This window comes from Choloepus didactylus, chromosome 19 (assembly GCF_015220235.1).
Source record: "Choloepus didactylus isolate mChoDid1 chromosome 19, mChoDid1.pri, whole genome shotgun sequence".
Taxonomy (NCBI): Eukaryota; Metazoa; Chordata; class Mammalia; order Pilosa; family Megalonychidae; genus Choloepus; species Choloepus didactylus.
This window is the reverse complement of record NC_051325.1, coordinates 4586833-4731011: the sequence shown is the minus strand read 5'-3', so window position 1 is coordinate 4731011 and position 144179 is coordinate 4586833. Positions and strand designations below refer to the sequence as shown.

General features: G+C 38.0%; 2 pseudogenes and 1 gene segment (V, D, J or C); 2 read left to right on the top strand and 1 right to left on the bottom strand.

Moving 5' to 3' along the window:
* The first annotated feature begins 6641 nt into the window (after positions 1 to 6641).
* Positions 6642 to 8587, top strand: LOC119515823. The segment is given in 2 exon segments: positions 6642 to 7089; positions 7750 to 8587. Coding segments are annotated over 2 exon segments (303 nt in total).
* Positions 8588 to 24479: 15892 nt separating this feature from the next.
* Positions 24480 to 24953, top strand: LOC119516023 (annotated as a pseudogene).
* A 1909-nt stretch (positions 24954 to 26862) lies between these two features.
* Positions 26863 to 139931, bottom strand: LOC119516022 (annotated as a pseudogene).
* Between the last annotated feature and the right edge of the window lie 4248 nt (positions 139932 to 144179).

Here is a 144179-nt window from a genome sequence, read left to right as displayed (position 1 = left end):
CTCCATACAATTCCCCACCCATGTCTCTGGGAAGGTTTCCCTGACTCCCAAGCCTGGGCCATATGCCCATCTGAGAGATCTGGTATACCTGTCCTTTATCTCAATGGAGCACTATCCATTATGAACCATCATCATGTTTATCTGTCTGAATAACTTCTGGTCTGTGAGCCCTGTAAGGCAGAGTTTCACTTACCACTATATTCCAAGCATTTAGAACAGGACATCTCAAAGTGTCTGTGATAAAGGACCAGTTTTTTTCTCTCTCTTTCTCTCTCTCTGTGTGTGTGTGTGTGTGTGTGTGTGTGTGTGTGTGTGTGTGTGTGTGTGTTTTGCTTTTAATTTCCAACTCAACATGAACTAGTGCTTTTGTAAAAATGCAATAAAATGATTACTGGAAAGATTAAATGAGCACATTCAAAGATATAACAAATTTTATTATTGGATCTAACAAACTGCTCTTGAAATTTATAATGCTCATACATGACTTCTGTTCTAACTTCCATGTGCCTTCATTCATGGACCAGCTCCATTCATCCACAGATCCCACTTCACTCTGTGGAGCTCTGGTCAAGCACACAGTAGATCCTCAATAAACTGCATGAATGCCTACAGAGCCCCATAAGGGGAAATGCTGTGACTTGTGATTGTTCATATCAATGATACTTCCTACTTACCCACTGGCTTTCCCACCATGGATTGAATCTGTTTTCCCATAAGTGGGTTTAACTGGACCTGGACAAAAATTCCCTCCCATCGTCCTTCCCTCTACTTCAACATCAAATCTGCAGTCATAATGACTTCTTGTGATATGTTTATATTTTATTACTGCAATCAATTTTCCTGAGAAAATCATTTTTTTTTCTTTCTTTATTAGAGAAGTTGTGGATTTACAGAATAAATTTGCAAAAAACACAGGATTCCCATATACCACCCCACCAACAGCTTGCATTGGTTTGGAACATTGTTACAAGTAATGACAGCACATTTTTATAATTATGCTATAAATAAAGTGCATGGTTGAACTTAGGATTCACTATGTGTGTAGTGTAGGTCCATGGAGTTTTTTTTAAATTTTTTATTCCATTACTATATCAACAATCTGACATTTCCCCTTTTAATCACCTTCAGATACATATTCCAGTGCTGTCGATTGTGTTCACAATGTTGTTCTTCCATCACCACCATCCATAACCAAAACCTTTCCATCCTTCCAAATAGGAAAATTGTACATTTTAAGTCTCAACTTCCCATTCCCTATACCCACCTGTTCCAGTTTGCTAAAGCTGCCAAAAAATGCAAAATAGCAGAAGTGGATTGGCTTTTATAAAGGGGATTTATTAGGTTACAATGTTACAGTTCTAAGGCCATAGAGGTGTCCAAACTAAGGCATCAACAAGAGGATACCTTCCCTGAAGAAAGGCCCATGGCTTCTGGGTTTCCTCTGTCACGTGGGAAGGCACATGGCCGGAGTCTGCTGGGCCTCTCCCCGGGTTAGCCTCTGGTTTCCATTGCTTTCTCCACAATATGTCTGGGCTTCTGTCTTAGCTGCCTCTCCAACACTTACTACTTTCCATTTTTATTAATAGCAGCCATTCTAATGAATGGGAAATGCTATCCATTGTGGTTTTGATTTGCATTTCTCTGATGGCTAATGATGTTGAACTTCTTTTCATGTGCTTTCTGGCCATTTGTGTATATTCTGTGCAGAGATGTCTATTCAAGTCTTTTGCCCATTTTTAATTAGATTGTGTGTCTTTTAATTGTTGAATTCTAGGATTTCTTTATGTATTATGGATATTAAACCCTTATCAGACATGTGGTTTCCAAGTATTTTCACCCATTAAGTAGGTTGTCTTTTCACTTTTGTGTTGAAATCTTTGGGTGCACAAAAGTTTTTAATTTTGATGAGGTCCCACTTATCTATCTTTTCTTTCATTGCTTGTTGCTTTGGGTGTAAAGTCTGAGAAATCATTACCTAACACAAGGTCCTGAGGATACTTCCTTACATTTTCTTCTATGATTTTGGTAGTTCTAGTTCTTAAATTAATGTCTTTCATCCATTTTCAGTTGATTTTTTGTATATGGTGTGAGGTAGGGTCTTTTTTTTTTTCAAATGGAAATCCAGATTTCCTGTCATCATTTCTTGAAGGGACTATTCTTTCCCAGTGAGTGGTCCTTGCCACCTTGTCAAAAATCAGTTGGCCATAAATTAGAGTGTTGATTTATGAGATCTCAATTCTATTCCATTGGTCTATATGTCTGTCCTGTGACAGTGCCATACTGTTTTGATTACTGTCACTATGTAATAAGTTTTAAGATTGGGAACTGTGAGTCTTCCAACTCCATTTTTCTTTTTCAAGATGGCTTAGCTATTTGGGGCCCCTTACCCCTCCATGTAAAATTGATGATTGGATTTTCCACTTCTGAAAAGAAAGTTATTGGAATTTTAATTGGGATTGTATTAAATTTATAAATTGCTTTGGGTGGTATTGGCATCTTAATGATATTTAGTCTTCCAATCCATGAACATGAAATGTCCTTCCACTTATTTAGGTATTCTTTAATTACCTTTAACTATGTTTTATAGTTTTCTGTATACAAGTCCTTTAAATACATGATGAGATTTTTTCCTCGATATCTGATTCTTTCAGTTGCCATTGTGAATGGAGTTTTTTTCTTGAGTTTATTTTCTGACTGTTCATTGCTTGTGTGCAGAAACACTACTGATTTTTGGTGTTTATCTTGTACTGCACCACTTTTCTGAATTCATTTATTAGCTCTAGAAGCTTTGTTGTGGATTTCTCAGGGTTTTTTTGTCTATAGGATCATAACTTCTGCAATTAGGGGAGGTTTGATTTCTTCCTTTCCAATTTGGATGCCTTTTAATTCTTTTTCTTGCCTAATTGCTCTGGAAAGAACATTCAGTGCAGTAGTGAATAACAGTATTGACAGTGGGCATACTTGCCTTGTCCCTGATCTTAAAAGGAAATGTCTCATCCTAAGTAGGGTGTTGTCAGCTGTGGGTTTTTCATATATGCCCTTTACCATGTTGAGGAAGTTTCCTTCTATTCCTAGCGTTTCAAAGTGATTTTATCAAGAAAAGATGCTGTATTTTGTCCAATGCCTTTCTGCATTGATTAAGATGGTCATGTGTTTTTCTTTCATTATGCTAATGCAGTATATTACATTAATTGATTTTCTTATATTCAACCAACCCTGCATACCACAGATAAATCCCACTTGATTATGGTGTGTTAATTATTTTAATATGTGGATGGATGCAGTTTGCTAGTATTTTGTTGAGTATTTTTGCATCTATATTCATAAGATATATTGGTCTGCAGTTTTCTTTTCTTGTGGCATCTTTATCAGACATTGGTATGATCTTCTGACTAGATGTTCTATCAAATATTGAGAGTAGTGTATTAAAGTCTCCTACTATTAATGTGGAACTGTCAATTTCTCCTTTCAACTTTATCAGAATTTGCTTCATATATTTTGGGGCTCTGCTGTTAAGTGCATATATATAATTATAAATGTTACATCTTCTTGTTGAATTGCCCACTTTATCAGTATATAATGACCATCTTTGTCCCTCATAACTGCTTTTTACTTAAAGTCTATTTTATCCTGTATTAATATAGCCACCTCAGCTCTTTTTTCATCACTACTCGAATCATATGTATTTTTTTCCATATTTTCACCCTCAACCTGCTAGAATCTTTGAATTTAAAGTAAGTCTCTTGCAGAGAGCACATAGTTGGGTCATGGTTTTTTCCCATTCTTCCAATCTCTGCCTATTGACTACAGAGTTTAATCCATTACATTTAAAGTCACTACTGATAACAGAAGTTTCTTCTGCCATTTTGCCATTTAGCCTTTGTAAGTCTCATGCTTTTTTATATTTTTTTTGGTCCCTCACTTCCATTAAAGCTACATTTATATTTATTTCATTTTTGTGCCATACCATATTAAGTGCCTTCTCATTTCTATCTTTATTTATTTTTTCATCTATTCTCCTTGTGGTTACCATGACCTTAAAATTTAACATACTAAATACATAGCAATCATATTTGGTTTACTACCAACTTAACTTCGATAGCATGCACATACACTTTTCCTATACCTTTCAGTCCCCCCACCAATTTTTGTGCTTCTTACCATGTATACCTTTGTGTATTGTATCTCCAAAAACATAGATTTATCTTCGCATTTTAGCTCCTATAGGAAGTAATAAATGGAGTTACATAGCAGATAGTACAATACAATAATACTGGCATTTATAATTGCCCAAATGTGTACTTTTGCTGCATGTCTTTATTTTTTTATGCTGCTCTGAAACATTATCTGTTGTCCTTTCTGTTCATTCTGAAGAACTGCCTTTATCATTGCTTTTAGGTCAGGTCTAGTGGTGATGAACTCCTTCAGCTTTTGTTTATCTGAGAATGTCTTAATCTCTCCCTCATTTTTGAAAGAAAGTCTTGCTGGATATTTAATTCTTCACTGACAGTGGTTTTCTTTCACCAAGTTAAGTATTTCAACCTTCCGCCTTCTTGCCTCCATGGTTTCTGATGATAAATCAGAACTCAATCTAATTGGGACTCTCTTGTACATAACATGTTGCTTTTCTCTTTCAGCTTTCAGAACTTCCCCTTGCCCTTTGCATTCATTAGTGTAATCAATATATGATGGGGTGTATTTTTCTTCATGTTTATCCTGTTTGGTATTCTCTGAGCTTCTTGGATGTGCAAGGAAGTTCTATGTCATTATTTCTTTGACTATTCCTTCTGCCCCTTTCTCTCTTTCTTCTCCATCTGGAACTCCCATAATGTGTATATTGGTGTGCTTGATGGTATCCCATAGCTATCTTAGGCTATTTCACTTTTAATATTTCTTTTCAGTTTCTGCTCTTGAGCCTGACTCATTTCAAGTGTCTTGTCCTCAAGTTCACTGATTCTTTCTTCTGCCAGCTCCAATCTGCTCTTAAAACCCTCCTGGATATTTTTCATTTCAGTTATTCGGTCTTCAACTCTATAGTTCTGTTTGTTTTGTTTTAAAATTTCTATGTCTCTACTTAAACTCTCATATTGCTCATACAGTATTTTCCTGATACCTTTAGTTTTTATCCATGCTTTCCTTCATCTCCTTGAGCATACTGATGATCATTTTTTTAAAGTCTTTTTTGGTCTCCGCCTCTGCCTCTACTCCTATTGTGGAAGGTTTGCAACAAAGGCTGCCACTGCCTTTGTCCAGGGCAGGGTTAAAATAACTGCCACCACTGACTTTGTCTGGGGTAGGTTAAAACAGTAATTACCCTCAGAACAAAATCCCCAGTGTGCCAGTTTGAGTGTATTGTGTCCCCCAAATGCCATTACCTTTGTGGTCTTGTGTGGGGCAGACGTTTTGGTGATGGTTGGATTTGCTTGGAGTGTGCCCCACCCAGCTGTGGGAGATAATTTTGATGAGATGTTCCCATGGAGGTGTGGCCCTACCCATTCGGGGTGGGCCTTGATCGGTGGAGCTATATAAATGAGCTGACTCAAAGAGGAAAGAGAGTGCAGCTGGGAGTGATGTTCTGAAGAGGAGCAAGCTTGCTAGAGAGGAGCGTCCTGGGAGAAAGCTGTTTTGAGGCCGGAGCTATGGAGCAGACACCGGCTGCCTTCCCAGCTAGCAGAGGTTTTCCGGACGCCATTGGCCATCCTCAGGTGAAGGTGCCCGGTTGCTGATGTGTTACCTTGGATGCTTTGTGGCCTTAAGACTGTAACTGTGTAGTGAAATAAACCCCCATTTTATAAAAGCCTATCCATCTCTGGTGTTTTGCATTCTGCAGCATTAGCAAACTAAGACACCCAGCAATCCAAATTCACTTATCAAAAGAATTGATTGGCTGTGCTCTTGAGGAAGAGGATGTTTTATGTCCTTTACTGTCACCAGCAAACTAGCCAGGGACTGGACCTCAAGGTGGTCTACCTTGAGAGTAGGGGTTGGGCACTGATAGCTTCTTTGCAGAAAGAAAGCAATTTATAATCCTTTACAGTGGTTTATCAGCCTTTCTCCCCTGCTCTTCCCTTGCTGCTGTATAGTATTCTTCTGGTCTCCAGAGTTTCAAAATATTTTTTTTCAGACAGTTCTTGCCTGCTTAGTTGTTTGCTTGCTTGTTTAAACAGGAAGGACTATGCCCTGGATGTCCCTACTTTGCCATCTTCCCATGAAGTCTTCCCATAATGACTTCTTTGTTATATGAATTTGTTCATGAGTTTCCCTTGCTTCCAGCCATCAGCAATTCCCTATTGCTCTTAGGATAAACTCACCAGCATGTTCATTACCTTTCCTGAACCTGCTCCTCTCCCACCACACACCCGGGGATCTTTGCTAAAGCTGCACTGGATTCCTTTCAGCCTTTCCTGTTGTCATGTGCTCTTTCATATTGGGCATTTGTACATGTTGTTCCTCCTTCTTACAATGCTGTTCCCTCCTGTCTTTGCCTGGTTAACACCTCCTCCTCTTACACATCATGGGAGTTGCTTCCTATGGGAGGCTCTTGCTGGGCAACCTGCCTGGGACAGGTGACTTGTGTGCCTTGTTAATCTCAACCCAAACTCGCTTATAGCCCTTATCATAGGAGCCATATTGATTATTTGTGAGGATATTTTGTTAAGGTCTCTCTGTCCCACTTAATGCTGCATCACATGCTTGGCTCTGTTGAATGCCTAGTGCCTAATACAGTTCTGTCAGGGGAAGGTACTTAATATATGTCTGTTGAGTGAACAGTTGGATGAATGAGAAGATGGACGCTTTGTGGGGAGATAGTCACTTTCTGGACAGAGTTGGCCTTGCGCTCAGCTGTGTTGCATGTGTGGGGCCAGGCAGAGAAATGGCCCTGAACTGCAGGTCTGGGATCCTTTTCATCCAGCATCATTTCTTCCCACAGGCCAGGCCACAATCCCCTTGGTCCCTCAGACTGAGGAGGAGAACAGTGACAAGTATGCAGATCCTGATGACTTGGGCAGCCTGTGGACCACACTGTCCACATTTGTGGCCCTCTTCTTGCTCACCCTGCTCTACAGTGGCTTTGTCACCTTCATCAAGGTATGTGGGAGGGGAGACCCTGGCCAGGTTGGGTTTTGCCACTACCTCACTGGGCAAACAGGCCTCCTTCCAGGCTCAGGCTCCACTCCCTGCAAAGGTGGTGGTAAGTTGAATTTCAGCTGGAGGCCTTTCCTGTGGATCTGCTGAAGTTGGTCCCAGGATTCTGGTGCGGGCAGTGCAGAGCTGTAGGTTCCAGAGGCTCTGTGGGGCCTCCACTGGCACAGGATACTGGTCTGGTCCCAAGGGGGCTGTCAGGGCCTCTCAGTCTGTGGCAATGGGATGGCAGCCCACTCCTTATCTCCAGGCTTCCTGCCCTGCCTGACCCTTCTAACCATGGCCTTCCTGTAGGAGGATGGGATGAGCAGGTGAAGGTTCTGAGATGCACATTGCTCCTGTTCAGCTTCCTAGGGGGGTCAACTCCCTCCATAGGGGTTGGGATGGGATGCATGGTCCCATTCCTGCACTTGACCCTACTGGGGCAGAAGGGGAAAACTTACACATGTGTCCTGAGCCACATCCCCCTCCACATATCCCTCTTAGATGAATGAAATTAAGCCTGCAGAGCCCATCAGATAGGGCTCCCACCTTCCCCATTCATGGGTCCACATCTGCACCCTTTTGCTGCCAGCACCTTCTCTGACCCTGAGGCTCTTGTTGTAGGTGAAGCAGCCTTTCCACAGAGAGATGGTCAAGATTGGGAGATACCCTGAAGCTGCAAAGAAGTGAAGCTCAGCCTCCATGCACCAAACCTTGATGCCAGAAATCAGAGAGGACTCAGCCTGGACTCTGTGCAGGGAGATGCTCCAGCCCCATCTCTCAGTGCCCATTCCACCCCTGTCCACCATGGAGCCCAGCATCCCCAAACACTTCTCAGGCTCCAGGGAGAAAGGCAGAGAGGACAGTGCTTACTTGGCAGGTCAAGCAGGTAGCCCTTCCTGCCCTGGCCCTCACCCTGTACCTTTCTGTGCATCCCTCAAGCCAGGCACCTGCCTGTCCCAGAGCCATCCAGGTCCTGACTGCAGCCTTCCCCTCTCCACTGACCTTCTATGAACATGCTTTGATTCGTTTCATCTGTCTTCTGTGTTACTGGGCTTGCCACAGGTCAGAGAACATGAGGGAAAACTGAAGGATTTAAGTTCCTGTCAAGGGGATATAATCTCAAGGAAAATCTAACTTTCTGCATTGAAATCTAAGGCATGCTTCTCCCCACATTAAGCACATCCATGCACACTTGCACATACACACAAACATGTGCATACATAGTCCCATACACATGCACATGCAATGCACATTCATATACCTGTGAAACCCACATACATGTGAACATTTGCACACACAGACATGAACATGCATGTACACACACCAAGAAAAGGTGGCAGTAAATGGTGGGAAGGGGGAACTATACACACAGAGCACCTTCTGTATATGTTTCTACCTCTTACTTGCTGCATGCCTGGGGGCAATGCACTTAACTTTCCTGAGTTTCTGTTTCCTCCATCTCTTTAGATGATGAATGCATCTCTTTCATAGAGTGGGTGAGACTTAGTGACTTAGAAGCCTAATGAATTAGTCCATGAAAGAGGCTCCAAGAAGACCCTGTCATCAGTCAGAACTTCATAATTACCGGCCTCATGGTTACCATCCAGAGTTCAAGACAGCAGATGACAGCCTGGATTTGAATTCTGGCCACTTGGATACAGTCTCCTTTCCCTCCACCAGGCAAGAAAACAATTGTGGGGGTTAGAGGTAGGGAGACACCTATAATGATGTCCATGGCAGGCAGGTTTTCCCTGCTATCACCCCCCAAACCCAGGTCAGAGGCAAGACAGGTGGAGGGGGGCAGTCATCTAGTCAAGGATCTACCTCCCTTTTACTACCCCACAGTGTTTGGCTCCAGCACTGTGTTACCTTTCCTCCTATGGTAGCTTCTTTCTTCTCACTGGTTGTCCCTCTCATGCTCTTCTCTGACCAGACTTACTCCCTTGGTCAGCTCACCCAACCTCACAGCTTTCAGTAGGTTCTGCTCATACTTTTGTTCCTCTCTGTCCCTAAATGTGGATTTTCATTCAATGTGGTGGCATTGGAGGTGAACTAGACATCCCATACTCAATGCATGCAAAACTAAATGCCTGAATAATGGTCTCCTAAAGAAGTCCACATCCTAATCCCCATAACCTGGGAACACATGACCTTCAATGGCAAAAGGAACTTTGCAGATGTGTTGAAGTGAAAGATCTTGTGATTGGCAATGATGCTGGATTATCCACATGGACCCTAAATGCCATCACACATGTCCTCATAAGAGAGAGACAGAGGGAGATTTGACACAGAAGGGAAGAGGTCCATGTGATGTTGGAAGCAGAGTCAGAGACAGAAGATGCTATGCCTCTGGTTTTGAAGATGAAGGAAGATGCCAGGAGTTGAAGAATGTAAGGACTGTAACTCTAAAACCTGCAAAAGGCAAGGAAAACACATTTTCTTCTAAAGCCTTCATAGGGAGCACAGCCCTGCTGACACCTTGACCTTGGCCCACTGAAACTGTTTAAACTTCTAGCCTGCAGAGCTGTAAGAGAATAAATGTGTGTTATTTTAATCTGAAAGGTTTGTGGTGATTTGTTACAGCAACCAAAGAAAATGCATACACTGGTTGTCTTTCCATAACCGGCTTCTGCCCAGCTTCCCATCTCAACTGATGGTGCCCTCATCCTTCCAATGGTTCAGTTCAAAAATATGAGTTGTCCTGGAGATCTAAAATGGAGGCATAGAGAGGAGTGGAACCTAGTTAGTCCCCATGGAACAAATAACAAACAACCAGGAACAACTAGTAAATAATCCAGCATAACTGTGGGGGACAAATGTGAAAATCCACTCATCATACACCAACCTGAATTGGGAGGAATGCCTGACATAGCAGCATAAAAGCTGTAAGTAAAAACTGAAAATCCAAACTGGGAGCCCCCTCCCCCCACAGCCTGAGCTGAAAAGCCTCCTGGTGTTAGAGAGCAGCTCTCTCTGAGCAAGTGAATACAGATCAGCTGAGCTCCAGCTGAGGTTTTAATTAACAAGTGTGGACTGCTTTATACAAGCTACAAATCCCCAACAAGCAGACAGAGGCTTTTGATGATGACTGACCTTGGAGAGCCAGAGGGTGGCCACAGACTGGCTCTGAAGGGGGCTTTCTGTCCCTATTTTAGCTCAGTGGAGAAAGTCTCAGCCATTTTCAGTTCCCAGTGCTCTGACCCAGACAAGGGTGGATATAGCATGGGCAGAGAGAGAGAGTATTCAAATGCTAATGATATCTCCCTGGGGGGGTCTATCTTCCCTAAGAGGAAAGAAGTGAGGCCCAGCTCTACTATCTACCTTGCATTCAGAAACAGACCCCAGAGCCTGGGGGAAAACAGCCATGGTTCACACCTCCTTACACTAGTCTGGAGTTACAGGCGGACAAGTACCACCTGCTGTGCAGAAAAGCACAGTGACTTGAGGCCTCACAGGGTGTACCAATTTTCTAAGACATTCCCTCAGGGAAACCAGATACAGAATAGTTCTTCCTTCTGGGACCAGAGCCCATTTGGGTATGGGAAAGTCTGATTGGGGTAACCAATGAAACCATGCCTAGACAACAGAAAACTACAATCTACACTAAGAAAAATGAAGTTATGGCCTAGGCAAAGGAACAAATTTACACTTCAACTAAGTTACAGGAATTGAAACTACTAACACTAAATTAATTCAAAAAGTTTAGGGAAGACATAGCAAAAGAGATTAACCATAGAATGAAAACACTATGCATACATAAGGTAGAAATTGAAAGTTCAAAAAACCAACTGGCAGAATCTATGGAAATGAAAGACACAATATAAGAGATGAAAGACAAAATGGAAGCACACAACAGCAGATTTTAAGAGGCAGAAGAAAACACTCAAGAACTGGAGAACAAAGCATCTGAAAGCCTACACATGAAAGAATAGATAAAGAAAAGAATTGAAAAAATATGAGAAACATCTCTGGGAACTTAAGGACAAAATGAAATGCAGCAATGTACATGACATTGGTGTCCCAGAAGGAGAAGAGAAGGGGAAAGGGGCAGAAGCAATAATAAATGAAATAATCAATGGAAATTTCTCATCTCTTATGAAAGACACAAAATTACAGATACAAGAAGCACAGCATACCCCAAACAGAATAAATCCAAATAGGCCTACACCAAGACACTTAATAATCAGATTATCAAACATCAGAGATAAAAAGAGAATCCTGAAAACAGCAAGAGAAAAGTGATGCATCACATACAAACGAAGTTTGATAAGACTATATGGAGATTTCTCAAAAGAAACCATGGTGGCAAGAAGGAAATGGAGTGATATATTTAAGATACTGAAAGAGAAAAACTGCAAACCAAAAATCCTATATCTGGCAAAACTGTCTGTCCTAGTTTGCTAATGCTGCAGAATGCAAAACACCAAAGATGGATAAGCTTTTATAAAACGGGGGTTTATTTCACTACACAATTACAGTCTTAAGGCCACAAAGTGTCCAAGGTAACACATAAAGCAGCTGGCATCTGCTCCAAAGCTCCGGCCTCAAAACGGCTTTCTCCCAGGATGTTCCTTTCTAGCAAGCTTGCTTCTCTTCAAAATATCACTCCCAGCTGCACTCCCTTCCTCCCCCCGAGTCAGCTCATTTATGTAGCTGCACCGATCAAGTCCCACCCCGAATGGATGGGGCCACACCTCCATGAGAACATCTCATCAGAATCATTGCCCACAGCTGGGTGGGGCACATTCCAAGCAAATCCAACCATCACCAAAACGCCTGCCCCACACAAGACCACAAAGATAATGGCATTTGGGGGACACAATACACTCAAACCGGCACACTGTCCTTCAAATATGAGGGACAGTTTAAAATATTCTCAGACAGACAATGACCAAGTTTGTTAACAAGATACCTGCTCTACAGGAAACACTAAAGGGAACACTACAGACAGAAAGGAGAAGACAGGAATGAGAGGTTTGGAAAACAATTTTGGCAAATAGTAGCACAGCAATGTAAGTACACTGAACAAAGATGACTGTGAGTATGGTTGAAAGAGGAAGGTTGGGATCATGTGGGACACCAGAACAAAAGGCAAAGGATAAAGACTGGGACTGTGTAACTCAGGGAAATCTGGAGTGCTCAATGATTGTAATAAAAGGTGCAAATATGTTTTTACATGAGGTAGAACAAATGAATGTCAACATAGCAAGGTGATAAAAATAGGGTGGGATTGGGGGGGAATACAATCAATGCAAACTAGAGACTATAATTAATAGAAACAATATACTATACTTCCTTTAATATAGCAAAGGCAATATACCAAAGCTAAATGTATATGGGAGGAAGGGAAAGTTATGGGACTCCTGGCATTGGTGACATTGTCTGACTCTTTATTCTACTTTAGGTTAATGTTATCTTTCCTTCTGTTGCTTTATAGCTGTCATGTTTTTTCTCTCTTTCTCTTTTCTTTTTCTTTTGTCTCTCTGCCTTCTTTGACTCTTCCTCTTTCTTTGTGGAAGAAGTGGAGATGTCCTTATATAGATAGTGGAGTGGCAATGCTGCTGAATACATTAATACATGACTATACAGGGAACCGATGATTGTTTACTTAGGACAGAATATATGGTGGGTGAACAAAACCTTCTTAGAAATGGGTTGATGAAGCAATTTTGAGGGCACTATACTGAGTGAAATAAGACAGACACATAAAGGCAAATATTGATATGAACTAATTTTAATATGTAAAGTCATGGACATGAAATATAAGTTACCAGGATATTAATTGAGGCTAAAGAATGGGGAGGGATTGCTTATTATGAGCAGAATGTTCAACTAGGGTGAACTTAAACATTTGGAAATGGACAGAGGTGATGGTAGCATGTTGAGAGAATAACTAACAGTGCTGAAAGGTGTGTGAATGTGGTGGAAATGGTAAGCTCATAGTGACGTACGTCACCAGAAGGAGAAAGTTGGAGGTTAAAAAATGGGAATATATAGAAGAGTGAATACTGTGGTGGACAATGTCTGTGATTGACTATACAAATATCAGAAATCTCTCACAAACTAGAACAATTGTATGACACTATAACTAGAAGTTAATAACAGAGAGGTGTATAGGAAAAAATATATACCTATTGCAAACTATATACTACAGGTAGTAGTAATTTAACATTCTTTCATCAACAGTAACAAATGTACTATACCAAACCTAAGAATGAATAATGGAAGGGGGGAGTTTTTAGGGGTACGGGAAGATTTGAGATTCTTTTTTTTTGCCTTTATTTCTTTTCTGGAATAATGAAAATGTTCTAAAAATTGAAAAAAAATTAATTTTGATGATGGATGCACAGCAGTATGGTGGTATCATGGGCAATTGGTTGTACACGTTGGATCTTTGGATAGTTGTATGGTATGTGAAATATCTCAATAAAAAGTATATGTACAAAAAATCAACTCTTCAGGGACTTGGGGAAGTCAATTCTTAGACTTGTTTAGCAGCTATGTACTTTTGGCCTTTGTCTTTTTCATGTGCCACTATTCATTTTTGCCTTTGCTTTTTCATGTGCCACTATTCACATGGCACATAACACAGTGCCTGGCACATAGGAAGTTTCAACAAATGTTCATTGAGTGGAAAAAATACATATAAATTGTCCTTGATTCCATATCAGTCTACCAGAAAATTCTGTCAGTTTTGCTTTCAAAATATATCCAGAGAATCTCCATTTCTTCACACTTATGGCTTTACCACCTCAGTCTGAGCTGTCATTGTGCCTGGATGTTCCACAATCTCATCCTAACCAGCCTCCATGATCCTTCTTTGTCCTTGAAGCCTATTTTCAGCACATCAGTAAGGGTGGCTCTGTACAGCACAAGGGTTTCATAATTCATTAGAAACCGGATCTCTGCCACCTCCATGATCCAGCCCCCAGCCGCTCTGAACCACTGTCCTTCCACGTGCCCCCACACCCACTCTGCAGCAGCTTCTTGCCCTCCTCAAGCACACAGGTACGCTCTGGGCAGAGGGACTCATTGCAGGTGGCCTCTCTGCCAGATACTCATGTGGCTCACTGCCTCACCTCCTGTATGTCGCTTCTTGACACCCATCTTAACACCTCATGTACAACTATTGTCCCACTCCTGACACCTCTGCCTGGAATTTCTTCCTTACCACCTTCTATTATGTTACAGAATTCACTTCCCCATTGTATTTGTTGATTAATGTCTGTCTTCCCAATTAGAATATAATGTCCAACAATACAGGATTTTTTTTTTTGTTCCTGATGAACTCCAGCACCTAAAGGAGACTTCAGCATACAGTCAGTGCTCAGCACACATTTGTCAAATGAATGAATGACAGTGATAGGTAAAGCACAGACCTCCCTAGGTTAAAAGATCATATGTTCAATTTGACTTCCAGACACATTCACCTCAACATGTCACAAATTTATCAAATTTAATATTCTCAAATGAATGACCCTTCTGAAATCTACCTCACCCCTGGGCTCTGCCATCTCAAACATGGACCACTATCTGCTGAGTTACTCAACCAAGAAACCTGAGTCATGCTTGAGCCTACATTCTTTGCTACTGCCTCCTTGACCCCGTTCATCCTCTGACCCATGCCACTCCATCACAACTCTCAACAGTACAGTCTGAGCCACTGTCTCCACCTGGAGCTTCTTTCTGACCCACCAGCCTCCATTTCTGCCCACCTCCAAACCACAGCTGATGTAATTCTCTAAAATATACATCTATCAGGCACCTCTGGCTGAGACCTTTCTGTGATGTTATCCATCCACTTGGTGAGGTTATGGTGACCAGTTGTTTTGTAAAACACTAGCCTAGATGTTGCTATGCAGGTATTTCATAGATGTGATTAACTACAGTCAGGTGACTTTAAGTAACGGAGATTACCTTTGATAATGTGGGGGAGCCTCATTCAGTAATTTGAAGGCCTTAAGAGCAAATAACTGAGGTCTCCAGAGAGAAAAGAAACTCTGCCTCAAGACTAACCCATTTACTCTTCTCTTAGTTTCCAGCCTGCTGACCTCCTTGTGATGGACTCAGGATGGCAGCACCAACTCTACCTGGAATTTACAACCTGCTGGCTTGCCCTACAGGATTCAAATTTGTCAACCACTACAACTGTGTGAGCCAATCCCTTAAAATACAGCTCTTTATATATGGATATAGATAGATGATATAGATGTAGATGTAGATATAGATGTAGGCATAGATATAGATATATAGATATAGATAGATATAGGTGATATAGATTTAGATATAGATGATATATATATAGATACATATATATGAGTATGGATATAGACAGATGTAGATATGGGTATAGACACATACAGACACATATCCTGTTGGTTCTGTTCTCTGGAGAACCCTGCCTGATATTGTTCCCATTATAGCTGGAATGAAATCAAAGCTCATTTATACATCAGAGGTACATCCTAGAGCTGAACCTCTCCACACCACCATGCCCCAGGCCCTTGCTCGTTGCTTCCCAGTCACATGCCTCAAAGGCACCAAAAACACTAATGCCCTCCACTGCTCTGGGGACCACATCTCTCCAGGATCCAGTTCCTTCCTCTCCTCTGGTCTCACCCATCCCCTCTGCCATAGCTCCACTCTCATGTAACACCATTTGTAATTATTTATCAGTTCTCCTCTGGCTTCTTGCTTCCTATTCTTGACTCTACACCCCATGAGAGCAGACAGTGTACACTCAGTCTCAAGAATAGTTGAAGTAATCCTCAAATGAATTAATGAATGGATGAATGTTCATGCAGGTTAGGTGAGTGGTCTCAGGGATGGCTGGTCAAAGGAAAGTGCTTACTCAGGCCTTCTGACCCAAGCAATTTTTCCCCTGGGGATGGTGAATGCCTGATTTGATATAAATGGCCTAGCATATGTGCTTTTTCTTTGTCCAAGAGACATATTTACAAAATGCCAGAACACACACAACATTATATACATCATCAACAAATGTTTTACACTATATGCCTTTTGAATTATCCTAACCCCCCATGAAGTACAGCTGACTGTTTGATTAAAACATCTACAAACCCAGCACCTCTTAGACTTTTGGTGTTATTTCACACATTTCCACACATTTTTCAACAGGAAAACTCAGTGAGCTGCCTTTTAGCCTTACTTCCCTTTTTTTAATCTTAAATGCCAGTCAATTCCTACCTAAGTACATAAATGCATTGCCTGGAAGCATGTGACAGGCCAGATGGGGACACTTCCTTTCCTGTGACCCCATGTTTACTGCCTTTCTGGGCACTGGAACCACAGGCCCTAATTTAGCCCCTGTGACATGTGGGGTAAAGGGCCATTTTGCTGCACACATTGTAGCCTGACTGTGTCACTGCAGCATCCCCTGCCAGGATATGAGTGTTTCAGGCAGTACCTCGGCAGAAACATCTGTTTCCAGCTGTGCTGACAAACAGGACACAACCCTCCCACTCCTAAATCAAGGTTCTGATAATGATTTCTGGCCTGTTGGAATTCACCACCCCACCACATGCACAGGCTCAATGATTCCTTGCTCTCTGGGTCTTTTGGAGCAAGGGTCTTGGCATGTCCTGCAGGCCTCCCAGGTCTGTGAAGACACCAGGTTATGCTCTCCCCACTGTGGAAGTCTCTGCAGATTCCATGCCAAATCCTCTTCCAAGGATTGGGCTGGGCATTTGCTAAATTTGTTCCAGAAGGCATAGCTTTTGAGACAAGATCTCAAATGAGAATTGGTAAAAATTAAAGAAAAAAGAGACAGGATACTTGCTCTCCTGTAAGGACATTATGCAAATTATAGAGCTGTACTGCTATAAATAAGAAATGAAACTAGAATAAATCATAGGAAAATATATTTAGTTTCTAGACTCTTTGAGGGTGAATATGTGCTTTTCAGAAGTACATCAAAGCTAGGATATTTAAAACATAAAATGGTCAGCTTTACCTACAAAAATATTAAATATCTTTAAGGATAAGGATATCATAAACAAAGTAAAACACTATAGGAAAGAGAGCAGTCAAAGTATCTGAAATCAAAAAGAGCCCAAGTCAGACAACATTGGAAAAACACATGACAAACTCAACCTTCAAGTAAAAGGTTTCAGTGGAAAGTTGGGATGGGGGAGATAATTTACAGTAAGTTGAAAACACATATAGTCAATAAAAATACATGAAAATCATTAAAAATCACACATAATCAAAGAAAGTTTGCTTCAAACACTTGGCCATTCATGAGGCAAATATTTATGGTGTTCAGGTAGAGACACTCACACATGTGCTCATTTCTGACAGGGACAAATGATAAAATTAAAGACAAATTAATGCTCCATAAAGGTCAACCAAGCCAGATAAGGGCATCAGTTTCCAGGTGCTATTTTAGAGGGTGTTCAAGGTAATTACCTTGAGGAGATGACATTTGACTTGCAGGCTCTAGATGGAGTATGGGGAGGCTACCCCAGGGTCAGGGCAGTCACATCCAGGCATAAGGCAGAAAATGAGTAGGTTCAGCATCAGAAATGTGCTTTGCATTTTCAAGAAGGAATGAGTTGAATTGCATCCCCCCAAAAAGATATGTTGAATTCTATTCCCCAGTACAACAGTCACACTGTGACCTTATTTAGAAATAGAGTTATTGCACATGGAATTAATTAAGTTAAATGATTCCACACTGGATGTGACTACTAAGATAGACTGTCTTCTTAACCCAATATGATTCATATCCTTTCAAGAAAGGGAGAATTGGACACAGTGGGACTGACAAAGGGGAGAAGGCCATGTGCTGGTTGAGGCAGAGATTGAAGCCCAAGGATTGCTGGGAGGCCACCAGGAGCTGGAAGAGGCAGGAAAGAATTCTCTGCTACAGGTTTCAGTCTTCTGGTCTCCAGAACTACCTGTTTGTTTAAGCCACCCAGTTTGTGGTACTTTGTTAGGACAGCACCAGGAAACTGAGAAAAGTGGCAAGAAAACTGGAGCTGGGCCATGTGAGTGGTTGATAGTGTGGGGTGCAGAGTTAGAAGGAGAGTCCAGGAGCCAGACAGTGCCAGGATTTACTAACCCTGATTCCAGTTTTGGGTGTTACTCAGAAGTGATGGGAAGTCTCTGGATGGGGGATCTCTGGGTTCTATTGGAATGTGAACTGTCCTGGAGCACAGGTCCATGGTGGAAGTCCAAATGAGAGAAGAGGTTTATACTCAGGGGTGGGAAAATGAAGAGAAGTGTTCACATCACAGGTGTCCATTGAAGATAGAACTGATGGGTGTGCTTATGAGTGTGTACCTGGAATTACAAAATTGCACCGTTGATAACCTTTGGATGACCAGCCTAAGTAAGAGCACAAATAAAGTCTTGATTTACTGAGATGGAAATGGAGCAAATGGGGGAATTGAGAACTCTACAGTCGGCATGGCATGTTTGAAATGCCCATGAGATATCAAGAAGTGATACTTGGTACACAGTCAGATGTATCATCATGGTGTTCAAGATAAAGTCAGAAATGGAGTCAAATCTGGGAACCATCAACATATAGAAAATGTTTATAGCTATGGGTCTGGCCAAGATTGCCAAGAAGAGGCTGTGTAAAGAACAAGGAAGTCCTAGGTGCAAGGCAGGTGATTTCAACTATTAGAGGTGGGGCAGAGTCAAGAAAAGAAAGTGTCTCAACTGAACCAATATTTCTGACATGTCTTGTCATATGAGGCTGAAGATTGACAACTGGACCTGGCAAGATGGAGGCCATTGTATCCTTGAGAAAGTATCAATGGAAATGTGGTGCCAAGAGCAGATTAGAGTGGGCTCAAGAAGGAAAAAGGAAGGCCAAGCAGAAAAATATGAATAAAGGCATAGGAGGCTTGAAAGTAGAATTAACAAGCATGGTCTATCAGACTGTTATAGGATTCTGTATCCCAAAATCAAGGAACATATTCTCAAAAACATACCGTGTGTTTGTAAAAGTCAGCCATTTACTGGAGCACAGTAAGACTCAACACATTTCAAAATGTTTAAATAATACTTATCAAATTCTCAGACAGCATTGGAAATAAGGAAAGTCTACAATAGAAGATGAATGAAACTCCTATAGACTTCTCATGTATCAAGTGAGAAGAGAAATACATGGTCTCAAATGTTTGAAAAGGAGAGAACACTGAAAATTAATGACAATACCAAATTAAAAAGTTAGATAGAGAAGAAAATACACACAAAGAAAGAAGGAAGGAAATAATAATCATATAACTTAAAAAAATCAAATATATGAAAATAAGACATAGGTTAAGCAAAGCCAAAGCTGTTTCTTTTAGAGGACAAATCTCTTGAGGATTCTGATCAAGAAAAAAGATAGAAAGAAACCCCACCCCAACCCACACACATAAATATATATATGTGTATGTATATATATATATATATGTATGTATGTGTGTGTGTGTGTGTGTGTGTCTGTGTCTGTGTGTGTGTGTTTGTGTATATATACACACACACACCTAATTTTACTGTGTTTTACTTTCTTGTGCTTTGCAGGTATTAAGTTTTTTACAAATTGAAGGTTTGTGGCAACACTACATTGAGAAAATCTATTAGTGCCTCTTTTCCAACACCTTGTGCTCACTTTATGTCTCTGTGTCACACTTTTTATACTTCTCACAATACTGCAAATTTTTCATTAATATTATGCCTGTTATAGTGATCTACAATCAGTTATCTTTGATTTTACTATTGTAATTGTTTTGGGACACCATGAACCACACCCATGTAAGACGGCAAACTTCATAAATAAATGTGTGTGTTCTGACTGCTTCGCTGATAGACCATTCCCCTGTCTCTGTCTCCCTCCTCTGGCCTCCCTATTCCTTGACACAAAACAATATTTAAATTAGCACATTTAATAACCCTACAATGGCCTCCAAATGTTTAAGTGAATGTAAAAGTCTCCCCAAAGCTATAGCTGCCATAGATAGTGATTCCTCTGATGGATCTGGTTATGGCCATTGAAAACTTTCTGGCAAGGACTTAGCATTCAAGAGGTTAAGAAATTCATGATTCATGGGAGGATGTCAAAATATCATCATTAACAGGAGTTTGGAATAAGTTGTTTCCAAATTTCATGAGTAACTTTGAGGGGTTCAAGACTCAGTGAAGGAAATAACTACAGATGCAGTAGAAGTAGCAAAAGAAGTAGAATTCAAAGTGGAACCTGAAGATGTGACTGATTTGCTGCAATATCCTGATTAAACTTTAATGGATGAGGAGTTGTTTCATATGGATGAGCAAAGAAAGTGTTTTCTTGAGATGGAATCCACTCCTGGGGAAGATGCTATTGAACATTGTTGAAATGACAAAAAAGGATTTCCAATATTACCTCAAATTATTGATAAAACAGTGTCAACATTTGTGAGGATTGACTACCGTTTAGAAGGAAGTTATATTGTGGTAAAATGCTATCAAACAGTGTTGCATGCTACAGAGAAATCCTTCATGAAAGGAAGAGTCAATTTATGTGGCAAACTACATTGTTGCTTTATATTAAGAAATTGCCACAGCCATCCCAATCTTCAGCAATCACCACCCTGGTCAGTCAGCAGCCATTAACATTTAGGCAAGACCCTCCACCAGAAAAAAGAAGACAACTCACTGAAAACTCAGGTGACTATTAGCATTTTAGCAAAAAAAAAAAAAAAAAAAACTTTAATTTAGCAATTAAAATAAAAATTAAATTTTAATTAAGGTATGTACATTGTTTTTTAGACATAACACTGTTTCACACCTGAGACTACAGTATAGTGTAAACATTACTTTTATATGCACTAGGAAACCAAAAGTCCATATGACTTGCTTTATTGTGATGCTCACTTTGTTACGATGGTCTGGAACTGAACATGTAATATCTCTGAAGTATGCCTGTACACACACACATACACACAAAAAATTACTTATTGATGTAGAGGTAATAATAGAATTTAATAAATGAATTTATGCCACTGAATTTTACATAAAATGAAGAGTCCCAGGAAAGTATCTTATCAGACATGACTCAAGAAGACCACAAATGGGAGGACTCAGGCAAGATGGCGGCATAGAGATGAGTGGAAGCTAAGTAGTCCCCCTGGAACAACTACAAAAAACCAGAAACAACTAGTAAATAACCCAGAATAACTGAGGGGGGACAAACGAGACCATCCATTCATCATACACCAACCTGAATTGGGAGGAATGCCCGAGAACAGCATAAAATCTGTAAGTAAAACCTACGGAACCAGGTCGGGAGACCCCCTCCCCCATAGCCCAAGCTGCAAAGCCTCGTGGTGCCACAGAGAAGCTCTCTCCCAGCAAGCGAATATAGCTCAGCTGAGCTCCAACTGGGGTTTTAAGTAGCGAGTGTGAACTGCTCACTACAGGTACGCAGCCCCAAAAAACAGACAGAGTCTTTGGGTGATGACTGATCTGGGAGAGCCGGAGGGTCGCCTTGGACTCAGCCTGAAGGGGACTATCTGTTTCTTTTTTGGCTCAGTGGAGAAAGCCCCAGTCATTTTCAGTTTCCAGGGCTGTGACTCTGGGAAGGGTGGAGACACCACAAGCAGAGAGTGAGACCATTGAAATGCTAATGACTTCCACCTGAGGGGTCTGTCTTCTCTAGGAGGAAAGGGGTGGGGCCCTTTTCCATTCAGAACCAGACCCCAGGGCCTGGGGGAACATGGCCACACCTCCTCACACCAGTCAAGAATTATAGGCTAAACAGGCGTCACCTGCTGGGCAGAAAAGCTCAGTGACCCGAGGCATCAAAGGGTGGAGCAATTTTCTAAGACACACCCACAGGGAAACCAGATACTGAATATTTCTTGCCTCTGGGACCTGAGCCTGTTCTGGTCTGGGAAAACCTGATTTGGATAACCAAGGAAACCATGCCTAGATAACAGAAAATTACAACCTACATTAAGAAAAACAAAGTTATGGCCCAGTCAAAGGAACAAACGTACACTTCAACTGAGATACAGGAATTTAAACAACTAATGCTAAATCAATTCAAAAAGTTTAGAGAAGATATTGCAAAAGAGATAGAGGCTGTAAAGGAAGCACTGGACATGTATACGGCAGAAATCAAAAGTTCAAAAAACCTACCAGTAGAATCTGTGGAAATGACAGGCACAACACAAGAAATGAAAGACACAATGGAAACATACAACAGCAGATCTCAAGAGGCAGAAGAAAACACTCAGTAACTGGAGAACAAAACACCTGAAAGCCTACACGCAAAGGAGCAGATGGAGAAAAGAATGAAAAAATATGAGCAACGTCTCCGGGAACTCAAGGATGAAACAAAGTACAATAATGTACGTATCATTGGTGTCCCAGAAGGAGAAGAGAAGGGAAAGGGGGCAGAAGCAATAATAGAGGAAATAATTAATGAAAATTTCCTATCTCTTATGAAAGACATAAAATTACACATCCAAGAAGTGCAACGTACTCCAAACAGAAGATATATGAATAGGCCTACGCCAAGATACTTAATAATCAGATTATCAAATGTCAAAGACAAAGAGAGAATCCTGAAAGCAGCAAGAGAAAAGCGATCCATTATATACAAAGGAAGCTTAATAAGACTATGTGTGGATCTCTCAGCAGAAACCATGGAGGCAAGAAGGAAGTGGTGTGATATATTTAAGATACTGAAAGAGAAAAACCACCAGCCAAGAATCCTGTATCCAGCAAAGCTGTCCTTCAAATATGAGGGAGGGCTCAAAATATTTTCTGACAAACAGACAATGAGGGACTATGTGAACAAGACACCTGCCCTACAGGAAATACTAAAGGGAGCACTACAGGGTGATAGAAGACAGGAGTGTGTGGTTTGGGAACACAATTTTGGGAGATGGTAGCACAACAATGTAAGTACACTGAACAAAGGTAACTATGAATATGTTGAGAGAGGAAGATGGGGAGCATGTGAGACACCACAAGAAAGGAGGAATGATAAAGACTGGGACTGTGTAACTTGGTGAAATCTAGAGTATTCAACAATTGTGATAAAATGTACAAATATGTTCTTTTACGAGGGAGAACAAGCAAATGTCAACCTTGCAAGGTGTTAAAAATGGGGAGGGATTGGGGGAGGGATGCAATCAGCATAAACTAGAGACTGTAACTAATAGAATCATTGTATTATGCTTCCTTTAATGCCACAAATGTGATATACCAAGTTAAATGCAGATAAGAAGGGGGGATAGGGGAGGCATGTTAGACACTTCACATTGGTGGTATTGTCTGATTCTTTATTCTACTTTGATTTAAGGTTATTTTTCCTTTTGCTGCTTCCTAGCTGTCATTTTTTTGTTTCCTCTTTCTTTTGCCTCTCTACCTTCTTTGACTCTCCCTCCTGCCTTGTGGAAGAAATGTAGATGCTCTTGCTTAATATGAGCAGAATGTTCAATTAGGATGAACTTAAATGTTTGGAAATGAACAGGGGTGTTGGTAGCAAGATGTGAGAATAAAAGCACCGAATGGTGTGTGAATGAGGTGGAAAGGGGAAGCTCAGAGTCATATATGTCACCAGAAGGAAAGCTGGAGGTCAAAAGATGGAAATGTATAAAACTGAATCCTATGGTGGGCAATGTCCATGATCAACTGTACAAATACTAGAAATCACTTCATGAACCAGAACAAATGTATGACAATACAATTAGAAGTTTATAATAGAGGGGCATATAGGGAAGAACTATATATACCTATTACAAACTATATACTACAGTTAGTAGTATTTCAACATTTTTTCATAAACAGTAACAAGCATACTATATCAATACTAGGAGTCAACAATTGAGGGGGGTTGGTTAGGGATAGGGGAGGTTTAGAGTTTCCATTTCTTTTTTTCTTTTTTCATCTTTCACTTTATTTCTTGTCTGGAGTAATGAAAAGTTTCTAAAAATTGAACAAAAATTAAGTGTGATGGATGCACAGCTGTATGAGGGTACCCAGGGGCAAGTGATTGTACACTTTGGATCTTTGGATAATTGTATGGTATATGAACAATCTCAATAAAAATGAAAAAAAAAATAACATCTTCAAAAAAAAATACAGTACTGAGAAGTGTTTTTGGATTGACCTAAAAAAAAAAAAAGAAGACCACAAATGTTCAGAGAGGCAGAATGAGTTACTTCTTCATTGTCATGTGACAGTTTCTGGATTGAATGGCAGGGAGAATGTGGAAAAGGCCATGGATCTAAACTGGCAAATGTTCTGATCTTTGTGTCCCTCTCTGCTCAACAGCAACAGAATTGCCAGGATATATTTCTGTTTTCTGGAGTCTGCAACAGACTCTTTAAACTGTTTAAATCAGAATGTCCTTTGCCCAGAGAGTACTAATCACCTGGCTTTTCACATTACTCTTCTTGATCATGTTGGTGTTGAAACTGGATGAGAAGGCACCTTGAACCTGCTTTCTCATATTTATTCCAGTCTGGATATTTGATAGAATCCTTCTTGTCATGCTGATTTTGATAACCATTGTATGGCGTAAGTCTAGATTTGGGCCTCAACATGTATCACACAATATTAAAAAATAAGCCTGATACTTCATTGCAATATTACTTAAATTAGCCTTCTGCCTAACACTCGGTGATAAAATGGAATGGTTTGCTATGATGAACCTGTACTATGTCTTCATTCCCTAATGAACTTTGCTAGCCGGGGCCCTGACAGAATTTGGATGTAACACCTTCTTTTGTGAGAAACTGACACCTAATTCACCATTTCATTTTTATCACTGTTTAACAAGCTATTATTATAGTACTCGGAATCTTAGCAGGCTTTAAGGATATCAGAGAACTGGGAAAAACACTAAATGTAATTTTATACTACTTCCATAAAGTTGGCTTATTAAAGGTTAATTTTTCAATGTCTGCATTATTGGTGTCCTTATCCCTACATAAAATGTATTTTGACCTAAAAAAATCACTTAAGAGAAAAGCCACAAGAGTCCTATAGCTATTAAATAAATTAAAGGAGCAGCTTCATATCTAATTTAATGAAAATACCAGCAAAATGTTCTGCCAAAATTTCAAGGCATATAACATTTCAATTTTGTGCAAACACTTTCAAGCAGTGAAAAAGAAGGAATTACCCCTAAGTCATTCTATAAAGTCAGTATAATCTTAACAGACAAGTCAGACAAGGATAGGATAGGAAAGGAAAATTACAGGACAGTGTCAACCATTAAATACTAAACTTCTAAAGAAAATATTAGCAAACTTAAATCAGCTTATTTTTTCCTCCATCAAAGAATACTTCTTTATTTAGCTTAGGAACTGTGATGGTTAGGTTTATGTGTCAACTTGGCCAGGTGATGGTGTTCAGGTGTCTGGTCAAGCAAGCACTGGCCTAACCATTACTGCAAGGACATTTGTGGCTGGTTAGTAAACCAGAAGGCTGGTTTATTAAATCATCATTCAGTTAACTGCATCTATTACTGATTATATCGATGAAGGGAATGTCTTCCATAATGAGATAATTCAATCAGCTTGGTTTAATCCAATCAGTTGAAGACTTTTAAGGAAGTAGGAGACAGGACCTTCACATCTTCTGCTAGCCAGCAAAGCATTTCCTGAGGAGATCATCAAACACCTTCATTGCAGTTGCCAGTCTTCTACCTGCCCTATGGAATTTGGACTTGTGTATCCCCACAGTTGCATGAGACACTTTTATGAAATCATATTTACAGATATCTCTTGTTGGTTCTGTTTACCATGTCTTCTCCATGAACATGTTTACAAACTCCAGCTTTAGCTTGAACAGAAGGCTAGTTATTGATTACATTCCATTAACTTAAATCCTATAACCCTGAAAACCAAAAACAAAGATTAAAAAATTGGGAAGAGAATACTATGTATTGTTACCTTTAAACTAAAAGACTCAGTCAAGAGATTCTGGACTCATACTTGTAATTGTCCATTCCCAAGCAAGTCAAAGAATGAGGACATGCACTATAAAACTTATACCATACAACCCTGCAGGATACTCTAAACAATAAAAACAATAGATACTATGAAGAATCAGAGGATGAATTGAAAGAGCCATGTGCAGCTCTAAAACTATGGACTAGATCATAAAGAAATAAGAAATTTACCTCAGGACACAGAAACTTTTGGGAGTTTTTTCTTTCTTCCAAAATTCTTTATTAAGGAAAACTACTATTTCTTCCCTCAGTCCAATTTTTACTAAATAAGAATTTTGCTGCTTCTAATAATATATTTGCTTGAAGAAAATAATTTTAAAACTTTGAGCTTTTAATGTCATTGTATACTACACAACTTTATTTACAAAGTTCTTCAGAAAATATTTTTGTTGTCCACTCACTATTCCAAGGGTGAAATAACATCAAACAGATTAGATTTACAGGAAAGCATAAAATGGAGAAAAACAATTCTACAGTTTAATATATACAGTACAGTTAGTGGTTGTTATTTTACAGTTTTCTTTTGGTGATAATCTGAGCTTTCTTGTTGATAACATTTTTGACTGAAGTGGTCTTCAAGAGCATATGTCCAAAGAGAATCAAGAGTACAACAGTCCAATATATTTTACAGGTGTTATTATATAGTCTATGAGTGGCTGCAAATCATTTATCCCCCTTTTTTTCAAAAGGCTTGGATGATGAGGAGGAGTCATGTTTTCCACCACTACTAAACTGCTTAAATAAAGTCTGAAATTAAAAACATATATACTCTAGCAGCTTTCAAAATGGAGTAAGGAGAATTCAGACAAACAAGGTGGCCCAGAACATATTTCATTTCTTGAGTAGTTCCCTTCACCCATCTGGCTACCTGGATGAGTTTGAATTTGAACATATGGATGTGCCCCTAGCTCAGGAATGGATGTCCTCTGTTTAGGGTCCCTTATTAAACAACACTTCAGCACATTTTGAAGATCTTTCTCTGGAATATCAGGAAATTCAATTTAATGACTAAGGTCAATTATAGCATTCAATTTAGAAATCTGATTAATTATATGTTAAAATAGTGTTTTCCCATAAGTCATATAGTACAGAATGCATCCTCAGGAACAAACTTCACTGATCTTTGATTTTTATTTCCCATTCTCTCTGAGAAAGACATGTCTTTGATTGCTTCTGGCAGCATATAATTCACTGTGCCTACCTGAGAATCTTTAACAATACTTGTATCTGGTTGCATATGGTTTGCAACCCCAAAATCAGTTAGGTTTAGCATTCCATCAGTTTATTAGAAAGTTAGCAGGGTTCTGATCACCATGAACAATGCAATGTTGATGAATTGTGTGATCTGCTGCCAACATATTTCCCAGTAACCCTTGTGTTCCCAAGGATTGACTGATTTTTTTTCTTTCTAAGCCAACTATGAAGACCAATATTTCCACACTCCATTACCATGTAAATACACAGGTCTGTAATTTCATAATCATGAAATCAGATGATCTAATCACTGTGCTGTTGCAGTTTATTCAGATAAGATCCTTCATTATGGTAACTATCAATAGTTTGATTATCTGCTTCTAAGTTCACATATTTTATAGCATATATCTGTTTCTTTTCATTCAACACCTGAAACCTCCACATCCCATCTGCTCCAATATGGAATAAATTCTTCCTTTAACTGAAATACTTCCTTTTACTGAAATGCATTCATTTGTGGATGCTGAAGGCTGTGAATTGTGAAGTGGAGAAGTTGGTATTTGCTGCTGCTGCTGAAAATAAGTTGGCTATGGTGTAGATAATTGACAAGCAGGTGGAAAGTCATTTTTTACAACTGGAGCTCTAATCATCTAAGATATTGACTGTAATCATCCAAGGTATTGCTGCTTGGTGTCTTACAAATAGACTTTTGATCAATTCAGTTAAGTGCTAATATTGGTGATGACTGTTTTGAAACTGGAAAGGCAGTTGCTCAAAAGTGGTATGTTTCTGCTCTGTGTCAACCTTTTGAGTTACCTCTGAAATCTGCCAATGATTTGAAGATACAACAGGACTTTGGTGTACACATTCAGGCTTTCTCTTAGATTGTCATTGTTTCTCATCACTTTCTGGGAACATTGGTTCTTGATGTTCTTTAGTTTCTTCTAATTTAGTTAGAAGACTTGATTTAGTTTTATTCTCTGGGGTTACTGAATCAGTAGAAAGCTCATAACTTTTGTCATCTGACAGAAGAGTTTCCTTAGAATGGATATTTTGAGTGGCCTTTAGATTTCTCAATTCACAGGAATCATTTCCACTTGATTTAGATCCAGGAACACTCAAATCTCAGCATTCTGATCCAGAGGTCTGTCTTTTTGTAACACAGGGTACACCAGAACCATCAGTCTTCATATGGTAGTCTGGGCTATTCAGAAGATTAACAAACTCTTCCAAATTGGCATGACAGTTTAGATTTCTTTGCTTATTTTAAAGGATTCAGAAGACCAATTTCTGCATCTTGAGGGGAGATGTTCTCTCCATACAAAAGCCTGGCCTTAGTAGACAGTCCTATGGAATCACAACTGATGTTCCTATTCTGTAAATGTCCATGTGAACTGGAGAATGGTTCTTGGACAGGAAATATTGTAGACAGTGATAAACTCTTCTTTTCCTGCTCTGAAAGCAGCTGCTTTTTCTGGAGGTTTAAATTCTGTATGACAGTTTTCAACATTCTAGTAGTACTGCTCCACTACAGCTTTATGAAGTTGCTGCATACTTTTTCTTGCAATTACCTTGTGATACTTTAAATTGTGCAAAAGTTATACGCAAAAAATCAAATTTATTGCAGTTTGCTCTAGCCATTTGAAAGTAGTCATGTGCATCATCTGGCTCTTTAATAGCTTTTAATTAAGGAAATTTCACTTGAATTCAAGCACAACTTTATTTTGGCCATATTTATCTGGAGGAAGTGCTTCAATCACTTTAATGTAATGAACAATAGAAGCTGCTCAGCTACTTATTAAAAATTAGATAATTTTTCATGCCCAAGTTAGGCTTATTCCCAAAATACAAGGACAGTTAACATTCAGAAATATGTAAATGTTATTCAAAGAATCAACAGATTAAAGGAGAAAAAATCATATGATCTTAAAGTACAAAAAATATTGAAAGAATTCTGGACTCATTTATGATATAAAACATTTTTCAAGCTAAGAATAGAATTGAATTTTTTTTGACCTAATAAACTGTCTCTACCAAAACCCTTTTTACAAGTATTCTTAATGGGAAGTTGTTGAAAGCAACATTTCACTTAGTGTGTGCAGGAAGACAAAAATTAAATAAAGAAAGAAAATTATCTAAGAAAAATTCAGATGTGCAAAAATTACCATTAAAAATAATAGGCTACAAGTTCAATATGCAAAAATCAATTGCATTGCTATATAAACCAGGAACAAACAAAATATAAAAATTTTAAAAGAAACAGATGTCTGCTTCTTGTAATGGCTTCAGGTGAATTGAACCAAACATACTACTGAGGAACACTAGAGTATCTGGATGAAATATTTTACAAATCTGCTTGAATACAATGGAGAAGTTACAAATTGGAAGTCCAAGAGCCAAAATGAGATAGAAATTCAGAGATTTAAACCTGGCTTTTGCTGCCACTTTTCCACTGAAGGAATTTGCTGATTCTAGAATAGGCAATTGAGGGGCTGAACAGCAATTTTCATAATCTTATGGTACCTGGAGAAAAGACTTGGAGTCTGTGACACACCATGAGAAAGAGTCTGGTAATGTCTCTGTACTTTAAACTGGAAACCTGCAGAACTTCACCCTAGCAGCAAAGAAGACAAAGAAGGAAGCCATCCCTCACCAGGATTACAGCCCATATTCATGTCATCATCTCCCTATAAAAGCTCAATCTCTGCCATTATGCTAAGTGGATCCCCACAGTGTGACTGCCACCAGGAACCTGCCAGAAGCATAAGGAAATCATTTCTGGAAAATTATAACAACACTTTAGTCTCAAATTCTCACCTCAATACTTCTGAATGCAGTTGCTAGCATATAATCACAAAGAACCCAACCTATAAAGAGACAAAACAGCATGGGGAATAACTAACAGAAGACCCACAAAGGCTTCAACTCCAACTTTTGGAATTATCAGATACAAACTTTAAAATAACTATGATAATATAACACAGAATTTAAAAAATAATCTGAAAATTTTCAGCAGAAATTGAAAACTAAAAAATGTAACATAGACCATAGTAGAATATTTTTAAAAACCAAAATCCTAGAGCTGAAATTTGCACAAATTAAGAACACAAAAGACAGGTTTAGGAGCAGAGTAAACAGCTGAAGAAAGAATTAGTGAGCCAGAAGCTTGGTCAAAAGAGCATATCTAGAATGAAGAATATAAAAATAAAAGCATAGAACATACAAAACAGTGGAAAAGGAAAATGAAATATAGTGATAAATTCTAATATATATGTGCTCAGAGTCCCACAAGAAGTGAGAGCAAAAGGGAAACATTTTTAAAGAGGTCAGAAATATTTTGAAAAGAAATATTTTGAAAACTAACAAAAAATGCCAAGCCCAAGTTTCAAATATAGTAAAACATAAAATAACTTCTAGCCATATATATATAAACATAGTAAAATGTATATAAAAATCACTTCTAACGAAAATGTTATAAAGCTGCTAAATAACAAAGGAAGAGACTATCATAAAAGCAGTTGGGGAGGACAAATTAAATTAATTTTAGGGAGGGATGGGGTTTATGTGATGTTTGGGATGTTCTTTTTTACTTTAATTTTAATTTTTATTCTTTTTTGTGCTAAGGAAAATGTTCAAAAATTGATTGTGGCGATGAATGCAGAACTATATAATGGTACTGTGAACAATTGATTGGTCACCATGGATGATTGCATGGTTTGTGACTATATCTCAATAAAATTGAATTTAATAAAAGTAGTTGGGGTTAACAGAGGCAGGAAGGAGGGATCTCACATTACCTTGAAAGGAGTAATATTAAGACCAGATGTTGACATTACAACAGAAACAATGGAGCAAGAAGAAAATGCAGCACTATCCTCAAAGTGCTGAGAATAACTATCTTTCAAAAGTAAATATGACCCTTCTTTTCCTCTTCACTTTGTTTCCTATCTGAAGCTGTTAGGTAGGCAGAGCAAAGTAGATATCTGCATGGGAGTGCAGGAGGAAAAGAGGCCCAGAATAGGATGCAAGATGGACTCAGAGCCCAGGGCATGCACATGGTGGAGGCAGGAAGGGCAACCTGGCAAGGGAAGTCAGGCACCAAGAAGGATGAACAGGGATTTCTTCGGAGGGAGGTGCAGCCCAAAATGGGGGACCAGAGCTTGAGAGAGGAGAGAAGGACATCCAAGTTGGGTAAGAGATGGTGGCAGAGAAGAGAGATTGATTAGATAGAGGATTGATGAAATAAATAAATAAATAAATAAATTGAGAAGAATGGCTGGGTAGAAGGGAGTTATAAATACCAAAAGGGAAAATAACTAGAATGAACTCCATGGAATTTGGTTGGAACTGGATTCATCAGGTTGAACTTGTGGATTTCAAAATATGTAGATAGATGAATAACAGATTAAATCAGTATTTCTATATGTGTATATATGTGTGTGTATATATATATACATATATATATACACACACACACACACACACACACACACACACACATATATATGTGTGTTTATATACATACACACAAATATTCCCCAATTCTGCCCACTGTAAGTTGTTGAGAATAGTGACATCCCAGTAGCCAGAGGTATACCCAACACCAGATCTTGGTTTCTCTATACTATTCTTTACTAAAAGTTGATTGAAGAAATGGCTTAACTAGGGCTGGGCTATAATACACCAAGATGAGCTTAGAACTTCTTACACCACAAAGTAAGGCAGTGCTCAAGGGATGAAGTGAACATGTCAAAAGTACACAAAAGCCTTCTGGAAGGGGCTCTAACTTGCCATACTGGAGTCCATTTGAGAATCAAATAATGATAGTAACAAATTATAATATCTTGAATAAAATAGGAAACCATGAATCCAAACTGATATGTTAAATTAATATACTGGAAGTGTGATGAGGAATGAGGAATATCTATATAGTTTCAAGGTGCTCCCCACAAAATGCAAATAAATTGCAAAGGGAAGAAATGTATCTTCACCGTGGATCAGCCTGGATGACACCATCTTAATCAAGTGTTTAGAGTGAATGTCATCAGTGATGGGGCAAATAAAAATCATATAACCCCCAATAATAGAGAGTGAAGAGTGTTATTTCTTGCCAAAACTGCATAACTTGAATCATGAAAAATCATCTGACAAACCCAAACTGAGTCCCATTTTACAAAATAACTGTCCTGGTATCTTAAAAATGTCAGTCATGAAATCCAAGGAAAGACTGAGGAAAGTTTTTCAGATTGGAGCAGACTACAGGAACATGACTTAATGCAATGTGTGATCCTGGATGGATAGTTACACTGTAAAAAGTGATAGAGGGACATGGACAAAAAATGAATGGGTCATGAGAGTTAAATAGCTGTGATATATCAATGTTAGTTTCTGATTTTGATGACTGATGGTTGTGTTCTGGTTTACAGGAAACACACTATAATGTTTGGGGGTGAGGGGACATCAGGTCAATAACTTACTTTTGAACAATTCAAGAAAAAATATTTTTCTAATGTTCTTGCAAATTTTCTGTAGGTTTGTGATTGTGTCCAATATTTTAAATTAAAAAAAACAATATTTTAGAAAAGAAAAATAGAATATTTTTTGTCAGCAAATGTACACTAAAGGAACTACTAAAGTTTATGGCTCAGGCAGAAGAAAATGATCCCAGATGAAAACTCAAATATGATGGGAGGATTAAAAACAATGGTAGTATACATAGGTAAGTAAAGTTAAATGAATATTGACTGTGTATAATAATAATTTTCTTTATTATTATTATGCCAAATGAAGATTGAAAATTAAAACATAAATGAAATAAACAACATATAAATAGGGTAGAGGTGAAATTTCTAATGACATTGGGTTGTCTGGGAAGAATATAAAAAGATTAATGACTACTGTTTATGATAAATCAAACTAACAGAGAAAAATTAAACTGTAAAAAGATTCCCATCCAAAAAAAAGGAAAGAAAAAGGAAACAGAACAAGTAGGACAAATGGAAATCATATTGATATATAGGAGACTTAGACCCAGATATATCAGTATGCACATTAAATTTAAAGGCCACAGAAAGGCTGAAAGCACAAGGATGATAAAAGATATCCCATGCAAATATTAGCCAAAGGAAAATGGATCACTAACGTTAATAGTGAGTGGTGCCACTTCTATTACCAATTATTGATTCTTGGACCTATGAATCCTGGCTAAGGGAGAAACAGTGTCATATACTGGATGCTGATTTAAAGCATATACAGTAAAATTGGGGAGGACTGTGAGAAGATGGTGAAGTAGGAAGCTCCAACAATCAGTACCTCTACTGAAACAACTATTGAATTGGCAGGAAAAACCTGAATCAACCACTTTGAAATTACAGTACCTGTTGAACACTGTAACATCCAGGGAGGAGTAGAAGGAAGGGACTGTTAAATTGCGATAAAGACTGGTGAGTTTCGCCCTCCCTGTGGTATATGCCATTCCCCTTCCCTAAGTCCCACAGCAGACAACAGCAAGGCCTGGAGAACCCATCTTCTGTCTCAGCTGGCTGGTGCCATGGTGGGATGTAAAGAACTAGTCCTGCAAACTCCAGGCATGTGTTGTCTGATCCCAGACCTCTACATTTGATCAGCTGCTTCAGATGACTGGAGACCTCTATGAGGGCAGCCATTGTTGCAATCCCCCAGGGGCAAAGGTGGAAGAGGAATCTGAAAGAGAGGAAACTTCCTCAGAAATATAGAAAACAGTTAAAAAGCTGCATTAACTGGGCAAGTACTGAATTTAGAAAGCACAGTTTCAAAAGGTCCTGGAACTCTTGCTGGCCCCTCTTGCCACACTCTCCACAGCCAGCTTAAACTACCATTGTAGATCTCTGGCCCTGTTTGTTCCAGAGGGAGAAAAGTAGTCCTTGGATGCATACTGGGGTAAATGTATGTCAGTGCTGATCTCTTAGAATTCTGAGAGACTGAGCCAGGAAACTTGTCTCAGGTTCCCCCTCCCAGAGTTTGTCCTAAGGACGGAGAAGCTGCTTGCTGACAGCTCAGACACCATGAGAAACAATTACATTTAAATGGCCTGGTACAATTACTACTTGCCTTAAGTCACACAAAAGAGCACCCAGGAGTGGAGGGGGAGAAGATGGCAGGAAGGGAGGTGTGGAATTTAGTTAATCCTCTAGAGCAACTAGTAAATAGCCAAGAACAACTAGTAAATAGTCTGGAACAACTGTTTGGGGGACATCTGTGACCAGATACCCTCATATACAGGTTTGGAATGGGTGGAAGGGCTGAAAACAGGCATAAAACTGTAAGTGAAGCCGCCTGAATGGCTGAGGCTGGTTACTCTACACCACTGGCATGGCAGGCTAAGATGGAACACTTCCCTGTGGGAAAATGAAGCAGTCTCTTCTAGAAGCAAGGGAATTTAGTTCAACCAAGCTCCAAGTGCAGTTTTAATTTAAAAATTTGGACTACTGAATACAAGTTACTAGCATGGATAAAGCTGGAGCAAGCAGGGAAGGAACTTGGGTGCCTCTCCTGGCAGAGAAGAGGTGGGGCTGATGGATAAATAAATAAAAAGGTAAATAGATAAATAAATAAATAAATGAATAAATAAATAAATAATACACAGAAGCTTTTGGAGTTGGCAGAGCTCAGAATATGGGAAATGGTCTATGTCCAAAGAAAAGTAGCACATAGAATTGAGTACCAACTCTGGCTCTTGACAGGTGAAATTGAGGGGCTGGGACTGGCTCTGAAAAGGTGATATATTGCTTCTTTCTTTTTTCTCTCATTCTAAGTTGCTCGTTAGAGAAAGCCTTGGGCATTTTCAGTTGTCAGTGCTGACACAGGCAAGGTGCAGTTAAGATGAGAGACAAAGGAAGAACACAACTGAAGTAAATAATTCTCTAATGGGGCTATCTTTCCTAAGAAAGGGGGCCAGCACCCAGCTCAAGTTGCAGCCCTCCCTTAGAAAATTCAAACCACAGGGCCTGAGGAAATAAAAGAAAAAAGAGATTAAGCTTGGCTTCTGGCTGATACAGGGTTTGCTGAGAATTAAAGGCACTGCACCTCTTCAGGCATGTGGGGAGCTGTGGGATGACTGGCACAACATTCTGGACAGGATAGGAAAGCATAGGGTCTAGAGGCCTCACAGGAAAGTCTGACAACCTGCTGGGTCTCATCCTCAGGGAAAATTGATAGTGAGTACATCCTCCTCCTGAGACCTGGGCCCATCAGGTCTGGGAAAATCTTATTGGGGTAATCAAAGAAGCCAGATGCCTAGGCAACAAAAAGAAATATGAGTCACACTAGGAGAAACAAAGATATGGCTAAGTCAAAGGAAAAAACACACTTCAAGTGAGATACTGGAGATGAAACAACTAATTAAAGATGTTAAAACAAACATGCCAAATTAATTAAAATACCAAATTAATGAGGTGAAGGAATATGTCACAAATTAGATGAAAGATATCAAGAAGACATTGAGTGAACACAAGGAAGAACATGAAAGTCTGATAAAACAATTGGAAGAACTTATGGGAATGAAAGACACAATAGAAGAGATAAAAAGCACAATGGAGACATAAAACAGCAGATTTGAAGAGGCAGAAGAAAGCATTCAAGAACAAGAAATCTGAAATCCTACACACAAAAGAACAGGGGAAATAATGAAAAACCATGAAGAGTCTCAGGGAATAGAATGACAACATGAAGGACACAAATATGCATGTCATGGGTGTCCCAGGAGAAGAGAAGGGAAAAGGAGCAGAAAGAATAATGGAGGCAATAATCCCTGAAAATTTACCATCACTTAAGAAGACACAAAACTACAGATGCAAGAAGTGCAGCATATCCCAAACAGAATAGATCTGAATAGACCTACTCCAAGACACTTAATAATCAGAGGCTCAAATCTCAAAGACAAAGAATTCTGAAAGCAGCAAAACAAAAGCAATCCATCACATGGAAGGGAAGCTTGATAAGACTATGTGTGGATTTCTCAGTAGAAATCATGGAGGCCAGAAGGCAGTGGTATTTAAGATACTGAAAGAGAAAAACTGCAAACCAAGAATTTTATATCCAGCAAAACTGTCCTTCAAAAATGAGAGAGAGTTTTAAATATTTTCAGACATACAAACACTGAGAGTTTGTGAACAGGATACCTGCTCCACAAGAAATACTAAATGCAGCACTATGGGCAGACAGGAAAATGGGAGACAGAAGTTTGGAGATAAGTGTAGAAATGAAGACTAACAGTAAGGGTATAAAGAGAGAGTGAAAAAATTAAAATAAAGTAAGATATGTCATATAAAATCCAAAAGACAATGTGGAAGACAGCAGACATTACATTGAGTGAAATTAGCCAGAAACAAAAGGACAGTGTATGGTACTACTAATATGAACTAACATTAATGAGTGAACTTTGAGAGTTAACATCGAGAACACAGGTTATCAGGAAATAGAAAGAAGATAGATATTGGGCATATGATGCCAAAGGAGTACAGAATGTTCAACAGGATTTATTGTGTAGATCTAGAAATGGATGGGACAATACTTTGTGGTCTTAGCACAACATTGTAAATACTTTGATCAGAGGTGATTATGAGTACAGTCAAAAGAGGAAGGCTAGGGCATGTATTACACCAGAAGGAAAGACAGAAGATAAAAATGGATTGTATAACTTTGAGAAACCTAGAGTGGTCAATGATGGTAATTAAATGCACAAATATAAGAATGCTTTTACATGAGGGAGAATAAATGAATGTTAACATCGCAAGGTGTAGAAAATCGGATGGTTTAGGGGAAAATGCAACTAATGCAAACTGAAGTCTATAGTTAACAGCAGCATTGTAATATGCTTCAATTAATTGTAACAATGGCAATATACCAAAGCTAAATATCAATAAGAGGGGATATAAGGAAGTTGTAAGGGATCCTTGATGTTGTTTTGTCTAACCTTTTCATTGTACTTTATTTTTTATTTTTATTTTTTCTTCTATATTTTATTTTTATTCTTTATTCTCTTCTTTTGTGTGGAAGAAATGGAAATATCCTCATATGGATTGTTGTGATGAAAGCATAACTATGTGATTATACTGGGAATCATTGGTTGTTTACTTAGGATGGATTGTATGGTGTGTGAATTAAAATGTGTTTAAAATATAAAGAGAGGCATGGCATGTAAGTGATGGGGAAAATGTGGAGAGAGGGATGTACCTAGTCACTGCTGGTGGGGAAGAAGAATGGTGCAGCCCCTCTGGAGGGCAGTGTGGTGGATCCAGAGGAGGCTAGGTATGGGGTTGTCATATGATCCTGTAACCCCATTATTGGGTATAAACTTGGAACTACTGAAAGCAGAAACAGGAATGGACATTTGCACACTGGTATTTATAGCAACAGAATTCATGATCTTTCAATGGATGGAGGTGGTCTAAGGGTACATTGACCTAATAAATGAACTGGTGAACTATGATGTATACATACAGTGGAATATTGAATGGTGGCAAGAAGGAGTGAAGTGGTGAGGTGTGAAACTAGGTGAATGGACCTTGATGACAGTATGTTGAGTGAAATAAGCCAGAAATGAAAAGACAAGCATTATAATGCCTCAGTAATATGGACTAACTAAAATATGAAAACTCTGAGAATTGAATCTGGGAGCATAGATTATCAGGGGAAGACTTATTGTAAAAGTTCATAGATTATAAGCTCTTACAGCAGTCACATCTATTCATGAGTTTTAATGGTCATTTCTAAAATCTGAGATGCTGAGCTGTTTGTGTATAACCAGTTCCAGTCCCTAGAACTTTGGATATCTGTATGACACCTGAGCCTCAGAACCAGAGTTCAACAGCTATGAATGTCAGCATTACCCCATACAGCAAATAGCAAAGAAGGTAAAAAAGAGATCAGACTTCAATTAGAGATATGAATGAAATGGACTTGGTTAGGACTAAGGCAAATCAGACTAAAGGGCAAAGGATGATATTGACTGTGCTATAAAACTCCAACTTCTGTGTGAGACCAAAGAAAGAGATGTTATTTCATGCACCAAAATATCTTCTATAGTGCAATATATAATTTATCCTATATGGTCAGATTATTCAAACACCATAATTACATGGAACCTTGACTAGGGAGTGACATCTGATTTGTTTGTACAGGTTACCATGAAGTCCTGATACATTCTAGAGTAATTTGGGCAGAAAATAAGAGTATTTGCAAAGCCCCCTAGAGGGACTGGGAGAAAACGTGGAAATTTTATACTTCCTCACCTAGGGAATTCCTGGTATTCTTGTAAGCTTTGGGGCTACTAATTTAGTAGGTCAAGCCCTTGATCTTGAGGCTTGCCCTTATAAAGCTTGTTACTGAAAAATAGAGGCTACACCTACTTAAATTTGTGCCTATATGTCACTCTCAGATAATATATTTTATTGCCCTGATGTGGCATCTCTCTCTAAGCCAACCTGGCAGGTGGACTTGCTATCTTCCCCCCTATCTGGGACATGACTCCCAGGGGTGTCAATCTCCCTGGCAATGTGGGACATTACTCCTTGGGATGAGCCTGTACCTGGCATCATGACATTGAGAAAGTCTTCTGTACCAAAATGGGAAGAGAAAGGAAACAAAGTAAGTTTCAGTGACTGGGATATTTCAAGTGGAGTCAAGAGGTCATCTGGAGGTTATTCTTATGCATTATATTGATATCCTTTCTTTAGTTTTTAGCATATTAGAATAGCTAGAAGGAAATACCTGAAAGTGTTGAACTGCAATCCTGTATCCTTGATTCTTGAAAATGGTCATGGAACTCTATAGCTTGTATGGTGTGACCATGCGATTGTGAAAACCCTGTGGTGCACACTCCCTTTATCAAGTATATGGACAAATGAGTAGAAAAATGGGGACAAAAGGTAAATGAATAATAGTGGGTAAGAAGAGGCATGGGATGTTTGGGGTGTTCTTTTTTCATTTTATTTTGCTTTTGTTTTTATTTTTATTTTTTGGAGTAATGAAAATGTTCAAAAATTGTGGTGATGAATGTACAACTACATGATGATAATGTGAACAATTAACTGTGTGCTTTGATTGTATGAGATGTGAATAAATTTCAATAGAATTACATAAAAAGAAAAACTGATACAGAAAAATAGTTATGAATACTGAGTCTCTATATAATTTTCCTTTTTTCAGTTCCTAGGGAATTAAAATATATAGAAGGAAAGAAATGAAATGGTGGAACTGTAACCAATAGCACCCTTTGAAATTTGTTCTACAGCCACTTATTAAATTGTAATTTGAAAGCTATCATCTTTTTGTATATCTATTATATTTCACAATAAGGAAATAAATGAAACTGTGGTACTGTAATTCTTAAGAACTTTGGAAATTTCCTATATAACTATGTGATACATCATACTTTGAAAGATATTAGATTTTTGTGTGTATGTTATATTTCACAATGAGGAAACAACTGAAACTTTGGAACTGTAACCCATAATATTCCTTGAAATGTTCTCTCTAACTACTTGTTAAATTGCACATGGAAAATTATTATCTCTATGTACATATGCTATATTCTACAATAAAAAGGATGATCAAAATAAATAAATAAATAAATATTAAAATAGAGCACTCAGGATGGGGAGGAGATCTGCTCCAAGGGTGTAGAGGGAACATTAACACAAACTCTTGTGGAGTGTAAATGGAGAATTATTGGGGTATCTAATGAACACAGGCCCAGGAAAAGAAGCATTCTCCCCAATTCTGGCTCCATGCAGTCTCAGGTAAGAGAGAGAAGACCCCATAGTTCCCATTTACCTCAGGCTGATCTGCTTGATAGAAATGTTATGCTCTGAGGGACACCACCAGCCAAAGCAGAGGCAAAAGAGTTTTTTGACTTGGTTGGTTTGCTTTGATTAGCAACTGCCATGAACTAGCTGGACATGAACTTAAGGGAAATCACAGGTTCTAAGTCCTAGAGATAACACTTTAAAAGATTAAAATGTGCAATGTGCAACAAAAGATTATAAGAAAAACAAAGGGACAGGAAATGATGGTCCATCAAAACAAACAAGATAAAATTTCCAAAACCATCAATGAAGATGAGAAGACTTTAGACTTACCAGAAACTTTAAAATAGTGATCCCCAATATGCTCAAGGAGTTAAATTGAAACATGGAGAAAGAACTAAAGAAATGAGAAAACCGTGAATGAACAATATGGGAATCTCTTCTGGGAAATTCTGGAGTAGAAGAGCATGATAACTGAAATGAAAAATTCCCCAGGCAGTTACAAAAGCAGATTTCAAGTGGCAGAAGAAAGAATCAGTGAACTTGAGGACAAGGTAACTGAAATTATTCAGGCTGAGGATCAGAAAGATAAGAATAAAACAGAATGATTAGAGTGTAAGAGACCTGCAGACCACACAAACCAATGTATACAATATAGGAGTCCCAGAAGGAGAAGAAATAAAGTCCCAGAAGGAACAGTCAAAGAATTAATGGCAGAAAACTTTCCAAATTCAAAGAAAGACATGGATATGCACATTTGAGAAGTGAAACAAATAGCAAATTGCATAAATTCCAAGAGAACCATATCAAGACACCAAGAATCAAATTGCCCAGTGCCAAAGACAAGGGCAGAGTTCTGAAAGCTGTGAGAGAAAAGCAACGGGTTAGGTATAAGGGAATCCCAGTAAGATTAAGTGCCAATTTCTCATCAGAAACCATGGAGCCAAGAAGGCAGTGGCATGAGATATTTAAATGCTGAAAGAAAATAATTGTCCACCAAGAATTTTATATGTAACAAGACTTTCTTTCAAAAAATGAGGAAAACACTTGGATTGTTGCTGATATTCTTACAAACATTGTGGACAGATGACTTGATGTGCTGAGCCCTCTGTCTTGGGGCTGGCCCCTATGAAGCTGGATGCTGCAAGGAAAGGCCAAACCTGCTTATAATCATGCCTAAAGATCTCCCCCTGGGTGCCTCTTTGTTGCTCAAATGCAACCCTATCTGTGTAACTAAGCCATCTTGGTGAGCGATTTCACTGCTCTCCCTCCTATGTGGGACTTTACTCCCAGGAGTGTAAATCTCCCTGGCAAGGCAGGATATGACTCCTGGGGATGAATCTGTATCTGGCATCATGGGACTGAGAACATCTTCTTGAGTAAAAGGGGGATGTGAAATGAAATGAAATAAAGCTTCAGTGGCTGAGAGATTTCAAATGTAGTTGAGAGATCACTCTTGTGGACATTCTTATGCACTATATAGATAACACTAATTATGTTTTAATGTTTTGGAATAGCTAGAAGTAAATACCTGAATCTACCAAACTCCAACCCAGTAGACTCTTGAAGATGATTGTATAACAATGTAGCTTACAAGGGGTGACATTGTGATTGTGAAAACCCTGTGGACCACACTTACTTTATCCAGTGTATGGATGCATGAGTGGAAAAATGGGGAAAAAATCCAAATGAAAAACAGGGTGGGATGGGGGGGTGATTTGGGTATTCTTTTTTTATTTTTATTGTTTTATTCTGGTTCTGATTCTTTCTGTTGTATGGCAAATGTTCAAAAATAGATTGGGGTTATGAATGCACAACTATAAGATGGTTCTGTGAACAGTTGATTGTACATCATAAATGATTGTATGGTATGTCAATATATCTCAATAAAACTGATTTTTAAAAATGAAGAAGAGATGAAGGCATTCCCAGATTAAAAAAAAAAGCTGGGGCAATTTTTTGTCACTGGGACTTCCCTATAAGCAATACTAAAGGAAATTATTCAGTTTGTAAGGAAAGGACACTAGGCAGTGGAACAAAGCAACATAGAGGAATAGAGACCCCCAGTAAAGGCAACCATATGAGTAATTGTAAATGCTAGCACTATTCTGCTGTATATTTTATGTAACTCCATGTATTGCTTCACAGAGATGTAAAAATGCAAATGCATAAAACCATAATAAAATGATTGTTTAGAGCATACAATTTAGAAAGATATAATTTGTAACAAATACAAAGAAATGGTGGAGGTCTGAGTGGCTTAGGAACAGTGCATGCATATGTTATTGAAAATAATTTGCATGATGTCAATCATAATTAACAATTCTAAAAATTTATGCCTCTAGCAGAAGAGCCCCAAAATATATGAAGCAAATGTTAACAGATATAGATGGTTCTATATTAATAGGAGGAGACTTTAATATACCATTTTCAACAATGGATAGAACTTATAGACAGATGCTCAAGAAGGAAAAAGAAGACTTGAAAGATACTCTAAATTAGGCCTAACAGACATATATACAACACTTCACCCCATAGCAGCACATCTCTAACACTTATGGATCATTCTTCAAGACAGGCCACAAAAGTCTTCATAAATTCAAAAATACTGAAATCTTACAATGTATCTGACTATACTGAATGAAGCCAAATATCAATAACAGAGGGAGAAATGGAACATTCTCAAATATGAGGAAATTGAACTCTATACTCTTAAAAAACCTATGGCCCAAAGTAGAAATCACAAAGGAAACTAGAAATATCTGAAGGCAAATGAAAATGAAAACACAATGTACAAAAACTTATGCAATAAAGCAAAAACAGTTATAAGAGGGAAATTTATAGCTCTAACTGCTTACATTAAAAAAGAAGAAAGATCTCAAATGAGAGACCTTACCAAAAATCTACAGGACCTCAAAAAAGAAGGGAAAACTGATTCCAAAGTGAGCAGAAGGAAAGAAATAAGGTTAAAGATAAAAGAGAGAATTTTTAAAAATTAGAGAGAATCAAGAAAACTGAAAGTTGGTTCTTTGAAAAAGATCAATGAAATAGATAAACCTAAACAGACAAAGAAAAAAGAGAGAAGACACAAATAACTAAGGTGAGGAATGAAAGGGAGAGATTACTACTGATCCCATAGAATTAAAAAAAGTATAAGAGAATAATATGAACAACTGTTCACCAACAAATTGGATAACCTAGATGAAATGGGCAAATTCCTAGAAACATACAAACTACCTACACTGAAATCAACCCTACTTTTATGGCCAACTGATTTTTTTTGCAAGGTTGTCACGTACACTCAATAGGGGAAAGAATGCACTCTTCAACAAATGGAGCTGAGAAAACTGGATGTCCATGTGTAAATAAAAGAAATATGTCATATATCACACAGAACCATAATGAGACCCAGTTTTCTCTTACTCAGTGAACTGTTTGTTGGTAACTCCTTAAGAGGCCACTAGTGTGATCTAGGAAAGGGAAGTAATGAATCAGAAGTGGGATTCATTGGCATTAGGCTAATTCCTCATGTAACTTATTTGTGCCTCAAGGACTGTTCAAATCTAATCTTGTATGTTCTACTTACATTTGATGATGGGGCACTGCTGTGCTTACCCATTTTATGACTTTGTGAGTCAGACAGCACCGAATTCATTATGGACAGCTCAGATAGTAGGATAACCTTGTGATCCATGGTTGTGTTCAGTCTCTACTAAGGCTCAATAGCAAGCCAAACACTATTTTTCAAAAGAGTAGTAGTTATCTGCAGAGGATTTTATCACTTTGCTTCAAAATTGTAAGAGTATTACCTCTAATTTACCTATACTGCACATATAATAGATTGAATTATGTATCCCAGAATAAAGCATTATTAATTTAATTCTACACATGTGGATGCAAACCTATTTTAAGTAGGACTTTAGAATATGTTATTTTTAGTTAAGCTGTAGCCAACTGAATCAGGATGGTTCTTGATCTTATTACTGGATGGCTTATAAGGAAAGAAAGACACATGGAGGAGACAGAAGCCCTAAATCTTCAGGAAACCCAGAAGAGAAATAACAGGACATTGCTGTGCAGGAAAAGACCTAAGCATTGCCAATCCTTTAGAATGCTACTGACCAAAGTAGGAAGGAATTCTTTTAACCTCTGTAACCTTGATACAATAATTTCCCATTGTTTAAGTCAACCAATTGTGTGATATTTGTTATAGCAACTGGGAAACTAAGAAGGAAGTTATGGAAGCTTTCTAGTTATTTATGGACCATTTGAGCTGAATATTTGAAACCCTAAGCTCATTTCTTCCTTCTCCTACTTTCTCCAATGCAGTTAGTGGCAACTAGCCAATCCCATATACTCAGTTTGACAAAAATTTTCTAAGGTAGCAAATGCACAGTCACCCAGAACCTTCCCTCTAAAGGTATTTGATTAGGAATATCCAAAGATAATATTTTACATATCTCTACTATCACATCATGTCAAGGAGTATCAGTTCCCACTTTAATACTGGATATAGTCATTAATGCATTTAAATTTAAACCTATTAGAGAATCAGTTATTGAAATCTCATGAGTAAAATTTTATTCCTCTAGAGCCACTTTTGTTATCAAATATATACCAGTCAAGATTCAACCAGAGAAACAGAACCAATAGGAGATACATAATAAGAATCTTACTGAGAGGAATAGGTTTACATGATGAGGGCACTGAATAGGCAAATCTGAAATTTGTATGTCAGGCTATCAGAAAAGACAGGCTGGAATTTGGGGGCATAAGCTAAAGCTGCAGTCCACAGGTGGAATTTCTTCTTCTTCAGGGTAGCCTCAGCTCTGCTTTTAAGTCTTTTCAAATTATTGAATCAGACACACCCAGATTATCTATAATGTCCCATATTTAAAGTCAACTGTTTACATACTTTCACATCTACAAAACAGACCTTCACATCAAAACATAGATTAATATTTGATTGAATAACTGAGAACTTGACCTAGCCAAGTTGACACACAAAACTGACCAGCCCAAGAACCAATGTACAATCAGAGAAAAATAACTGATGAATGACCATGAAGGGGAGCTTGTGATAAGGTTTATAGAAGGCTCCGAATCCGCATCTGGTGGAGGAATTCAAGTTGCTCTAGGTGAACAGAGCAGGCAGTCAGAAAAAATAGCTGGATTAAAAGCAGGGAAAATCAAGTGCAAATTGGACCCATAAGGAATATTGAAAACTGTATTGGTTAGTGTTCTCTAGGGAAACAGAATCAATGAAAGATATCTATCAATATAAGATTTATAAAAGTGTCTCATGCAACTGTGAGTATGAATGAGTCCATAAAAATTCCATAAGGCAGGTAGCAAACTGGCAAGTCCAATGAAGATGTTCACTGAACCCCTCAGGAAACAAACTGGCAACATCAATGAACTCCTCAGGAAGCACTTCCCTGGTCATCTGAAGAAGAAGTGAAGTTAATCTCTCTGTCTCACTTAAAAGTCTTCAACTGATTGGATTAAATCCAGTTGACTGCATTCTCTCATTTTGGAAGACATGCCCTTCATTGGTGTCATCAGTCACAGATGCAGCCAATTGACTGGTGATATAATAAACCAGCCTGTTGGTTTATTAATCAGCCACAAACATCCTTGAAGCAACAGTTAGGTCAGTGCTTGCTTGACCAGACAGCTGGGTACCATCACCTGGCCAAGTTGACACATGAACCTAACCATCACAAAACCCATGAAGAAAACTGGGAATCTGCATATCTCTCTCAGATAGAAGTTGATGAACTTCATGATGGAGTTGCACACCTTCCTGGCCTAGAATTCAGAAGACCTGAAGGAAATCTGGCAGGACATGAAAGATCAGCTACTCCATGTCAATGATGTGAGTCCCCAGATCAATGATAACAGGCAAGAGCTTTAACAGCAACTGGGGCTTTTTCTAGCCTCCCAAATTTAAGAACTGCTGTTCAACTTTTGCCTTCCAAACTTCATGCAAATTTCTTTGTCACCACCCCTAATCTGTATCCATGCAGGGAAGGGAATTCTGAGAAATGCAGGTTGGGCTTGGCTAAGTTGACATAGTCCAAAACTACCATGTTCCACCCCTTCTCACACAAATGTGCCTGGCTGAACGGTTTTTATTTTCCAAATAAAAAACCAAAGCAAAATTATCTTCCATCTACTGTACTTATAATATCCACATAAAATCTGAAACATGCCAACTCTTCCCAAAATTGGAGATCAAGTCTGATGCTTCACTTTAACTATCTTTGGTTGATGTTCATCTTTTTCTTGATGAGTAACATTCAACCACTGATATACTAAAACTTTAATGCTATAATATAAGGTAAAGCACTGCCAATGCATTTTATGTTAGATGGTAGGAGAATAGAAAAGTGGAAAAAAAGAATTTGTTAATATAAATACAAACTTTCTTTCAAAATAAGGAGGAACCAGAACAATGACAATCCTTTCTGTGACTGGTCACATGACCATAACTGATATTTATAACCATGTTTTTCCAATACCTATTCCATATACCCTACCCACAGCAAGTACCTCTGCTGGATTCGGTTCTTTGCCTAAGAAATGACTCAGACTTTTATTCCTGAAGAATCTGATATATTAGGAATTCTGCCAGTTTGAGATTGCTGATATTTTCCATTAACTTTTACCACAGGAAATGGGAATATTATGAGCTACCTCAGAAGCTCTCTTGCATTCAATACATACTTATTTTTAGTCCCATTTGTAGTAGAAACCCAATTACCCTCTGATAGTTTGGATTAATTGGCCCAGCTAGTTAAGTAACCCCCCCTTTTCCTTGTTGGCTTATTGATATAAGGAGACTGAAGTGTCCAGGAAACAGATTCTATTTCTAGTTTGAATGAAACCATTGCCAGGGTAGAAAGACTCCTCCCTTGAGAACTAAACATCTAGATCAGAACATGTTGGGTATTGAATCATGTCCCCCACAAAAGACAAAATCAAATCTCAATCTGCATTCCAGGGGGTGTGAATCCATTTGTATGTAGGATCTTTGAAGATGTTATTATTAATAAAAGTGTGGACTCATTTGCAAATAAGATCTTCAGAGATCATATCTAGATGAGGTCAAATTGAGTCAGGGTGGGTTATAATCCATATGGTTTTCTTAGTTTCCTGAGCTGCTATCACAAATGCCACAAATCAGTTTTTGGATTAAACAATGGGAATTTATTGGCTTATGGTTTGGGGGCTACAAGTCCAAAGCCAAGATATCAGCATGGCTTGCCTTCTCCCAAAAGAGTATAGTTATGGTGCTGATTTCCAGTAATCCTTGGGATTCCTTGATGTATTTTAATGCCACCTGTCAAATGTTGCTGTCATCTCCTTTCTCACTTCTGTGCCTTCTGGTTCCTCATTATAAGTCCTCCACTATTTCAAATTAAGCCCAACCCTCATTCAGTTGTGTCACTCCCTAACTAAAAGAGCATGTTCAAGATGTTATATTTATAAATGGGTTTATACTTCCAGGAATGTGGATTAATATTAAGAACATTTTTTCTGGGATACATAACTCAGTCTGTCAATGGCTGAAGTCTTTAAAAAGGAAGAAAATCTAGACAGAAATGCAGAAGACTAAGCAGAATAAGGAAAAGCCATGCAACAGGGCAGAGATACAAGCCAATGAACCCCAAGAATTGTGGCAAACCAGCACCAAAATGCTACAGATTCTGGGAGAAAGCATGGTGTGTTCAGCATGGAAATTGGACCTCTAGCTGCCAAAATTGTGAGGCAATAAATTCCCATTGTTTAAGCCCACAGTGAACCAGTGTGTGGTATTTGTCATAGAAGCCATGGAAAAATAGACATAAACCCAAGCAGTAGGAAAAACAGTTAAGATTCATGTGTGTTCAAAAATCACTTCTGGAACAAATTTGTATTTTGATTATAAACTTAGGGGTTTAAAACAACAATATATTACTATACCTCATCATTTTATAGCTTGACTTGACTTAACCTTGGGTTCTCACTTCATACAGTAGTAGTCAGCATTGGCTGGGGCTGCAGTTATCTAAAAGCTTGAAAGACCTGGAATACCCATCATGGCTCAATCAATGGGCTGGCAGTTGTTGTTAGTTGGCAGCTGGGATCTCAGCTAAAGTCATTGACCAGAGCTTCTACACAGGGTCTCTCCATGTGACTGGGTTTTCCCACAGCATGGTGGATTGGTTTCAAGCAGGAATAGCCCGAGTTAGCATTCCATGAGGCAGGAATCAGAAATATCCAGGTTTGTGAAGTGCTATATCCAGAAAATGAACAGGATCATTTCTATCATATTCTGTTGATAAGAGCAGCCTCAAGTCCCACCCATACTAAAGGATGCCAAAAAGTGACACAGTTACAATGCCTAAGAGCTTATGGGGATAGGAGTGACTATTGCAGCCAGTTTTGGAAAATGCAATTAACCACATGCAAGAATGTTTGGAGTAGCTCTATTAATAATAACAAGCAATAATATTGGAAAGGGTATGACAAGTTTTAATTTTTAAATTATTGCTGATGTATAGAAATATACATATATCCATTTATAATGAAAATTAAGAAAGAAACTGATATATTTATTTAAATAATGGAATATTATACAGGGGCCAAAATAAATGAACTTCTGCCACATTCAACAGGATAGTGAATAGTTGCAATATATTGTTGAATGAGAAAATTCCAAATAATATAGTTAACAGGATATTACACTTTTTACAAAATTTAAACCAGCTCAATTAAACAATTCCCTCTGTAGGAACACATTGATAAGAACACTGTATTTTTGAAAAAACTATAAACACAAGTTTCAGAATAGTGATTACCTGGGTGTCAGAAGGCTAGAGGAAAGGATGAAAGGAAGTTCACAGGTAGATGTATATTTCTATTAATTCTTATATTCAAACTGAGTGTGACTTCACAGGTGCTTATTATTCATATACATTTTTATTTAATGACTCTTTATAAGAGAAAAGCATGCCTGTACCAATGACAAGAATGTGACATGAACTGGGGAATGGAGGTGGAAGAAGAATATATATGTTTCCAGAAATAGGAAAATAATAAGGAATTTCCAAGCCAAAATATAAGTCAAGGCAGGAACCTAGAAGAGTAAGCCGAGCAGTGAGAGAACTTTTACCAAGGGCATATAGGCCACACCTGGCAAACTTGATTGGGTTTTGAAGGATTCATGTTGTATTGAGAGATATAAGTTTAAAGATGAAGGAGAAATATGTCCCCATCAGGGATTTTCAAGGAAAGTTGAACACATGGACTTGAGCAAAGCAGGAGAAAGTGGAACCTCAAGTCATCCCTCTAATGCATTCAACCAAATTCACAAGCCTTTGTGGTCCATAAACACTGCAAAATAACCACAAATTATCAATTTAAAGTGATCCCAGGTGATGGTGACTGGATGAGTCAGGTGTAAATTCTCTTTGAAGAACTCATCATAATCCCAGGCCTCAAAAGAAAATCCCACAAGCAATTTTCCAAGGAAAATGAGAAATTCCTAGTAGAAAAAATCCTAAACACAAACACACTAGAAAATAATGTACCCATAGTGAGAACCAAGAATAGAAATATATATGAGGTGGACCTTCAAAAGGGCAGATAATAGATTTATCACACAAGGATTTTATTACAACTATTCTTAATATGTTTTAAAGAAATAAATGGCATGCTTAAAAATATGTATAAGGAATAAGAAGTGGTAAAACAAAATAGACTTAGAAAAAAAAAGAGCTTCCAGAATTGAAAAACTTAATTATGGAAAATAAAAACAAATGTATTGATTTGAGAGCAAATCAGACATGGAAGAAGTGGTAATTAGGGAAATGGAATAAATGTCAGAAGAAATTATCCAGGTGTAGCATAGAGAGAAAGGAGTGAAAAACATTACAAAAAGAGATTAAGGGGCAAGAAGAAGAGAGTGAGGAACTCTATTATGCATCTCCCTGCAGTACCAGAAGGAAAGAAAAACGAATGAAGCAGTGACAAGATTTAATCAAATGATGGCTGAGAACTCCCAATAACTGATAAAAGACATTGTTTCACAAATTCAAGAAGCCTAGCAGATGCCACGCAGGATAAATAAATAGATATCCACCATCAAATTAATCATAGTGGAAATGAAGAAAATAAACAAAGTATTGAACAGGGATATGTTTTTAAATATCTTCTAGCAAAACACATACTTAATAGTGAATTGATGAAAGATTTCCTTTAGGGATGGGAACAAGACAGTGAAATCCACCATCAGCAACCGCTATTCAACAGTGTCCTGGGGACCTAACCAGCACTTTCAGGCAAGAGAAATGAAAGAAATGTAAAAGCTGCAAAGATTGTAAAGGAAGAAACAAAGCAGACCCTATTCACAGATGATATGACCACATGTAAAGGGAAAAAATCCAAAATTACCAGAGGTAAATTGTTAGAATTTATGAAGTTTTCCCAAGAGAAACAGAAAATCAAGATTAAAAGTCAATTTTATTTGTATATATCAGCAATAATTTAAAAATTAAAACTTGTCATACCCTTTGCAATATTATTAAATATTATGAAGTACTTTGTAATAAATCTAGTAAAAGTATGCTAGATCTTTGTAGATCACACTACTAAATTTTATTAAAAGACATAAAAAAGACCTAAGTAATCTGACAGATAATTTTGTCATTTTGAAGACCCAATATTATAAACATGTGGATCCCAAATTCAAAAAAAGATTTTTCCATTGGAATTTAACAAAGCTAATTCAAAATATCACTGAAAGTGAAAATGGACAAAACTACTCAACCTTCTCATGAAAGAAGAGCAATATAGGCAGGATTCTCTCTCCAAATATAAATATTTATAACAGAAATAATAATGATAATGGTAATATGGTATTTGCTTCAGGACAGACAATTGGACAAGAAAAAATATCCAACCTAGAAAGACATTTGATTTATTAAAAGATGAAAATGTAACCCAAAGGGGTAAAGAATGGAATTTTCAATAAAATGTGCTATGATAAATATGAAATTGGACTCCTATTTCACACCTTCACCAAGATAAATTTTGGTGAATGAAGCATTAGATGTCAGAGACAAAGACATGAGCTTTTAGAAGATCACATAAGAAAATAATTTTATGACTTACATAAAATCCAAAAATGCTAACCACAAAGGAAAAGATAAATGTGTCTATATTAATATTAAAAACTTGCTTACATCAAAATGCACTGTGAAAGAATAAAAAGGCACTTTTTCATTGCATGTTGTTTGGAAGAAGCCATTGTGTGTACAGCCACCTCTCTCTGGACTTGCCTAATCAGAAACCTAGGCCTGGAACATTTCCTTATTTAGAAGCTGGGTATTAAGCTCATGCTCAGCGCAGATCCTTCTTCCTTATAGGGTAATCTTCCCTGCTTTAATATACCATGAGCTTCATTGTGCTGCTTAACCCTGTGTATCATGTGGCACTTGGCCAATCCCACTGCATGTCTCTTTCTAGCAGGGTTAGAACGGGGTTTCCCAAGGCTGTGTCATGAGAGGCATGTGCTCAGGCCCTGCACTGGCTGTCTGGAGGAACCCACTGGCCATGGGGGACCAACTCCCACTACTGAAGCTGATCTTGCTCTGTCTCTTCTCATTGAGAGTCAGTGCAAAGGTTAATTTTGTGTGTCAACTTGGCTAGATTATGTTCATTCATTTAGTTGAGGAAGCACTGACCTGATTGTTAGTGTGAGGATATTTAGTAGATGGACTTAAATCATTAGTTGTTTACATCAATGGCTGATTACATCTACAATTGACAAAGATTGCCTTCTGCAATGAGGGAGTCTCATCCTCTAAACATTTGGAGGCCTTAACATGAGAACAGAGGAATTCAGTGGTCAGAAGGAAGAATTTATGACTCTACTTCCCCAGCCAGCTTCTCCTGGGGAATATGTCAATTCATTGGCATTTCCAACTTGCAGTTTTCCCTACAAAATTTGGACTTGCCAGTCCCCATGGTAACATGAACCAATTCCTGTAATGAAGCTCTTAATATTTGCACAACACTCAAGGTGTGTTCCATAGTGACAGTGGTACCGTGGTGCCATGGGACAGGCAGAAGTGACTGGACTCCCGCCCTTGGTGACCTGTATATCTGTGCTCTTATCCATGTCATGATGGGCCTTCTCCATGGTGGGTAGCCCAGAACCTTGGCTTGACACTCATAACTAAAAGGGAAAAGAATATGGACAATTTTTATAAAAACCCTTAAAAGATAACACAATGGGAAATTGGAAACAATATTTGAGCAGGCACTTCAAAAAAACTAAAGGGAGAAAAAGATGAAAAGATGATTGACCTCACTGATAATTAGAGAAGTGCAAATTAACACCTACTCAGGCCATTATGGACACAACATATTGGAAAAAAATTTTAATGCCAAGTGTTAGCAAAAATGTGCACCACCAAAAAGAGCTAACACAAGACCAAATTTGTGCTATCATTTTGGCTGTTTGAAACTACCTAGCATAGTAGAACAAGTGAAAATCATAAGGGATACATGCCTAGGTATACACTCTGTAAGAATTTTTTGCACAAATGTACCATAAGTCACACATAAAAACTTTCACACAGGAGGAACTAAGATGGCAGTATAGAGAGGAGTGGAAGACTGTTAGTCCCCCCTGGAACAATTCATAAATGACCAAAAATCTAGTAGATAACCTGGAATAACTGTGGGGAGATAAATGTGACTGCCCACTCATATCCACAAACCTGAATTGAGAAGAATGCCCAAGATCACAGCATAAAATCTGTAAGCAAAACTGCAGACCCATTCTGAGAGCCTAGAGCCAAAAGCCCCTCCCTCAGTGAAGCCTCACGGTGCTAGAGAGCAGCACTCTCTCAGCCCAGCTCCAACTGGGGATTTAATGTTAACTGCTCAATACAGACAGAGAATCCTCAACAAGCAGCCAGAGGTCTTTGGTGACAAATGACCTTGGGAGAGTCTGGGTACATATCTGCCTCAGGATGGGAAGCCCAAAGGATTGGGTGCTGTCTCTGACTGACAGGTGAACCTGGGAGTTTTTCTGTCCCTTTCCTTTTCTGTGGAGAAAACCTCAGCCATATTCAGCCTGAAGCACTTTACAGTAAAGACAGCCTCAGCCATTTTAATATCAAAGCACTTTGATCAGCATAGTCAGAGAAACAAAGAACTTATTGACACACACATGACCTCTCTGGAGGGGGCATAGCTTCCCAAGAGGAAAGGGAGGGGCCCAGCTCTACTGCCCACCTTTCTGGAACCAGACCCCAAAGCCTGGGGGAGGAGAACCACAGGCCACAACCTCTCACAAGGCAGTGACAGGCTGACTGGTGCACCTGCAAGGCAGAAAAGCGCAGGTGTATCAATCCTCTAAGAAAAACCATTAAGAAAACCAGATACTGAATATTTCCTCCTTCTGTGACCTGAGCCTGTTCTCATCTGGGAAAACCTGATTGGGGTGGACTAGGAGGTCAGATGCCTAGACAACAGAAAACTATAACCTACACTTAGGAAAATGAAGCTATGGCCCAGTCAAAGGAGCAAATATACACTTCAACTGAGATACAGGAATTTAAACAACTAATGCTAAATCAACCTAAAAGTTCAGAGAATATTTTGCAAAAGAGATAGAGGCTGTTAAAAAAACACTGGGCATACATGAGGCAGAAATCAAAAGTTCAAAAAAACAACTAGTAGACTCTAAGGAAATGAAAGACACAACACAAGAGATGAAAGACACAATGGAAACATACAACAGCAGATCTCAAGAGGCAGAAGAAAACACTCAAGAACTGGAGAACAAAACTCCTGAAAGCCTACATGCAAAGAAGCAGATGCAGAAAAGAATGAAAAAAATATGAGCAACGTCTCCAGGAACTTAAAGATGAAACAAAGTACAGGAATGTATCATTGGTGTCCCGGAAGGAGAAGAGAAGGGAAAAGGGGCAGAGGCAACAATAGACAAAATAATCAATGAAAATTTCCATCTCTTATGAAAGACATAAAATTACAGATCCAAGAAGCACAGCAGACTCCAAACAGAACAGATCTGAATAGGCCTGTGCCAAGACACTTAAAAATCAGATTATCAAATGTCAAGGACAAAGAGGGAATCCTGAAAGCAGCAAGAGAAAAGCAATCCATCACATACAAAGGAAGCTTAATAAGACTACATGCAGATCTCTCAGCATAAACCATGGAGGCAAGAAGGAAGTGGTGTGATATAGTTAAGATACTGAGAGAGAAAAACCACCAACTAAGAATCCCATATCCAGCAAAGCTGTCCTTCAAACATGAGGGAGATTTCAAAATATTTTCCAACAAACAGACAATGAGAGACTTTGTGAACAAATCACCTGCCCTACAGGAAATACTAAAGGGAGAACTACAGAGTGATAGGAGAATACAGGAGTGCATGTTTTGGAACACAATTTTGGGAGATGGTAGCACAGCAATATAAGTACACTGAAAAAAGATAACTATGAATATGGTTGGGAGAGGAAGGTTGGGAGCATGTGAGACACCAGAAGAAAAGAGGAAAGATAAAGACTGGGAATGTGTAACTTGGTGAAATCTAGAGTGCTCAACAATTGTGACAAAATGTACAAAATATGTTCTTTTACAAGGGAGAACAAGCAAATGTTAACCTTGCAAGGTGTTAAAAATTGGGAGGCATTGGGGAGGGATGCAATCAACATAAACTGGAGACTGTAACTAACAGAATCATTGTATTATGATTCCTTTAATGTAGCAGAGGAGATATACCAAGGTTAATGCAGATAAGAGGGGTTGATGGAGGGCATGTTAGACACTTGACATTGGTGATGTTGTCTGCCTCTTTACTCTACTTTGATTTAAGCTTATTTTTCCTTTTGCTGCTTCCTAGCTGTCATTTTTTTCCTCTTTTTTTTGCCTATCTGCCTTCTTTGACTCTCCCTCCTGCCTTGTGGAAGAAATGCAGATGTCCTTATATAGACAGTGGTGAAGTTAGTGAACACATAAATATGTGACCATACAGAGAACCATCAATTGTTTATTTAGGATAGAATGCATGGTGTGTGAAAAAAAAACATCTTAAAAAAATGGGTTGATGACAAAACCTTGAGGGCAATATACTGAGTGAAAGAAGCCAGACATGTAAGGACAAATATTGTAGGGTCTCACTGACAAGAACTAATTATAATATGTAAACTCATAGACATGAAATATATGGTACCAAGATATACGATGAGGCTTAAGAATGGGGAGTGGTTGCTTAGTATGAGCAGAATGTTCAACTAGGATGAATTTAAATGTTTGGAAATGAACAAAGGTCTTGGTAGCAAGATGTGAGAATAACAAACAGTGCTGAATGGTGTGTGAATGAGGTGGAAAGGGGAAGCTCAGAGTCATATACGTCACCCAAAAGAAAGTTGGAGGTCAAAAGATGGGAATGTATAAAACTGAATCCTATGGTGGGCAATGTCCATGATTAACTGTACAAATATAAGAAAACTCTTCCATGAACCAGAACATATGTATGACAATACAACTGGAAGTCCATAATAGAAGGACATATAGGGAAGAATTATATACCTACTGCAAACTGTATACTACAGTTAGTAATATTTCAACATTCTTTCAAAAACAGTAACAAATGTACTATACCAATACTCTGAGTCAACAATTGAGGGGGGTTGGTTAAGGATATAGGAGGATTCAAGTTTCCTTTTCTTTTTTTTTTTCTTTTTACATGTTTCAATTTATTTGTTGTCTGGAGTAATGGAAATGTTCTAAAAATTGAACAAAAATTAAGTACAGTGATGATGCACAGCTGTATGAGGGTACCAGGGGCAATTGATTGTACACTTTGGATCTTTTGATAATTGTATGGTGTCTGAACAATCCCCATAAAAATTAAAAAAAGCTTTCACTCAATAATGATCATAATAGAAAAGAACTGGAGGAATAAACCAATGTCAGTAAACAGTGTAATAGATAAATATAAAGTGGCATATACATCCACTTAATTGAATACTATCCAAAAGTGAAAAATAACAAAACATATGCTTTACAATAGATGAATCTTATAAACATAACATTAAAAGAAACAAGTCACAAAAGAATATTTACAGTAAAAATTCCACTGACAAAGTTAAAAGCAGGCAAAATTAAAATATATTTGTTTATGTATAGAAAACATAAAATATAAAGAAAAATAGACTCCCACATTGGATCATGTTGGAGTGAAGGGCACTGGTCTTGACCTTCTATGGTAAGCCAAAGGAGAATACTGTGGTACCAATGAATTGAGAAGAGATAGTGGTTTGGAAAAGCTAAGATGGTCGGAATTTGTGACAGAGTGTACTGGAGAAGAGGGAACTACACAATGGAAAAGCTTAATAAATCTACACACGGATATGCTTGAGAGTGTTGTTGAAAACTAAACTGCCCTTGAATAGATAGTAAGTCCACAAAGTTAGGAAAAATACTCATAGGAAGTTGCCAGTTAAAAAATTCCCAGAACTTGCATGATAATTTGATCCAGCTAAAGTGGAGATATAACTGTGAATACCCAGGGCATTTGTTAATACACACCATAGTAGTATGGCTTAACTATCTTCAGAGTAAAGGCTATTCTATAATCTTCCTAAGCATTTTTAAAGTCTTCAAAAGTCAAAGTTTATCTACAACTTTCTTGATTGTCTGTTGAAATAATGTTCAATACTCATTAAAGAAGTTAAAGTCTGGATACTGGAACATTTACAATATCCAAAATCCAACAAAAATTGTTAGAATTGGAGAGGTGCAGAGATGGCTCCAGGGGATATTCTAGGGTTCCATTCTCCCACAGAATCTTTGAAGAATAACATAAACTAGCAGAGCCATTGTCTTAGTTGCCAGCTGCATCAAAAATACCATGAAATTGGTTGGCTTAAACAACAGAAATTTATTGACTTTGCCATCAAAATGCAATACACTTGGTGCAACTTCTCCTTTCTCTTCCAGTTTCCATTGACTTCTAGCTTCTTCTCCTCCATGACTTCATAAAGCTTCCAAGAGCAGGATTAAGGCACAATCTCATTCAGTTGGGCCACACCTTAACTAAAAATAACACCTTAAAAATTTCCTATTTACAATGGATTCACACTGATAGGGATTGGTTAATATTTAAAACATTTATTTTAATTTTTCCTGGAGTTCATAATTCAACATACTACAACAGTCCTTCTCAAAGATACAGAAAACAGTTAAAGTGTTACAGTAACTGGGTGATTGCTAAATCAAGAAAACACAACAAAATCTTTTTGTAAGTGTGGAACTGTAACCTATAACATTCTTCAAAATTTGTTCTATAATTACTTGCTAAATCATACTTTGAAAGTTATCACTTTTCTATATATATGTTACATTTCACAATAAAAATTTTTGTAAAAACAGATTTGAAAGCAGTAATGTCCTCAATATGGTAATATAAGACAACTACTGAAAATCCCTCCCAGAGATTCAGTTTTTTTTAAAAAAAGACAATTCTCACTTGTTTAGAAGTCTGGAGGAAGATATAGAATGGAGAAGGAGTCCACAAAGACTGAATCAAAGAAAGAAAAAATATCAAGTAGAAAACTTCCATCCCACAATGGCCAGTCCTGTCCCCTCCTTGTCATTCAGTCCCACACAGCTTGAGAAGTGCCAACAGGCAGAAGCTGGGATTCCTCCCACCTCCAACCAGGGGCACAGATAATGAAATCTCTCACAGCAGTGAGACAGTACCCCAAATCTATCCAGACATAGAGACCCAACCCCACATGGACCTACAGGAAGAGATAAGCTGCTGGGGATGGTGGAATATAAAAGGGGAACAAGGAGCAGTTTCCAAAGTGGAAGGTTAAGGAGATAATGGCATAATTCCCTCCTTAATCTTAACAGCAGGTAGCCATGCAGAAACTATTAGAATGTGCTGGTTGGACACCCAGGGGACAGTGGAGGACAGCTCAAGATCCATGTCAGTATGGGATGAAGAGTCTGAGAAAACATGGACAGAGACTGTAATTCCAGTCATGGGTCTTGGTACCGATCCCCCACCCTTGAGGGAAAGAGCAGTGGGTGGCCAAATCCTTACCTGGGGACAGCTGCAGAACTGGGACAGCTGGGGGCACCCTCTGCCACAAGTACAGAAGGGGATACAGACCTGGCCTGAGCCAGATATGGGCTGGCAAAGTGAGGGCACAGGAACCCTGTCTTGTCAGACACTGTGGGTTACAGGGGTTAAACAGCTTCTGAGGATGATTAAGTCACCAAAGAACACCATCTGTTGGGCAGGCTGGAAAATGCAGGAGGAAACTTCAGGGTTTCTCAGAGTCTCTCCATACCCTAACCCAGGCCCATTGGAGTTGGTCTACACACCCTGCATGGGTACTTAGCCCTGTTTGGTCTGAGAAGTACTGAAGACCCAATTGTCAAAGTTTGCCCTATTACAAACCCAGGAAACAAATAAATCCTAGACAAGAAAAAGAAGTTGACCTTCAGAATACACCCATCAAGATAATCAGGCAACCAGATACAAGTAAAAAAATCACAAGACATACTGAAACTCAAGAAGAAATGGCCCAGTCAATAAAGCAAGTCAAAAAGTCCAAGAAGACACAGAATCTGGAATAACTAACCAAAAATGTGCAAACAAATCTCAGTTGATTCAAAACAAAATTGAAGAAAAATGTGTATAAAGAGATAAAGGATATTAAGAATACACTAGAAGAGCATAAAGAAGAATTTGAAAGAATACATAGAAAAATAGACATTATGGAAATAAAATACATGGTAGATGAAATTTAAATTATATTGGATACATATAACAGAAGAATTGAAGAGGCAGAAGAAAGAAGCAGGAAGCTAGGAGACAGAGCAACTGAATTTGAATAGACAAAAGTGAAAAGGAAAAAAATGGAAAAAGTTTAGCAGCATGCCTGGAAAAGATTGACTATACAAAGCACAAAAACATTTGCATCATGGCCTTCCCAGAAGGAGAAGAGAAGGGAAACGGGCCAGGAGGAATACTCAAAGAGATAATGACTGAGAATTTCCCAACTCTTATAAAATACATAAATATGCAAATCCAAGTAGACCAAAATACTCCAAACACAATAAATCTGAATAGAGCCACTCCAAGACACATAGTAATCAGACTGGCAGATGCCAGAGAAGAAGAAAATTCTGAAAGTAGCAAGAGAGAAGAGATTCACCACATACAAGAGATGCCAAATAAGACTAAGCACTGATTACTCTTCGAAACCACAGAGGCAAGAAGGCAGTGGTATGATATATTTAAGATACTGAAATAAAAAATTGCAAGTCAAGAATTCTCTATCCAGCAAAGGTGTCCTTCAAATATGAGGGAAAGTTTAAAATATTCACAGATAAACAGAAGCTGAGAGAGTTCATTAATAAAAGACCAGCCTTATCATAACTAGTAAAGGGAGAACTGTCAGATGAAAAGGAAAGAAAGAGAGGTCTGGAGGATGGTACAGAGTTTAAGAGTATTCGTAAAGGTAACTTAAAGGATAAAAAGAGAGACAGAGAAAACAGTTCTGACAAATGAAAACAAAGGAAAAGTTGGTTGAATTAAACACTTCAAAAGGTAGGAATCAAAGGAAACTGCCTCAACATGATAAAGAGCATATATGAAAACCTCACAGCTAATATCATACTCAATGATGAGGGATTGAAAATTTCCCTCTAAGGTCAGGAACAAGACAAGGATGCCCCATGTCACCACTGCTATTCAACATTGTGCTAGAAATTCTAGCAGAATAATTAGGCAAGTAAAAGAACTAAAAGCCATCCAAATTGAAAAAGGAGAAGTAAAACTGGTGCTATTTGCAGATGACATGATCCTATATTTAGAAAATCCTGAACAAACAACAAAGCTACTTGACCTAATAAATGAGTTCAGCAAATTGGCAGGATAAAAGACCACATGCAAGTATCAATGGTTTTAAAGATGGTGGAGTGGTGAGGTGTGGAATTTAGTCTCTCCTCTAGGGAAGCTGGTAATTACCCAGGAAATGTATGAAACTGTTTTTGGGTTCTGCAGTGGCCAGTCACACATCATACACAAGTTTGGAACTGGAGGAAAAGCTGAGATCACAGCAAACTTTGTAAGTTCCCCTGACCAGTGGTTTGGCACTGCTCCCCACCCAGACCCAATGAACTAGCAACTGGCTCCATGAAAGGAAACAAAAACAACAATCTGTTGAGGGCTAGAAGGGGGAATCAACCCAGCCTCAACTGTAGAATTAATTAACAAAATACTTAACTAACATTTGGATCTGGGGTGCTAAAGAAGGACTGGGGCCTGAGGGGACAACATAAAAGTGGGCACCCATTCCCTGGCTCCAAAAAAACTTTTTTTCCTACATTTATTCCCTTCTCCTTTCTCACTGATTCCTTATCTTTTTGCACTTCAATAGCTCACCAAATGGGTGGAATTGAAGCTGTTGGATAGTAATTATCAGACAATAGCTGAAAGTGCATCTATAAATGCTCTATTTTAACACTGACAAAATTGCCAAGCTGGGGAAAGGCTTTTAAAAGGGATTTTCTTTTCCTTTTTTTTCTTTTTTTCTTCTCATTTTTTTAAATTTAACAGTAACATATGTGATTATTTTCTATCAGACAGTCCAGGTTGAAGGTCTAGGCTGGACTTGGGAGGAGACAGAGTACCAAGAAATTCTCTGAATTTCAGATTAACTTCTGAAGAAGGTCTCCACCCCAGTATTTTATTGACAACACAGGCTGACCATGGAATTAACCTGGAGTTGCCACAAAGAGGAGAGGGGAGAAGGGAATAGTGCCCCTAGGAGACAGCTGGAGTTTCTTGGATTGGGAGAGTGGAGGGAAGTCCAGCACAAATGGCAGCCCTCCTGGGAACTTGGACCACGGGTGCTGGATTTCAGATTCCAGCTTCAGTCAGCCACACCCCCAAAGGCTCAGAGTTGGCAGAGAATTAGAGACACTTCACCTCCTTACACTGGTGGAGTAACTGCAAGCTGAAAAGTGCCACATGCTGGACAGGATAGAAAAGCATAAAGTCTAGAGGTCTCATAGGAGGGTCTCATTCTCAGGGAAACTCCATATCCTCCTCATGAGATCTGGGCCTCTCTAGACTGGGAAAATCTGACTGGAGTTGACCATATCAGAGGAAATTCTCTCACCAAAAGGATACATAGAGGCAGGGCAAGAAACAGAAAAATAAGAGGTGAAAAATTCTGATCAAACAAATAGAACCTAAGTTAGAGGTCTAGAATAAGTTGATTAAACAACAAAGATTAGAAGACAAAGTCAACCAACAAGAAAACCCTAGGTAAAATAGAGAAAATAAGCTCCAAAATAAACTATTCAAGAAAATCAGATGCCTAGACAACTTAAGATAAGGAAACATAAAAATATTTATCAGCCAAATGAATAAACTAATAGTTCAACCAAGATACAGGAGTTGGGGCAAATATTGCTAAATCAATTCAATGAACTAGGGGAAGATATGGCAAAAGAGATGAAGGATATAAAGAAGACACTGGATAAGCATAAAGAAGAATTCATAAACTTGAAAAAGAAAATGGCAGACTTATGGGAATGAAGGCCACAATGGAGGAGATGTAAAATGCAATGGAGGGACAAAACAGTAGATGTGAACAGCCAGAGGAAAGGATCAGTGAACCGGAAGACAAGACATTTGAATTCATACAGCCAAAGAACAGACAGTGAAAAAAAATGGAAAAATATAAGCAGGGTTTTAGAGATCTGAGTGAAAGCAAAAAGTGCACAAATATTCTTGTTATGGGTATCCCAGAAAGAGTAGAGGGGAAAGGGGGCAGAAAGAATGATAGAAGAAATATTCACCGAAAATTTCCCAACTCTTATGAAAGACAGAAAATTACAGTTTCCAGAAGCACAGTGTACTCCAAACAGAATAGATCCCAGTAGACCTACTACAAGACACTTTCTGATCAGATTGTCCAATGGCAAAGACAAACACAGAATTCTGAAAGCAGCAAGCAAAAAGCAATCCATCATATACAAGGGAAGCTCCATAAGATTATGTACAGATTTCTCTGCAGAAAACATGGAGGCAAGAAGACAGTGGCATTATATATGTAACACACTGAAAGAGAAAAACTTCCATACAAGAATTCTATATCTGGCAAAACTGTCCTTCAAAAATGAGGGAGAGATTAAAATATTTTCAGAAAAACAGACACTGAAAGAGTTTGTGAATAAGAGACCAGTGCTACAGGAAATTCTAAAGGGAGTGCTACAGGCTGATGGGAAAACACAGGAGAAAGAGTAGGAGAAGAGGTCAGAAATGAAGCGTATCAGGCAAGGTAAAAGGAGTGAGAGGGAAAAATAAGATATGACACATAAAATCCAAAAGACAAAATGGTAGAAGAAATTACTGCCCATACAATAATAACATTAAATGTTAAGGGTTTAAATTCCCCAATAAAAAGACACATACTGTCAGAATGGATTAAAAACAGGACCCATCCATAGGCTATCTAAAAGAAACTCCCTTTAGACACAAGGACAAAAATAGACTGAAAGTGAAATGTTGGGAAAAGATATTTCACGCAAGCAACAACCAGAAAAAAGCAGGAGTAGCTATGTGAATAACAGACAAATTAGGCATCAAAAGTAAAACAATTAAAAGAGACAAAGAAAGACACTATATATTAATAAAAGGGTCAGTTCATCAAGAAAACATAGCAATCAAAAATATTTATGCACCAAGCCAGAGTGCCCCAGGCAAACACTGAGAACAATGAAAGTAGATATCTATACAATAATAGTTGAAGACTTCAATAGACTACTCTCATCAATGGACAGAATATCTTGACAGAGGATCAATAAAGAAATGGAGATGTTGAATTGTACAATAAATGAACTGGACTTGACAGATATTTATGGAACACTACATCCACCAACAGCAGGTACACTTTTTCCTCAAGTGCTCATGGAACATTCTCTAGGATAGACCACATGTTGGGTCACAAAGCAAGTCACAACAAATTTTAAAATACTGATATTATATGAAACAGTTTCTCAAAACATAAAGAAATGGAGTTGGAAATGAATAACAGGCAGAAGGTCACAAAATTCACAAATATATGGAGGCTCAACAACACCTCTTAGAAAACCAGTGGGTAAAGGAAGAAATTACAGGAGAAATTAGTAAACACCACGATGCAAATGACAATGAAAACACTACATATCAAAACTTGTGAGATGCAGAAAAGGCAGTGCTGAGAGGGAAATTTACTGCCCTAAACTCCTATATTAAAAGAGAAGAGAGAGCAAACATAGAGGAATTAAGTGTTTACTTGGAGGACCTAGAGAAAGAAGAGCAAACTAAACTCAAAGCAAACAGAAGGGAAGAAATAACAAATATTAGAACAGAAATAAATGAAATTGAGAACAGGAAAGCAAAAGAGAGAATCAACAAAATGAGAAGTTGGTTCTTTCACAAAATCAATAAAAATGATTGACCACTAGCTGGGCCAAAAAAAAAAAAAAAAAAGGAGAGTGTATGCAAATAAAAAAAAATCAGGAATGAGAAAGGAGACATAACTACTGACCCTGCAGAAATAAAGGTGATAAATTGAGAAGATGCAATGAGCAACTATATGCTAGTAAGCTAAGCAACTTAGAAAAAATGGACAACTCCTTAGAAAAGCATAAACAACCAACATTGACTCAAGAAGAAATAGATGACCTCAACAAACCAATCACAGGTAGAAAGATTGAGTCAGTCATCAAAAAGCTCAAAAAAGGAAATCCCAGGACCAGATGGCTTCACAAGTGAATTCTACTAAGTATTTGAGAAAGAATTAGTACAAATCCTACTCAAACTCTTCAAAAAAATTGAAGAAGAGGGGAAGCTACTAATGCAGTCTATGAAACCAACATCATCCTAATTCCAAAATCAGACAAAGAGACCACCAAAAAAAGGAAATTATAGACCAATCTCTTTATTGAACATAGATGCAAAAATCCTCAAAAAAATGTTCACAAATAGAATCCAGCAGCACATTAAAAGAATAATACACCACAATCAGTTGGGATTTACTCTAGGTATGCAAGTCTGCTTCAATACAAGAAAATCTATCAATGTAATATACTGCATTAATAAATCAAAATGGGAGAACCACAAGATCATCTCAGTAGATGCAGAAAAGTCATTTGACAAAATTCAACATCCTTTCCTGATGAAAACACTTCAAAGGATAAGAATAGAAGGGAACTTTCTCAATATGATAAAGGCAATATATGACAAATCCACAGCTAACATCATACTCAATGGGGAAAGACTGAAAGCTTTCCCTCTATGATCAGGAACAAGACAAGGATTCCCACTGTCACCACTGTTATTCATCATTTTGCTGAAAGTGCTAGCTAGAGTAATTAGGCAAGAAAAAGAAAAGACATACAGATTGAAGAGGAAGAAGTACAACTTTCACTGTTGGCAGATGATATGACTGTATATATAGAAAATCCAGAAAAATCTACAGCAATGCTACTAGAACTAGTCAGTGAATACAGAAAAGCAGCAGGCTATAAGACCAATATGCATAAACATGTAGTGTCCCTATACACAAGCAATGTGCAACAAAAGGAGGAAATCAGGAAAAATTTACATTTACAGTAGCAACCAAAAGAATCAAGTATTTAGGAATAAACTTAACAAAGGACACAAAGGACCTTTACAGAGAAAACTACAAGAAACTGCTGAAAGAAACCAAACAGGACCATAAAAAATTGAAGAACATACTGTGTTCATGGATTAGAAGACTAATGATAGTTAAGATGGCAATTTTACCTAAACTGATTTATAGATTCAGTGCAATAAGAATTAAAATCCCAGCAACTTTCTTTACAGAAAGAGAAAAACCAATAAGTAAATTTATTCAGAAGGGTAAGTTGCCCCGAATAGTCAAAACCATCTTGAGAAAGAGGAATGAAGGGGGAGGTCTCACACTACCTGACTTTGAAGTACATTACAAAGCTACATTTCTCAGAACAGCTTGATATTGGCCTATGGACAGAGATATTGACCAATGGGATCAAACTGAGTGTTCAGAAATAAACTCTGACATCTATGGACAATTGGTCTTTGATAAGGTCCTCAGGCCAAAGCAACTGGGACAAAGCAGCCTCCTCAATAAACGGTGCTTGGAGAACTGGATAACATTTCCAAAAGAATGAAACAGGACTCCTACCTCACACTTTATAAAAAAATTAACTCCAAGTGGATCAAAGACCTAAACATAAGTTCTAACACCATAAGAATTTTAGAAGAAAATGTAAGGCGATATTTTAAAGAACATTCGATAGGAGGTGCTTTCCTAGACCTCACACCCAAAGCGTGAGCAACCAAAGAACAAATAGACAGATGGGATCTCCTCAAAATTAAACACTTTTGCACACCAAAGGACTTAGTTAAAAAAGAAAAAGGCAGACTACTCAATGGGAGATGATACTTGGAAATCACATAACCGTAAGGGTTTAAAATCCTGCATATATAAAACAATCCTACAACACAACAGAAGGACAATCCAATTAAAAATTGGGCAAAAGACATGGACAGGCACTTTTCTGAAGAGTAAATACAAATGGTTCAAAAACATACTAAAAACAAATACTAAAAGAACCCTATCAAGTTTGGCAAATGCCAAGAGGCCAAAAAAAAAAAAAAAAAAAAAACATTTTAAAGCATATGAAAAACCAGATGATACGGATAACCCAAGACCAAGTACCTAAATCAAAAGATCGGAGGAGACACAGTACCTGGAGAAATTAATCAAAGAACTAAAGATTAATGATGAGACCATGGCACAGGATTTAAAGAACATGAAGAAGAGCATGGCACAGGATCTAGAGGACATCAAGAAGACCCTGGAAGAGCATAAAGAAGACATTGCAAGAGTAAATAAAAATAGATGATCATATGGAAATTAAAGAAACTGTTGACCAAATTAAAAAGATTCTGGATACTCATAGTACAAGACTAGAGAAAGTTGAACAATGAATCAGTGACTGGAAGATGGCAGAAAGGAAAATGAAAGCACAAAAGAAATTAATGGGGAAAAAATTGAAAAAAATGAAATGGATATCAGGCATATGACAGATAAAATAAAATGTCCAAATATAAGACTCATTGGTGTTCCAGAAGGGGAACAAAAGGGTAAAGGTCTAGGAAGAGTATTCAAAGAAATTGTTGTGGAAAACTTCCCAAATTTTCTAAACACCATAAATACACAAATCATAAATTCCCAGCAAACTCCAAATAGAATAAATCCAAATAAACCCACTCCAAGACATATTCTGATCACACTGTCAAATACGGAAGAGAAGGAGCAAGTTCTGAAAACAGCAAGAGAAAAACAATTCAACACATATAAAGTAAACAGCATAAGACTAAGTAGTAACTACTCAGCAGCCACCATGGAGGTGAGAAGGCAGTGGCATGACATATTTAAAATACTGAGTGAGAAAAATTTCCAACCAATAATATTTTATCCAGTAAAGCTTTCCGTCAAAGTTGAGGGAGAGCTTAAATTTTTCACAGACAAACAAATGCTGAGAGAATTTACTAACAAGAAACCTGCCCTACTGGAGATACTAAAGGGAGCCCTACAGACAGAGAAAAAAAGAAAGGAGAGTGAGACATGGAGAAAGGTTCAGTACTAAAGAAATTTGTTATGGATACATTAAAGGATATTAATAGAGAGAGGGAAAAAATATATATGACAAACATAAACCAAAGGATAAGATGGCTGATTCAAGAAATGCCTTCACAATTATAACATTGAATGTAAAGGGATTAAACTCCCCAATTAAAAGATATAGATTTGCAGAAATGATCAAAAAAATGAACCATATGTTGCATACAAGAGACTCATCTTAGACACAGGGACACAAAGAAATTGAAAGTGAAAGGATGGAAAAATATTTCATGCATGCTACAACCAAAATAAAGCAGGTGTAGCAATATTAATCTCAGATAAAATAGACTTTAAATGCAAGGAGGTTATGAGACACAAAGAAAGCCACTACATACTAATAAAAGAAGCAATTAAACAAGAAGAAATAACAATCACAAATGTTTATGCACCCAATCATGGTGCCACAAAATACATGAGAGAAACGGTGGCAGAACTAAAGGAAGCAATTGATGTTTCCACAATAATTGTGGGAGACTTCAACACATCACTGTCTCCTATAGATACATCAACCAGACAGAAGACCAATAAGGAAATTGAAAACCTAAACAATTTGATAAATGAATTGGATTTAACAGACGTATATAGATCTTTACATCATAAATCAGCAGGATACACATTCTTCTGTAGTGCTTATGGAACTTTCTCCAGAATAGATCATATGCTCGATAAATTTAAAAGGATTGAAATTATTCAAAGCACATTCTCTGACCACAATGAAATACAATTAGAAGTCAATAACCATCAGAGACTTAGAAAATTCACAAATACCTGGAGATTAAACAACATGCTCCTTAACAATCAATGGGCTAAAGAAGAAATAGCAAGAGAAATTGCTAAATATAGAGAGACGAATGAAAATGAGAACACAACATACAAAAACCTATGGGATGCAGCAAAAATGGTACTGAGGGGGAAATCTATAGCACTAAATACACATATTAAAAAGGAAGAAAGAGCCAAAATCAAAGAACTAATGGATCAACTGAAGAAGCTAGAAAATGAACAGCAAACCAATCCTAAACCAAGTAGAAGAAAAGAAATAACAAGGATTAAAGCAGAAATAAATGACATAGAGAACAAAAAAAAAAAAAAAAAAAAATGAGAAGTTAAATGACACCAAAAGCTGGTTCTTTGAGAAGATCAACAAGATTGACTATCCTCTAGCTAGGCTAACAAAATCAAAAAGAGAGAAGACCCATACAAACAAAATATTGAATGAGAAGGTGACAGTTCTCCAGATTCCGAAGAAATTTAAAAAAAAATTATGAAAGAATGCTATGAACAACGGTATGGCAACAAACTGGATAATGTAGAGGAAATGGACAATTTCATGGAAATATATGAACAACCTGGACTGACCAGAAAAGAAACAGAAGACCTCAACCAACCAATCAGAAGCAAAGAGAACCAATCAGTCATCAAAAAGCTTCCCACAAATAAATATCCAGGGCCAGATGGCTTCACAGGGGAATTCTACCAAACTTTCCAAAAAGAACTGACACCAATCTTACTTAAACACTTTCAAAACATCCAAGAAAATGAAATGCTACCTAACTCATTTTATGAAGCTAACACCAATCTAATACCAAAACCAGGCAAAGATGCTACAAAAAAAGGAAAACTACAAGCCAATCTCCCTAATGAATATAGAGCAAAAATCCTCAACAAAATATTTGCAAATTGAATCCAAAGACATATTAAAAAAATCATACATCATGAGCAAGTGGAATACATTCCAGGCATGCAGGGATGTTTCAACATGAGAAAATCAATCAATGTATTACAACACATTAACAAATCAAAAGGGAAAAATCAAATGACCATCTCAATAGATGCTGAAAAAGCATTCGAAAATATCCAACATCCCTTTTTTATAAAAATACTTCAAAAATTAGGAATTGAAGAAAACATCCTCAATATGATAAAGAGCATATATGAAAAACCCACAGCCAGCATAGTACTCAATGGTGAGAGACTGAAAGCCTTCCCTATAAGATCAGGAAGAAGACAAGGATGCCCGCTGTCACCACTGTTATTCAACATTGTGCTGGAAGTGCTAGCCAGGGCAATCTGGCAAGACAAAATAATAAGACACATCCAAATTGGAAAAGAAGAAGTAAAACTGTTATTCATTTGCAGTTGATATGATCATATTTCTGGAAAACCCTGAAAAATTGATGATACAACTATTACAGCTAATAAAAAAATTTAGCAAATTAGCAGGGTACAAGATTAATGCACATAATTCAGTAATGTTTCTATATGCTAGAAATGAACAAACTGAAAAGTCACTCAAGAAAAAGACCACTTTCAATAGCTACAAAAAAATCAAGTACCTAGGAATAAACTTAACCAAAGATATAAAAGACTTATACAAAGAAAACTACATAACTCTTCTAAAAAAAACTAGAAGGGGAACTTAAAAGATGGAAAAATATTCCATGTTCATGGATAGGAAGGCTAAATGTCATTAAGATGTCAATTCTACCCAAACTCATCTACAGATTCAATGCAATCCCAATCAAAATTTCAACAACCTACTTTGAAGACTTGGAAAAGCTAGTAATCAAGTTTACTCGGAAACGGAAGATGCCTTGTGTCCTAGTTTGCTAATGCTGCAGAATGCAAAACACCAGAGATGGACAGGCTTTTATAAAACGGGGTTTTATTTCACTACACAGTTACAGTCTTAAGGCCACAAAGCGTCCAAGGTAACACCTTAGCAATCGGGTACCTTCACCGGAGGATGGCCAATGGCGTCCGGAAAACCGTTGTTAGCTGGGAAGGCAGCTGGCGTCTGCTCCAAAGCTCCGGCCTCAAAACGGCTTTCTCCCAGGACGTTCCTCTCTAGCAAGCTTGCTTCTCTTCAAAACATCACTCCCAGCTGCACTCGTTTTGTTTCCTCTCTCTGAGTCAGCTCATTTATATAGCTCCACCGATAAAGGCCCACCCCAAATGGGTGGGGCCACGCCTCCATGGGAACATCTCATCGAAATGATCATTACCCACAGCTGAGTGGGGCACATTCCAAGCAAATCTAACCAGCACCAAAAATGTCTGCCCCACACAAGACCACAAAGATAATGGCATTTGGGGGACACAATACACTCAAACCGACACACCTTGAATGTCTAGAGACACTCTAAAAAAGAAAAAAAGAATTGGGAGGGCTTAGACTCCCTGACTTTGAAGCTTATTATAAACCCACAGTTGTCAAAACAGCATGGTACCTACACAAAGATAGACATACTGAACAATGGAATTGAATTGAGAATTTAGAGATAGACCCCCAGATCTATGGGTGACTGATCTTTGATAAGGCCCCCAAAGTCACTGAACTGGATCATAATGGTCTTTTCCACAAAAGGGGCTGGGAGAGTTGGATATCCATATCCAAAAGAATGAAAGAGAACCCCTACCTCACACCCTACACAAAAATTAACTCAAAATAGATCAAAGATCTCAATATAAAAGAAAGTACCATAAAACTCCAAGAAGGTAATGTAGGAAAACACCTTCAGGACCTTGTATTAGGTGGCCACTTCCTAGACTTTACACTGAAAGCACAAGCAACAATAGGAAAAATAGATAAATGGGGACTCCTCAAGCTTAGAAGTTTCTGTACCTCAAAGGAATTTGTGAAATAGGTAAAGAGGTAGCCAACTCAAAGGGGAAAAATTTTGGAAACTATGTATCTGATGAAAGATTGATATCTTGCATATATAAAAAAATCCTACAACTCAATGACAATATTACAGACAGCCCAATTATAAAATGGGCAAAAGATATGAAAAGACAGTTCTCTGAAGAGGAAATACAAATGGCCAAGAAACACATGAAAAAATGTTCAGCTTCACTAGCTATTAAAGAGATGTAAATTAAGACCACAATGAGATACCATCTCACACCAATTAGAATGGCTGCCATTAAACAAACAGGAAACTACAAATGCTGGAGGTGATGTGTAGAAATTGGGACTCTTGTTTATTGTTGGTGGGACTGTATAATGGTTCAGCCACTCTGGAAGACAGTCTGGCATTTCCTTAGAAAACTAGATATAGAATTACCCTTTGAGCCAGTGATTGCACTTCTTGCTATATACCCAGAAGATCAGAAAACAGTGACACATACAGATACCTGCATGTCAATGTCCATAGCAGCATTATTCACAATTGCCAAGAGATGGAAACAACCCAAATGTCCTTCAGCAGATGAGTGGATAAAAAAAGGTGCTGTAAACACACAACGGACTACTATGCAGCAGTAAAAAGGAACAGTGTATTGAAACATATGACAACATGGATGATTCTTGGAAACATGATGCTGAGTGAAATAAGCCAGGCACAAAAAGAGAAATATTATATGCTACCACTAATGTGAACTTTGAAAAATGTAAAACAAATGGTTTATAATGTAGAATGTAGGGGAACTAGCAATAGAGAGCAATTAAGGAAGGGGGTATGATAATCCAATAAGAACAGATAAGCTATTGTTGGTAAATTTAACATTCTGGGAATGCCCAGGAATGACTATGGTCTGTTAATTTCTGATGGGTACAGTAGGAACAAGTTCACAGAAATGTTTCTATATTAGTTTACTTTCTTGGGGTAGAGTAGGAACATGTTGGAAGCAAAGTAGTTATCTTAGGTTCATTGTCTTTTTCTTACTCCCTTGTTATGCTCTCTTTATAATGTTCTTTTATTGTATGTTTTCTCATTTTTTTTATTTTTTTAGATTTTTATACAGTTGATTTAAAAAAAAGTTTTTAAAAACCAAAAAAAAAAAAGAAAATAACAAGGAAAACAATATGAAGAGACCCCTTGAGAAGCTGGTGGAGAATGCAGGGATATTGGCCTGCTCCACCATGATGGTTGCCAATGTGCTCAAAGACATAGGGGACTGGTGGTTTTATGGGTTGAGCCCTCTACCACAGGACTTGCCCTTGGGAAGACTTGTGCTGCAAAGGAGAAGCTAAGCCTCCCTATAATTGTGCCTAAGAACCTCCCCACAAATGCCTCTTTGTTGCTCAGATGTGGCCCTCTTTCTCTAGCTAAGCCAACTTGAAAGGTAAAATCACTGCCCTCCCCACTGTGTGGGATCAGACACCCAGGGGAGTGAATCTCCCTGGCTACATGGAATATGAATCCCAGGGAGGATTGTAAACCTGGCATCATGGGATGGAGAACATCTTCTTGACCAAAAGGGGGAAATGAAAGGAAATGAAATAAGTTTCAGTGGCAGAGAGATTCCCAAATGAGCCGAGAGTTCACTCTGGTGGGTGCTCTTATGCACAATATAGACAACCCTTTTTAGGCTCTAATGAATTGGGGTAGCTGGTGGTAGATACCTGAAACTATCAAACTACGACCCAGAATCCATGAATCTTGAAGATGGTTATATAAAAATGTAGCTTATGAGGGGTGACAATGGGATTGTGAAAGCCGTAAGGACCACACTCCCCTTTGTATAGTTTATGGATGGATGAGTAGAAAAATGGGGGAAGGAAAAAAACAAACAAGCAAATAAACAAAGGCACCCATTGTTCTTTTTTACTTTAATTGCTCTTTTTCACTTCAAATATTATTCCTGTTATTTTTGTGTGTATGGTAATGAAGGTGTCAGGGATTGATTGTGATGATGAATGTACAACTATATAATGATACTGTGAACAATTGAATGTATGATCTGTTTTGTATGACTGCCTGGTATGTGAATATATCTCAATAAAATGAATATAAAAAAACTTATGAAAAATGCTCAACTTCACTGGCTATTAGGGAAAGGCAAATAAAAATGACAACGAGATATCATCTCATACGTACCAGAATGGCCATTATCAAAAAAACAGAAAATTACAAGTGCTGGAGAGGATGTGGAGAAAGATGCACACTTATTCATTGCTGATGGGAATGTAGAATGGTGCAACCACTCTGAAAGACAGTGTGGAGTTTCCTCAGGAAGCTAAGTGTAGAACTGCCATATTACCCAGCTATCCCACTGCTAGGTATATACTCAAATGAACTGAAAGTTAAGACAGAAATGGGACATTTGTAAGCTGATGTTTATTGTGGCATTATTCATGATTTCCAAGAGATGGAAGCAGCCCAAATGTCCAACAATGGACAAGTGGACAAACAAACTGTGGCTTGTACACATGATGGAATATTATGCAGCTGTTAAGACAGAACAAAGTCATGAAACATATAATAATGTGGATGAATGTTGAGGACATTATGTTGAGTGAAGTTTGCCAGAAACAAAAGGACAAATGCTATATGGTCTTTCTAATATGAACTAAAATTAGTGAGTGGACTTTGAGAGTTAAAAGCTGATAACACAGGCTACCAGAAGATAGAAAGACGATAGAGATCAGCCATTTGATGCTGGAGGACTGCAGAATGTTCAGCAGGATTGATTGTATAGATCCAGAAATAGCACAATATTGTGTGATGGTAGCATACTATTGTAAGTACCCTGAAAACATGTCTGTGAGTAAGGCTGAAAGAGGTGGCATAGGAGAATGTATGACACCAGAGGTAAAGATAGATGACGAAGACTGGGACTGTATAAATTTGCAGACTGGAGTGGCCAATGACTGTTATTAAATATACAAATATAAAAATGTTCTCACATGTGAGAGATCAAATTAATGTCAATGATGAAAAGTGTTGAAACAGGGATGGTATTTGGGAAAAAACATAATCAAAGCAAACTGGAGTCTACGGTGAACAGTAACATTGTAATATGCTTCCATTAAATGTAAGAAAGACAATATACCAAAGTTAAATGTGTATGAGAGGGGGATATATGAGAGGGAAACGGGATTCTTGGTAGTAGTGTTGCTTCCTGTCCTTACTTATATATTGTATTGTATGCCACTTTATTTTTCTTTTTATTATTATCCTTTTGTTATTCACCAAAAAATAAAAATAATTTTTCATAGTAATCATTATGTTCAAGGGCTGACCATAGTGATAAATGTACAACTATATGATGATACTGTGAGCAACTGATTGGACACTGTGGATAATTGTATGTTATGTGAATATATCTATATAAAATTGTAGGAAAAAAACATAAATAGGGTAAAAGTGCTGGAGGAAACATGGACAAAGGGATTTACCTATTTACTCTTGATGAGGAAACAGAATGGTGTAGCCTTTCTGGAGGTCACTGTGGTGGTTCCACAAGAAGCTAAGTATGTGGGGGCCATAAGGTCCTGCAACCTCATTATGAAGTATATACTTGGAGAATCTGAGAGCAGAGAAATGAATGGACATTTGCACACTGGTGACTTTGGAGGCAGTATTCATGATCTGCAGTGGGTGGAGGTGGCCTAAGGGTACACTGAGGAACAGAATAGTGAAGTGTGGTGTATGCATGAATGGAATATAGGGCAACTACGAGAAGGGATGAAGTTGTGAGACACACAAGGAGCTGAATGCATCCTGTAGACAGCATTCTGAGTGAAGTATACCAGAAAAAAGGCAAATACTATAATGCCGCACCATTATAAATTCTGTAAACTCAGAATTGAATCTTAGAGCACAGCCTAACAAGGAAATGATTATTGCAATGGTCCCTAGATTGTAAGCTTTTACAGCAGTCAAATGTATTCCTGAATTGTAATGGTTATCTCCAAACTCTGAGACATTGATTCCCTTGTGTATAACCTGATTGGTCTCTGGAATATTGGGTATCGGTGTGACACCTGAAACTCAGAGATAGAGCTTGGCAGATATGAATGTCAGTATTAATGCATCCAGCAACAATTTAAAAAAAAGCTGAAAAAGATCCCAGACTTCAATTACAGATATGAGTGAAGCAGATCTTTTTGACACTAGGGCAAATTGGACAAAAACATAAAAGTTGAAACTGACTGGTGTTAAAACTTCAACTTCCATGTGAGAAAAAGGGAAGAGATGTTCATTTGGCATAGGATCTATATTTTCTAAACAGTATAACTTCCACTTGAACAGTTGGTCTGTTCAAACATCACAATTACATGGAACTTTGAATAGGATGTGACATATGGTAGGTTGTGTAGATTAGAGTGAAATAATGACACATCTCAAACTAATTTGGGTGGAGAAAAAATATATATATATATATGCAGGGCCCCCTGAGGAGCTGGGAGAAAATGTGGAAGTGTTGGGCTTCCTCACCTGGATTGTTGCTGATGTTCTCACAAACATTGAGGACTGATGCTTTGATGTGCCAAGCGGTCTATCATGGGACTTGCCCTTAAGAAGCTTGTTACTGTAAAGGAGAGGCTAAACCTGATTATAATTGTGCCAAAGAGTCTCCCCTGAGTACCTCTTTGTTGCTCAGATGTGGCCATCTCTCTCTAGCTAAGCCACCTTGCCAGGTCAGCTGACTGCCCTCACCCCTGTCTTGGACCTGACTCCCAGTGGTGTAAATCTCCCTGGCAATGCAGGATATGATTCCCAGAGATGAATCTGGAGCTGCCATCATGGGATGGAGAACATCTTCTTGGCCAAAAGTGCAATGAAAAATGAAATGAAATAAAGTTTCAGTGGCTGAGAGATTTCAAATGGAGGTGAGAGGTCTCTCTGGTGGACATTCTTATGTAGTATATAGATATAGATATATTATATAGATATCCCTTTTTAGGTTTTAATGTATTGGAATATCTAGCAGTAAATACCTGAAACTATCAAATTCCAACCCCGTAGCCTGGACTCTTCAAGATGATTGTATACCAATGTAGATGTGGCCCTCTCTCTCTAGCTAAGCCAACTTGAAAGGTGAAATCACTGCCCTCCCCTCTACGTGGGATCAGACACACAGGGGAGTGAATGTCCCTGGCAACGTGGAATATGACTCCCAGGGAGAAATGTAGACCTGGCATTGTGAGATGGAGAACATCTTCTTGACCAAAAGGGGAATGTGAAAGGAAATGAAATAAGCTTCAGTGGCAGAGAGATCTCAAAAGGAGCCGAGAGATCACTCTGGTGGGCACTCTTATGCACAATTTAGACAACCCTTTTTAGGTTCTAAAGAATTGGGGTAGCTGGTGGTGGATACCTGAAACTATCAAACTACAACCTAGAACCCATGAATCTTGAAGAAAATTGTATAAAAATGGAGCTTATGAGCAGTGACAATGGGATTGGGAAAGCCATAAGGACCACACTCCACTTTGTCTAGTTTATGGATGGATGAGTAGAAAAATAGGGGAAGGAAACACACAAACAAACAGACAAAGGTACCCAGTGTTCTTTTTTACTTCAATTGCTCTTTTTCACTTTAATTATTATTCTTGTTATTTTTGTGTGTGTGCTAATGAAGGTGTCAGGGATTGATTTAGGTGATGAATGTACAACTATGTAATGGTACTGTGAACAATCGAATGTATGATTTGTTTTGTATGACTGCGTGGTATGTGAATATATCTCAATAAAATGAAGATTAAAAAAAAAAAAAACCTTGTGGATTGCACTCCCTTTAACCAGTGCATGGATGGTTGAGTAGAAAAATGGGGACAAAACTAAATGAAAAATAGGGTGGGAAGTGTGGGATGATTTGGGAGTTTTTTACTTTTATTATTTATTCTGATTCTCATTCTTTCTGGTGTAAGAAAAATGTTCAAAAATAGATTGCAGTGATGAATGCATAACAATATGATGGTATTCTGAACAGTTGATTGCACACCATGGATGATTGTATGATATGTGAATATATCTCAATAAAACTGAATTTTTAAAAAAAATAACAGTTTTTCTATACACTGTAATGAGCTATCTGAGGAGGTACTAAAAAAAAAATCCATGTACAATAGCAAGTAAAGGAATCAAATATCTAGGAATAAACTTAACCAAGGATGTAAAGGACCTGTAAACAGAAAACAACAAAACATTGCTAAAAAAAATCAAAGAAGACATGAATAAACGGAAAGGCATCCCATGTTCATAGATTGGAAAGCTATATGTCATTAAGATATCAATTCCCTCCAAATTGATTTACAGATTCTATGCATTACCAATCAAAATTCCAAGAGACTACTTTGCAGAAATGGAAAAGTTAATTATCAATTATACTTTGAAGAATAAGGAGCCTCAAATAGCCAAAAATATCTTGAAAAAGAAGAATGAAGTTGGAGAGCTAATGCTCCCTGACTTAAAGCATATTATAAGGACACAGTGGTCAAAGAAACCTGGTACTGGCATGAAGATAGACCTATTGATCAATGGAAATTGAATTGAAGGTTCAGAAACAGACCCTCTGATCCATGGTCAATTGATTTTTGAGAATGCTCCTAAGCCTAATCAACTGGGACAAAAGGGTGTCTTCAATAAATTTCATTGGGATAAATGGATATCCATAACCAACAGAATGAAAGAAGACCACACTCTCACACCCTATGTGAAAATTTACTCAAAATCAATCAAAGACCTAAATATAATAACCAGTACTCTAAAACTCCTAGAAGAAATTGTAGGGGAATATCTTCAATATCTAGTGATAGGTAATACTTTCTTAGACTTTAAACCCAAAGCACAAGCAATTAAACAAAAAATAGATGAATGGGAACTCCTAAAATTTAATGCTTCAAAGCCTCAAATGCCTTTGTCAAAAGGGCAAAAGGGCAACTGACTCAATGGGAGAAAATCTGTGGAAACCACATATCTGAAAAGAAATTGATATCCAGAATATATAAAGAAAGTCTACAAATCAACAATAAAAAGAAAAACAACCCAATTGAGAAATGGGCAAAAGACATGTGTAGAAATTTTTCCAAAGAGGAAATACAGGTGGCTAAGAGCACATGAAAAGATGCTCAGTTTCACAAGCTATTAGGGAGATGCAAATCAAAACAATGAGATATCCTCTCACATGTGCTAGAATGGCTGCTAATAAACAAACAGGAATCTATAAGTGTTGGAGAGGATGTGGAGAAATTGGAACACTTATTCACTGCTGCTGGGAATGCAAAATTGTAAAGTTGCTGTGGGGAGCAGTTTGACTGTTCCTCAGTAAGGTAAGTACAGAGTTGCCTTACAGCTTGGCAATCCTGTTACTTGAGATATACTCAGAAGCTCTGAAAGTAAAGATCTGAACAGATATTTGCATATAAATGTTCATTGCATTATTATTCACAATTGCCAAAAGATGGGAACAACTCATGGCCATCAACACATGAATGGATAAAAAAATGTGGAATATACATATGGACTATTATTCAACAGTTAAAGATGAATGAAGTTTTGAAGCATGTGACAACATGTATGAAACTTGAGGACATTATGTTAAGTAAAATAAGTCAAACCCAAAAGGACAAATATTGTTTTACATCACTGATAAGTACTAATTATAATATTTAAAATCATAGACATAAAATCTAGAATATAGGTTATCAGAATATAGAATGAGGCTAAAGAATGGGGAGCAGTTGCTTAATATGTGCAGAATGTTTAAATAGGTTGAGCTTAAGTGTTTGGAAATGGGTGAGGTGACCGTAGCATGTCATTGAGAATAATTAACAGTGCTGAATGCTGTGTGAGTGAGGTGGAATGGGGAAGTTTAAAGTCATATATGCAACCAGAAGAAAAGTTGGAGGTTTAAAACATGGGAATATATAATACAGTGAATCTTGTGGTGGACAATGTCCAGGATTAACTGTACAAATACTAAAAAGTTCTTTCATGAGCTAGAGCAGATGTACAACACTATTATAAGGAGTTAATAACAGAAGAGTATATGGGAAAATGTACTTATTGCAAACTATGTATAATATTTTAACACTCTTTAATCAACAGTTACAAATGTGCCTCACCAACTCTATGATTCAATAATATGGGGGGATAAGAAGTATTGGAGGAGCACTGTTTTCTTTTTTATTTCTATTTCTTTTCTGGAGTAATGAAAATGTTCTAAACTTGATCACTGGGCTGTATTCACAACCATTTGATGATATTATGAACTGGTGATTGTATACTTCAGATGGTTTCTATGCTACGTGAATATATCACAATAAAATTCCACTAAAATCAAATGATTATATATGTGAGGGTGTATTTCTGAACTCTCAACCCAATTATGTTGGTCTATAAATCGTTCTTTTTATCAGTACCATGTTGTTTTGACCACTATTGATTTGTAATAACCTTTAAAGTCAGAAAGTGTGAGTCCTGAAAGTTCATTCTTCTTTTTCAAGAGGTTTTCTGCTATTTTGCGCCACTTACACTTCCAAATAAGTTTGATAATTGGCTTTTCCATTTCTGCAAAGGAATCTGCTCACGTTTTCATTGGTATTGTGTTGAATCTGTAAATAATTTGGGGTAAAATTGATATCTTAACAATATTTAATTTGGGAGTCCATGAGCATGGAGAATCCTTTCATATCTTTCGAACTTTGATTTCTTTTAGCACAGTTTCATAGTTTTCTGTGTATAAGTCCTTACAACCTTGATCAAGTTTATTCTGAAATAACTTTATTTTTTAGTTGCTATTGTACATGTAATTTTTTCTTGATTACCTCATCAGATTGCTTATTGCTAGTGTACAGAAAAATTACTGAATTTTGTGTATTGATCTTGTAACCTGCCTCTTTGCTGAACTTGTTTATTAGCTCTAGTGGCTTTCTTGTAGATTTTCCATGACTTTCTCTAAATACAATCATGTGATCTTCATTTCTTTTACTTGCCTAACTATTCTGGCTAAAACTTCTAGTACAATGTTGAACAACAGTGATGACAGTGAGCATCCTTATGTTGCACCAGATATTAGAGGGAAAGCTTTCAGTCTTTCAGAATTGAGTATTATGCTAGCTGTGGGTTTTTAATATATGTCCTTTATCATGTTACAGACATTCCATTCCATTCCTATTTCTAGCAGTTCTACTGTGACATACTCACATGCCCACAATCCACCCAAGGTGTACAATAACTGGATTTTAGTATAATCACAGAGTTATGGATTCATCATCACAATCAATTTTACAAGATTTTCATTCCTCCAAAAGAAAAACCCCTTAGCAGTCACCTCTGAATTCCTCTATACTTCTCCATCCCTATATAACCACTGATCTAATTGGCCCTATAAATTTATTTATATTTAAAGAATACAAGATTGTCTTTTAACCATAGTCCATATACTACCCTATTATTAACATAATGTACTCATGATGCACATTTGTTATAGTTCATGAAAGAAAGTTATATTTGTACTATTCACTAGTCATCATTCACTACAGGGTTCACTATGTTATACAGTCCTATGTTTTGTCCTCTAACCTTTCTTCTAGTAACATACACAACATAAAACTGCCCCTTTCATCCACATCCGCATGCATAATTGAGCATTGTGATATATACATACAGTAATGTGCTACCATCCCCTCTATGTTTACAATCAACCTCAGTAGAAATTCTTCATAAATTAAGCATCAGTTCCCTATTCTCTACCCCCATTTTATCTGCCGGTAACCTATATTTTAGATTTTAACTTTATGAGTTTGTTTATTATACTTAGTTAATATTAGTAAGATCATTCAATATATTTCTTTTGTGCCTGTCTTATTTCACTCAACATAATGACCTCAAGCTTCATCCATGTTATCACATGTCAGGATCTCATTCATTCTTACTGCTGAATGGTATTCCTTCATACCTATATACCACATTTTGCTTATCTATTCATCAGTTGATGGACACTTGGGTTGTTTTCATCTTTTGGCAATTGTGAATAATGCCTCTATGAACATTGGTGTGCAGATGTCTATTCAGATCCCTGTTTTCAGTTCTTCTGGGTATACACCTAGGAGCAGAATTGTTTATCATATGGCAATTCTATAGTTAGCTTCCTGAGAACTGCAAAACTGTTTTCCACAGTGGCTGCACCGTTTTACATCCGCACCAGCAGTGAGTGTTCCACTTTCTCCACATCCTCTTCAACACTTGTAGCTTTCTGATTTTTTTAACAGTGGCCATTCTACAAGGTGTGAAATTCCATTTCATTGTATTTTTAACTGGGCTGTTTGCCTTTTTATTGTTTAGTTGTAGGATTTCTTTGTATATTCTGGATACTAAAATCATGTCAAATATTTGGTTTCCAAACATTTTCTCCAGTGGCATAGTCTGCCTTTTCATTTTCTTGAAAAAGTCCTTTGAAGTGCAGAAGTTTTTGATTTTGAGGAGGTTCCATTTATGTAATCTTTCATTGCTCATGCTTTGAGTGTGAAGTCTAAGAAACCATTGCTTATAATGAGATCTTGAAGATGCTTCCCTACATTTTTTTTAGGAGTTTTATGGTCCTGGTTCTTATATGTAGGTGTTTGATCCATTTTGAGATAATTTTTTGTAAAAAGTGTGAGGTAGGGGTCCTCTTTCAATCTTTTGGGCACAGATATCCAGTTCTCCCAGTACTATTTCTTGAAGAGAATATTCTGCCCAAGGTGGTGAACTTGGAAGCCTTGTCAAATATCAGTTGGCAATAGATGTGAGGGCCTATTTCTGAATGCTCAACTCAATTCCTTTGTTATATATATATGTATATCTTTATGTCAGTACCATGGTGTTTTGATCACTGTAGATTTGTAATGTGCTTTAAAGACAGGAAGTCTGACTCCTCTAAACATTTTCTTCATTTTCAGGATATTTTTGGCTACTCAAGGTCTCTTTCCCTTCCAAATAAATTTGATAATTGGCTTTTCCAAACCTGCAAAGTAGGCTGTTGGAATTTTGATTGGGATTGCATTGAATCAGTGAATCAATTTGGGTAGAATTGACACATTAACAATATTTAGTCTTCCATTCCATGAACACAAAGTGTCCTTCCATTTATTTAGGTCTTCACTGATTTCTTTATGCATTATTTGTAGTTTTCTGGGCACAGGTCCTTTACATTCTTGATTAAATTTGTTCCTAGATATGTGGTTTTTACTTGCCATTGCAAATGGAGTTTCTTCTTAATTTCCCCCTCAGATTGCTTGCTACCATTTTATAGAAACATTACTGAAATTTGAGTGTTCCTCTTGTTCCCTGACACTTTTCTGAACTCATTTCTTCACTCTGGTGTCTTTGCTGTAGATTTTTGAGGACCTTCTATGTATAGGACCATGTGATCTGTAAATAGTGAAACTATTATTATTTCCTTTCAAATTTGGATTCCATTTATTTCTTTTTCTTGCTTAACTGTTCTGCCTAGAACTTCCAGTACAATGTTGACTACCAGTGGTGAAAGTGGGCATCCTTGTCTTGTTCCAAACGTTAGTGGGAAAGATTTCAGACTTTCACCATTGAGTAAGATGTTATCTGTGGGTTTTTCATATGTGCTCTTTATCATGTTGATGAACTTCCCTTCTATTCCTATTTTTCAAACTTTTTATTAAGAAGGAATGCTGGATTTTTAAATTCAATTTTATTGAGATATATTCACATACCATGCAGTCATACAAAGTGTACAAACAATTGTTCACAGTACCATTATACAGTTGTGCATTCATCACTAAAATTAATTTTTGAACATTTTCATTACCACATACACAGAAGTAATAAGAATAAAAATTAAAGTGAAAAAGAACAATTAAAATAAAAAAGAACACTGGGTGCCTTTTTTTTGTCCCCTTTTCTCTTCTCATTCATCCATACACTGGAGAAAGGGAAGTGTGATCCACATGGCTTTCTCAATCACATTATCACCCTTCATAAGCTACATTATTATACAATCATATTCAAGATTCAAGGGTACTGGGTTGTAGTTTGATAGTTTTAGATATTTACTGCTAGCTATTCCAAGTCATTAGAAGCTAAAAAGGGTTATCTATATTGTGCATAAGAGTGCCCATCAGAGTGACCTCTCCACTCCTTTTGGAAACGCTCATCAACTGAAACTTATTTTGTTTCATTTCACATCCCCCTTTTGGTCAAGAAGTTGTTCTCCATCCCATGATGCCTGGTCTAGATTCCTCCCCAGGAATCATATTCCACATTTCCAGGGGGGATTTATGTCCCTTGGTGTCAGATCCCATGTAGGGGGGAGGACGGTGATTTCACCTGCCAAGTTGGCTTTGCTAGAGAGAGAGGGCCACATCTAAGCAACAAAGAGGCATTCAGGAGGAGACACTTAGGCACAATTATAAGGCCTCGTCTCTCCTTTGCAGTAACAGTCTTCCCAAGGGCAAGTCCCATGATGAATCCTGGATTTTATCAAATGCTCTTTCTGTGTCAATTGATATGATCATGTGTTTTTCCCTCCTTTGATTTGTTAATGTGGTGTATTACATGGATTTTATTGTGTAATCCACTCTTACATACTGGCAATAATACTCATTGACCATGGTGTATGATTCTTTTAATGCACTTTTTGATTAAATTTGCAAGTATTATGTTGAGAATTTTTGCATATATATTCATAAGAGAAATTTGTCTGTAATTTTCTCATTTGGGGTATCTTTATCTGGCTTTTTTTTATTAGGGTGGCATTGACTTCATAGAATGAGTAATTTAGTGTTCCCACCTGTCAAGTTTTTGGAAGAGCTTGTTAAGAATTTGCATTAATTCTTCTCGTAATGATCAGTGCAAATCAGTTGTGAAGCCATCTGGTCCTTGGCTTGTCTTTCCAGGGAGGTTTTAGATGACTGATTCAATCTCTTGAATTGTAATTGGTCTGTTGAGGCCTTCTGTTCTTCTAAAGTCAGAGGTGTTTGTGTGTTTCTAGGAATTTGTCCATTTCACATAAATTGTCTAATTTGTTGGTATACAGTTATGCATAGTATCCTTTTATGATCGTTTTATTTCTGTGGGGTCAGTAGTAATCTCTGCCTCTCTTTCTGATTTTATTTGTGCCTTCTCTCTTTTTGTCATTTTCAGTCTAGCTAAAGGTTTGTCAACTTTATCAATATTTTCAAAGACCCAACTTTTGGTTTTGTTGATACTCTCTATTGTTTTTGTAATATTTTCAAACTTATAATGACAAACAATAACCTCACAAATTCTCTCACAGAAGAATCTTGTCTCAGATATTTTAAGAGAACAACATAAACTTGATTACAATATCTTGATGACAATATAGTCTACAATAAAAAAGCTTTCAAGATACTCTTGTGAAAATATAACACCCAAAAATCTTATCAAACCTAATCCAACAGTACATCTTTTGCTTTTTTAATGCCTTTTCAATTGTGAACTTTAACATATGTACGTAACAGTGATAACTTTCAAACTATGATTTAACATGAGTTTAGAGAGAAAATTTCAAGGAATATCATGGGTCACAGTTCCACAACTTCCACATTTCAAGTACTGTAAAATATAACATACATACAGAAAAGTGTTCTGGTTTGCTAATGATGCCATTCTGCAAAATGACAGTAATGGATTGGCTTTTATAAATAGTCTTTTTTTGTTACAAATTTAAAGTTCTAGAGCCATATAAGTGTCCAAAACAAAACACAAACCTGAGTATGCCTTCACTGGAGAAAGGCCATTGACATCTGTAAAACCTCTGTTAGCTCAGAAGGCAAGTGGCTGGCATCTGCTTCCTCCCAGGTTGTATTTCAAAATGGCATTCTCCAAAATGTCTCTAGGCTTAGCTTCTCAGGGCAAACTCTGGGTTAGCATCTCTAAAGCATCAGGAAAATTCTGCTTTCAATGGCCATCTCCAAAATGTGTCTCAGCTGCAGCAGCACAGAGCTCCTTCTGTCTGAACTCTTACCAGGCTCCAGTAAACTAATCAAGACCCATGCTGAATGGGTTGGGCCACACCTCCATGGAAATAATCTAATCAAAAGTATTACTCACAGTTAGGTGGGTCACATCTCCATAGAAACAACCTAATCCAAAGATTCCAACCTAATTAACTCTAAAACATCTGCCCCACAAGCTTGCATTAGAGAACATGGCATTTTGGGGGACATAATACATCCAAACTGACACAAAATATGTTAAATTTCAATGTTCAGCTCAACAAGCAATCATATAAGGTAGTTTCAAAAATTGTTACTGGTTACAGTTTGACAGTTTCAGTTATTTCCTTATTATGAAATATAGGGTACATACAGAAAAGTGAAGACTGCCAAAGCACAATTCAAAGACAAGCTATAGGGAAAATTTCTAATATTATAGGTTACAGTACCACCACATCATTCACCTCCTTCCAGCTATTCCAACACCCCAGCGTCTAAAAATATAAATATATTTAAATAAACTTTCAGTATTCATAGACCTTTATTAAATTTTATCTTTTTGTTGCCACCCCTTCCCCACACTTAATCTCTTTCTCCATCTTCAGAGGTGTCTGGGCAGTGACCATCCTAACTTGTTCATATTGAAATGGGGTGTTGACAGTATGGGGAAGGGGGCTGCATTCCAACAGTATATTTTAATGCATCTGATCAAGTTGTATTCATTTCAAGTGTGCAATATTGATACAATATTGCAAAATAAATCAATATAATACACACTGATATGAAAAACAACATCTGACACAGACAAAATATTTTATTGAAATCTAATATCAATTTATGGCAAAATCCTTGGGAAAATAAGAATATTAAGGAATTTCGTTAAACTAATAAAGGCTATCTACAAAAGCAATTGTATCTACATTGTTTTTATTGCTAGTATTTTCAGCCCTTTCCTTTGAGGTTCAGTAATAGTGAAGGGTAACTATTTCTAAACAGCACAACTTTTTTGTAGGCATAGTGGCAATAAGTTCTTAAGATTGCAGAAGAATTAATATAATGTCAATATTCCCATACATCATTTTGTTCAAATAATATCCAATACCTCTAGCAAAATAAATATTAGAAATAATGAGTCAAAATTTCAAGGTACTGGGTTAAAGTCAACCTGAAAAATTAATTATATGTCTGTAAAGTACAAAAGATGTGGAAAATGGAATTAATGTGCTATTTGGAATAGCTTAAAATCAACAAATATTTAGGAATAAGTTCAACAAAAGGTATGGAAAACCTAGCAAACTGAAATCTGTGAAAAAATATGAGAGAAGTTATGTAAGAATTACATTGTATTTGTGGTTTGGGAGACTCAATATTACCAAAATGTCTATCCTTTCCAAACTGATAAATAGGTTCAATGCAACTCCAAACATAAAATCAGAATTATTGGTTGAAATTTAACAAGATGATTTTAAAATTTTCATGTTAATACCAAGTACTGACAATAATGAAGACAATAGTCTACATTGAAGCCGGATGATACCACTACCAGATATCAAGACTTACTAAACAGTCACCCCAATCAAGAAAATGTGGGCCTGGTTGAAGTATAGATAATTTTTCAAATACAGACAATCAAGACACAAGAACTGAACATAGAAAAATATCTTCAAAATATAATCTTGATATAATAGAATAAAGAAAATGAAGCCATTCACTGCAAAAACATATTTCAATTGCATTTATCAAACAAGTCCCATCCAGAAAATACACTGAGTTGCAATAAATCAATAGACAATGACCTGAAGATGGACAAAGGTCTCTGACACTAGACACAGGATGATATATAATAGACCTATAAATGCACATAAAACCCTAATAATATATTACTATATACCACCAGAATTATTAAAATGCCAAAAGATAAATTATCCTTCACATAGGCTAGGATAAATCTCACCAGGAATTATCATATCACTGGTGGAAGTGATAAATGTCTTTTATAAATGCAATTTACTGAGATATATTCACACACCATATAATCCATCCAAAGTATACAAGCAATGGCTCATAATGTCATCACATAGCTGTGTATTCATCACCACAATCAATTTCAAAACTTTTTCACTACTCCAAAAAAAATTAAACAATTAAAAACTATAAATAGTATTAAAAAGAAATGCTCAGAAGATGGCGGCATAGAGAGGAGTGGAAGCTAAGTAGTCCCCCTGGAACAACTACAGAAAACCAGAAACAACTAGTAAATAATCCAGAATAACTGCGGGGGGACAAACAAGACTATCCACTCATCATACACCAACCTGAGTTGGGAGGAATGCCCGAGAACACAGCATAAAATCTGTAAGTAAAACCTGCGGATCCAAGTCAGGAGACCCCCTCCCCCATAGCCCAAGCTGCAAAGCCTCGTGGTGCCAGAGAGAAGCTCTCTCCCACCAAGCAAATACAGCTCAGCTGAGCTCCAACTAGGGTTTTAAGTAGTGAGTGTGAACTGCTCACTACAAGTACGCATCCCCAAAAAACAGACAGAGGCTATGGGTGACACTGACCTGGGAGAGCCGGAGGTTCTCCTTGGACTGGGTCTGAAGGGGACTATCTGTTTCTTTTTTGGCTCAGTGGAGAAAGCCCCAGTCATTTTCAGTTTCCAGGGCTGTGAAGCAGAGAAGGGTGGAGATAGCACAAGCAGAGAGTGAGACCATTGAAATGCTAATGACCTCCACCTGGGGGCTCTGTCTTCTCTAGGAGGAAAGGGGTGGGACCCTTTCCATTCAGAACCAGACCCCAGAGCCTGGGGGAACATGGCCATACCTCCTCACACTAGTCAAGAATTATAGGCTAACAGGCATCACCTACTGGGCAGAAAAGCACAGTGACCCGAGGCATCAAAGGGTGGAGCAATTTTCTAAGACACACCCTCAGGGAAACCAGATACTGAATATTTCTTCCCTCTGGGACCTGAGCCTGTTCTGGTCTGGGAAAACTTGATTAGGATAACCAAGGAAACCATGCCTAGACAACAGAAAATTACAACCTACACTAAGAAAAACAAAGTTATGGCCCAGTCAAAGGAACAAACGTACACTTCATCTGAGATACAGGAATTTAAACAACTAATGCTAAATCAATTCAAAAAGTTTAGAGAAGTTATTGCAAAAGAGACAGAGGCTGTAAAGGAAGCACTGGGCATGTATACGGCAGAAATCAAAAGTTCAAAAAAATAACTAGTAGAATCTATGGAAATGACAGGCACAACACAAGAAATGAAAGACACAATGGAAACATACAACAGCAGATCTCAAGAAGCAGAAGAAAACACTCAGGAACTGGAGAACAAAACACCTGAAAGCCTACACGCAAAGGAGCAGATGGAGAAAAGAATGAAAAAATATGAGCAACATCTCCGGGAACTCAAGGATGAGACAAAGTACAATAATGTATGTATCATTGGTGTCCCAGAAGGAGAAGAGAAGGGAAAGGGAGCAGAAGCAATAATAGAGGAAAAAAATAATGAAAATTTCCCATCTCTTATGAAAGACATAAAATTACAGATCCAAGAAGCTCAGCGTCCTCCAAACAGAAGAGCTATGAATAGGCCTACGCCAAGACACTTAATAATCAGATTATCAAATGTCAAAGACAAAGAGAGAATCCTGAAAGCAGCAAGAGAAAAGCGATCCATTACATACAAAGGAAGCTTAATAAGACTACGTGCGGATCTCTCAGCAGAAACAATGGAGACAAGAAGGAAGTGGTGTGATATATTTAAGATACTGAAAGAGAAAAACCACCAACCAAGAATCCTGTATCCAGCAAAGCTGTCCTTCAAATATGAGGGAGAGCTCAAAATATTTTCTGACAAACAGACAATGAGAGACTTTATGAACAAGACACCTGCCCTACAGGAAATACTAAAGGGAGCACTACAGGTTGATAGAAGACAGGAGTGTGTGGTTTGGAACACAATTTTGGGAGATGGTAGCACAACAATGTAAGTACACTGAACAAAGATAACTATGAATACGGTTGAGAGAGGAAGGTGGGGAGTATGTGAGACACCACAAGAAAGGAGGAAAGATAAAGACTGGGACTGTGTAACTTGGTGAAATCTAGAGTATCCAACAATTGTGGTAAAATGTACAAGTATGTTGTTTTACGAGGGAGAACAAGCAAATGACAACCATGCAAGGTATTAAAAATGGGGAAGCATTGGGGAATGGATGCAATCAGCATAATCTAGAGACTGTAACTAATAGAATCATTGTATTATGCTTCCTTTAATGTAACAAAGGTGATATACCAAGGTGAATGCAGATAAGGGGGGAGATGGGGAGGCATGTTAGACACTTGACATTGGTGGTATTGTCTGTTTCTTTATTCTACTTTGATTTAAGTTTATTTTTCCTTTTGCTGCTTCCTAGTTGTCTTTTTTTTCCTCTTTCTTTTGCCTCTCTACCTTCTTTGACTCTCCCTCCTGCCTTGTGGAAGAAATGTAGATGCTCTTATATAGATAATGGTGAAGGTGGTGAATACATAAATGTATGACCATGCAGAAAACCATCGATTATTTACTTGGGATGGAATGTACGGTGAGTGAACAAAACCATATTAAAAAAAAATGGGTTGATGACGAAACCTTGAGGGCAATATACTGAGTGAAATAAGCCAGACACATTAGGACAATTATTGCAGGATCTCACTGATACGAACTAATTTTAATATGTAAAATCATAAACATGAAATATAAGGTACCAAGATACAGGACGAGGCTTAAGAATGGGGAGTGGTTGCTTAGTATGAGCAGAATGTTCAACTAGGATGAACTTAAATGTTTGGAAATGAACAGGGGTATTGGTAGCAAATGTGAGAATAACTAACAGCGCCGAATGGTGTGTGAATGAGGAGGAAAGGGGAAGCTCAGAGTCATATATGCCACCTGAAGGAAAGCTGGAGGTCGAAAGATGGAAATGTATAAAACTGAATCCTATGGTGGGCAATGTCCATGATCAACTGTATAAATACTAGAAATCACTTCCATGAACCAGAACAAATGTATGACAATACAATTAGAAGCTAATAATAGAGGGGCATAAAGGGAAGAACTATATACCTATTACAAACTATATACTACAGTTAGTAGTATTTCAACATTTTTTCATAAGCAGTAACAAATGTACTATATCAATACTATGAGTCAACAATTGAGGGGGGTTGGTTAGGGATAGGGGAGGATTAGAGTTTCCTTTTCATTTTTTCTTTTTTCATCTTTCACTTTATTTCTTGTCTGGAGTAATGAAAAGTTTCTAAAAATTGAAAAAAAATTAAGTGTGATGGATGCACAGGTGTATGAGGGTACCCAGGGGCAAGTGATTGTACACTTTGGATCTTTGGATAATTGTATGGTATCTGAACAATCTCAATAAAAATGAAAAAAAAACCACCAAAAAAAAAAAAAAAGAAATGCTCAAACCATCCCACATCCCTTATGCCCCCTCCATTAATATTTTGTCTTTATTATTCATCTGCCCATAAAATGGATAAAGGGAATGTCAATCACAAGACTTTCACAATCAGTTACACAATAAAAGATATATAATTATGAAATCAACTAGAATTAGGGCTACTGCATTACAATTTAACATTTTCAGCTACTTCATTCTAGCTATTCTAATACTGAAAAGGAATATGTATATAATGCATACGAATCACCTCCAAAATGACCTATAACTCTATTTGAAATCTCTTAGCCACAGAAATTTTATTTTGTTTCATTTTTGTTCCCACTTTTGGTCAAGAATGCATTCTCAATCCCATGATGCCAGAGCCATTGTCATCCCTGGAAGTCATGTCCCACATTGCCAGGGAGACTTACACACCTGGAAGTCATGGCCCATGTAGTGGGGAGGGTATTGACTTAATTTGCAGAGTTGGCCTAGAGATACAGGTCACATCTGAGCAATAAAAGAGGTTTCCTGGGGTTGACACAGCCATAGTTATAATAGGCTTAGATTTGCCATTGGAGAGATAAGTTTCCTAAGAGCAAGGCTCCAGGTCAACGGCTTGGCCTACCTAATTACTTAAGAGAATAACAGGAATTCCGCATGTGGGGAAGTTTAATAGTTCCATATTTTTCTCCAGTCCCTCAAAGGGAGTTGGCAAATACTTTTCTGTTTTCTGCCCAAAATATTCTGGGATATATTGGAGTATTATGTTAGCCTGTATAGAATATCAAGGACTCATTCTCTATTCTAGGTTCCATGTAATTATGATGTTTAAATAAACTTACCATTCAATTAGTGTGTTCAATTAGTGTGTTAGTGTGTTACAGAAAATATAATCTTTTTTACCAAACATATCTCTTTTCCTTTGGTTTCACACAGAAGTTGGAGTTTTAAAATGCAGTTAATATCATCCTTTACCTTGTATTCTAATTTATGTTAGTCCTAACCCAGTCCATTTCATTAATATCTCTAATTGTAGTCTGATCCTTTCTTCAGCTTAAGAGTTACTGTATGGAGTAATAATGACTCACAGAGCTGCTGAACTCGAACTCTTTGTCTCATGTGTCACACAGAAACCCAAATTTCCAAGAAACTACCAGTTTATTCACAAAGAACACAGCATCTCAGAACTTAGAAATGTTATATCTCAGAAATAGAAGTGACTGCTGTAAAAGCTCATGATCTAGGAACCTTTATAATAAGACTTATTGAACATTCTGTACTCCTTAATCATTGATTTCCCAATCTCTTCTCCCATTCTATGCCCACATAACCTATGCTCTGAAGTTAAAATTTTCAGCATTTTCTCATTATAGTTCATTTATATTGTTGAGGCCTTAGAATATTTATCTCTTCATTTTTGGCTTATTTCATGCAACATAGTGTCCTCACAATTCGTTCACCCAGTGGCATGCCTGATGATTTCAGTCCTCCTTACAGCCACTCAATACTCTGTTGTATGTATACACCTCAGTTCAACCCTCCATTCATCCATCGGTGTACCTTCAGGTCTCTTCCATCTGTTACAAATCATGAATAGTTCTGCCATATACATCAATGTGCAAATATCTATTTGTGTCCCTGCTTTCAGTTCTTCCAAGTATACACCATCTACTGGGGTTACAGGGCCATATGACAGCCCTACACCCAGCCTCCAGTGGAACTACCATTCTGTCCTCCAGAGAGGTTGCACAATTCTACTACCCTACAAAGAGTGAATAGCTATCTCTCTCTCTCTCCACATCTACCCCCTCACTTGTACCTTTCTGTTTTTTTTAAACTGTTTTATTCCCCTAGCTCAACCATCCTAGCTGAACTGTCAATGGCTCCTGGTTTAACCACTTAGTTATGCATTCACCACCACAGTCTATATGAGAGCATTTCCATTTTTCTTCCATAAGGAAAGAAGAAGAGGAAAAATATTTTAAAACAAAGAATAATAAAAAATAAAAAGGATAGAAGACCATATCAACAACAGGAATCCCATATCCCTCCATTATATCCCTCTCTTATTGACATTTAGCTTTGGTATATTTCCTTTGTTACAATTAATGAAAGAATATTACACTGTTACTGTTAACTATAGACCCTACTTTGCATTGACTGTATTTTTTCCATATACCATCCTCTTTTCAACACCTTGTAATTGTGATGTTCATTTGTTCTCCCCTATGGAAAACCTTATAATTGTGCATTTAATCACCATCATTGTCCACTCCAGGTTTCATCAAGTTTTACCATCCCTTCTTATGTCATGCATGCCCTTAGCCTTCTTCTATCAAGTATGCTCGCACTCACCTGTGTTCTTTACACATACAGTATTGTGCCACCATCAGATAATATCTTGCTATCCATCTCCAGATCATTACAATCAATCCTGTTGAACTTTCTGTACTCCTTCATCATCAAATGCCCAATCGCTAACCTCTTTCTATCTCCTGATAACCTGTGTTCTTAACTTCAGCTCTCAGAGTTTGCTCATTATAATTGGTTCATATCAGTTAGGCCATACAGTATTTGTCCATTTGTTTCTGGCTAATTTCACTCAATGTAATGTCCTCAAGGTTCATCCACATGCATTACAACTTTATCCCATCTTACAGCTGCGTATTATTTCATGATATGTATGTGCCACAATTAGTTTATCCACTACTCCAATGATGGACATTTGGGCTGTTTCTCTCTCTTGGTAATTGTGAATAATGTTGCTAATAATGTTGCTATAAACATTGAAGTATAAATATCCACTGTCTCAGAGGAACTACCTTCAGTTCCTCTGAGTGTACAGCCAGTAATGGGATTGCTGGATCATATGGCAATTCTATACTTAGCTTCCTTATGAACCACCAAACTACCTTTCAGAGTGGTTGAACCATTATACATTCCCACTAACAGTGATTGAGTGTACCTTTCTCCACATCATCTCCAGCACTTGTATCTTTCTGATTTTTTGATAATGGCCATTCTAGTAGGTGTGAGATGATATCTCATTTCTCTATTGTTTTTTTAATTCTCAGTTTCATTTCTGAGAATGAATTCATCTCTGCTCTAATATTTATTATTTCTTTCCTTCTCTTTGCTTCAGTTTTAGGTTATTTTTCATTTTCTAGTTCCTCCAGGTGTGCACTCAGGACTGTCATTTTAGCTCCTTTTTTAATATATGCATTTAGGACTATCAATTTTCCTCTCAGCACTGCTTTCCCTACATCCCATAAGTTTTGATATTCTGTGTTCTCATTTTCATTTATGAAGATATTTACTGATTTCCTTGTATTTGTTCTTTGACCCACTGATTGCTAAACAATATGCTATTTAACTTTCTTATATTTGTGGGTTTTCTAGCTCTCCATCTGTTACTGATTTACAGCTTCATTTCATTATCATCAGAGATGATGCTTTGCATAATTTCTATCTTTTTATATTTGTTGAGGTTTGTTTTGGGACTCAACATTTATTCTATTCTGGAGAATGATCCATGTTCACTTGAGAAGAATGTATATCCTACTTTTGGGGGGTGCAATGTTCTGTATAAGTCTGCTAGATCTGGGTCATTTATCATATTACTCAAATTCTCTATTTCCTTACTGATCTTCTCTTTATATTTTTATCTATTGATGAGAGTGGCATATTGAAATCTCCAATTATTATTGTAGAGGTGTCTACTTCTCTCTTCAGTTTTGCCTCATGTATTTTGGAGCACCATGGTTAAGTGCATAAATATATATTACTGTTATTTATACCTGGTGGATTGTCCCTTTTATTAATAAACAGTGACCTTCTTTGTCTCTTATAATGTATCTTCACTTGAAGGCTAATTTGTCCATCATTATTATACTACCTCCACCCTTTTTTGGTTACTGTATGCACAGAATACCTTTTTCCATCCTTTCATTTTAAACCTATTTGTGTATTTGTCTCTTAGTTGGGTCTCCTCTAAGCAACATATAGTTGTATCCTACATTTCCATCCACTCTCCTAATCTGTCTTTTGATTGAGGAGTTTAATCCATTAACATTCATTGGTATTACTGTAAGGACAATCTTTACTTCAGACATTGTCCTTTGATTTTTGTATGTCATCTTTTTTCTTTCTTTTCCTTTATTGCAAGCTCCTTTTCTGTAAAGTTGATTTTTTTTATTTTGAAATAAATTCAAAGTTATATGAACAGTTGCAAAAACAATGCTAGCGCCATACACAGAATTCCATCATACCCTGACCCCCCTCCCCCAGTAGCTCAATCCACCAACTTTAACTTGCTGTCACATTGCTATTTCTTTCCCTCCCTCCCTATCATCCATCATCTATTGCTCTGTTGTCTGAACATATGAGAGTTAGCTGCACACATCCTTGATCATTCACTATAATTCACATATACACTTCCCATGAACAAGAACATTCTTTCATGCAATCCCATTAAGTGCAGCTAAGAATTACAATAGATACAACAATGATAAAAAGCTTACATTCTATATTTCCTTTTCCTTATGTCTCAACTGTGTCCGTTTGAGCCACCTGTCCTCTATCCTCCAGTCCCATCCAAGTTCATCCTTAGTATTCAATTGTCATCTAGTTAGACTGACTTTTTTTTTCAGTTGTGGAAACATACATACAGTCTAAATCTTCCCATTCCACTCCCTCCCTAGCCTTTCATTAGTGGGATTAATCACATTTAGAATGTTGTAATGGTCTTTCCCACCATCCATTACTAGAAATTTCCCTTCAACTCAAACAGCAACCCTACACTCATTTCTTAACTCCCCATTGCCCTTTCCCGCATTTCTCTTAACCTAAACTCTACTTTTCATCTCTACGGTTATATTCTCTGATAATTTCTTTGTGTCTACTGTGCAGTTTAAAATTAACCTCTTAAATCCCTATCAATCTTGTTTTTCTTTGATACCACCTTCACTTCAATAGGACACATAAACTATGTTCCTATACTCCTTCATTCCCCCACCTTTATATAGTTTTCTAAAATTACATATTTTACATTGAGTTCAAAACCACTGATTTGTCCTTAGAGTTTGTGTATTTTATATCATGTAGGAATTAACTAGTGGAATTACAGTTCAAAAATTATTGACTTCTATTTATATTCCATTGTGGCTGGAGAATGTGCTTTGAGTATATTCAATGTTTTTTTTTTTAATTTCTTGAGGCTTGTTTTATGACCCAGCTTATGGTCCATTCTTGAGAAAGATCTGTGATCACTAGAGAAAAGTGAGTGTCCTGGTGATTTGGGATGTAAGGTACTATATATGTCTGGCAAAATTCTCTATATCTCTTTCTCCTTTCCCTGTCTCTCCTCCAGCAGGGCTCCCCTCAGAATCTGAAGTAGGGCAGGTCTTTCATCAGTAAAGTCTCTCAGCATTTGTTTGTCTGTGAAAAATTTAAGCTCTCCCTCAAATTTGAAGGAGAGTTTTGCTGGATAAAGTATTCTTGGTTGGAAATTTTTCTCTCTCAGACTTTTAAATATCTCATGCCACTGCCTTCCCACCTCCATGGTTGCTGCTGACTAGTCACTACTTAGTCTTATGTTGTTTCCTTTGTATGTGGTGAATTGCTTCTCTCTTGCTGCTTTCAGAACTTGCTCCTTCTCTTCAGTATTTGACAGTCTGATCAGAATATGTCTTGGAGTGGGTTTATTTGGATTTATTCTATTTGGAGTCCTCTGGGCATTTATGCTTTGTGTATTTATATTGTGTAGAAGGTTGGGGAAGTTTTCCCCAACAATTTCTTTGAATACTCTTTCTAGACCTTTACCCTTCTCTTCCCCTTCTGGGACACCAATGAGTCTTAAGTTTGGATGTTTTATTTTATCTATCGTATCCCTGAGATCCATTTCAATTTTTTTTTGGTCAACAGTTTCTATTATTTCCATAAGATCTTCTATTTTTTTATTTACTCTTGCTATGTCTTCTTCATGCTCTTCTTGGGTCTTCTTTATGGAGCTTATATCCTGGGCCATGGTCTTCTTGATGTCCTTTATATCCTTTGCCACATTTTCCTTCCTCGATTGTAGATCTTTGATTAATTTTGTGAGGTATACTGCATCTTCCGATACTTTGGTTTGTGTGTTTGGAGTTGGATTCTCCATATATTCTGGTTTTATCATGTGCATTAAGATTTTCTGTTGTTTTTGGCCTCTTGGCATTTGTTTTGCTTGATAGGGCTCTTTCAAGTTGTAAAGAAAAAGGGATATTGATCTAATTTTTCAGGAACACAGTTTGGTGATGAACACTTTCTCTAACTAACCAGCAGATGGCATCTGTGAGTCACCTATATCCCTCGGGTCAGTTCTCAACCTTTTTTCTGCTTTGTGTGGGGAAATGATTCTTGTGGGTTCAGTTGGAGAACTTAGTTTGGGTGTGTTGCTGGAGCTGTCTGCCCTGAATGTGGGGCATATGTATGGGTAACCAGGGAGGAAGGGAAGTTCTAATGTTCAAATCCCCCAGGATCACAGAGATTCAAGGCTGATGCAAAAGTCTAAGCCTTCATTTCAGTTCAGCTCCAGCCTCTCTTTCTCACTGATACATAAACCACCAGACTTGGCATAGCATCCCTGGGTTTTCTGAGTGGATCCCCCCTCCCAGCCACACTCCTCCAGTAGCTCAGCCAAGGGAAGGCTGTGCTATGTCATCAGTGTGCGCCATCCCACAAGGGAAGCCCCGGGCCACCGGGACATGTGGCAGCACACTCCCAGCTCAAAGCAAAAATGGCTGAGCAGGGTGTCTCAGCCCCCACCTCCTCACACTGTTCCTCTTTCCCAGCCCTGGGACAACTGGCGGGACTCTGGGCTGTGAGCACGGCCCCAGGCAGGAGTTTATCCAGCCCTCTGGGGGGCCAGCTGCTAGCCACAGGGTTTCTTTCTGCTTCTGGCTCTCCCCTCCATTCCCCTGAACCCAAGGGTATCTGCTGCAGGCTATCTTCCTGGCCAGACAGCAAGAGGCCAGCCCAGCCCCCTCTTGCTGTGTTTTTCTGCGTGGTTCCCACAATTGCTACTGGAGCCACTCCTTTTTTTTTTTTAAAAAAAAAAAAAAACAGCCAGCTGGTCTCCATACGCTGAGCCCTCGCTTCCCCAGCTCACCACACAGCTGCGGACCTTCCAGCCAGCTTACTCACTTGTTTCAGAATGCCGACTCCCGGTTTCACCAAGTATATGGCCCCTCTGGAGCTAGGAGTCCTCATCCAGTTGGTGCATCGCTGTAACCAGTATTCTAGGTCACTTTCTGGTTTTTAACTAGTGTTTTTCACGGAGGTGTTTTTTTTGCTCTGTCTCAGCTAGCCGCCATCTTAGTTCCCCCCTGTACAGTTGATCTTTTGTGATGATCCCTTTCTCATTACTCTTTCTGTATATTTTTAAAATACCTCCTTTGTGGTTGCAATGGAGTTTGCATTACACAACCTGTGTCTATAAACTAGTAATTTGGAACGATATCAACTTAGCTTAAATAACATATATTCTCTGTTCTCCCATAACCATGTTTTCCCTCTTTATGTTGTTTTTTCCCCACATTGCCTATTTATATTTTCTGTGTCTTTTGTTAGGAAACATGTCTTTCTGACTTCTGTATGAATTAAAGAGGAGAGTTGTATATTGAGGATACACTACTGCTTGGTTTAGATTTTCCCCTTTTGTTTACCCTTACTGAAAATCTTCTTCTCTTCATACTACTCCAAGCCACTCTCTCTTGTCTTTTCCTGTCAACCTGCAGAATTCCCTTTAGTAATTCCTGTAGGGCAGGTCTTTTGTTGACATATTCTCTCAGTTTCTGTTTACCTGTGAATATTTTAAACTCTCCCTCATTTTTGTGGGACACTTTTGCAAGATAAAGAACTTTGGGCTGGGATAGGGCAAGATGACAGATTGGTGAGGTGTATGTTTTAGTTACTCCTCCAGGGAAGTAGATAGAAAGCCAGGAACTGCGTGGACTGGACACTGCAGAGCAATTTGACTTTGGGCATACTTCATACAACACTCATGAACATGTGGAACTGCTGAGATGAGCCAAAACTGTAAGTTATTGTGGCCAGGGGACCTATGCCCCTCCCTGCCAGGTTCAGTCCTGTGGGAGGAGGGCCATCAGCACTGAGAATGAGAAGGGAGAACTGCAGTGGCAGCTCTTATCAGAAACTCATTCTACTGATACAAACTCCAATCATAGATAGACTGAGACCAGACACCAGAGAATCTGAGAGCAGCCAGCCCAGCAGAGAGGAGATAGGGATGGCAAAAAAACAGTAATAAAAGCACAAAAATAAAAGCAGAGGATTTTTGAAGTTCTGGTGAACATAGAAAGGGGAAAGGCAGAGCTCAGGCCCTGAGGCTCATATGCAAATCCCAAAGAAAAACTGATCTCTCTTCCCCCTGGACCTTTCCTTAATAGCCCTAATTGCTTTGTCTCTTAGCATATCAATAACACATTAGATCTGTGAGAAGAGCCCCTTTTTTAACATTTTTTCTTTTTCTAAAACATTTACTCTAAGAAGCCCAAATACAGAAAGCCTCAAAGACTCACAATTTGGGCAGGTCAAGAGAAAAGCAGAACTAAGAGAGCTCTGAGACAAAAGGCAATAATCCAGGGGATGAGAAAATTCACTAAACACCACAACTTCCCAAGAAAAGGGGGGCGTCTGCTCACAGCCATCATCCTGGTGGATAGGAAACACTCCTGCTTGTCATTGGCCCCATAGCCTAGAGCTGCCCCAGACAACTGAGCATGACACAAGTGCTTCCAATAACAGAAACACACCACAAAATTGGGCATGGACATTAGACTTCCCTGAATCCTCAGCAGGTTGTCCCAGAGTTGGGAAGGTGGAGCAGTGGAAATTAACAAGCCCGATTCAGCCATCATTTCAGCAGACTGGGAGCCACTCCACACAACACTGCAGCCCAGAACTGCCCTGGGGGGATGGCACACACCTGTGACATAGCACAGCCATCCCTCAACAAAGGACCAGGGGGTGCACAGCCTGGAAGAGGGACCCACTCGCAAATCTCAGGGTCCATATGCCAATATCAAGGACTTGTGGGTCAGTGGCAGGGACAAACTGTGACAGGACTGAATTGAAGAATTAGACTATTGCAGCAGCTTTAAAACCCCAGGAACATCAGAGAGATTTGATTGTTAGAGGCACCCCCACCCTGCCCACCCAGACATGTGCCCCATATACATGGCAAGCAACACCAACTACACACACAAACTTGGTACACCAATTGGACCCAACAAGACCCACTCCCCCACTCACCACAAAGGCAAAGCAGGGGAGAACTGGCTTGAGGGGAACAGGTGGCTTGTGAATGCCAACTGCTGGTTAGTTAGAGAAAGTGTATTCCACAAAGCTGTAGATCTGAAAAATTAGAGAGATGGATTTCAATTGGTTTACAAATCCTAAAAGAACCATATCAAGATAAGCAAATGCCAAGAGGCCAAAAACAACAGCAAATTTAAAAGCATATGAAAAAAAAAAGATGATATGGATAACCCAAGCCCAAGCACACAGATTAAAAGATCAGAAGAGACACAGTACCTAGAGCAACTAATCAAATAACTAAAGATGAATGACAAGACCATGGCATAGGATATAAAGGACATGAAGAAGAGCATGGCACAGGATATAAAGAACATCAAGAAGACCCTAGAAGAGCATAAAGAAGACATTGCAAGACTAAATTAAAAAAATAGATGATCTTATGGAAATTAAAGAAACTGTTGACTAAATTAAAAAGATTCTGGATACTCATAGTACAAGACTAGAGGAAGTTGAAGAATGAATCAGTGACCTGGTAGATGGCAGAATGGAAAATGAAAGCACAAAAGAAATGAATGGGAAAAAATTGAAAAAATCAAAATGGATATCAGGGGTATGACAGATAAAATAAAATGTCCAAATATAAGAGTCATTGGTGTTCCAGAGGGGAACAAAAGGGTAAAGGTCTAGGAAGAGTATTCAAAGAAATTGTTGGGGAAAACTTCCCAAATTTTCTAAACACCATAAATACACAAATCATAAATACCCAGCAAACTCCAAATAGAATAAATCTAAATAAACCAACTCCAGGACATATTCTGATCACACTGTCAAATACGGAAGAGAAGGAGCAAGTTCTGAAAACAGCAAGAGAAAAGCAATTCACCACATACAAAGTAAACAGCATAAGACTAAGTAGTAACTACTCAGCAGCCACCATGGAAGTGAGAAGGCTTTGGCATGACATATTTAAAATTCTGAGAGAGAAAAATTTCCAATCAAGAAAACTTCATACAGCAAAGCTATCCTTCAGATTTGAGGGAGAGCTTAAATTTTTCACAGACAAAAAAATGCTGAGAGAATTTGCTAGCAAGAGACCTGCCCTACTGGAGATACTAAAGAGAGCCCTACAGACAGAGAAAGAAAGAAAGGAGAGACAGACACGGAGAAAGGTTCAGTACTAAAGAGATTTGGTATGGGCACATTAAAAGATATTAATAGAGAGAGGGAAAAGTATATATAACAAACATAAACCAAAGGATAAGATGGCTGATTCAAGAAATGCCTTCATGGTTATAATGTTGAATATAAATGGATTAAACTTCCCAATTAAAAGACATAGATTTGGAGTATGGATCAAAAAAAAAAATGAACCATCAATCTGTTGCATACAAGGGACTCATCTTAGACACAGGGACACAAAAAATTGAAAGTGAAAGGGTGAAAAAATTTTTCATGAATGCTAGAGCCAAAATAAAGCAGGTGTAGCAATACTTATCTCAGATGGAATAGATTTTAAATGCAGGGATGTTTTGAGAGACAAAGAAGTCCACTACATACTAATAAAAGGGGTAATTCAACAAGAAAATACAACAGTCATAAATGTTTATGCACCCAATCAAGGTGCCACAAAATACATGAGAGAAACACTGGCAAAACTAAAGGAAGCAATTGATGTTTCCACAATAATTGTGGGAGACTTCAACACATCACTCTCTCCTATAGATAAATCAACCAGACAGAAGACCAATAAGGAAATTGACAACCTAAATAATCTGATAAAAGAAGTGAATTTAACAGACATATATAGAACGTTATATCCCAAATCACCAGGATACACATACTTCTCTAGGGCTCACAGAACTTTCTCCAGAATAGATCATATGCTGGGATATAAAACAAGGCTCAATAAATTTAAAAAGATTGAAATTATTCAAAGCACATAATCTGACCACAGTGGAATACAATTAGAAGTCAATAACCATCAGAGACATAGAAAATTCACGAATACCTGGAGGTTAAACAACACACTCCTAAACAATCAGTGGCTTAAAGAAGAAATAGCAAGAGAAATTGCTAAATATATGGAGATGAAAGAAAATGAGAACACAACATACCAAAACATATGGGATGCAACAAAAGCAGTACTTAGGGGGAAACTTATAGCACTAAATGCATATACTAAAAAGGAAGAGCAAGCCAAAATCAAAGAACTAATGGATCAATTCAACAGGCAATAAAATGAACACTAAACCAATCCTAAACCAAGTAGAAGAAAGGAAATAACAAGGATTAAAGCAGAAATAAATGACATAGAGAACAAAAAACAAATAATAGAGAGGTTAAATGACACCAAAATTTGTTTCTTTGAGAAGATCAACAAGATTGAGAAACCCCTAGCTACACTGAGAAAATCAAAAGGAGAGAAGATGCATATAAACAAAATAATGAATGAGAAAGGTGACATTACTGCAAATCCTGAAGAAATTAAAAAAAAAATTATAAGAGGATACTATGAACAACGGTATGGCAACAAACTGGATAATGTAGAGGAAATGGACAATTTCCTGGAAACATATGAACAACCTAGACTGACCAGAGAAGAAACAGAAGACCTCAATCAACCAATCACAAGCAAAGAGAACCAATCAGTCATCAAAAAGCTTCCCACAAATAAATGTCCATGGCCGGATGGCTACACAGGGAAATTCTACCAAACTTTCCAAAAAGAACTGACACCAATCTTACTTAAACTCTTTCAAAACATCCAAGAAAATGGAACACTAACTAATTCATTTTATGAAGCTAACATCAATGTAATACCAAAACCAGGGAAAGATGCTACGACAAAGGAAAACTACCGGCCAATCTCCCTAATGAATATAGATGCAAAAATCCTCAACAAAATACTTGAAAATTGAATCCAAGGACACATTAAAAAAAATCATACACCATGACCAACTGGGGTTCATTCCAGGCATGCAAGGATGGTTCAACATAAGAAAAATCGATCAATGTATTACAACACATTAACAAATCAAAAGGGAAAAATCAAATGATCATCTCAATAGATGCTGAAAAAGCATTCGACAAAATCCAACATCTTTTTTTGATAAAAACATTTCAAAAGGTAGGAATTGAAGGAAACTTCCTCAATATGATAAAGAGCATATATGAAAAACCCACAGCCAGCACAGTACTCAATGGTGAAAGACTGAAAGCCTTCCCTCTAAGATCAGGAACAAGACAAGGATGCCCGCTGTCACCACTGTTATTCAACATTGTGCTGGAAGTGCTAGCCAGGGCAATCCGGCAAGACAAAGAAATAAAAGGCATCCAAATTGGAAAAGAAGAAGTAAAACTGTCATTGTTTGCAGATGATATGATCTTATATCTAGAAAACCCTGAGAAATCGACGATACAGCTACTAGAGGTAATAAACAAATTTAGCAAAGGAGCAGGATACAAGATCAATGCACATAAGTCAGTAATGTTTCTATATGCTAGAAATGAACAAACTGAAGAGACACTCAAGAAAAAGATACCATTTTCAATAGCAACTAAAAAAATCAAGTACCTAGGAATAAACTTAACCAAAGATGTAAAAGATCTATACAAAGAAAACTACATAACTCTACTAAAAGAAATAGAAGGGGACCTTAAAAGATGAAAAAATATTCCATGTTCATGGATAGGAAGGTTAAATATCATTAAGATCTCAAGTCTACCCAAACTCATCTACAGATTCAATGCAATCCCAATCAAAATTCCAACAACCTACTTTGCAGACTTGGAAAAGCTAGTTATCACATTTATTTGGAAAGGGAAGATGCCTCAAATTGCTAAAGACACTCTAAAAAAGAAAAACGAATTGGAAGGGCTTACACTCCCTGACTTTGAAGCTTATTATAAAGCCACAGTTGTCAAAACAGTATGGTACGTGCACAAAGATAGACTTACTGAACAATGGAATTGAGAATTTGGAGATGGACCTTTGATAAGGCCCCAAAAGTCACCGAACTGGCTCATAATGGTCTTTTCAACAAATGGGGCTGGGAGAGTTGGATATCCATATCCAAAAGAAAGAAAGAGGACACCTACTTCACAACCTACACAAAAATTAACTCAAAATGGATCAAAGATCTCAATATAAAAGAAAGTACCATAAAACTCTGAGAAGATAATGTAGGGAAACATCTTCAAGACCTTGTATTAGGTGGCCTCTTCCTAGACTTTATTCCCAAAGCACAAGCAACAAAAGAAAAAATAGATAAATGGGAACTCCTCGAGCTTAGAAGTTTCTGTACCTCAAAAGAATTTGTCAAAAAGGTAAAGAGGCAGCCAACTCAATGGGAAAAAATTTTTGGAAACCGTGTATCTGGCAAAAGACTGATATCTTGCATATATAAAGAAATCCTACAACTCAATGACTATAGTACAGACAGGCCAATTATAAAATGGGCAAAAGATATGTAAAGACAGTTCTCTGAAGAGGAAATGCAAGTGGCCAAGAAACACATGAAAATATGTTCAGCTTCACTAGCTATTAGAGAGATACAAATTAAGACCACAATGAGATACCATCTCAAACCAATTAGAATGGCTGCCATTAAACAAACAGGAAACTACAAAAGTTGGAGGGGGTGTGAAGAAATTGGGACTTTTATTCACTGTTGGTGGGACTGTATAATGGTTCAGCCACTCTGGAAGTCAGTCTGGCATTTCCTTAGTAAAGTAGATATAGAGTTACCCTTCGATTCAGCTATTGCACTTCTCGGTATATACCTGGAAGTTTGGAAAGCAGTGACACGAACAGATATCTGCATGTCAATGTTCATAGCAGCATTATTCACAATTGCCAAGAGACGGAAACAACCCTAGTGTCCTTCAACAGATGAGTGGATAAATAAAATTTCGTATATACACACGATGGAATACTACATGGCAGTAAGAATGAACGATGTCATGAAACATATGACAACATGGATGAACTTTGAGGACATAATGTTGAGCGAAATAAGCCAGGCACAAAAAGAGAAATATTATATGCTACCACTAATGTGAACTTTGAAAAATATATAACAAATGGTTTATATTGCAAAATGTAGGGGAACTAGCGATAGAGAGCAATTAAGAAGGGGGAACAATAATCCAGGAAGAACAGATAAGCTATAATGGATAAATTTAACATTCTTGGAATGCCCAGGAATGACTTTGGTCTGTTAAGTTCTGATGGGTATAGTAGGAACAAGTTCACAGAAATGTTTCTATATTAGGTTACTTTCTTGGGGTAGAGTAGGAACATGTTGGAAGTAAAGTAGTTAGGTTAGTTCTTTTTCTTAGTCCCTTGTTATGGTCTCTTTGAAATGTTCTTTATTGCATGTTTTTTAAATTTTTTTTTATTTTTTTATTTTGCATACAGTTGATTTAAAAAAAAGTTTAAAAAAAACAAGGAAAAAAATATGCAGACCCCCTTGAGGAGCTGGTGGAGAATGCAGGGGTATTGGCCTACCCGACCTCGATGGTTGCTAACATGACCACAGACATAGGGGACTGGTGGTTTGATGGGTCGAGCCATCTACCACAGGATTTACCCTTGGGTGCAAAGGAGAGGCTAGACCTCCCTATAATTTTGCCTAAGAGCCTCCTCCTGAGAGCCTCTTTGTTGCTGAGATGTGGCCCTCTCTCTCTAAGCCAACTTGAAAGGTGAAATCACCGCCCTTCCCCCTATATAGGATCAGACACCCAGGGGAGTGAATCTCCCTGGCAACATGGAATATGACTCCCAGGGAGGAATGTAGACCTGTCATTGTGGGATGGAGAACATCTTCTGGATCAAAAGGGGGATGTGATAGGAAATGAAATAAGCTTCAGTGGCAGAGAGATTCCAAAAAGAGCTGAGAGGTCACTCTGGTGGGCACTCTTACGCACACTTTAGACAACCCTTTTTAGGTTCTAATGAATTGGGGTAGCTGGTGGTGGATACCTGAAACTATCAAATGACAACCCAGAACCAATGAATCTTGAAGACAATTGTATAAAAATGTGTCTTATGAGGGGGGACAATGGGATTGGGAAAGCCATAAGGACCTGACTCCTCTGTCTAGTTTATGGAAGAATGAGTAGAAAAATAGGGGAAGGAAACAAACAAACAGACAAAGGCACCCACTGTTCTTTTTTACTTTAATTGCTCTTTTTCACTTTAATTATTTTTCTTGTTATTTTTGTGTGTGTGGTAATGAAGGTGTCAGGGATTGATTTTGGTGATGAATGTACAACTATGGAATGATACTGTGAACAATTGAATGTACAGTTGTTTTCTATGACTGCGTAGTATGTGAATATATCTCAATAAAATGAATATTAGAAAAAGAACTTTGGGCTGGCACATTTTCACTTTCAATACCTTAAACATAGCATACCTCTGCCTTCTCACCTCCATGGTTTCTGATGAGAAATTGGCACTTAGTCTTATCAAAGATCCCTTGCATGTGATGAATCACTTTTCTCTTACTGCTTTCTCAATTCTCTCTTATTTTTGGCATTTGACCTTCTGATGCATATGTGTCTCAGTGATGTCTATTAGGATTTTTCTGTTTGGAGTATATCGTGCTTCTAGGACACATATACTTAACGTTTTTCATAAGAATTGGGAAATTCGTGACCATAATTTCCTCAAATATTCTTTCTTGCCCTTTTCCTTTCTCTTCTCCTTCTGGAACACCCATGACATATATGTTTGTTCACTTCATGCTGTCACTTAAATCTCTGAGACACTACCCAATTGTTTATATTATTTTCTCTACCTGTTCTTCTGAGTGTATGTGTGCTGGTTTGAATCTATTAAGTCCCCCAGAAAAGCCATGTTCTTTAATGTAATCTTGTGCAGGCAGATATTAATCTTTTTGATTAGGGTGTGATATTTTGATTGAATGATTCCACAGAGATGTGACCCACTCAGCTGTGAGTCAGAACTCTGATTATATTATTTTCATGGAGGAGTGACCCTGACCATTCAGAATGGGTCTTAATTAGATCCCTGGAGTCCTTTAAAGAAAGCTCACACAGAGAGGAAAGAGAACAAAAAGTACCCCAAGGCGAGCTGAGAGAGACATTTTGCAAAGAAGCTAAGAGCCAACACATACTGTGATGCTTGGAGATGCTTGGAGATGCAGACAGAGGATGTTTGGGGATGCTAAGGTAAGAGAAGAAGCCCAGAGTTTGCCCTGGAGAAGCTAATAGAGGACCCCCAGATGCTTAGAAAGGAACACTCTGGGAGAAAGAAGCAAGGATGTACAGGAGCTGAGAGAGAGGAGTGAAGACAGAAGCACTGAGACATTTTGGAGAAAGTCATTTTGAAGCACTTCCCAGGAACAAAGGGTAAGCAGTTACCAGCCACATGCCTTCTCAGTTGACAGAGGTGATCTGGACACCATCATTCATTCTTCAGTGAAGGTATCATCTTGTTGATGCCTCAGTCTGGGCACTTGTATGGCCTTAGAACTGTAACTTTGTAACCTAATAGATTCCATTTATAAAAGCCAATCCATTTCTGGCATTTTGCATAATTGCAGCATTAGCAAACTGGAACTGTATGATTTCAACTGTCATGTCTTCTAGTTCACTGATTCTTTCCTCTGGCTGTTTGAATCTTCTGTTATGTTTCTAGTGTATTTAATCTCCATTATTGTGCATTTCATCCCTATAAATTCTATTATGTTTCTTTTTATACTTCCAAATTCCTCTTTATGTGCTCATATTTTCTTCTTAATATCCTTTAGCTGTATATACATATTTTTTTTCATCTCCTTGAATTGATTTAGGAGATTCATTTGAACTTCTCTGATTAGTTGTTTCAAGTTCTGTGTCTCCTCTGAAGCCTTAATTTTTTTCCTTGACTGTACAATATTACTGTTTTTTAGTACAATTCATAATTTTTTGCTGATGTGGTCATCTGATTATCTTCAGATTTTCTCAGCTCTTCATCTTATGTTTGCCCTAGATATGCAGTAAAATTTTTAAATTCTGATTCTTGCCCAATTGTTTTATATTCAGGAGAAACCTTCCTTTCCTCTGTTCCTTCCCTGGGAATATTGATCTATTCTGTTTTTGAGCAGAATTTTCTCCCCACCTCCTATGAATTTTTAAATTCTCTTCCTCACTCAGTGCCCCATTTTTATTATATTTTTCAATTCTGAGACTTTTCTTATTTTAAAGCAGTTCAGTTCCTTCCCCCGTTTTTTTCTGTGAGGTTTTTCTGACTCCAAATTTTTTCCTGTTAAGGTATTGCAGCCTGGGGACACAGATGGGGTTAATCCAGAAAGTCTGTATTTCCTTTAGGTTTCAGCTAAGAGAAACTTGACTGAGTGTGCACAGTTCTTGCCAACTGTTCTGCCATGGTTCTCTCTCTCTCTCTCTCTCTCTCTCTCTCTCTCTCTCTCTCTCTCTCTCTCTCACCTGGGGGCCTTTATTATGTAACATGTCTCAGTACTGTGTTCTGCTCTGGTCCTATGCAGGCTTATGCACCTGTACCTGGATAAGCCTGTGGTTCTAACTTGCTGCTATAGCCTGCATCCATGGTAGGAGCTCCCTATGTTGTGCTCTGTCTTTGTGACTCCCAAGATGCAGGGACCAAGTGATGGGGAAGGGTTCAGATTGGTGGAACTAAAATGGAACTTTCTTACATGAACTTGGAGATTTTTATTTTTCTTCAATTAAATGATTATGGGGTCTTTCTCCTGTCTCTATTGGCCTCTGGAATTCAAGTCAAGAGAGATTTGTCCTTTTATTTGTTTATTCTTCACATTCACTGACTCTTTCTTCCACCTGCTCAAATCTATCACAACCCTCTAATTGCATTTTTTCATTTCAGATATTCCACCTTTCAGCTCCAGTATCTCATTTTGTTCTTTTTTATAACTTAGATCTCTTTACCCCTTTTGTTCATACATTTTCTTGAATTCTCTTCTTTTAGCATCTTTTTCTTTAGCTTACTGAGTGCATTTACTTCAGTCATTAATGTCCTCATCCAGGAATTCCAATGTCTGAGCTTCCCCAGGAATGGCTTCTCCCACTCTTTTTTGTTCTTTTGAATAGGCCATCCTTTCCTGTTTCTTTGAATGCCTTATTTTTAATGGAAAAATGGATGTCTGAATATTATAATGTGGAAACCCTGGAAATCTGATACTCACTCTTTCCCATAGTTTGATGGCTTTTTTTCTATTATTGAAGACTGTAGTAGTACATTTTTAGTGACTTTTTCTGAAATATTTTTTCATATATGGTCACTGTTCCTTTAGCTTTTGTTCAGCTAGTGTTTTGGTAAAGATTTTGTTGAATGCCAGAAGGAAATAAAACACCTCTCTCAGTCTTTTCACATTAAGTATATGTTGTGGCATTATTTCAACACTTATGCTTGCACTGACACTAGAGATCAGTCCAACTTGAAATATTTGTGTTTTTTCAGTTTTTTTTCTGAGTCTGCATCTTGCCCTGGGTATGCACATAGCTATATAAACCATCCTCTATGACACAGGTGTTTTTGATTGCCCTGACTTTCCAAAGAAACTATCCCTTTCTTTTCCTTCCAGGCTTTTGGTAATCTTTTTTATGTCTCAATCATAATATTTTACTCCAGGTAGATTCAGATATTTCTATTAATCTTACAGCATTGTCAAGAAACACCCACCCATGTTGTGTCTTAAATGAGCTCTAGGATAAGTAAAACAGGGGTTAACACCCTGTGTCCATCCTTCAGGAAGCCACCAGACAAGTTAGAACTAACATACACAATAATATGTGAATAAGGTCTTCTCTGCTCCCTTTAAAATTGGGGATAAAAGTCCCCCACTAGGGATTCAGGCTGCCATATTCACAGTGTCAAGTCAGTAAGTGTGTGGAGCAAAATCATCACAAAGCTCTTATACTATTTTTAAGTTTTCATTTTCTTAATTCAGCATTTACTTCATTGCTGTCAACTTTTAAGTGTTTTCCAGAATTCTGAAAAAGTGGATTCTAACAGTTTCTGCTTGTTTTTTAATGTTTCTGTGGGGAACATGAGAACTTAGAAATGCTTACCACCATCTTGGTGATATGACATTTTAATAAGGACACCTTTGATAGACTTCATCCAAAACATTTTTTTAAAACCAGTGCTATCCATGGTTCTTATATTTTTGTGAATATGATTTTATAATTGGATGCAAATTTGAAAGGCAAGTCTTGAACAATACAATCAACACAATACATAGAATACTATAATTTAAGAAAAAAACTGATACTACATTCACATTTTTTTGTTTTATAGTCAGATTTTAAATTAATATATTTCTGGAAATTCTAAAGGAGTAGGATAAATGCAAGTATACTGAATTTTAACTTTTTCAGATTGTAAAAAGATCTCGTTCTATTTTCAGCTTCAAAAGCTGTGGGAATATAGGATTGAATATCTTTTAAAAAGTAAAAGTACCACATTGTCATCACACCACACATTGCCAATATCAGAAACAAGAAGTATGTGACAAAGATGACTAGAACTCACAATACCTACCTCTCTTCTCCTTCTTTGGAATCCCACTAGACTGCATTTTTGAGCTCTATTGTTTGTAGATGAGGACATGTTACTAGTTTTGGTCAAGTAATAATGTGAATAAAACAGAACACTGAACAGAACAAAACACTTCATATGTGATGTGGTAGCAAAAAACTAAAGTGTATCACATAGGCCTTAGTAAGACAGTTTTTAAAACTTTTGTTATAAAGGTTGTTAAAATTTGGAAGCCATACTCCCTGCTTATTCAGCCTATAGCTCTAGAGGAACAGTTTGTCAAATAAGCTAATAGTTTATTTTAGCTATTATTTGATTCCTATAGCAAGGAGTTAAAACAAAGAGATTAGCTCAGAGAGAGCAAGTTTACAAACAGAAATTTTAAAATAGACAAGTTGCAAAAATTATAAGCAAGAATTAAAAAGCTAAATATTCTTGATCCCAAACATTGAGATGACATTGCCAGAGACTTTGAATGACAAAGGACTTTTAAGACAGACTGATGGCAAAGGTTTGAATAAAGTTATGACTTCCCATCCATGGCTATTGTCATACATAACTCAAACTATTTAAGAAATAAAGACATAAGGATGAATAATCCAAGAAATAAGGCATATTGGAGTATTATGTCTAGGGAAAGTGTCATATGTGGTTAGTGGCACATGGAAGTGATTGAAAGCAAATATATCCTAAATCTACTAAACTTATGAGATAATTATATTGCCAAAGAAATGTCAAACACTGGTTTTGGAAAGACTATGCCAATGCAGCAAATCTTTAAAAAATCTCAGGTAGAGAGCGGGTTGCAACAGCTTCTCAGTCTCCACTTCAGATGTGATCAAAAGCAGCTATGGATGGTCATCCCAGAGGGGAGAACCAGGACTGTGGAGAATTATGGACAAAGGAGATGATTCCTAGATCAGAAAAAAGACCTGGAAAAGGAGATCTCCACACCCAAGATAGGGACCTTCACATTTTCTAGCAACCAGGATTTCAGAATTTCCATAAACAGTGTGTGACTTCTACTGTTTTTTTAATCACCATTTTCCTGACACTTTTTCACAACAATATATCATTTGTGTTGCATTGCAGTGGGACAGGGAAAAGGGATAATTTATTTCTTTATATCATAGGGTCAAAGGGTACCCAAACTGGATCTGATGGAAAGAACTGAGCACATCACCTTAAGATTTTGGGCTTTGTGCTATTCTCTTATCCTCTCTTGGCACATGATTAAATCACTTTTCCATGTCCTCTACCACATGACAAAGTGTACAGTGAAATATGGGCAAATGTATACTACTTCCAGGTCTGACTCTTAAAATATACCCTGCAACACTAGAAGAAAATGACCTGTGTCTCAGAATGACTCTAGAGGGCAAAATTCTCCCATCTCCACCCACAAGTAACAACATTGTACACAGGATTTGAGCATAAATAAATAAATACATATATGGATTCATAAAACATACACTGCTGAGATATGGAGAGTTTCTTTTTCACATTGGTTGGCCTAGAATGACAAATACATCATTCAAGGACATCAGTTAGTAAAATATATCATATTGAAGTCTTGTTTCTTCTTGGCTCTCTCCAGGAACGCTATTCAAGTGATTTTCATAAGAATAAAAAGGGCATAAACCCATAAAAGCAAAGTGAATATTAGAAGAGACAAGAGAATATAAAAGGTAACAGAAGTTTGTACAATGGAAAGAAATTAGAAAAGGTTACTTGACTTAATGAACCCAAGAAAGCTGAAACCCAAGGCCTGTGAAGGAAAGGGGGTGTGAGAAAAAATTAACAGATTAACAATACCAGAGAATGTTCCAGAAGAACAAGAATTTCCAGAATGTAAAGGTACATGGAATAGCAGCATGATAAATGGAAATAGATACCCAAAAAGGTAATATATGGTGAAATTGAAAAATTCTGTGTGTGTGTGGTGGTAGTGGGGGGGTTCTAAAACCCCCTCCTGTCATTAAGAAAACACATGTTGGGAAGCAAATTGCACTGCCCCACTCCCCATATTATTCCTCTGGGCCTTTAGTCCCCTATCCCTGCCCCCAGGAAATGGACTTACTTAATTGGATTGTTTTAGGTCAGAGTCACTCAGGAATCCACACAATGCAGGGAGTCAAAGTTGTAAGTATGAAGTTTAAGATTTATTAGAGGAAGAAAGTAGGTGGGAGCCAGCAAAAAGAAAGAAAGATAGTGGCTTTGGCTCTCTATCTGAGAGCAGCATTTTTTAATGAAGAAAGGAACCCACATTGGGAAGGGTGCCCACTGTGGTGTTCTGTGCCTTGACTGGGTAAGCACTTATCAAGTTTTGTGCTGATTGTTTGCTAGGGTTCTAAGGCAGTATTCTTTTTAGGGAAGCAGCTGCATTATCTAATTAGGGAGAAGAGACTTTTTTGGTTGTTCATCTTATGGTCATATTTGACCTTGTCTTCCCTAACTTTGAGGTGCCATTGTGGCTGAAACAGCCTTGAACATCCTTGAACAGCCTTCATTCTTTAGTTTATGGGGCACCTGTTTTCTGTGAGATAAACTGCAGGGCCCCTGGGTCAGAAACTCCTTCTACATGTTAGTTTCCTCTTCTTGGATCTAACATTCCTGTCTTTTGTTTTTAATAACATTGACAAAAGCCTGGACTGTATTAGGGTTAAGGCTTTAACTTAGCTCAAGGCAACTTTTGCAGGGAGCTGGGGCATTGTTCTTTTCTTTTGCTGGTTCTGGCTGGGCAGGGGCATAGTTGGGGATTGTTGCCTCAAACTAAGCCTTAGCACTATTAAATTGATGTTTGGATATCTTCTGCTGGAACTGGCTGGTAGTGAGGCTTTTGTTGTGGCAGGAGCAGATGTTCAAATTTTTGCTGTAGCAGGAGCATGCACTTGGAATTTCACTGGTAAGTCACAGCTGCTATTGCTCTATTGATAAATTAATCAGACATTGTAAGAGGCAAGGAGCAAAAAGAAAAATTAATATCAGGATAATTAATGGCCTAATAAGGGGGACTAGAATAGTTTGTAGAGGCATAGAGAGGAATGAAAGAAAATTTGATAGAAAGTTTTTTAACCAGGTAGAAGAGAGAACGCTGTTCGGTTAGCACGTTCTTGTTATTTTTAAGTTTTTTTTTTTTTTTTTTTTTTCTTATTTAGGCTTGCTTTTTAAGGTTCTGATTATGAGACTATATGGTTACATCCTTCATATTTTACCACAGGCAATGTTGGGAAAGTTTTTGGGAGTAGAGAATAAGTTTTGTTGCTGAGATTAGAGCAATAGCAAGGGCTTTTTATGTTAGAATAACCGGTCAGAATAACTTAGAGCTGCTTGAGTGAGGTAATTTTAATAAACAGTTTTCTCCTTTTCTTCATTGGCTATTGAGTAATATACTAACCATTTTCTAGCTAAAGAATTATATTGAATATTTTGTATTCATTCAGTTATAAAATAATTTATGAGACATTTTCCTTTGTTTTCAAGAAATGGCATCTTGTGAGCATCTTCTATAAAAGGGAAAGTGGGTGGAGGCTTTTTTCTTGTAACTGCTTTTTGCTGAGCAAGTGTGAAGAGGTTTTTATATTAATTTGGAAGATGTTTTGGACCTAAACTTACAGATATAATATAGGCAAGAAGATATGCAAATGGCAAGCAGAATAAAAACTATGGTAATAAGGGCTATTTTCTATTTTATAGTAAATTTATTAAGCACTTAGAAAATGCATTTATTTTACTATAATTTTAATATGATTACTATTCTTTTGCACATGATTTAATATTGAAGAGACGTTGTTATGTTTATTTGGTTTATATGTGTAGCACTTAATGCTAATGAATTCTTAAGTTTTTTTCTGAGTTGCATTGGGTGTTAAGTTTATGATAACATACATGCTGTCCCCTCAGAGGGGCAGGATTTAGTGTTAATTATGTTTTTATGTTTCAACCACATCACACTGGCAGTTACACCTCCAGGAGGTATCTTCTTTGTACACTGGTAGTGCAGCATCATTGGTCTTTTGGGAAACAGGATGGTGGGCTTTAGTTTGGGCTGTTTTACAGCGCCCTTTGATGCTATGCATTAGAGCCAGTCTATTGGTAGTGTCCACTGAAAAGCCAAAGTGATTGACTCTTTTCTGGAAGGCAGAGGCAAAGTTGTCTGTACTAAAAGGTGCTTGCAGTAACAGCATGTTCTTATCTATTTCTGGAGCACGTCCATGTGATTTGGTTGACACCCTTATTTCTTTAGGGACCACAGAAATGGGTCTTACCAATAACTCTGATGGGGAGAGAGAATGCAGGCATATTACTAAAAGCTTGGTTTAAACATGCAAGCACTTCAATTAAAATAGAGGTCTAGTTTTTCTTTACAATTTTACTAGGGTTATGTTAGATAATGGGTAAAACATAATTTATATACTTGCCTTGCTTCTTTTTAAAAGTGTTTCTTTGCTGTTGCTGAACATGAAGCTTTGATGTCTAGCTAACTGCAAGCACTTTTAGAAAAGTATTAGAGTAAAACAATGTAACTTTCCAGGAAATGTGGCTGTTTTTGTGACAGATAACACTTTAAAAATAACTGAAATTATAACTAGCAGTACTACATTGTTGTTTGATGTTATGCACATCAGTAACCAAAAGGTTAGAAGTTTTTAATTTTTATCACATTGCCTAAACATTTCTGCAACTTATAACATTTTACATGAATTTAATCATTTTTAATAGTTTATTTACATTTTTTTCCAAGGTGAAAGAACAAATTCTTTATAACTGCTGGGAATAAAAAGATACTCTTTAAGTTTTGACCTTGAGAAAGTAAAATGTTAAAAGTTATTAGGTTTGAAGCAGTATGTATTTTTTTTAATTAAAATTAAGGAAAAGACAGCTTTTTTAAAAGTGAGAAGACAATGCTTTTAAACAACCAAGGACATGATAAAGTTAACATAGAGTGCAATAGGTTATTTTGATAGGATGGACTTCTTGCCTTTTACATTGATTATTCAGCAAAACATTTTATAACATTTTACTGAAAATATATAGGTTTAAACTTGTTAGAATATTGCTAAATACTTAAAACACTTTAGTTAATGCGTCTTGAAACAGTAATAAACAATTTTTGGCAAGTATTAATGGAATGTGTAGGTGTTACATTGTTTCTTTTAAAAAAATGCACACAATGATTTAAGTTTGCATGAATTTTGAAATCAATGAAAGTATTTTGGTTTTCTTAGTTTTGTTAAATTTTTATAGTATATTGGCTCTATTAATGTGTTGATTGCTATATTATTGAACAAGTGTTCAGTTATGAATAAGCTTTATAATTTTGTGTAACAACTATTAGAGTATTTGAGAGGGTTTTTTTATTTGCCATTATATGGCTGCCTTTTATCCTCACCTATTTTATTTGCTTTAAGGCAGCTTCCTTGGTAGGTTTGGGACATATTAGGAGGATATGGGTTAAAGCTTTTGCTTTGTGATTACAAGAATTTTTTTTTATTTAATTAATTACTTGGAAAAGTATTCTATTATTTTTATTATTTTTAATGTAGTGTGCTAACTTAATACTGTTAAATATTTGAGGTTTGATGACAAGTTGAAGTGAAGATATTAAGTTTTCTTTATATACTCCAGGTTTACTACAGTGATTACTAAGTAATTGATGGATACATTTATTTGAGGCATGGATAGCTTGGAAAACTCCATGCCCCATCCTAGCCTGCAGCATGGTTTCAGAACCCCTGGCTCTGATCCACACTGTGGACTCCAAACACCAGCAGCTGCAGATGTAAAATTCTTGAAGCAGTGAAGTGCCTGCTGTGCCCCAGGAACTGAGCGCAGATGGGTGACACCTGAGTGGGTTGAATTGTCCTGGAGAGGGTGCCGGTTAGCAGGTTTCAGGCCTGAAGGCCATGGTAAATGCAGTGAACCTTCTAACCAGTGAGAAAACAATGAAGCACTTCATGCAGTGATCTGAGTAAATTTGTGTTTGTAAAAAAGCCCTTTGCTACATATGGAGGTGAAATAATGAAAAAGTCTATTGAATTTAATAATTAGATATTACTATGGCATAGGAAGTTGGTAGTGAAATTGGTTATAAAAATTGAAGGAAGGGAGAGATTAAAAAGGCAGAATTTTTTTAAAATGTGGTGGTTTGAAGCTTTCTGTACCCTGAAAAGCCACATGTTCTTAAATCTGGTCCATTCCTGTAAGTATAAAACCAAGGTACATAGAACCTTTTGAGGAAGTTACTTCAGTAAATGTGTGACTCACCTCATTCAAGATGGATCTTAATCTTATTACGGAGAGAGAACCTAAGGTGGCAGCTAGGTGAGACATGGCAAACAAACACCTCCAAGAAAAATACTAGATAAAAGCCAGAAAGTGACCCAAAACACCAGTTCCAGTGATGCACCAGCTGGACAAGGTCTGCTAAATCCACAAGGACTGTGCATTTTTTGAAACCAGGAGTCTGCATTATGAAATGAGTGAATGAGCTGGCTGAAAGTCCTGCAGCTGTCCTGCCATGAGGGGAAACCATGGGTTGGTATTTGGAGATGGACTAGTCATTAGAAAAAACACAGGAGTGGCTGTGATTATGACAGTGAGAACTGCACAGTGAAGCATGGCAGGAGGGGATTGTGCCAACCTCTTGGTGTCTGGCATGGAGGATAGCCCAATGCTGATTGTCTCAGGGCCAGGGGGGCAGAGGGGAGCCAACAGGAGAAAGAAACCATGACCCTTGCAACCATCTCCCTGGTGGGCTGGGAATGCTCCTGACCAGGGCTAAAGCTATTGCCCAAGGTTGGAGCTATAGCCCAGGGCCATGCCAAGAAACCCAATGTGATGGGGAGTGTTTCCCACAGCACCACACACATGCCATAATATCAGCCATGGACAGAGGTCTTTAGTACACCCACAGCTAATTGTCCTAGAGCTGGGAAGGCAGAGCTGCACCAAAAGAGGGAAATTAACACACCCCATTCAACCATCTTTACAGCAGGTTGGGAATGCCCCTGCACAGCCTAGCAGCCCAGGGCTTTCCTGGAGTGCCAGCACACACTTGTGACATGTCACAGCCTTCTCTCAGCAGAGGTCCTGTAAGAGCACGGCTGAGAACGGGGACCTGCTCAGAAATCCCAGGGACCCTATGCCAATACTAAGTACTTGTGGATCAGCAGCAAAGATGATCTGTGGCAAGACTGAAATGAAGGTTTAGACTCTTGAAACAGCCTTAAATATCCAGGAACAACTGGGAGGTATAATTATTAAAGCTGCCCTGCCTGCCTAACCACCCAGACACATGCCCGACATTCAGGGCAGACAGCACCAAAAACACACCCAAACTTAGTGCACCAATGGAACCCCACAACAATCAGATCTCCACACACCATAAAGACAAAGTTGGGAAGAACTGACTTGGGGGAATAGGTGACTCATGGATGACATCTTCTGGCTAGTTAGAGAAAGTGTTCACCACCAAGCTGTATATCTGACAAATAAGAGATTGGTATTTTTTGTATCCAGAAAAAAACTTATCAAGTAAAGCAAATGCCTAGAGGCCAAAAAACAACAGAAAATCTTAAAGCATAAGATAAAACCAGATGATATGGAGAACCCAAACCCAAACACCCAAATAAAAAGATCAGAAGCGACACAGTACTTGGCACAATTAATCAAAGAACTAAAGTCAAACAATAAGAGCATAGCACAGGATAAAAAGGACATGAAGAAGAGCATGGGAAAAAGTGCTTTGGTTTATACTAGATACTAAATTTCACTCAGGAACACAGGAACACAGTGAATTTAGAGCACAATCTCCCCGATGGCAAGACTACCCCTTGGAGGGACATTTAGGGTACCAAACCACTTTGAACCCTCTTCCTTCCTGCTTCCTCAATGAGTTATTCATGCTAGCAATCTTTGTACTCAGCTGCTTTTTACATTCTAAGGATACTGAATATAGTTGGGTGATGAAAACTTTGCACAAAACATACATACACCATTAGACAAATTACTGTTGATAACACATCTGGTTCTTTTAGGTCTCTGGAAAACTTCAGAAAAACCACTGGGATACTTACTTCCCGTGTGTTAATAAAAAAGAACTCCAAAGGATGTACTGCAACTTTGCAGAGAGGGATATTAGACTTCCTGCTTCATTTAATTTTAATTGGCTTAATATTCTAGCCCTGAAAAATCATTCCATTTCATCTCATCCCTTTTCTTTTCTTTTTCTCCAACAATAGCAGTAGCTTCCAGGAACTTCCCATAATACTTGCCCCTTCCTCAAACTTCATGACTTATATTTACAAAAAGTAAATTCATTCTGTGCCTCCTGAGGTTCTGGGTCATCAACATCCCTCCTTCTGTCCAAGCTTCATATAACTCTACCTCGTTCAAACACACTTGAATCTGGAGGCCTTGGGAATAAGTATTGTTTGTCAATGGATCTGCTTTATCTGTTTTTAAGATAAAGATACAAGTCCCTGACTTTCAAGGTGATGTTTATTTTAAGAAACATTCAACAGCACAGTAGTTTCTTCTTCAGCATCCTGTGGGGAGATTGCTGTCAAGCTTCCTGCTTCAGGCTGGGATCCTTGGTGAGGAATTCAAGCCCAATGCCAGGCTCCAGCATCCACAGCACTGTGGATCCTTCATGATTCAGGGAGTGAAGGGCTTGGTTGGATTGTAACAAACAACAACCACCCATCATCTCCCCAACTCCCTGTCCCCTCCCTCCCTTGCTGGTCCCCATAGGGCTTTACATGTCTCTACCTGAGATCACTGGGATAAACTACTCTTAGATCCCCTCCAAGTCTTTGAATCAGTGCTTCTCTATTTTCTTGTCACTGAGGCAACATTTGAGAGAGAACTGAAGGGAATGGGGGCATATATGGATATCAGGAGGGAGGGATTCAAGAAAACTGGAGCAGAAAGTCAGGAGCATAGTTTGCACATTAAAGGGGCAGCATGTAGGCCCACGAGGCTGAAACTGATGAGTGAGGATGAGGAGTGGAATGAGGTCAGAGAGGTCAAGGAGAGTCAGCTCAGGTAGGGCATATTGGGTATTGTGTGCATTTCTGCTTCAACTTTGATGAGCTGGAAATATATCAGGAGGTTCAAGTCAGGGAGTGACCTGACCTGGTAATTCTGGTTGTTGGGAGAAAGAAGATTCAAGGATGAGGGTGGGAGAAGGAGTGTGGTTAGAAGGCAATCCCAGGTATCCTATCAAGAGATAATGGTGGTTCTGACCAGTGCAGAAAGGAGAAAGAGAAGTGGTCAGTTGTGAGCATATTCTGGGGCTTGGAAGTCAAGCACATGACCTGAAAATCTATCGGGATGGAGTTTTTATACATGGAAAATGCAACACTGAGGGAGAATAGGCTTGAGACAAAAATCTAGTGTTTGGTTTTGTCATGTTAGATGCTCACATGGAGGTGTCATGAAGGCAGCTGTGTGTGATCTGGACAGGATGGAAAGTTTTGGGATGGGAATATATATTTAGAATTCATGGCAGTAGAGATGAGATGATTTTTAAGTTAAGAGTAAAGATGTTCAAACAAATCTTCTAAATCAAATCAGTGGGTTGAAAGGGACTGTGATAGGAGATGAAGGATACAAAGAAGACACTGGGTGAATATAAGGAAGAATTTGTAAACCCGATAAAACTAATGGCAGGGTTTATGGCAATGAAAGGCACAATAGAAGAGATGAAAAACACAATGGAGGCATACAACAGCTGACTTGGAGAGGCAGAAATGATCAGTGAATTAGAAGACAGAACACCTGAAGTCCTACAGACAAAGTAATGGCTAGGGAAAAGAGGGCAAAAAGAAGAGCAGAGTCTCAGGATACTGAATGACAACATGCAACACCTGCATATATGTGTTATAGGTGTCACAGGAGAAGAGAAGGGAAAAGGGGCAGAAAGTACATTACAGGAAATAATCAACAAGAATTTCCCAACGTTATGGAAACATAAAATTACAAATTCAAGCAGTGCAGTATACCCCACACAGAATTGATCCAAATAAACTACTCCAAGGCACTTACTAATCCAATTTTGAAAAGGGAAAGAGAGAGAATTCTGAAAGCAGCAAGAGAAAAGCAATCCATCACATAAAAGGGAAACTCAATAAGCTGAAGTACAGATCTCTCAGCAGAAACCATGGAGACAAGGAAGCAGTGGTGGCATATATTCAAGATACTGAAAGAGAAAAAAAAAAATCTGACAACCAAGACACTATATCCAGCAAATCTGTCCTCAAAAATGAGGGAGAGTTTAAAATATTTACAGATAGACAATGAGTGTGTCCATGAATAGGAGACCTCCTTCACAAGAAATACTAAAGATAGTGCTATATACATAGGAAAATACAAGAGAAAGAGGTTTGGAGAAGGGTGTGGAAATTAAGATATCAGGAGATAGAAGTAGGGTAGAGATGAGGAATTTGATACTGAAGGGGCATAGAATATACCAGAGGACTGAGTTGATATATCCAGAAATGGATATCACAGAGCTGTCTTATGATAGCACAATATTGTAAGTAAAAGGAAAAAAAAATGACTGTGACTATGGTTGAAAGAAGAAGGTTAGTTATAAGTGTGCCACCAGAAGGAAAGATAGAAGGTAAGGAATGGAGCTGTATAACTTAGTGAAACTAGAGATGTCAATGATGGTGATAATGTGTACAAATATAACAATGTTTTTACATAAGAAAGAACAAATTAATGTCAACGTGTTGAAAATGGGATGGTATTGGGGGAAAAACAATCAATGCAAGCCAGGGTATGTAGTTAATAGTAACATTGTAATATGCGTCCATTAATTATAACAAAGTTGATATACAAAATTTAAATGTCTTTTAGAGGGGGATATATGGGAGTGGTATGGGAATCTTGGCATTGGTGGTGTTGTATGAACTTTTATTGAATTTTATTTTATTTTTACTTTATTTTTTCTTGTATTTTTGCAGAAAAATCACTGCCCTCCCCACTACGTGGGACATGACAACCAGGGATGAAATTATTCATGGAACAGGGGGGCATGATTCCTGGGGATGAACCTGGACCTGTCATCGAGGTATTGATAAAGGATTCTTGACCAAAATGTGGAACAGAAAATATAGTTTCAGTGGCTGAGAGATTTCAAATGGAGTCAAGAGAACATTCTGGAGGTTATTCTTATGCATTATATAGTTATACCTTTTTAGTTTTTACTGTATTGGAATAGTAAGTAGGAAATACCTGTAACTGCTGAACTGCAACCCAGTGGTCCTGCTTCTTGAAGACTTACACTGTGTGACTGTGTGATTATGAAAAGTTACTCATTGCTGATGAAAAGGTAACATGCTATATCTGCTGAGGAAGACAATTTGACAGTTCCTCAGGTGCTAAGCATAGAAGTGCCATATCCTTGCAATCCTGCTGCTAGGTATTAATGGATACAGAATACATGGTATATGCAAACAATGGGAATATCATTAATCTTTAATAAGAAATGAAGTTCTGATTCATGCAACAGCATGATTGAACCTTGAGTAAGTTCTGTTGAGGGAAAAAGCCAAACACAAAAAGATAAATGTTGCATGAGCTCACTAATATGAACTAAGTATAATGAATAAAGTCATGGAGTTAATATTTTTAATGTAGGTTACCAGGATATAGAACAAGATTAGATAATGGGTAGTTGCTTAATTTGTGCGGAAATTTTAATAAGGGTCATTGTATATTTTTGGAAATGGATAGAAGTAATGGTAGCAAATTATCATGATGAAAACTAACACTGCTGAATTTTGAGTGTGATGCTCATTGAAAGGGGAAGTTTGGGGTTGTGTATGTCACTAGAAGTAAAGCTAGAGAAAGTAACATAGGACTGTAAAACACAGAGAATGCTGTTGTGGATGAAGTTTGTGATTAATTGTCTTAAATGAACTAGAACAAATGGACATCACTAACATTTGTAGTATTTAAAAATTGGGTGGTATATGGGAAAATACACCTAAAGCAAAATATGTTCTAAAAGTTAACATTAATATTTTAATGCATTTCAATCAATTGGATCAAAGGTATCACACCAATGCTAAGTGTCATCCAAGGGGAGTATATATAATTTCTGTATTTTTGCAAATTTCACTTTAATTTTATTGCTCTTTTCTTGTTTTTGAATGTTGTATTTTTTATTCTTAGAAAAATGTTACATGTCACAAAAACAACCAAATTTATTTTTAGTTATAGTGGTTTACTCTGATACTTTTCTGAAAGTTCTTCTGGTCAGCTACAGTTTGAAGCTTCAACTTCAGCAAAAACAAAAGAAAACAAAAACAAAACAGAAAAAAAACTTTACATGGGAAGCAAGGCAAGTGTATAAATTATATTCTAACTGCATTGATATAACCCTAGCAAGAATGTAAAGGTGGGAAAAAATCAGTTGTCTCAACAAAAGTGCCCTTTCAGACATCTTGATATTTATATTCCTATATATATAAATGGGTTTAAATATGTCTTTGTTTTCATAAGTTGGTTTTCTGGAATGTTATTTCTCTAATAATAAAACTAGTCTTAATTATAATTAATGCCTAAGAGTCACCCCCTGAAAACCTTGTTGATCATGTGTGTCCCCCCTGAGACAAACTCTGACATGATATTTTATGTATACAAATTAATGCTTCCTTCTTTATTTTCTCTCAGCTTTTTACCATTTTACACATATTATATTTACACCATTTTTTACAGACATCTTGAATATTTGAATTAAATTCTGACTTTAAATGATGACATTGTTTTAAAATTTAAAACACTATTCATTTATCAATGTCAAGGGTGAATTAGTATGTAAGACTCTCTCTATCAAGAAAGAGAAGCAAGGTAATGGGCTTGATTCTTCCTAATAATCTCCTGGTATCCAATCCCAATATCTCACATAATTAAACCCATCAGCTGTTTCCCTAATACGGGCATGTTAGAATATCATAGACACCCAAATACAAAGACGCAAACTTCTACTCAGATCATGGAGTCTCTACTCAGCACTGACAAATCCCTATGGACTCCTGGTCTACACCTCCCCAGGTTGCTGTTCCAATGACCCTAGAAATTCTAATTCAATAGGAATATGCAAATGACTCACAGGTTGTAAAAGATATGTAGAGAATGTCTGTTTTCTGAATAAAAGATGAATACTTCTCAAAGCAAATGATGAAGAGAATGATAATCTAATATCAATTTGGTTTTACTCCAGTAAAATCCAAACTTGTAAATTCAACCTCATTGATTTTGTAATTGACGATGATTCTGTGTCTGCTCTTCTACACCCTGTCAGAAGCATATAGTAAATTTTCTCTGCACTAAGAGAAAAGAATATGATCTCAAAAGCTGTAAAACAAAATGTCTTATGACCTCAGTTCCAGAGTAGTTGGAGCAAAAGCAACTTGAATCACAGTAAGGAATACCATCATTGTTTAACTCTGCACTTGATTATGTGTCTGGGACCCATACAGAGTGGTCCTGACACCCACTCCTTCGGGCAAGGTTTGTACCTGGGCTCACACTAGCTTCTTCTAACAGTGTCTCTTGCACAGTAATACATGGCCATGTTCTTGGAGGCCACAGAGCTCAGTTGCAGGGAGAAGTGGTTCTTGGACATGTCTCTGGAGATGTAGAGTAAGCTCTTGAAGGACATGAAGAGCTTTGTAATCCCACCAGAATTGATGCTGCACATCCACACTGAGACTTTCCTTTAGGCTGCTGAGTCCAGGCAAGAAGGGAAAAAATGGCAAGGGAGGTACCAGGTTTGTAGCAGGAGGGACATGGGCTTTAACAGTCCTGGGCCCAATTCCTGTAGCTGCATCTAGGAACAAGACATGTGGGGACAATGAGAGCCACAGTGAGTCAAAGGCAGAAACCAGAGACCCAAGTCCCTGTTTTATGATATCTTTGAAATATTCACAAGCAAGTAGAGTCATCATGCCTATATTACACAGAGAATTCTTGCTTTTCTAAATAATGATCATGTCTTTCTGGTAGGCCTATAGCCAGAGCAAGAATAATAAATGGCAATGAGCATTCACTAGATTTCGGGAAGGTAAATTTGCATCTGGGTTACCTGATGTCTTCCAGACTCTACAAGGCAGGCTCTGCTGAGAATCAAGGAGCACAAAGACTTCCCAAGAAGCTTCTTTCCCCATGCCTTGCCAATTTGGCTTGCCAGGACACAGGTTTAGGGAGAAACCAAGGACAAGAAAGCAGAAGCAAATGAAAGGAGTTGGAATCTCAAGGTTAGAAGATATATTTGGGGCACCATTGCTATATTTTAATGACTCAATCAATTGTGTTACAAATATGAAATCATTGATGAATAGAAACATTAAAAAGAAGTAAATGCATTTATTAAATTGTATTTAAAATGTAAAATACATTTTGCAAACTTACAATTATATTTTTAATGAATACTGACACTAATATAAATAAAATTAAATTCCTTTATCATTTAAGACTTGTAAGGATTTTGCTAAATTCTTGCTGTTCTCCATCTAGTACTCCCATCAAAACTTTATGAGATCATGTCGAGAAGCTCCCTAAGAAAATGTGGCTATTTGTAAAGAGTAGGTTATTTTAACAATTATAAACCATTTCTGAGTCAAAAAAAGAGAGGGAGTAGCTTCATGTCCACAATATCTTTGCATCCAGGTGGCACATTGTGTTTAGAGCAAATATGAGTCAGGTACTGCCAACTCTGATGGCATGATTAGGGAGGAGGCACAAGTCATTAACTTATTTGCCACACTAAGTCCCATGTATTCCCTTCTCTGACCACTGCCCATGAGAACATTCTGTGAAATGTACATCTGAGGTATCTAAGGTGCTCCTGAGAGCGGTTTCAGCCCATTTGTCTTCTAGTTTCATCAGGCAGAGAACTCCTCTAGTGATAAGGGAAATAGAACCTTTGCTTCTGGATTCCAGGGTCCACTATCTGGAACTTGCTTGGCTGGTTGGATGCTGACACATTGTTATACAGGAGCAGAGGAGCAGGTACATCTGTGCCCCTAGACACAGACCATGGATACCACGTATCTCACTAACCTGAATTATATATAGCTACTCTCATCCTAATTAAAACATGTGGCAAAACTTGAAATGCTTGTATGGCCCTCTAGAAATGTGCACTCATGATTACTACCATTATATTCTGTCCACTGGTTATGGACCCTACTGATTGAAGAGAAAGGGCTTACAGAGTTAAACATTGCAGGAATGCTGAGTTGTGGGGTTAGAGAACAGGGTAGACAGGGTCAGTGATGGGCACCAGATTCCATTTGATTCAGTGATGTAGTCAGGATGACTGATGTTGCCATGACAGAATGGGTCTGACCCAGATGGGGCTCCTCCAAACACCACAGGTTACCTTGTCTAGACTCTGCACTCAAACCTTCCTTACGTTCTTCATACAGACATTCCTTATGCAAATATAGTAGCTCTCGTGGTCAAAGACAAGGCACTTTTATTGGACATTCACAAAACATAAAATCACATTTGCAATAAAATTATTCTACAAACAATTTAACATGCAATTTAAGCAGTTGGAATGAAATAGGTTTGCATGTGTGGATGAAAACATTGAAGAATATCAAATATACTGAGCTTCACCAAGATCCCTTATATTCTCATGATATTAGGGTTTCTTTGTGGAGTGTTGGCCCCTCCTTGCCTCCATGCCCATTCACAATTATCTCCAATCTCAATTTGAGGAGCAGGTCTAAAGGATCCCATTCACCTGGCCTCAAGGCCACCTGCTCATGGGTGACTCTGCCAAGGTTTGACACCTGTCTGTTACAGACCAATGCAATGCACTGGTTGTAATTGTGGTCATGGGCTACTCCTAAACCAAAAGCCTTGGGAAGTTCTGATTCCAGAAGAAAGTCCATTAAATCCTGCTAATAGACTGCCTGGAAATACAAGAGAATTGTCTACATGGGGTAGATGGCATAATAAGCCCCACATATTACCATTTTAAAAGTTTGGGTGTTTGTGCAAATGTGTGAGGGTGTGTTTCTGTATTAGAGCTATAATTTTTCTTGATTGTGTTATCTAGAATTACCTTCTCTCATTTGGACTCAAATACATTTCTTAACGAGAATTTTGCATTTCAAGTAGAGAAGTGGGCAGCAGATGTTCAGGGATCTTTGCACAGTTTTAAGAGAGTCAGCAGGTCAAGGTGAACCACCATGAAATGTACATCTCTGATCCAGTCCAAGATGGAATTCGTTACCAAGTTCCTTATCCTGTGGGATCACCTGAGACCACTAGATGTGTTTCTCTGCATTCAACATTTGAAGCCAATGGGAGTTGGTATTCAACAGTGAATACACCCAGGACTCTTCACGTGACCTGATCACCAGCTGTGATTCTTTTGACCCTCACAGGTGTGCAGGATTCTCAATATTATATTCCCCTGTAGGGTGGGAATGGCTGTAATAGGACATGGGCAGTGGACTCTTGGCCCTTCGTGACCCTGTCTTTGTAGACTTGACCCTGCTCCCATGTGTTCTTGCTCAACTCACCTTTCTGTGATGAGAGGGACCTGTGCTCTAGATATTTCCTTAGGGTATGCTGGACCCTACCCAGACATGTTATCATTCATCTGCAGTGGCTGATATTTTTCCTAAGACTCTGCAGCTCAGAGACATGGAGGTACATGTGCACAGATGCTCTGTGTACAGAAGATGTGCTTTATATGAAAACATACATCATCAATTCACATTCTTCCCTTTGTAATCAAAACACTTACCTTGTATTTTATTAGAATGAAGGAGAATTCCCTGAACAGACTTTTGGAGGACTCTCTAGCAGGTTTGGAGTAGGTGGGTTGCAACTGGTTGGGGAGTTTGCTTGGCTGAAGGTGATTCTGCAGAGAACAGGGAAGCTCTAAGCCTTCAGCATTGAACCTTCACAGTAGGTTGTGATGGGGCACCAGTCAGGAAAAGTCTGCAGGAAAATGAATAGGAACTTGTCAGTGTCAAAGTTTGAGAGCTGGATTATGATAAGGAAACGTAAGCATCATTTCTAACATTTTATATAAACATTTTCTAACATTTTCTAAGATTTTATGTAAACATATGTATGTTAGATATAAGTACACACACACATATATAACATATATGCGTGTGTGTTTACACATATATGTAAGCCTAAACATATACATGTTCACAGTTATATACATATATATGCATGTGTATACATATATCTACTTATACATACACTCAAACATATGTATATATATATACACACACATACAGGTACAAGCACATATATATAGCTATACACTTATACAGACACTTACACAATTATACACACACACATACATTTACACATATATTCCATGGATCCTTCAATTTAGTCCCATTTGAAGACCATTTTTTTCTCTTTCTTTAAAAGAGAAATAGGGGCAATAAGGGAGGAAGGATGAGAGAGAGTCCCAGTGGAAAACACTGAATCCTAGAGAAAGCAAGATCAGAGAGGGGGAGGAAACAAAAAAAGAACATACAAACACACAGACACACATCCAAACAGTAAAAATCACAAAATTCTCTTCCTAAACTCTGTCCCTGTCAGTTTGATGGTCCAGATCCTGGAAGTTCTTGCACACCCCCTGGTGGTCCAGAGCACCCCCTGCAGCCCATCACCCTCCTGTGCCCTGAGGCATTTTGTGTTTGGGCTCACCCTGAGTTCCTCCTACTGTGTCTTGCACAGTAACACATGGCTGTGTCCTCAGCTGTCATGGAGCTCAGCTGTAGAGAAAGCTCATTCTTGGATGTGTCCCTAGTGACAGAGTTGCAGCTCTTGAGGGATGGGATGTAGTAATGCTCCCTTCATCACATATATTCCTGATCCACTGCAATTCCTTCCCTGTTGACTGGGGGATCCAATCCCAGCAGTAACAACAGGTTGTGATGGAGAATCCAGAGACAGAACAGGTGATGGACAGGGTCTGTGAGGGCTTCACCAGTTCTAGGTCTGACTCGTGCAGCCGCACCTGGTACAGGACATCTGGCAACAGGGAGAACAACAGTGAGTCACAGCCAGATACCACAGCCAATGATCCAATTTCTGAAATCCTAGGAAATATCACATGGGGGAGTCACCAACAGGAAGAGCAAGTGGCAGAGAAGTTTCATGGTTTTCCCCTTGAAGTTTCTGTCTTCCTTGAACCCCAAACCTGAGTTGAAAATCAGACTGGTTTGCCCAAGTTTAAGGCTCCTCCTCCCTACATGGCTCAAAGGGAGATCTGCATGTGGCAGCCCTCAAGTTACAAGAGGGGAGCAGGATAAGAAGATTTGGGGTACATGGGGACATCTCATAATGCAGTTATCTCTTTATTTCTGTGATCTTGGAAAAGAGAAAAGTGATTTGATCTGAGTATAAGAAGCAGTATGGATAATTCAGTAACAAAGGAGAATGTTAAAATACTAGCACAGATTTCATCAATTTGGTGTCAGAAGGACTTATATTAAGATGCAGACATTGAATGGATGGATTTAGAAGTATAAGGATTACCAAAGCTCTGTACCTCGTTTTATATACCAAGGAAAAATTTTAAGTTTCCTAAACTTACCAGGGCAGGGTATTAAAGAATTGCAAATTTTAATATGCAGAAGCCAAGATACTCTTTATGGAATTGAAGCACAAATGAATCTTTGTCAAAAAATTTCAAATAGAAGGTTTATTTGAATTCAGTATAACTGTTATGGAAACCCCATTGCTTAAATGGATATAATTAAAATAAAGTTGTATTAATTAAAAAAAACAACAACCAGCCACTATAACTTAATTATTCAATTGATTCCAGTGTGATTCTTCTATCTTATATTAGATGTTATCAAATGGCATTAGCCCGACATTAATATATTCTAACAATAACATTGATTATGTCACATTTTCTTTGGGGCATGGATTCTCCACTGGCTTGCCTTTATGGCTTTGGCTCAGGGTCCTAAATGAAGTTGCAGTTGATATGTTGGCCCCAGCTGTAGTTGCCTTCAGGGTGAAACATGGATACAGAATCCTCCTGAGGCTTCTCCCCACTAAGCTGTTTACTAGGTGTTGGCTGGTTGTGGGGTGTCCCAGGGTCATCACACCTTGTTCCCATGGTGGGTGTTGGGCCCGAGGTCACTTCCTGCCCTCCCTGGGCTCAGCAGGCTTCTGCTTCATCTCTCACAGGTCTCAGTGCAGGCCCCTACGCCTCCACTAAGGGAAGAGGGATTGACTTCTATCACTTCCAGTAACAAAGATGATTTCTCTGGTGGCTGTGAAACTTTTTTGTCACTTTTCTACAGCCTGAGACTTGATCCTGGTTACAGTTGGTGTTGTGTATGTGCTTGTGACTGTTCTTTCCCCAGGGCCTTTGATCACCAACTGGATGTCCTTGCCACAAGGGGGGATCCCTGGTCTCCTTTCCTGTCCCCACTCTTTGCCACATGACCCCAGTGTGAGCCCCTGAAAAAGAGCTGGGCTACCACTCATGGCATTTCAGCAATTGTTAAATTGCCCCCCCCGATCTCATCTTATGTATGTCTACAAACAAATCAGACTAAGAATATTGCCTATGATTTTTATCTAATACTTATCTGTTATCAACCTCTCTTGTTTGCTGATAACTTTGTAATGTATTCACAAATGCAAACAATTTATCTCAAAACTATTTTATCATAATTATATACATACATTTTGTATTGTCTCACCTCTCTTATTTTCTGCATGTATCCAGGCACTCACACTCACCCATTTACATTCTCATGATAAAATATTTATTTTATGTGATCCACAGAAGTATTTTTTCACAAACCACTCATATATAATGGACTTTTTAATTAAGCCACACCAAGTATGCTTTCTTCTTCTTACTCATTTAAAAAATCATTTTCATCATTCTGTGCATCACATAGGACAAGATTTCCAGTCAGACAGCATCTTTTCTGGTCATTGCTCAGGGCCCACTGTCTCTGGCCTCCTGTGTGTCCATTATGGCCCACATACCTGCAGTGCCTCTCTCATTCTAAAAGATTCTTCAACACATTTATGATGAGAATATTGAGGCTCAGTGACAAAGCAAAGACCCAAAGTTATGGAGAGAAGGGGATTCCTCAGATAATTTGTTGGCAGTAGAGGAACAATAGACATGATGTTGAGACAGGAATTCCCTCACCAGTCCCTGCACCAGTCACTACCCAAGAGCTGGGCCTCCTTGTGCATGGGTCTGAGCATCCTCTGCAGAGGATGGTGGCTGTTGTCCTACTACTCTCTCCTGCATGTGTTTCTTGCACAGTGATGATCCAGCTGCAGGGTTCTGGTGTTGTCTCTGGAGACCCTGTGGTGCATCTCACTTTCATCACATTGAATGCTGAAAATTCCCTTGACCTCTTCCCCAAACAATAGAAAGTCAGGGCATCCACTGCATGCAGATATGAATCCTGATATGTCTCAGAGTATCCCATAATACCCCTGCAGCTTCCAATCTCTACTAGACACCTCCAACTGCACCTCACAATAAATATTGCAGATTCTGGAGAAGGGAGGTTGATATTTCCCATCACACAGCAGTGACACCACTATATCTCACAAATATGCACATATTATCTTGGAAAATAGCCAGAAAAAGTTACAGCCCAGAATGTCTCCATGCTTTTTTCCAGTGAGTCCTTCAAAGGTCTGTGGGCTTAGGAATAATAGGAGTTTCCATCTACAGAGGGTGTTATGCTTTGCATTGTCCTCCTCCCAGACAAGGAGCAGACGATTTTTATGTTGAACTGATGACTCTTCTTGGCCACATAGAGAGGGATCCCTGATCTCTGATGTGTGCTGTTGGGGTGGTAACCTGGTTCCTGCAGCTACTGAGGAATCTGGGCATCTGTGCCCATCCCCACCTTTTACAGGACCAGCTGCCCTTCATCATCCTTGCATTCCCTGCTGCTAAAGATGATGATCCGCACCCTGCCACACTGAACCAGAGAAAGGAATAGGAAAAATATCCATCATGAATTTTAGGAAAGGTAAGGTGGTTGATCATGAAAAGTCAAGGGCATTCAGGCCATCCTGAGCAGGTTTACCATTTATATATATGGGAAACAATAAGAGCAAGAAGAAGTCAAATATGTCATATACAACAAAACTGAAGGTGTCAAATCACTATTTCAAGAACTTGTGGGAAATTTTAAATTGGAGGTGTAGGTAGAAACTCCTTTATACACGTGAGAAAAAAATGGGTGACTACCAAGCAAAACTGATAATCTTAGTAGAATCAAGAGAACATAGATTGTCTGCAAATGGGGAAGATATGGACTGAGGATGTTAAACTGTATGGGGGACTCTGGAAAGTGGATGGAGTAGGAAGCTTCAGGACTCAGTCCTTCAAACAAAATAGCTATTTAACAGGCAGGAACAGTTCCTTAATACTTCTCCTGAGGGATACATAGACTTTTATATGTGCAGAGGCAGATGGACTTCCAATATGGGTAAAGGGAAAAAACAAGATGAGGAAAGAACACCTTTTAATACCAGAGCATAAGAAGTACTCAACACACATGCACTCATTTACTCACACATGCATATGCACACACATAAGACACTCACGCACAGATACATACTGATTGGCATATGTCAAAGGATTACACAGATCTCTCTGAAAGAGCTTCCACATTGAAAACTAGACCAAATTGAACATCAAAATAAACACTGTTGTGGCTTATAACCCAAAGTACAAAATAAACATCCAAGAAACCATGACATTTTTTTCAAATAATCTATGCAGATTCAAGTGACAAAACTGGACGAGTTGAAACATAACACCCTACTTTTGAAAATATCTGGGGTGCAGTGACTCACATGCAAAGAATAGCATATGGCTAGGGACAAACAGCTGATCTAAGGATAATGTGGAAACCACTACCCAAACCAAGTGAGGAAATTCAACACCAGCAGTGTTGAGTCTTGTTGACTTCATGTGCTCCATGGTATGACTCAAAGGGAAGGGCCCTACACATCTGCGGCCCTCTTCCCAAAACCATGACCAAAATTCAATTATGAAAATGCCTTGTACAACCCAAACAGAGCGACATTCTTCAAAATAACTGAACACCCAAGGAAAGAATAGAAAGTGTCATGGATCAGAACATGCTAAAAAGAAATGAAACAGAAATTGTACACGGTGTCCAGGATTGGATCTGATATGCCAAAGGGGACTCACATGGAATAGTGTGCAACAATCAAATCTATGGTTTATTATTGCTATTATTAAAGGTAACAGTGTGTATTAAAATATCATTGATTTAGAAGAGGTACACAGTAGGAGAAACTAGATATGGGCTCTATGTGAACACTCCATATACTTTCTCAGTTGGTCTGTAAATCTAAAACTCTGAAGATATAAAATGTGTTTTACAAGGAAACTGTTGGTTTAATTACTCATTCTTTCCCTAATTTGGGTTCAATGTTTAAAAAGAAGAGAAAATTATTATGTCACAGAGATTTTTCAGGTGGTGCTTGAGTTACTAGTTCAGATGAGCTAGAAATCTTCACATTATGATACAAATCAAAAACAACCCAATGAAGGGGACAGAGAGGCTGGAGACAGTAACTCACTTCCTTCTCAATGTGAAATGAATGCAGGCTGTGAATTGCCCTGCCATTGCACTGGATACTGAAAAGGAAGAGTACTGCTGCAATTGGGAGACAAACCTCTGGGTCATAGGTTTAAGGGGAGAGGAAGACCCAGACACTAACAGAAAAAAGTTCTCCACTCTGCATCTGCTTCTGGGGCTGAGTCCTGTCATTTTTTGTCTCAAAGTTCCCTAGCACACAATCCCCTTCCTGCAGTGGTGCTTTGTATCTGAAGGCAGAGCTTACACTGCCTTCATCTCACTGTGTTTCTCACACATAAATACATGACCACATCAATGGCACTCATCAAGCTGAGCTGCAGACAGTACTCATTCCTGGATGTGTCAGTGGTGATGAAGATGTGGCCTTAGAAACCTGGTTTGTAGTTTGTACTCACTTCCCAATTAACCATCAACTGCAGCCCTTTCCCAGGAGGTTGACACGTCCAATTCCAGTAGTACCTGCTGATGATGGAGCCCTGAGAGACACTGCAGGTGAGAGAGAGGGTCTGTGAGGGCTTCACCCGCCCCAAACACATCTCCCATCATGTCAGCTCAGATGGGACACCAGAGGACAAGGAGATACATTGTGAGTCTGCCCCATCCCAAAATCAAGCTTCTGTGAACATCAGGACCCTTGAGACCCTCACCAAGGGGAGTTGCCAGCAGGCAGAGTTAGAGCCCCAGCACTTGCAGGGCCATTTAGAGGATGAAGTCACACCACACAGGCCCACTGTGTAATGGGGATTTCTTCTATTGTCACACAGGCTTATTTGTGTGTGGGATCCCTGAGGTTTGAATTGGTTGAACCAGTAACAATCATTGGTTTCCACGTGTTCCAATGCTGGACTTGAAACAGTTGAGACTGCCCTGCTTGAACTGGGCTCCAGTTGTGTCATTCTGCTGTCCAAGCACGGAGATTTGACCCCATATGCCATAAGGCAATTTGTGGGGTACACAAGGCAAAGTCTGCACAGCACATAGTACATTTTCAGCTGAGTCTGGTTTTCCAGTCACCCTTCACCCAAGTTCTCCAACCATAGGAGAATATAATGTTACAAGTCATATCCCAGCACTGGTAAAACAAAATGACCTCATTTAAAGTGTCTCAACTCCTTAGAAGGACACCCTCCATGAAATAATCTGTCAAAACTGAGAAGAGATCATATCAAAGCTTAGGATGTTAGGCAAGTGTAGAGAGCAGAGTAAAAGAGCCCTCAGATTTTGGGAACACAGGGACTGTGTCACCTTACAAAGGAAGGCAGGGGCAGCTCCACCAGTAAGTGGGCACAGAGCAAGATTGTGTGGGATAGAGAAATCCCTAAGCAGAGTTGCTCCTATCAGGGACCTCACCCTGCCCTGCTCTCATAAAGTGCTTGCTGTGCCTTCACAAAGCAAGGGTCTCTCATCATTCCTGGGTTCCTGGGCCCCAAGGATGCATGGTTTGAGGAGCACTGTCATTTGAGCAGGAGGACTGACCTCCAGTTCTGCTCAGATCCTTCCCCCTGCCTTCCCAAGTGTGCTGGTTTGAATGTCTTATATCCCCCAGAAAAAGCCATGTTCTTTGATGCAATCTTGCGGGGCAGACATATTAGTGGGGATTAAGTTGGAACATCTCATTTTACCAGTGCTGGGATATGACTTGTAACGTTATATTCTCCTATGGTAGGAGACCCTGGGGGAAGGGTGACTGGAAAACCAGACTGAGCTGGAAACATACTATGTGCTGTGCAGACTTTGCCTTGTGTACCCCACACATTGCCTTATTGCATGGAAATATGCCCCACCCAACTGTAAGTGATAACTCTAATGAGATATATCCATGGAGGTGTGGCCCCACCCATTCAGGGTGGGCCTTGATCAGTGGAGCCATACAAATGAGCTGTCAAACAGAATGAACTCAGTGCAGCTGAGAGTGACATTTTGAAAAGGAGCTACAGCCAAGAGGGACACTTTGAAGAAAGCACAGGAGCTGCAGATGAGAGACATTTTGAAGACAGCCATTGAATGCTCTGGAGAAGCTAAGAGGGGACAAATGCTCCAAGTGCAAGTAAGAGTGACATTTTTGTGTAACTGCAGCCTAGAGAGGAACGTCCTGGGAGAAAGCCATTTTGAAACCATAACTTTGGAGCAGACACCAGCCATGTGCCTTCCCAGCTAACAGAGGTTTTCTGGACACCATTGGCCATCCTTCAGTGAAGGTAATCAATTGATGATATGTTACCTTGGACACTTTATGGCCTTAAGACTGTAAGTGTGTAACCAAATAAACCCCCTTTTATAAAAGCCAATCCATCTCTGGTGTTTTGCATTCTAGCAGCATTAGCAATCTAAAACAACAAGGATGCTCTTGATGTCATCCACGTCTGTGAGTTCAGTTTCCTGGATTTGAGGTGATGGCAACATTAAATGGCTTTATAGAACCACAGGCTTCCCTGTCCTGATATAAATGATCTGATTCTCCAGGGGAAAGTAGTTTTGTGATTACTTAAGTGTAATGTTAATGGATGATATGAAATTTATAATTCTCCATGTAGCAGAACTGAATCCTCATGAAGCTTTTGTAGTTGCACCTGAGCCTCCCAATACTCTTATCTAAACCAGAAAAAGTGCTATTGGCTTCTTTTTATTTTTACTTTGTGGGTACAATGGAAATTCTCCTTTACTTGTTTTGGGAAACTTTGTTTCCATACACAGGGACATAAAATTTTATGCAGTTAGAGTAAAGGTACAATTGCAAAGGAGTCTTTCTGCAAGCTGCAGAGTGAGATATTCTGTTTGATTCCTCTATGGAGAGTCCAGGTGCATTCTGTCCAGTATTATACTTGCTTGGCAGGAAGTGATAAGTGTATCTCTATTAAAACTGACCAATATGATATTTATAAAACAATGTGACTCATTTGTTCAAATACCATAATTGCTTGGAAGATTTAATAGGAAGTGAGACCTGGCAGGTTTGCATTGTTTAGTGTGAAATAGCAACACATCCCCAGGTACTTTTGACAGAGAATAAAAACACATATGCAGCACCCCCACCCTGAGGAGCTGGGGGAAAATGCAGAGGTGTTGGGCTTCCTCTCCCGGATTCCTGCTGATGTTCTCACAAATATTGTGGACTGGAGGTTTAATGTGCTGAGCACTCTATCGCAGGACTTGCCCTTATGAAGCTTGTTACTGCAAAGGAGAGGCTAAACCTGCTTATAATTTTGACTAAGACTCTCCCCCTGATTACTTCTCTGTTTCTCAGTTGTGGCCTTCTCTCTCTAGCTAAACCAACTTGGTGGGTGATCTCACTGCCTTTCCCCTATGTGGACCTGACTCCCAGGGGTGTAAATCTCCCTGTCAACACAGGATATGACTCCCAGCAATGAATCTGGACCCAATATCATGGGACTGAGGTCATCTTCTTGACCCAAAGGGGGATGGGAAATGAAATGAAATAAAGTTTCAGTGGCTGAGAGTTTCTAACTGGACTTGACAGGTCACTCTGGTAGTCGTTCTTATGTGCTATATAGATAAGACATTTTAGGTTTTAATGCATTGGAATAGCTAGAAGTAAATATGTGAAACTATCAAACTGCAGCCCAGTAGCCTTGACTGTTGAAGACAGTCAATTGTACAGCAATGCAGCTTACCAAGGGTGACAGTGTGTTTTGAAAGCCTTATGGATTACATTCCCTTTATCTTGTGTATGGATGGATGAGTAGAAAAATGGGTACAAATATCTAAATGAAAAATAGAGTAGGAGTGGGAGATGATTTGGTGGTTGTTTTTACTTTCATTTTTTATTCTTATTTTCCCTTTCTCTGATACAAGGAAAATGTTCAAAATAGATTGGGGTGATGAATGCACAACTATATGATGGCACTGTGAATAATTAATTGTGCACTTTGGATGATTGTATGGTATGTGAATGTATCTCAATCAAATTGAATTTAAAAATGGGAAAAATACAGAGAGGGACGTAGAAAAATGTCAAGACTGGGTTTGGGTTAACCAAGAGTTATTTCTAACTGATGTGTTGGTTTTCATTTTATTCTCTTTTGCTTGCCCATATTTTCTAAATTTTCTAAAATGGCCATGCATTGTTTCAGTAATAAAAAAATACCTAAATTATTTTTAGAAATTAAAAAAAATATGACTGTGGTTATATGTGGGATCCATCCAGATCTCACCACAAGCCAAGGATTCTTGACAACATATAAAGATTCTCTAATCATTTTCTTTGTGAATGTATCTAAATATGAAAGCATACCAACATTAAAAATTTTCAGGAAAGCTATAAAAAAATTACAAAGACAAGTATAGGGAAGCAAATACTTGGATAGGAAATAAGCTGGGAGTATATGAAATCATGGGGCAAACAATCATATTGCAAATTATTATAATCAGTTAAATTATAATATATTATTCAGAAAAAGGAATAAAAAAGAAAAACAGATATAATTTCCAAAAATAGGACAGAATGCTGTAATATAAATGTGCACAGTATGATTAGATTTTTCTGCATTCATCACCACAACCAATTTTTGAACATTTTCATTCCTCCAAAAAATAATAAGAATAAAATTAAAAGTAATAAGGAACACCTTTCAGTGTGAACAATTTATTGAAGACTGTGGATGGTTGTATTGTATTTGAGTATATTTCAATAAAACTGGGTGTAAAAAATAAAAAAAGTTGAAGATAGGAAAGACAATGAATTGTTTATTTTAAATGAATTTGAAATTTTGAGTATAACTTTTAGAAGATTACATTGAGGTAATTTCAGACAATATAGAGCAATAAAGAAATTTTTTAAATGAAAAAAGAATTAGAATAATATTCAATCATATAGCTGGACCACATTTTTTTTCTTCTATTTTTTTTACTAAATTCAGTTTTATTGAAATACATTCACACACCATACAATCATCCATGATACACAATCCACTGTCCACAATATGATAACATAGTTATGTGTTCATCACCACAATCTTATCTCTGAACATTTTCCTTACATCGGAAAGAACCACAACAAGAATAAAAAATAAAAGTGAAAAAAGAACACCCAAATCATCCCCCCATCACACCCCATTTGTCTTTCAGTTTTTATCCCCATTCCTCCACTCATCCATACACTAGATAAAGGGGGTGTGATCCACAAGGTCTTCACAATCACACTGTCACTCCTTGTAATCAACATTATTATATAATTGTCTTCAGGAGTCCAGACTGCTGGGTTGGAGTTTAGTAGTTTCAGGTGTTTACTTCTAGCTATTCCAATACATTAAAGCCTAAGAGGTGTTATCTATATAGTGCATAAGAATGTCCACCAGAGTGACCTGTCGACTCCATTTGAAATCTCTCAGCCACTGAAACTATTTCGTCTCATTTTGCATCCCCCTTTTGGTCAAGAAGATACTCTCAGTCCCATGATGCTGGGTCCACATTCATCCCCGGGAGTCATACTCTGCGTTGCCAGGGAGAATTACACCCCTGGGAGTCAGTGGACCACATTTTTTAATCCATTTATATGTTGAAGGTCATCTTAATTGCTACTAGACTCTAACAATTATGAACGAAGCTGCTGTGGAGATTCTTGTGCATGCTTTTTTCAGAAATTAATTTTCAATTCACTTGGGTAAACAAGATGTATGTTGGATTTATAGTAAGAGTAGGTTTAGTTTCTAAGACTCTGTCAAACTGTATTCAAAGGTGGCTGAAACATTTTTGATTCCCCCAAGCACTGTTGTTGGTGCTGTGTTCTGCATACTTGCCAGCAAATGGTTTCACCAGTTTTGTATGGAGGTCCTGCCAGGGCCTCATGGTTTCTGTTGCCACTGGTGTTGAGGACATGGATGCAAGGGAGGAAATTCCGTCAAGTGTGAAGTGTTCCATTTTCCTGGTACTCCTCCTGAAGACCTTAGGTGGCACTCTGACATGGGATGAACTTGTCCTTACATCTCTGCCTATCACAAAGTTTCCTAGTCCCATGAATGAAGTTAGTCTTCCATCTGGTTAATGTCCAAGTACATATGAGGAAATTCCTCAAGTTCTCTGACACACTAATGACATTCTGACCTGGGTCTTTTCTTGAGAAGGTTGAGGTTTATTCTCCGATGAAGCATTCCATAATCAAATTGAAGAGAATTTTGAGATCATGACTTATATATTGAATGTAGTTTTCTGGTAATCCATGTTTCATAAACATATTTTAATGCCATGTGGTTTAAAATTGATATTTAATATTTAATATTTCACCATACCTGACTCAACTTCAGTTCTGGCTGAAGGACTCAGTTCCAGTGAGGGGCACGTTTATTGGCAATTTGGAAATTATAAAATCACATTTCCAAGAAAGTTATTCTACAAACTGAATTTCACATGAGATTTAAGCAATGGAATATAAACGTTTGCATGTGAAGATGAAAATGTTGATGAATGTACACTACACTGAGCTTCACCCAGATCCCTTCTATTATCATTGAAATCAGAGTTCATCTGTGGGATTGTGTTCCCAGCTGGCCTCCTTGTCTGCATTCCAGATTACCTCCTATTTCAATGAGAGAAGCAGGAATAAAGGATACCATTCACCTTGATTCAAAGACACCTGAAAATTGGGGTCCCCTGTCAAGGGTTATTTGTCTGTGACAGACAAATGCCATCTCATCTCATATTGGAGGTCATGCACTAAACCTGCATGAAGAGCCTTGAGTAGTTTTGTTTCCAGTAGAAAGTCCATCAAATCCTGATAATGGAGTGCCCACAAATATCAAGAACCATGTGTACATGGACTTGGAATGTATAATAAGCCCCACCTATCACTATTCTAAAAGTCCAGATGTTTATGCAAATATTTGCATGTGTGTATGTTGTGTATAAGTGTGTGTGTATGTATAGGGCAGTTACAATTTTCCTTGTATATACTATCTATAATTACCTTCTATTTTTGGACTCAAATACCATTCTTGTTAGACAATTTTGCATTAGAAGGAGATAGGTAAGCAGAAGACAGTCAGGGAAATGAACACTGTTTTAAGAGATTCTGCAGGTCATGGTGTACCAGTATGACATGAAAATCCATGATCCAGTCCAGGAAGGGACAATAGTATTTGATGGTAGCACTGTGGAACCAGTTACCAAGTTTCTTATCCTGCCAGATCACCTGAGACCAGTACATGGTGTTTCTTTGCATTCAACATTTAAAGACGAGGGGAGTCAATTTTCAAGAGAGAATTCACATGACCTGTTCACCAGCTGTGATTTGTCATCCTCACGGGTGTTAATGATTCTCATTAGAGCATTCTTCTGTAGGATGGGGATGACTTTCCCAAGGACATGGGACCATGGATGCCTGGCCCCCCATCCCCATGTTTGTAGACTTGTCCATGCTCCCATGTGTCCTTGCTCAACTTACCTCTTGGTGACAAGAGAGGACCACACTCCAAGTGGTTCCTCAGAGTACGGTGGATCCATCCCCAGAGGAATTTCATTTTTCTGCAGTGGCTGACATAGTTCCTAAGGCTCTGGAGCTCAGCTACTTGGAGGTGCATGTGCACAGGTGCTCTGTGTATAGATGATGTGCTTTATATCAAACATACATTGAAAATTCGATTTTTTCCCTTTGTAATCAAAACAATTACCTTGCCTTTGTATTAGAGACAGTGAAGAATAATTCCTAAAGAGACTTTTTGAGGACCCTGTAGCAGGTGTGGAGCAGGGCATTTGTAGCTGAAAATTTTGAGGTTCAGTGCCAAAGAAAGATCCAAAATCATGGAGAGAAGGGTGCCCTTGGAGAATTTGTTGGCAGGTGAGGAAACAGACATATTGTTAGATGGGCAGACCATCCCCATTCCCTAAACTTCCCCAGGAGCTGAGCTTCTTTGTGAATTTGTCTGAGCATCCTCTGCAAGGGATGGTGATTGTGGTCCCACTACCATCCCCTCCCTTTGTCTCCTGTACATGATGGCTCATCTGCATGGAGGCATGGTTCTGGTATTGTCTCAGGAGACTTTGTGGTGTATCTCACTCCCATTACACTGCATGCTGAAACCCCCTTTTCTTTTCCCCAAATCATAGAAACCCAAATGAATCCAATGAATGCAGATGTTAATCCTGAGAAAACTCAGAAGTGCACATAACCCACTGCAACTTTCAATCTCTCCAAGACTCCTCCAAATTCACTGCACGTTAAATATTAGGGATTCCAGAGAAGGAAGGCTGAGATGTCCAGTCACACAGCAGTGGCATCATCATGTCTTCATCTATGCTGATATTATCTTGAAAAATGTCCAAAATAATTAAAGCCCACAGTGTCTCCATGGTATTGCCAGACAGTCCTTCCCAGAGCTGCATGTATAGGGGCTATGGGGCTTAGAAAACAGGTAGTGCTACACATTGTTCTCCCCAAGAAGTAGGAGCAGAAGATCATTATGATGAACTAGGTGCCCTTTTGCAAACAGAGCAAATTGTTTCCTGAGCTCTAACCAGGTCTGATATGATGGAAACCAGGATTGCTGCAGCAACTGAGGAAACTGGGCATCTGATCCATTCTCACCTTTAGAGGAGCATCTGTCAACTCATCATCCCTGCATTTATTGCTGGTAAACATGATGTTCCACACATGGTGCATACTGAACTAGATGATGGATTAAGAAAAATATCCATAATGAATTGCAAGAAAGGAAGGGTGGGTGATTGTAAAATATCAAGGGCAATCAGGCCACCCTGAGCAGCATTAACATTTATATAGATGGCAAACCATAATAGAAAGAAGGCAAATAGTCAAATACAACAAAACTGAAACTGTCATATTACCATTTTAAGATATTCTCAGGAAATTGTAATTGGAGTTTTAGTTGGAAACTCCCTTAACAAAATGAATAAAAAATGACTGAAAACAAAACATAAATTGAAACTCTTAGTAGAATCAAATGAATGTTGATTGTCTGCAAATTGGTCATATATGGACTGAAGGTGACAAGCTTTATGGAGGATAGTGGAAAGTGGATGGAATAGGAATTTGCAGGACTCAGTCCTTCCAAAATTACTATTAAACAGGAAGGGACTGTCTGAAACAACTATTTTGTGAACCCTGAGGCCAGAAAATTCCTGTACACCATCAAAGGAACAGCAGGAGGAAGATGCTGAGAAGTTAAGGGAAAGTAAATTGCTTTTTCCACAGGAATCTACCAGTGCCAAGGCCTTACCAGCCTAGTTGGTCACTGAGGATTACAGCCCCTGGCTAGATAGCTGGTGAGAGAAAAGGACATAAAATATTTTCCCAAGGACATGCTTAGGTATGTTCAATCTCCTACCACAGGTTTTGATTGGGGATCAATTAAGGAATGGCTCTAAGGGCAGCCCCTGTTTCAAGACACCCCAGACAGTGGAGGCAGCCATTTTTTCATTCCTACTGGACAAAGGCATTACTTGCCCTGATATCAAATCTCCCAAACAGGGACTGCGGTAGTGCTGCTTTCTCAGGGTTGTAGGGGACAGTTAATTGAAGGGCTGCATTTGATGAGCAGGACAGGAAAGCTCTGCATTTGGGAGCTGTCATAGAAAATATTATTTTCCTTTCTGATCCCAGCCACCAGCGAGTTTGGGGGCATGTCTGTTCCCTCTGTGTGGGTAAATGGCTCTGTTTCAACAGGGAAAGACTGACTTGGGAATGTCCTCTCTGGTATGCCCTTCCTTCTGGAATTTGCTTCTTAGACAAAATAGCTTGAGGCAGCAAATGTCATGTCATTTACCACAAAGCTACACACATTGAGGTAAGGGATTTCTGGCTACAAACATCTGTGAGAGGGATGTCTGTCTCCTGGGAAACAGAAAGGACAAAGGCAGTATTATGAACAAGGGAACAGGGAAAGATCTGCTCAATGGATTCAGACTGTATCAGCAGACCTTCCTGGCATGAGAACTGATGTTCAAGAAAATCTCACTGATCAGCAGTGGTGACAAAATCAAGAAACAGATGACTCAAGGAACGAATCCCAGAGATAATATATAAAAATTTAAAAATTTACAGTTTGCAACAAGAGTGGAAGGCAAAAAGAAACAAACACATAAATACAGGAGATGACGGCCCATCCAAAAAAAAAAAAAAAAACCAAAAAACAAAACTTATATAAAAATCTAGAAAACATTATTGAAGAAGATGTGAATATTGACCTACTGAAGGAAAACTTAGAAAATTAAAAGTTTTCAAGGGAATGAATGAAAATAAGAAAAAAATAAGGATAGCAGGAAAACAAATGAGCAATATGAGAGTCTTAGTAAAGAAAACAAAATTTTAAAAAGAAATAAAAAAGAAGCACTGTAATTGAAAACCACAATAAGTAAAAAATTCACTCTCTTAGTAGTTTAATTATGTTCTTTACTATTTGTGTTATACCATAAATAACTTCCCCCAAATAATTTATGTTCCAAAATTTAATGAGAAGCATAAAGATGTGTAAGGAACATTGAAGTGGGAGGGGCTGCTTCATAATCTTGCAAGTTTGTCATTTTACATATGAAATGATTTAAAGTATAAGCTAAAAGATAAATCCTTTATGCAGTTAATTTTTTATTTATTTTTTTTATTTATCTGAAAGATGAAGTGACATATATTAGCCCTCCAATAAAGGGGATCAAAGCAATGGTGTTTACTGTATTTCTTTGCACTTGTACATGTTATTTTTTCAGACACTTTAGCAGTAAACAAAATATTGCTAAGATGTGCTTACATTTTGGACAATCATGTCTATGTGCTATTTCACTATTTAAAACAACTTATTTTCACTTGTGCATGGTGAATGAAATTTGCATTATTTTTAAAAACCACCACGTTGCATGCAGATATTCCTAAAAGTTATATTTTGTCCATGATTGATCTAAGATTATTTATGTAAATGAGTCATTAAAATGTATTTAAATCCTCTTAGAATTCTGTTACTGAATAGCATCTTTAAAAATCTTTTCTGCATTAATGAGAGAGAGAGAGGGACCTGTGTACATGGAATCACTATTTGACCCCACAGTGTAATGAAATTCATGGGCTAACAATCCTAATATGGCTCTTTTCTGAATGCCTAAATTTCACATACTCTGAAATTCACAATTGTAATCCTAGGTCAACCAATGCTTTTGTTCATTTCTTGATACCTCTTAAAACACTGTTATTTCCTTCAATAAAATTTATTTAGAAGATTTTTCATAGCAAGAAGCACAAGAGAAGGTTGTAGCAAGCAGAAGAAAGAATCAGTAATTTGAAAAAAAAAAACATGAAATGACCCAGGTTGAGAGTAGAAAGGAAAAAAAGTAATTAATTACAAGTGAAAATTGCCTAAGACACCTCTGTGATACTCTCGATGACAGCAATATATGCATAATGGGCATCCCTTAAGGAGAAGTAACAGAGAAAGGGGCAGAAGGAATAGTCAAAGAAATAATGACAAGGAAATTCCAAAAATTAGCAAGTCCTGAATATCTGCATCCAAGAAGCACACAGAACACAAGATCAATAAGGAAACACAAAACTTGAGTGATATATAAACCAATTATATCTAATAGACATATATAGAAAAATTCTTTCAACAAAATCCAAAATGGCATTCTTCTGATGTGCATATAGATCATTTTCCAGAGCAGACCATAAGTTAAGTCACAAAACAAGTCTCAATAAATTGAAAATTATTGAGATCATACAGTGCATACTCCCACAAAAAGCAGTGGAAT